At 42.1% G+C, this 144,179-nt stretch overlaps 9 protein-coding genes and 1 pseudogene across 10 annotated transcripts in view; 2 read left to right on the forward strand and 8 right to left on the reverse strand.

Moving 5' to 3' along the window:
- The first annotated feature begins 3,107 nt into the window (after window positions 1–3,107).
- Window positions 3,108–17,031, forward strand: LOC109903664 (RNA-binding protein MEX3A-like). Its single transcript, XM_031789789.1, has 2 exons — window positions 3,108–3,656; window positions 7,305–17,031. Exons 1-2 carry the CDS (start codon window positions 3,233–3,235, stop codon window positions 8,432–8,434), a joined length of 1,554 nt encoding a protein of 517 aa, XP_031645649.1. The 5' UTR covers window positions 3,108–3,232; the 3' UTR covers window positions 8,435–17,031.
- On the reverse strand, window positions 16,431–27,035 carry LOC109908712 (ras-related protein Rab-11A). The gene is made up of 5 exons (XM_020507366.2): window positions 26,402–27,035; window positions 23,732–23,927; window positions 23,059–23,252; window positions 22,025–22,105; window positions 16,431–18,225 (listed from the first exon to the last, which is right to left on the reverse strand). Exons 1-5 carry the CDS (start codon window positions 26,439–26,441, stop codon window positions 18,086–18,088), a joined length of 651 nt encoding a protein of 216 aa, XP_020362955.1. The 5' UTR covers window positions 26,442–27,035; the 3' UTR covers window positions 16,431–18,085.
- A 916-nt stretch (window positions 27,036–27,951) lies between these two features.
- LOC109908720 (ras-related protein Rab-25-like) lies at window positions 27,952–33,930 on the reverse strand. Its single transcript, XM_020507374.2, has 5 exons — window positions 33,645–33,930; window positions 30,214–30,409; window positions 29,298–29,491; window positions 28,779–28,859; window positions 27,952–28,499 (listed from the first exon to the last, which is right to left on the reverse strand). The coding sequence occupies exons 1-5, from the start codon at window positions 33,679–33,681 to the stop codon at window positions 28,372–28,374; spliced, it is 636 nt and encodes a 211-aa protein (XP_020362963.2). The 5' UTR covers window positions 33,682–33,930; the 3' UTR covers window positions 27,952–28,371.
- A 569-nt stretch (window positions 33,931–34,499) lies between these two features.
- Window positions 34,500–39,306, reverse strand: LOC109908732 (ragulator complex protein LAMTOR2). Its single transcript, XM_020507386.2, has 4 exons — window positions 39,092–39,306; window positions 38,761–38,923; window positions 36,777–36,866; window positions 34,500–35,021 (listed from the first exon to the last, which is right to left on the reverse strand). Exons 1-4 carry the CDS (start codon window positions 39,157–39,159, stop codon window positions 34,965–34,967), a joined length of 378 nt encoding a protein of 125 aa, XP_020362975.1. The 5' UTR covers window positions 39,160–39,306; the 3' UTR covers window positions 34,500–34,964.
- Window positions 39,307–39,899: 593 nt separating this feature from the next.
- On the reverse strand, window positions 39,900–45,995 carry LOC109908736 (ubiquilin-4). Its single transcript, XM_020507400.2, has 11 exons — window positions 45,610–45,995; window positions 44,471–44,622; window positions 44,223–44,374; window positions 43,827–44,089; window positions 43,351–43,509; window positions 43,032–43,257; window positions 42,728–42,867; window positions 42,551–42,634; window positions 42,284–42,399; window positions 41,997–42,180; window positions 39,900–41,779 (listed from the first exon to the last, which is right to left on the reverse strand). Exons 1-11 carry the CDS (start codon window positions 45,754–45,756, stop codon window positions 41,621–41,623), a joined length of 1,782 nt encoding a protein of 593 aa, XP_020362989.1. The 5' UTR covers window positions 45,757–45,995; the 3' UTR covers window positions 39,900–41,620.
- Window positions 45,996–50,442: 4,447 nt separating this feature from the next.
- On the forward strand, window positions 50,443–54,391 carry LOC109901953 (transmembrane protein 176B). The gene is given in 7 exon segments (XM_020497980.2): window positions 50,443–52,150; window positions 52,379–52,443; window positions 52,445–52,487; window positions 52,783–52,839; window positions 53,024–53,233; window positions 53,534–53,656; window positions 53,968–54,391. Coding segments are annotated over 7 exon segments (738 nt in total). The 5' UTR covers window positions 50,443–51,976; the 3' UTR covers window positions 54,034–54,391.
- A 12,723-nt stretch (window positions 54,392–67,114) lies between these two features.
- On the reverse strand, window positions 67,115–84,420 carry LOC109908754 (protein rapunzel). Of its 2 annotated transcripts, none has more exons than XM_031789824.1 (3): window positions 84,197–84,420; window positions 69,014–69,103; window positions 67,115–68,655 (listed from the first exon to the last, which is right to left on the reverse strand). In XM_031789824.1, exon 3 carries the CDS (start codon window positions 68,603–68,605, stop codon window positions 67,430–67,432), a length of 1,176 nt encoding a protein of 391 aa, XP_031645684.1. In that variant the 5' UTR covers window positions 68,606–68,655; window positions 69,014–69,103; window positions 84,197–84,420; the 3' UTR covers window positions 67,115–67,429. The 2 variants fall into 2 exon arrangements, with proteins under 2 accessions (XP_031645684.1, XP_020363022.1); XM_020507433.2 differs by lacking the exon at window positions 84,197–84,420 and adding an exon at window positions 79,347–79,479.
- On the reverse strand, window positions 79,851–84,157 carry LOC109908742 (uncharacterized). The gene is made up of 2 exons (XM_020507422.2): window positions 83,618–84,157; window positions 79,851–81,937 (listed from the first exon to the last, which is right to left on the reverse strand). The coding sequence occupies exon 2, from the start codon at window positions 81,866–81,868 to the stop codon at window positions 80,684–80,686; it is 1,185 nt and encodes a 394-aa protein (XP_020363011.1). The 5' UTR covers window positions 81,869–81,937; window positions 83,618–84,157; the 3' UTR covers window positions 79,851–80,683.
- Window positions 84,421–98,238: 13,818 nt separating the features above from the next.
- On the reverse strand, window positions 98,239–100,537 carry LOC109901960 (protein rapunzel-like; annotated as a pseudogene).
- A 34,185-nt stretch (window positions 100,538–134,722) lies between these two features.
- The window catches only part of LOC109901968 (protein rapunzel-like), an 11,345-nt gene continuing 1,888 nt past the window's right edge, over window positions 134,723–144,179 (reverse strand). The window contains exons 2-3 of the mRNA XM_020498003.2: window positions 142,371–142,491; window positions 134,723–142,079 (exon numbers count right to left, since the gene is read on the reverse strand). Coding sequence (XP_020353592.1) covers window positions 140,861–142,036 — 1,176 coding nt within the window. The 5' untranslated portion in view covers window positions 142,037–142,079; window positions 142,371–142,491 and the 3' untranslated portion in view covers window positions 134,723–140,860. The remainder of the gene's footprint in view (window positions 142,080–142,370; window positions 142,492–144,179) is intronic.

The raw sequence follows: 144,179 nt of genomic DNA on the forward strand, positions 1-144,179 counted from the left end.
GGGGGTTTCTTAAAGACGTCTTTACACTCCATTAAGTCCACTTTGAAAGACAGACACTGTCCATAGGTGGATACGGTGTTTGCATGGGTTGTTGGACAAAGAGATTGGTGTCTGTCTCTGTGGCACAGTAAACCAAAGCACGTCCCCACAGATGCAGCTTCCCTTTCAGAGGGTGCAGAAGGGAGACAGGCCTAATCAAACAGCCAGATGGTCAAGATTCTTGAGAGTTTTTTATGTGGGCATGTAACATGACCTCAGCACTCTGGGTTTTATCAAGCATCCTCCATACACGCGCAGCTGATGAGTTCGTACACTCAAACTACTAGGTAATAACGTCTGGATGTAAACCAGGCCTGCTGTGTTTGAACTTTTAGCAGCATACTGAGTGAAACTTGTACTGGGGGTGTGGTCAGATCCGGGTCTCTAAATGTAGGTTTACAGAGAGAAATAAAGTAAAGAACACAGTATCATCACAAACAGGCCCATAACCCAGACAGACTGGGATGGGGGGAGGGATTATCCCTGATCAGTCCTCATTATTGATTGGGCCTTGGGCTCCCTGCAGACCCCATTAATGGAGGCAGATGACCTCTTGGACAACACCGGCTCTGTGTGTCACTGAGAAGCTGTCCCTTCTCCAGTGTCTGCCCCAGAGCCTCTCCCTCCATCCTCACACTCTCCCCAGTTATCAAGCCTCTCCGCTGGGTTAGGGGATACATAACCCCCAGTCCTTTATTCATCCCCAGCAATCAGGCTGTTGGTGCTGTTGTTGTCATAGTTGCATTGGGGTTAGGTGGACTAATACAGAGTTTTGAAATCCTGTATTCCTTTGTACATATTAGTTCCCCTCTCCTCATGGGCCAGCCTTGGGAGAGTTTAGACTCTCTACTATGATTATGCACAGGTACACCTGAACTGACCTTTGTTGTGACAATGTCTTTCAACACATGACATAGCCTACTCATTTGTAGTGACTCAGTCAGTGTCTCATGTGAACAGAAGAGAAAGTTTGGGGATTTCAATCAAATGTCTTTACAAGGGATTAATTTAACTATTTACTAATTACAGAGATTATGGATGAAAAAATGTGCTAATCTGCAGACTCTGGCACATTTACAGTACATTGATGTGAACACTGAAATGTTTACTGATACATGCAAACTGTCTCTGCTAAATAAATGGCATATAACTATATAATTAAATTATTCAACAATTATTCATTCAGTAATTGTTTCTCAGTTTCAAACATACTTAGATTGTAATGGTTGTAAAAACAATTATGGCATAAACATCATCATGGTTATAAATGAGTGTTTTTATCAATGTATTAGGCTAAACATTCATTATGAACACGTATTCCTGCTCTATTACCACATTATTAGGTATAGTTATTGTATAGGGATTTGTGCCCATGAAATGAGTGGCAGACTGTCTTGATCACATACCCAGTCTGTCACATCCCAAACGAAGGAGAGTTGTTGTTGTTATCAGTAGTGTAATGCATGACAAGGCCACATACAGTATATGGTGACAAGTGATTAATTGAACTCACTCAGTGGGGTTCAAGTCCTCAGATAATCTGTCTAAACCAGTCCAGCCAAACCATATCCCCCCCATGAGAATACAAAGAGACCATCAAATCGTCCGATGATATTCATAAACGGTTAGGCTAACTATAGTTTTGTCAGTGCTGAACATATCACCCATTTGAGGGTGGCTTTTGTGACAAACGTCAAGGTTTCCACAGTTAGTTCGAAGGACACCAGAAACAGCAAGATAACATAATTGCTTATGCGAGATTCACAGTCAGAAGTAATGGAAACAGTCAATTATCGATCAAATGAACCGTATCATCGTTGGTAAGAGAGCAAGCACAGTGATTACCCCCACAGTTTGCCACAGCCCTGGCATGCGCACCCACACTGCGCCCGCGACAGGCACTATAGGCTATATTAGAGATAGGATACTGTTCCGCTCCATTTCACTATTGAGAGTTGAGAGTTTGTTTTGCTCACTTGTGAAATGAGACGTTGGCGACCGTTTAAATTAAAACACTGGAGATTAATTAATTAATTAATTGTACTATTATTTGTATTATTATTATTACTACTAAGCACATGTGTCTTTGTGTTATTATACAACCATGCCGCCAGGCGTGGCTTCTCTAGAGGACATTTTGGTATGTAGATTTCGCGAGGCAAACGCGGTTCTTTGTTCGCGCCAGGCAAGCAATGCTGCAAGCAAGAGCTCTGCTTACGGGAAATATGTAAGGACCTTTTTTAAGATCCCTGCTGCACAGGGTCTGCAACGCCTGTCTGACAACTCCCTTTCTCCTCTCCTCTCCTCCTCACCCCCTCCTCCTACGTTACAGCCCCCATGCGCAACGGCGCCCGAGACAACAACGCGGTGACCTGCCGCAACCCACGACGAGTGGGGTGGGCGGACCCCGAAATGTCACTTAACTCTTTCATTCACGATGGTAAGAATAACGCAAATCCTCCCCATACGGTGAACGAAGTCGTTAAGATTCCACAAATAAACTCCATCCAAAGTCCATCCATCCCTCCATAGGCTACTGCTGTGCGTCCCACCATAGACAATACAACATTGGAAATATATCAAAACAGTACACTCTGGTGCCCAATAGTCACTTGAATCGGGAAACAATCCTAAATGGATCCACTTTTGACATGTTATTGAGGGGGGAATTATTAGGCTATAGTCCATGCATCCTTGTGTAAGTAGCATACAGTACAAAGACCGTTGCGGTCTTGCATTGCAGGGATGGGGAATGAGTAGCGTGGCGTGGATCGAACGCATGGCTGATATGGACAAAGAAAAGGTGGAGGGGAAATTTTTATGTTTTTTTCTATACGTGGGGAAGAACGCGGGGGTTGGTTTCTGAGATGCCACAGGCTTGGGAACCTGAGACGGAATGGTATAACGGGAGAACGGCTCATTTTGTCTCAGCAAGGAGGGGACTGTATACCAGACGGGGTGGAGTGAAACATCGCCTAGCCCCTCTCGGTGCAGACGGCCTTGTGTCCCGTTTGCCTAGAGCTGGGAGAATACTGTATCGCAAGTAGGCCTATAGCAGACAGAGAGAGGGGCCGGTCTATGGGAGGGACTAGCGCAGAGGGAGAATTGGAAGAAGGAGGGGGCGGGGAGGCGGCACGGGTGCTGTTTCTCCAGTCTCTTTCCCCTGTCTTTGTCTCACACTCTTTTGTTAGCCATGCCTAGCCTGCTGGTTCTAGCAGGGATCATGGAGAAAAATGGGGGCTACGGCGGGGATCTAGTCGGCTCCGGGTTCGGAAGCGAAGGTCTCCTAGTGCCACCCGACGAGGAAGAAGACGACTCCCGTGCCCTGAGGGTCGCGCTGGGCCAGCTGTCTCTACTGGGGCTTGGTGAAGGCGAGGACGGTGGCGGGGCTCCTGGAACGGGAGTACAGGATCGGAGTAACAATAACAATAACCATCACAACCATACCAATAATATTGGCGGAGGTGGTGGTGACACAGGGCTTTTGCAAGGGAAGAACAAGTTATGTGTCCTGTACGAGGGTTCTTCAAGTGAGACGAAAGGACGAGGCTGCAACATAACAGAATGCGTCCCCGTGCCCAGCTCAGAACATGTGGCCGAAATAGTGGGGAGACAAGGTAAAGATTCCAACCAAATGTTCCTATTGAAAGTTATGTTGCTGTTCTGAGCTAAATGTGTCTCCCAGTAGTTTATAGGGTGTTTTGATAATGCTCTAACTGTTACGTTAGCTGGTGTTATTGATATAGAAAAGGGAGTGGTGTTATTTTTTGTTGTATTCTACCACTCTTTGACCATGGTAACAAATCTGTTTCAAGTTAACATACAGTGGTAGAAACTGCAACATTGTTGCAACTAGGCTCGGTTCTATTGTCCGTCTAGTGAATTTCAAATGTGGGGAGACACAAAGCAGGACTGTAACCGTTACCTCATGGGCGCATTATTCTACATCCAGTCATCAATGTCAGCTCACAGACGCACACTTCAGGCAGGGATAGCACTTGCTTCCTTTGTCGTCTGAACGCGCGAGACTGTTAAAAAAAACGCAACGTGCTACGGGTAACGGAGGAATCTCGTTCGCCCTGAAATGTTTACAAATTATTTATTCTCTTTATTGTGAATATAACTTGTATTTGAGTAACGATTGGCGTTTTCAAGCTGTTGTTTTCGGTTCTAATTATGTTCATTGTTTTTGTTGCTGACTGCCCCAGTGACACAATTAGACAATGGCAAAAGTGTTTCTCTGTTTTCTCTTTTCTTGAGCAGTTTAAAAGTGAATTCCCAGATTTAAGATGGATATATCTGTGTATTGAGTAATTGTCGAAGACCTCAACATGAACTTGAATGACAGCAGCTGTCAAACAAAGGTGTGAAAGTGAGAGGGGGGTGAGGGGAGGGGTACATTATTAGGCAGTGTTATTCCTATGATCATAGGAATCGAAGCGTGACTCAGCCAGAAGTTGAACCAACGTGTCGAGTTGAATGTTGTGCGATTCTTCTATTTTCTGATATAAGATAAGTACAAATAATAACAAACATATGTGGCCTTTTAAAAACCTATTGCCCATATTGTTATTGTGATCAACTCAAAATGGCTATTTATCAGACTGTAAATATATTGATTCTCCAGATTGCTTGTAACCTGTCCAACTCTCAGAACCAGCAACTCAAGGTTGTTGATTTTTATTTATTTATTTGTGCTACGTGGGTTTTTGTTTGACTGCACCTATTGTTGAGTGGCTCTGTTGTGATGAGTCCAAAAGATACAGAGGGGTTGGTTAGACAAGCAAGGATAAATGGGTGGGTCAGAGGCACAGGCACTGAAAGGGAGTCACACCCAGACACCCAAACCAAGGGCTCCCTTACCTAATGGGAGGAGAGGGGAGGGGGGGGGGGGGTGGAGGTAAGGGAAACCAATTCAGCCAGTGAATCCTAATTCATGTTTTTGGGGTTACACAAATTAACAGGTCCCCACAATGTCAAGTGGGTCCAAGGCAACAGAGACCATTTGCTTCAACTCCATTTTTCCACCGATGTGGGGATCTGGTTTTTGTAGTGCCGTTAAGTGCCCTCATCTTCCTGTGCGTCTCCTGTCGTTACTCTGAAGTGTTTTAATAGGGTAACTGAAGACAGCCGGAGGGTGGATCCACTGAGCACAAGTGCAGCAGAGGGCTTTGTGTTGACTGAGAAGTGCTGATTTGGGGGATTTGGGATGAGCTCCTTTTGATTCAGGGTCTCGTTAGTTAGTTCACATTTAACGCCCTCCTTCCCAGGGTCGACTACTGCCTGGTGAATCTGGCAAGTTAATGTCCTGTCCTGGAGAGGCAAATATTAGCGTTTTGTCCTTTGTCCAAGTCATTTGAATTGATTCTGGAGGATGATTTTGTGTTGTCTAGGGCTGTAATTATTACGACTTTAGGTCAAGGGTGGGTTTGCTGTGCATGCGCCACTAACAATGCACACAGTACTGGAAAGCATGCTCTCCAAATGAAAGACATGGCATACAGTTGTGGAATGATCTAGAATGATCTTTGTAAAGGTTTCAGTGGAGTACTTTTCTTTGTCTCCTCTGTTCATAGTTTTAAGTTTTACGTCGCCTATTGCTCTCAACTTAAATATCTATTCACCTTCCTGCTACAAAGGATCACAAAAACGTACATCTATCCTAAGTTAACACATGGTTTAATACAATAACATTGTGGTTATTACATGAGTTATAACCATCATACATATTCTAAAGCTTGAGTGTTCCATCTAACACCATCATGCTTGAATCCCAACAAGTATCATCACCGCCATCGTCCTCAATAAATAAATAATACATGTAGTTTGAACTCTTCAGCCCTTAGAGCCTCACTGAGTCACTCAGTCAGTGCCATCCAGGCTTCGGAAAGTTAGTGCCCTAGTAAGTGGGGCTATTTAGTAGCAGTAGGGAAGCACATTTCCCTCGGTTAGAGGTGATCATGACATTTGATCCACACTGCTAAAGTCCCTGCCCAGGGACTGCAGTTGAAAATAAGCAGGTTGACTAAAACTGGCACTTTTTTACAGTAATGTTGATTAATGTGCACTGTCCCTGGTAAAACGACATTTAATAAAGTAAGTCAAGTAAAGTGCATTTAGGCTACTGATGTAATGGTGTGCTGTGATTTGTAGTGCTACTCAGAAAGACAAGCTGAGACCTGACCATTGAATAAATTGATAGTTATTGTTACCAGACCACGGACATACATACGCCTCTTAAAGACCCTGCTAAGGGGAGAGACACTCAGGGATTCTTAGGGGTGGAACATAAACTTGCATTTCAGAATGAGAACGGTAGCTGCACACCTGCGTATATATGTCACCACAGGCTGCCGTAGTGGGGCGTTGCATACCGTTTCCTGTTGGGTGTAATATACAGAGTACGGCTGTGTTTACCATATCCCCCTTGACCTCAAGTGCTCTTAACAACCCTACTCTACAATTACAATTTTTTATTCTCCTCTTTGTGTTATTACAACGTCTCAGTATTAGAGACTAGGGTAATTTGACACGAAATAGCATTAACCTGTACTCTCTCAGATCTGGGATCTCGCTAAAAGCACTTAATATAGTCAGCCTTTACACACTGATCAAAAACAGAGCAAATGCACTGCAATAAACGACCCAAAAATGATGTATGTGTGGGCCGGAGGTACCAGACTTGTCAGTTCAAGAAGAGGGGCTGGTTGTTCGTGGCAACACTGTTGATTGCATCCATAACTGTAGCCATAGCACAGAATAGTTCTGATGTCCTTTGGAAACAGGTACAATATCTAATCTGTTTATCAATGTTTGTACATAGGAAATTAAATAAAGGGGTATTCTAAAAATACTTTGACGTCTACAGTCTCTTCAATTATTTCAGATTGTACAGCCGATTGAGACTTGATGCCATGTGAAAACATGTGACTTAGTAATGATAATCAATGCAGAAAAAAAAGTGTAATACTGTAAAATGTTGTAAAGGGGATAAAGACTGGTGACCATTTCTGGACTGTCTAAAAACTCTGAAGTTGCGAGCATTTTAGACCAAAATTTGCCATCTTTTAAAAAGGTATGTCAAAGGGCAACTATCAATTCTGTCTTTGTTTCCATAGAAGAGGAAACCAAAAAAATTGCTTTGTATTACCAAGTAGTAGTAACAATCTCAGCTATTTCAAATTCCTTATATTTGAAAATTGAACAGAAAATTGAATTAATTGTGACCTTGGCCATTTTCAAACTTTGCCTTTTTGTTTCTGCAGGTTGCAAGATCAAAGCCTTGCGAGCCAAGACCAACACCTACATCAAGACCCCCGTGAGGGGCGAGGAGCCTGTGTTTCTCATCACGGGCCGAAAGGAGGATGTGGCCCTGGCCCGGCGCGAGATCATCTCTGCCGCCGAGCACTTCTCCATGCTCCGAGCGTCTCGCAACAAGCTTGGCGTGTCCTTCAGCGGTTCCCCGCCTGCGCCCCTGCCGGGCCAGACCACCATCCAGGTGAGGGTGCCCTACCGCGTGGTGGGGCTGGTGGTGGGGCCCAAGGGTTCCACCATCAAACGCATCCAACAGCAAACCTGCACCTACATCGTCACCCCTAGCCGAGACCGTGACCCTGTCTTCGAGATCACGGGATCACCCAGCAACGCCGAGAGGGCCCGTGAGGAGATCGAGGCGCACATCGCATTCCGAACGGGAGGTCTGCATGACCACAACAATGAGAATGACTGCTTGGGGCCGGATGGTGGCAGCCCAGTAGGCTCCGGGGGTCTGGAGAGCCGCCTGCAGCAGGTGTGGGGTCTGCAGGGGGACCAGCGCAAGCCATTGACCAGTAGCTTCCGCCAGAACTTCTCAGATGCCATGGTTGGAGGAGGGGAAGGAGGTGGGGTAATCTTCAGCAAGGGCAACTTCAACAGCCCTGGAGAGAAGCCCTGCTCCTACTTTGGCTCAGAGGGCACCCAGAGTTGGGGAGACCCAGACTACCCAAAACAGGTGGCCTTCTATGCCCAGCAGCGCTCCAAGAGCTTTGGAGGCCTGCCCCTGCCCCTGACCAGACTCTCTCCAGGCCTTTCTGACCCCTGTGGAGGGAACAACGGCAACTCCTCGGGCACCAGCATCACTATTCTGTCTGGCTCGCCTCATGCCCAGGCCCGCCGTGCCCACAGCGAGCCAACCTCGGGCGTGGGGTTCCCTGGACGCCTCCCTGTACCGGACTCGCCACCGACCATCCTCCGGGACTGCATGACCTGCTTCGAGAGCAAAGTGACGGCCGCCCTGGTGCCCTGCGGCCACAACCTCTTCTGCATGGAGTGTGCCATCCGCATCTGTGAGCTCAACCATCCAGAGTGCCCGGTGTGCCACACCCTAGTCTCTCAGGCTATCCGAATATTCTCCTAAAAAACACCACGTCAGTTTTTATCATTCGTTTTATCACAGTGTTTGTTTGACAATTATTTACTATTATTATTATTATTATTATACTTTTCTCAGAAAATTTTAAACAAACAAGCAGATATTTTAGAAGGCACTGCTTGCTTTACTAAAAAGTATAAGAAATATTTTGACTTTTTTCTTTTATATATATATATATATACATATATATTTTATAAAAGTTTTGTTTATAAGAAAAGTATAGTACCTAGCATTTTTTTTTTTTTTTTTTTACTGCTGCTGTTTTTCATTCACGAATCACAGTGTGGGCGGAGTAGTAGGAACGTGAACAGTTTACGATTCAGATTTATTTTACCATGAAGTTGTTTTATATGGAGGAAAGGAAGGAGGTGATCATTGAGGTATCTTATCTGTACCTGAATGATATAGGAAGTCAAAATCAAACAGAAGGAAAAAGATTGAATCTTTCATTGCACCTTACAATCGTCTTAGTTTCGGATAGTCAGATTAATGATTGTCAATCATCCAGAAAAATGACGTAGCTGATGAAAAGGTAAATCCCCCAATGTGGCAACAAAAAAAATGGAACAAACTGTGATATTGTCATTGAAAGTCTAAATTTGTTCCAATCGAAGGACAGACTATTCCATCATTGTCACCTTTCTGACATTTGTATCCCTTTACAAGCTCGTTGTTATACCTGGTAGTCCTCCCTAAACACCTGTAAGAATGGTAACAATATAGGACAGAATAGCAGACAAACGCCTTTCTTTATGCACATATGTTTTATAGATTTCGTTTTTTAACAAAGAGGTGAATGAATGCTACCCATTGTATTGCTGAAATGTTCACTTCTGTTACACCTTGAATATCACTGCAGTTTGGTGAAAAGTTTCAGCGATGCCTGTTCCTCGTGGCACTTGAAAAGCATGTTTCTTTCGCCCGTGTTAAGCACTGATTTCATTTGTGAGGCCAAAAGCCTTGGAATTCTTCCAGTTGGCTAATTTGGGAGATCCGTCTCCCCGACGGACTAGTTTCAAAGCCAACTAATACCCACTTTATTGTCTTATGTGGTAATTTAGCTGTTATCTGAACGATGTAGGACAAAAACGAGAGCCACTTTTGACAGGCATCTCTCTGAGGTTTGCGCAGTTAGAGCGTCAGCCATTAGAGTGGACAGAAGCTGAGGAAAACACTGAGCTGTTCTCTGAATTGGTAATAGAGTGTGCCTAAATGGGCGAAAAGCTCCTAGAATACAGTACCACCATCCACAGAGCTCCCTCGCCACCCCCGTCCAGCAGCTTTGTATTTTAGCTCAGAGGCCTATAATTATCAGAGCTGTGCAGGAGCAGGTGTTTAATAGCGCACTGTGGATGTGACCTCAACTTGGAGGTCTTTTTTAGCCCCCTCTTTTTCTATTTTCTTTGGGAGTACCCCCCCCCCCTGCTTACTGTTCGATCGCTGGCTATTGAAGGTAGTAATGACTGCAGCCGGCCCACAATGCATTGCCTCACTGTGTGGGGCGTATTGTCTATGCCCAGTGGTGGCGTGGGCCCGGAGTGCTTGGACACGGCCCGGAGAGACTCATTGATAATTAGGCAAATTGTCCGTTCCAGGTGCGGACTGTGCGGGGGAACCTGGTGCTGACCGCCCCATCCCTCTGTCACAGGCACAGAAGGTCCACTCTGGGTGCAGCTGGGCGAATGGGACCCCTCCTTCCATATCCCCCTCCCTCTTTCCTTCTCTGCTGCTCTGAGATATCCCTACTGGGGAGAGGGGCCTCCTTTGTCCCAACACTCAGGAAAAAAGCAGCATATGAAATAAAGAGACCAACTGAACAGGCTGCCAGCTCTGAAATGAGAGTGAGGGGACTTTGGAGAAAGAAAGTGTCAGTAGATACAGTAATTACCTAGTGTAAATTTCCCACTGAACTAGATGTCTACATGTGTTCTCAATAAGATAGGGGTATGAAAGCATGCAGACATATATAATTTAAGAGTACGAGGAGTCTGATCACTTGGAGTTCATCACCCCACCTCAATTTGGATGGAGGCCTTTGTGACAGAGAGCGAGTGCAGATCGAAGTTTCCATAGAGAGGCCCCCCCCCTTTTTATCTCCCGTCTGTATGGGACATCCTGCAGCTGCCCACTCACCACAATCACACAGGCTTAGCCAATGGCAGGCTAGCACTGGGCCTTCAGAATGAAATCAGACGATTGTAATTGACAGGAAAGCGGAGGAAACGCCCCATTTAGCCACCACTCATGCTGAATCAAATTACACACCCTTTGCCTCTGCCTTAGCCCCAGCCTGGGGATTTCGGAGGGAGGGAGGGGGGATTAGAGCCGTTGGAGGATAAGAGGGGGGCTTTTGGGGGTGGAGAGAGAGATGGCTGCTCCCAAAGAAAAGAGAACCTGCCGATCTAGTCTTTGTGAGAGGGGTCATTTCTGTGTCTTCAGTGAAGGGGTAGTTAGAAGGCTGCTGCCTCATGTTTGCTGGTGGTGGCAGGTGAACAAGGACATGCTGGTGATTCAGCTGGTCTCCCACTAACACTGCATCAGATCGCTCTATTGCGTTTTTTCAGGAGAACACTTTTGCTCAACTTCTGTCCATCAAAATCTGACGAATAGTTACAATAGACTGTTGTCCCTAGTCTAGGCCGCAACAGAGCCCCCCTTTCCCCCATTGTATTGTCAGCAGACCACTCCTGTTGTCCGTGGACTGTGAAGAAATTGTACTTTCAGAGTATCTAAATTCTATGACATATATAGAAATTAATTTAATATTTATGAATGGGGAGAACTGCACAGTGGTTTGGTCTGAACTTTCAATGACAATTTCAAGGCAGTATAACGCTGTTAAATGAATATAGTATTTTCTATTCTTTTTTATTTTGTTTTAAGCCTTAATATTTTGTATTAAAATATTAATATTTCTTTCACTTTGGCATGAAAGTTTAGTGACATACAGTAGGCCTTCAATAGTATTGCCCCTTAAAAACAACTTTAACGTAACTATTTGTCAGAAAAGAATGTGAATCAACCGGGTTGGGTGGGATTAAATGGAATTGGGAAATTAGGCTCATAAAGACTTTACAATAAAATATAGAGTAAAGCACCTTATGAGAAAACACATAGAATTAATACCAAACTGACCGCTGATGGTGAATATTTCTTCATAGATTTTGAAAGCCATGCACATACTGTAAGGTTTCCCTTTCATGTTTTTCTAATATAATTATTGTTATTCCTTGTAGTAGTGGTATTATGGGAGACCTCTCATCCATTCAGTCAGTACTGATGACTTGGTTGAGTTTGCACTGGTTTAATGAGGGCTTTTTAGAGAGTCTCACTGTTTTAGAGGCTGTGGGAGAAATTTGCATTGTGCTTTGAGAAAGGATTCTGCACATCTGTGTATATATATATCAGTAATTTACGTCCAGTCAAATGCCTGCTATATAAGTGGGATTTTGATTATTTTTACAAGGTGAAAATATCATTTTGAATTTGTTTGTTTATGGACTTTGAAGATCACTTTGATATATATATATATAATGTCCCCTCATCCTTAAACATAAAGACGTATATTGATAGGCTACTTATATGTATGGATCTAATACACTTAAGCATTTCATCAAGTCAAATATATAGATAAGAATACCACAATACCACATACTGTAATGATGAATACAGGGCTGTATTGATGTTTCCACTGACATATACCGATACATTCTCTCAAATATGTAAAGACATGTGTTCTAAAATATTCCTAGATCCTTTTGGATGAATCAGGTTTTATGTACATTAGGATGAAAAGCAATAATGTCAATACTGCAACAGTAAACAAAAGAGCCAGTTTAGTAAGTTCAAAGAAAATCAGCGCCATCCATAACACAACCTTGATTCATTTGGATATTATTCCATTTTTGTCTATCTTCTAAAAAACGCATATGGATTCATGCCAATTTAGGATGAGAAATGTAATTAATTAGTATCGGTTTCAGGCACAAGAGCATGTTTTTGTTGCTTTCCTACGTCTTGTTTTTAGTAATTTTTGACTGCTTAATCCCGTCTTTTTCACATTGAATATTAATAAGACTGCAAGCATACCTCAAATACAGGGTGTGCCAACACCAGTGCAACCTCAAGATTTCCTCTTAGTATCTGTGGAATTTTGAGAACACAATACCTATTATTTGGAAGAGACCAATTGCATTGTAAAAGTAAGCTTTTCAGTGTACATACAATGCTTTTCAGGAACATAACATGAACAATTGAGGCATTTCCTGTCTGTCGAAAGCAGGAACTCATAACTCCTATGGTGATAGATTGGTGTTTAAGTGACAACTTAAATCACACACTAAAGTAGACGCAATGGTAAGACAGAAGGTTGGATTATTTCCATAGGATCTGTCCAAGACCTCTTCCATATGAACGTATACTGATGCCCAATGCATTGAGCCAAACATTTTCATCACTTGACAAAGTAGCATTTATTTAACATGTATTACTCTGTATTTATTCATGTTTAGGGAGAAACATTTATAGTTACCATAAGCATATTTTGAGAATATATTTCAGTTTTTAGATTGGTTCCAAAACATGTTTTGTAACTGATTTGATGGCACAATTTAATTATTTCTTTATGCTGTCTGTTATAAGTAGTTGTCATTATCCAGCTTTTAGCTGATTTAAAATAAAAGGTCAAAAGGTAGCCAAAGAACAAAACCTTGGGAGAGGTTCGAGGACATCGATAGGAATTATATTGCTGATCATAAGCTTACAATTCTACGAATGTTAACACATTTCGCCCTTACAACAGTTTGGATTTATTGATGAAGGTGGCTGAGGTCAATACAATAATAATCAGCGTTTGTTTTTAATAACCCACTAGTGATAGTTTTGTCAAAAGTCGTACAGCATACAAGCTTTAGTCAATATCTGTGAAATGGAGCTTGTCTCAATAAAGACATCCTGTTTCAGTTTGGTCTTGTATTATGCTACAGTAGCTTCAGTGATCAACTGCCCAATCACTGCCCAAAGACACCAATCCTAATGCGTCACCCTCTTACGTTGTATTTATATTGGTATTATTGCCAACTTAGATTTATAAATAATTATGTCAATAAGTTTTGTTTCATCATCACAGCTGTTAATGTGAAAAGGCTAGACTTGTCTTGGAAAGTTGATGTTTCTTCAGAATGGGGCAGGAAAACATACTAAATTTGCAAAGAAACTGGGTAGAGATTTGTATTTGTTTACAATTCTGTTCAAATTCATGTTGAATTGCAGCTGAAGGGCTAGATTCGTCTCAAAGACCCCAGACTGAACAATAGTTGAATAATGCATAAGAGAGTTGTTAAGATTACACAAATACCCTGCAGTACCTTTGTTAGAGTTTTAAAAAACAATACTGCGGTTTTAATTTAATATTGTTTCTAGTTAACTTTATTCACCATGTCAAAGTATGATAGTTGAAGTTTAGTACAGTACATAAGAGTAACAGTAAAATTAAGATCCCATGGCATTAACATATTTCATCAACATAACCACAAGGTGTATAAAAAGCTTTAAAGAAATTAAGATGGACATATATTTAATTCCATATATTTACCTCGCGGTGTAATTGGTATAGAAATTAAAATAATGACTGTCTTATAAGATGAGGTATAGCTTGATATATGCACCCACTCTACCAGAATATGAAGTACTCCACTTCCTTTAGTGGAGAAACAAAGATGGCGGTGAGATAACTCTTAGGGGGATGTCTATTTCATTAACCATTTTTTTCAATTGTTAGTGTTCTTTACAATATATTAAAGTAACCATAGAAACTCTGAACAGTTTCCTTCTCTTTAACAAATGTACAACTCTTTATGCATTATGTATAACAATAATAGCACCCCTTTCAAGGAGTGATAGGAAATCCTTTAAATTGATGCACTTAAGCAATTATTCCGACCTATCATAATCACAAGATGAGCAAGTAATGCATTTGAATGTAAAATAAATTACCAGTGCACTCCTTTTACCTATTGGTTTATACATTTTAAAGTGAGCTGAAAATAAATTGTGAGAAGGTTTCATCGCAGTCTATATTTGAGTTCATCCACATACATTTATAGAAAGCAACTTAAAAATAATAATATTATTACAGTTTCTTAAATCTATTTTGCTAACATGGGTTATTATTTCATAGAAAGACGGGGAATAAGTCAGTTTCAGGATGTTATTTATGAAAATCTTAAAATGAAGAAAACATGAGTAACCTCAAGAAATGTGTTTTTTAGTTAAAAATTCAAAAAGTTAATATATTTCTAAACACAGGAAAGTTGGTTTCTGCTAACTGCTAAAAGTTTTATTTATGAAAGTTATGGACTCGCCTCCACTATATTTCATTATAAATGAAATAAGAGTTGATGTGGGTTCCCCATAGCTTATGTTTTAACTTCCGATATGCACTATTTCAAAGAACACCAGTGCATTCACAGTGGAATTATGACAGAAAATATAATATTTTTAGGATTTGGAGGTAATTTAGTCACTGAGCATCAATTCCATGCCTCAATTACACCTTTTTTTTCTTGCATCAGCACTCTTTCTCTATGCTGCCTGCTTACCTTTTCCCCTTTGACTAACCCCATACTGACTGGCCCCATTACACATTTCCTCTGGAGTCTTAACTTGCTTTTATTAATCTCTAACTTTTTATGCTAACACAGCTTCAGTTGTGATTGCAATGCTGAGAACGAGTGATTAAGGTGTCCCGCAGGGGCACATGTAACGTATACAGATACACACATTCATATGTCTACTACTTGGGACCCTTTGTGATTGGTAAGGCAAGAGAGGACATCATCAAAGCCTTAATGAAGGATTACCTAAAAATTGGGCTCAAATTTCTTAGTGAAAACATGACAGGGTGGGAACTGAGCTGAGTGATCAATAGATTAGCACATAGGCACACTGTGTAGTAGATCTATGGTAACCAGCCACACACACACCAACACATTCATATCCGTACTTGTTTGCATGTATCTTGTATGGTCACTTAGACTGGATAAACACCACAGATGCTATGTGTTTGGTTTTAACACAAGGGGTCTGGGGCTGGTTGTTCCTTGTAGATTTTCATAGTTGGCGCCCCTTCAGAAACAGAAAAAAAGGACAAGTGTTTCAGGTGAAGCAAAGAGACCGTTTCAGTCCCCATGTGACACTCAGTATGTTGTCCTTTTCATTTTCTCATCAGTTTTATAAGAGGGGAGGAAAGCTTGGTTGTCATTCCTTCACATATGGATGAACCTAAAATGTATTTATTTAAATCTCAAAACTAGGTAGTTAAAAGTGAACATTTGTCGTACAAGTCAACATGCCAGGACGGTATATTTTCCGCCACCACTGACCGAAGCATGGGGACTGAAATGACCTTCCGGCCTTCACGTTGTCCTCTTCTGAAGGGGCCACCGCAGTCTGACAGTTTGTCTTTGGTAGTGTTTCTTCAGATTCTCCCGGCAACGTAGAAGTGTTTCATACCGGTCTTATAGTGGTCTTTGTGCATTAGTTTTGGGTCAGCATCTCCTGGCTTTAGTTTCTGGTATCTCTGTGATCAGTGAGAGAGGGTTTGCCATGTGGCTGGCCATCACTTTGATAAAATAAAGTCTTCTTTGAACTGTTACAGTGTGTCATGCCCGCAAGAGGCATGTGATATTGCAGGTTTATTTCTTAGCACATGTTGTGAATCATTTTTGACATTTTATTATTGTATCTGCGCCATATTAGTTTTGGTTTCTGTTATTTTTTCAAAGATTCAAGATGTATTGTAAATGTTTCTAATAAAACAAAAATGAAATTGTTTCCGATGGATGCTCTTTGCTTTGTCTTGAGTATTTAAAAAAAGTTGCAGTTGTGAAATGGCAAACAAGTACCATGAGTGAATTACCATACAGTAACTCCACAGTATGTAATTTTTCATTGAAAAGTAGGCACAAATAAGAAGCAAGACTTAAGAAATTACATTTATTTATACATGTGCAATCTAAAATGTACACATGAGAATTAACATTTTAAAAACCTAACCTTTACATCCCAATTTACTATTGGGAATGCCACAAGGGAAAAAAGACTCAGCAGGATAATGACTGTTTACACTGTTGACCTTCGGCTGTGGTAATGGCACCCTCAAACTTTCCCCACACCTCCCCTCTAGCAGATCTATAAGGGCTAGTATCCTCCCTAGTGCTTACTCTTACCAACAGAACTACACACACCCAGAAAAGAGAAAATATAACCATACAAAGAGACCTGGGAAACTCTTAAGGGATATCCCAGAAGGCATGATACGGTTCCAGTTACATACAGTGGATAAGGGGGGTGGGGGGGCAGTGGAGGAGTTCATTTACAGTAAAACAAGCCATCTTGTGTACATCAGAGACGCAGCAGGGCTGAGTGCCCTTACTACCCATCTCTTGCAACATGAGCCGTACATCCATCTAGGACAGCAGGCCGCAGGGAGGGCTCCACTCAGACCATGGTATATGACCACCACGCCAACCAATATCCCCTCATCACCCTCACATATCTCCACAGTCACGGAGAAATCGACAGCCATTCAGTTAAACCGGAAAAGGATGGTTCACGGTGATAAAAGGATAACACCCAAAAGAGCAAGACTGTCTTTTTTGCTAACAAAGAATAGGCCTGTGTGAGAAATATTGCTGTGCACAAAGTATTTTGTAATGGGTTTCAACAGGGAGGAAAATGTTGATCACAAAAAAATCTGAAGAGCAAACTTTATTTTGTGTAAAGACTAAAAAGGGAAGTCGAAGAGCACTGATAAAATGGACATGAAAAGTTCTCCATGAACCCCCATTTTGTGCAGTTTAGATTGGCCTGACATTCAACCAGGAACATTTGGGATAAGATGGCTTAACTCCTCAGTTCCCCATTAGCCAAGAGTAGTTACATTTAATAACTAGATCATAAAAGGATTTGATTACCAGTGAAATCAAGAACAAAAAGAGAGGACACCCGTCATCTATAGTAAGCAGCTTCAGATCAAACCCACCCAGTGTTGCATGTTAACACAAACCCTTTGGTCAAACAAGACCTCAATATAGTGTGAAATAAATATAATTGGGACAAACTCAAATATGTTTGGGAGGAGCTGCCTGACAATGGAGAGGTGGGGGTTACATTTCAGTGAAATCAGGTCTTCACTGCCAAATCTTATTGCCCCTTCTCTATGCTGGGGAATTGGGTGTGTTCACAGGCTTATTAAATTGAGCTGACAATGGTGGGTGGGTGGGGTCAGTTCACAATGAGTGAGACAAACTGTGGAAAGATATGGAGGATATCCAAACATGCTAAATTTCTCAATTCATGTAAATTAGGTCATGTCCTCTTTCATTTTTAAAACCAATCAAGCCAAGGCATAACCATAAAGCTTATTGAATTAGATGGGGACAGACTTCTCAGAGGAAACAATGCATAGAGGCTATGGAAACACTTGGTTGCCCCCTTGGTCTCCCTGTCCTTCTGTCTCCCTGTGTATCTCTCCACTTGTTTCTGTCTGCCTGTATCCTTGTCTCTAGGTTTCTCTTCCTTGTCTTCCAGTCCTCCCTCCCAGTCTACTCGTCTGTCCCTGACGGTGGTGAGGCCTCAGTTGTTCTGGCAGCAGGCACTTGACTTGGCAGCGTTCTGCGTGGGCTGCACTGTGATCGGCACCACATTGGAGTTGGGCGAGAAGTCGGCGTCGCTGCGGCCCGTCATTTGCCTCTGGGACACAATGTTGTAGATGGCTGCAGGAGACGGACAGACAGACAGGTGAGGACACAACAGTTGCTGTTGGGTTGTTGGGTGATGAGAAAGGGAGAGTTTCGTCAAAGACTACAGTGGATACAAAACTGAGAACAAGATGGTCATGCAATTGGGACCTAACATGATTTCACTTTCCAGGGTTTTGTAAATAACAAAAACATGAAATGGAGACAAGCTATCATAGAAACCAGCAGCACCCCATGGCTCCTGGGGATTGAACTTCTGCACCTTCCCTAGGATTACTCTTGAGTCTGGCACGCAAAACTAACTTCAGACTGACTCATACATGCCACTGACTGGCTGGCGAATCCCCAAGTCAGTTCCCTGCCTCTAAATCAGCAAGATATTGAAAACGAGCAGACAAGACGACTTCAACTAACCCTTGACCTGGTATTTCAACCACTAGCTACAGTCAACATGCTTCCCAGGTCAGGGAGTCTCTAGTTCAATTCCTATGCTTGAGCACTGCTATGCACTCTGTTGTTCCCTCTTAAATGAGCTAATTAGAACATTCTATGAATAACACATTTGTTTAAGAGTAGAATTACTAAGTGTTCAACTTCAGGCAGCGGGAATTGTATGTGGAGGAGGAAAGCAGAACACATAGCAGGGAGCATGCTGACAGCCCTATATCAATTGATTTGAAGGCCTCACTCAGTGAGGCTTGTTCCTCAGACACTCTTGGGTTTGAGTCGGCCGTTGCCCATTTTTTATTTTATAGCGGCCATGCATTAACAAGGGCCTTTCTAAGGTGTGGCTAATACGTCAATGCCTCTCAGTAAGTTGCTCTTGTAGAGGTACTTAATGTGAGTTGTGATGGGTATGAGGGACTAAATTGTGTCTTTGTAAAACGATGAGACTTCTGGAAAGAAGCGCTAAACTACTTCTATACTCGAGTCGAGGCAAATTACACTGAAACATGCATGAGAGCACCAGCTGTTCCGGACAACTGTGTGATCACGCTCTCCACATCCAATGTGAGTAAGGCCTTAAAACAGAGCAACATTCACAAGGTCGCAGGGCCAGACGGATTACCAGGACATGTACTGCGAGCATGCACTGATCAACTGGCAAGTGTCTTCACTGACATTTTCAACCTCTCCCTGTCTGTAATACCAACATGTTTTAAGTAGACCACCATAGTGTTCTTGGGCACAGGGACTAAGGTAACCTTCCTAAATGACTACCAACCCGTAGCCTTCACGTCTGTTGCCATGAAGTGTTTTGAAAGGCTGGTCATGACTCACAACACCATTATCCCAGAAACCCTAGACACAGTTCAATTTTCATACCGCCTTAATTAACAGTTCCACAGATGATGCAATCTCTATTGCACTCCACACTGCCCTTTCCAACCTGGACAAAAGGAACACCTATGTGAGAATGCTATTCATTGACTATAGCTCAGCGTTCAACACCATAGTGCCCTCAAAGCTCATCAAAGGACCCTGGGACGAAACACCTCCCTCTGCAACTGGATCCTGAACTTCCTGACAGCCCGCAGGTGGTAAGGATAGGTAACAAGACATGCGCCACGCTGATCCTCAACACAGGGGCCCCTCAGGGGTGTGTGCTCAGTCCCCTCCTGTATGCCCTGTTCACTCATGACTGCACGGCCAGGCACAACTCCAGCACCATCATTAAGTTTGGCAATGACAACAGTGGTAGGCCTGAACAACGACAAGACAGCCTATAGGGAGGTCAGAGACCTGACAATGTGGTGCCAGGACAACAACCTCTCCCTCAACATGATCAAGACAAAGGAGAGGATTGTGGACTACAGGAAAAAGCGGGCCGAGCATGCCCCCATTCTCATCGATTGGGCTGTAGTGGAGCAGGTTGAGAGCTTCAAATTCCTTGGTGTCCACAACAACCTAACATGGTCCAAGCACATCAAGACAGTCGTGAAGAGGGCCCGACAAAACCTATTCCCCCCTCAGGAGACAGAAGATTTGTCATGGGTCCTCAGATCCTAAAAATGTTATACAGCTGCACCATTGAGGGCATCCTGACTGGTTGCATCACTGCCTGGTATGGCAACTGCTCGGCACCCCACCGTAAGGCACTACAGAGGGTAGTGCGTACGGCCCAGTACATCACTGGGGCCAAGCTTCCTGCCATCCAGGACCTCTATACCCGGTGGTGTCAGAGGAAGTCCCTAAAAATGGTCAAAGACTCCAGCCACCCTAGTCATAGACTGTTCTCTCTGCTACCGCACAGCAAGCAGTACCAGATCGCCAAGTCTAGGTCCAAGAGGCTTCTAAACAGCTTCTATCCCCAAGCCATAAGACTCCTGAACATCCAATCAAATGGATACCCAGACTATTTGCATTGACCACCCCCCTCCCCTCTCTCTCTTTTACACCACTGCTACTCTATTATTATCTATGCATAGTCACTTTAATAACTCTACCTACATATTACCTCGACTAACCGGTGCCCCCACACATCAACTCTGTACCGGTAGCTCCTGTATATAGTCTCGCTATTGTTATTTTACTGCTGCTCTTTAACTACTTGTTACTTTTATTTAACTGCATTGTTGGTTAGGGGCTTGTAAGTAAGCATTTTACTGTAAGGTCTACACCTGTTGTATTCGGCGCATGTAACTAATAACATTTGATAGCTCACACTTGTATTTCAATGTACATATTGCGACCTGGCCAAAAAAAATGCTTTAGTCATTTCCTGGCAAACAGCAGATCTGATTGAGGCTCACACAAAGTGTCATTGTCTGAGTGTGCCAATTACAGATGCTTTTGACCTTAAAAAATGTCAGGTACTGTTCAATTTACTGCAGAGTAATCTTACAGTAGAGGCCTCGTAATAACCTGAATTTTGCTGCCATCTATTGGCGGAAGATGAGCCACCACTGAACAAATGGATTACAAAGCTCTGAGTACAAATCATTTATATATAAACTAAATGGCCTAAATGGCCATTAATAAGATGTGTGAAGAGGAGACCTTTACTTGGACTAGCAACTCTTTAAGCCTTTTAAGTTAGAGTAGGCCAGCTCTTTCACAAGATGGCATGATTCTGTGTGCACTACATGGTGAACACAAGTTGCTTTGGGGCAATTTCACTTCAAAAATGTTTACCAAACACAAACCATAGATTTTTTTATGCATAGAACACTATGCATAAAGACTAATTTGAACTATTTCCACAGAAAATATGACAAACATATTTACAGGAAGGGCTGCACAGGCACAAAGTTTGGTAATAATAAAAACTGAGATTTTACTGTAATTCTGCAGTTTCCAATAAATGTTATTTTATAATTTACTGTATAAATTGTTAAATGTAGTTACTGTGCATAGAATTGTATGGTTTGTTAAACTTTTTTTTTTTAAATCAATGGTTTTTGTTTAGCATACATTTAAAAGTAAAAAATTGGAGTCGGGCAATTCCATCGTTACCGAATTACACTGTTAAAAACCACAAGCAGTCCCAGTGTATATGGTATGCAGCGTAGCATGGTATATTTAAGCATTAAGGCCCGAGCGGGTGCGGTATCTGGCCAATATATCACGGCTAAAGGCTGTTCTTAAGCACGACGCAATGCAGAGTGCCTGGACACAGCCCTTAGCCTTGGCATACTGGCCAGATACCACAAACCCCTGAGGTGCCTTATTGCTATTATAAACTGGTTACCAATGTAATTAGAGCAGTAAAAATAAATGTTTTGTCATACCCATGGTATACGGTCTGATATACCACAGCTGTCAGCCAATCTGCAGTCAGGGCTAAACCACCCAGTTCATAATGTACACTAACCTGTGAGAATAGTCTGGAAAGCCAGCTCCACATTAGAGGAGTCTAACGCCGAGGTCTCCAGGAAAGACAGTCCATGCTTCTCTGTGAAAGTGGAGAGAGAAAAAAAAAACCTCACAGGTCATATTCATTGTCCGTACTAGTAGGCACTTCATAAAACAGCCACCCAGTCATCATACATCAGCAATGAGGCTATTTGCAACAGCCACCACAGTGTAGACTAACTGATAGAGCAAATATGAAAATGGCATGTCATCGGTGACCCTTTGTAGTCGTGCTGCATGAGCCAACCCTAGTAACAAATCAATAGCAGAAATTGAACGAGAGCCTGTGGTTTCACATGGCATGCTTGTTTAATCTACACAATGACGTCTTCTAGAACAATTTCATTCATTCATTTATTTATTTATATATAAATAAACACTCTTATCTAGAGCAATTTACAAGTTAAAGTGTATTCCATGCAGGAAATAAGACTCAAGGTCATAAGTAAACACTTGAAACATTATGCAGAGCTACAAAGGAGAAGTGTGATAAGCTGGAAATGTCACATTGGAGTGTGGAGAGAAGCTAAAAATCACAGTGGAATCAACTTGACCGGCTTTTTTTTCTATTGCTGGGATGTGAATTCAGAACCATGGGCTGTTAACCACTGACAGAGGCAGCCTGATGGGAGCTCTGTTGTCTCCACATCAAAGAGCAGCCCCTAAGGGGAAAGTAGACAGTGGAAGGCATTCCCTTGTCCACTGCGAGGCTCAGGTGCATCACTTTCCGCAGATTATTTTTGAAATGTGTTTAAAATGCCCTTATTCCAATTTTGAAAGCGAGATTATGGCCATATTTACCAAAACATTGTTTTTTGTGTTCAGATTGCCGTATTGCTTTGTCTACTGCTATTGCGAATGAAAAAGCTAAAATTATTGAGGGAGAAACAACTCTCCTGTACTGTTGTCCCCTTGGCTTGTAATGCTTTGGAAGAATCAGCACAAACAGATTAACAAGATGGCTATAAAAAAAAATTGTTGATGTGAGGATACCTGCCAAGGCCTTGGCCTCATCCGTGGGCACAGCCCTGAGGTGGCGCAGGTCACTCTTGTTTCCCACCAGCATGATGACAATGTTGCTGTCAGCGTGGTCCTGCAGCTCCTTCAGCCAGCGTTCAGCGTTTTCATACGTCAGGTGCTTGGCAATGTCGTACACCAGCAGAGCCCCCACTGCCCCACGGTAGTACCTACACAGAGGACAGGAGGAGGGAAATACGTTTTACTGGGAGCCGTGCTGAACAGAACAGCCGAGCATTGGCTGAGTCAATGGAGTGGTAGATTTAGTTTGTCGTTCCCAACATGAAATGCTATTGTATACATCATAAGCAAAGGACTCAGTTGTCAACAAGATGAGAACATTTGAAAATTAGCAGAAGTAGGCTGGAATGTTCTATATACGCACAAATATCCTCAATGGCTGGGTTTACACAGGAAGCCCAAGTCTGATATTTTTTCCATTGATTGGTCATTTGACCAATCCCATCAGCCCATCAGATCTTTCAGAGCTCATTTGTGAAAGGGATCTGAGGGTATTGTTCAAATGACCAATTAGTTAAATAAAGATCAGAATTGGGCTGCTTGTCTAAACACTGCAAATATGTCAAAAGGTACCTGACAGACACAAAACAAACAAATCTCTATGCGTGTGAGCTGTGTTATTACTCACGCTGAGGTGATGGCTCTGTAGCGCTCCTGTCCTGCCGTGTCCCAGATCTGGGCCTTGACAGTCTTGCCTTCCACATGGATGCTGCGCGTGGCAAACTCCACCCCAATGGTGCTCTTGCTCTCCAGGTTGAACTCGTTGCGGGTGAAGCGGGACAGCAGGTTACTCTTACCCACTCCAGAGTCCCCAATCAGCACCACTGGAGCACACAGAGAGGATCAAAGGCATGAGTCAGACAGACACCAGCAGAATAACAATACATTACATTACCCACTGTACAGGGGTCTACAAACAACATATTTTCAACAATGTAGGAACAGGGACACTCAGTAGGGGTAAAACAGGCCTGCCAAAAAAAATAGTGGTAGAAGATACGACAGCTCCTGATTGGAACGCACCATGTGTCTGATGTTCTGTTAGTGATTAACGGTCTACTGAGAGGCCTGACTATACTTGACTGTAGTTCAATAAACAATATTTGTGTTTTTGCTATAGACAAAGCCCCATGATGTGAAGTTTTGACCTTGCGAGGTAGCACCTAGGCTAAGTATTGTCACAAATGACCGAAGTTTGATTTAATTGACCAAGAACATGATGCCTTGTGTAGTTCAGCCTATTCACTTAGCACCACCACTGAACCCTGCCCTTATGGAGCAATTAAACATTTGGCACCTGTTCCCGTTGACACCCATTCATTTCCAAACACAAGGCGGGGTGTTGGGAAAGAGAATTTTACAATGACTGAAATCCAGGTGAGTCAGGAGGAAAACCCTAACTCAAACTCACCACCCTGTTATTAGGAAATAGGAGCTTCTTGTGTGTTGATGAGGCCTTATTGACAAATGTCCTACTCCCACAGAATGTAAGCTATCAAACAAGCTAAGCATGGAACCTCATCACATGAAAATGCTACAGTGGCGCAACAGACAGTTAGAAACCTGCCTACCAATTGACGATTGTGCCGACTGACTCAAGCTAGGAAATCCTAAAAGAAGTTAACTTGTTCCACAGGAAATCCATTGGCAACTCTTCACATCAGCTAGTAACATGAGAACTGGGAGTATGTAGTTCCAAGAACATCCTTGTCATTTACAAGAAGGACTGAACTACAATTCCATTAGACTAGCCTATCTTCAGGTCATGCTATCTGGTAAGAGTGATAATATGGTGGCAGAGGAACTAACAGCAGCATTATGCAACTTTCAGTGTACCTGTCCCCAGAAACATATCACCACCAATTTAGGCTAAGGTATTGTGTAGGCTGCATTCCAGAGTTCTAAAAGATACAACCATTCTACAATAATTGTTATATTCTTGAACGCCATCACTACATAGCATAGGCCTAAACAGTGTAGTCTAGCTTCCTTAAAAATCCTAATTCTATTTCCCAATACAGTATAAGGAAGTTATTTTAAGAAGGCCCATCTTATCTGGAAGTCAAATCAACAAGAGAGCATATGTTATTTGTAAAGAGAGCACTCAGTAGGAGTCCTTTAAACAAGAAAGCTGGTCAACTTGCTGTGCAACACTTACAAGCGCCTAGTCGGGAGTAGTGATTCAACCACTCACCTGACTGACTCATGCCTAAACACTGAGGGTGCAGTAAAGAAAGCAATTAAAAGCAGGAAACTGGAGGGGGAGGAACCTACTGGTTATGTGGCCTACTGACAGTCCTCACTTTAGGCTCTATGGGGCAGTGCATTCTAGCTGTGTAATCTAATCTATCTTCACTACGGTCAGAGGCCTGCTGTATAGGGACAGACAGACACACACTCGATTGATTCATTCATGCAGGTCTTTCCAGTTTGACAACACATGCTTGCGGTTCTATATTTGAACAAATTACCCTGCACTTTATTTCCCTTGGTCCAGGACAAAACAACCCGAGGGAAGTAGTTAGTGTAAGTAAGTACAGGTGAGCAGTAAGTATGCACTATTATTGTAATATACCAACTGTTGTTGTATTCTTAAATGTAGGCCTACACATTCTCATATGTAGGCCTAACAATAGGCTACAGTGCATGCGCACAGGAAAGTCTGGGAAAGGTACGACTAAACAACATAGAACATAAGGTTCAACAAGTAATGTTGAGTTGGGGCCAATAAGCTTTCACTCTGTGCTATCTGTTAGATGAATTAGGCCAAGGTCATCTTCATTCATATGTGAACAGATCGTGGAGATGACTGCCTTCTCTAAACCTAGAGTGACCCACCACTAAACCAGGTCAATGGAATCCCTACACACAGAATGGTGCTTAAAGGCTAAACCATGTGGACTGGTCACCTTAGGGCAATCCGTTTGAGTAAATGTAGTATTTTGAAGTGTCATCCTGCCATTGTCAGTGGGCTATGACTCCTGTTGACCAATACTTCCTCTCCTGATGATTGGGTCATAGGCCCACCACAAGATGACTAAACAACAGATGCCACTTAATGGATAGTTACTTGGTGCTTATTAACTGAGTGTTTAGTGCTGTTGCAATCAATTAGCCTACTACACAGTTGTTGCCATATTTCTACTGAAAACAGTCCGAATAATTTTGACAGGGCGGAAGCGGGGACAAATGAAATGTATTACATTGAAAGCGGTGTGGCGCTGAACCAACTGTAGGTCGAAATTACTACACTCAAAAAAATTGCAATGTCCTAGTAAAGTACCGTAAAAACACTCACCTTTGAAAAGATAGTCATATTCGTCTTCTCTATTCGTCATTTCTTCAACGTTTCTACCTATGGAAATGTTCAAACCCTCCCGTGGTCGTTTCTCTGTTCAATTCGACAAAACTTATTGACCATTTATCTCGCGACCGACCGCTTCCTTAGAACGAACAACCGAGTCAAAAAGGTACATTCGCACTATATCAACACCTGTAATATATTATTCGATTATATGTATCCTATTTGACTGTGAAATTTTTAAAGACAACAAACTATCTTTCACAAACTTTCGACTCCTCTTCCCGATCACTTGTAATGTGCCATTTCCGAGCGACGTAACGTCGAGTCTCTAGCCCCGCCCTTTACCCAGTTTCGACTGGCCAATCGAAGACTGATACCTGTCACTGACTTTCCTGTGATTGGTCTACATTGTTGCCATTCATGATTTGCCTCCACTGATCCTACTCATCGCTTCTTGGGTGACGTCTTCAGTCTCAAGCCGTCCCAGGTATGCTGATGCCGCGTTCAGAACACCTGGGACCTTGGATCTCGGGAATCTCCGACTTCGGACTTCAGTGCGTTCTAGACAACTGGGAACTACTGCACACAGCTCGGACACCCATGTATACCCCACAAGACATGCCACCAGAGGTCTCTTCACAGTCCCCAAGTCCACATTATATATATGATGTGGTAGTAGAGGCCTGACGGAACACACTTAATATGTTATGAATGTATTGTAATGTTTTTAAAATGTATAACTATCTTAATTTTGCTGGACCCCAGCAGCAGCTAATGTGGATCCATACTAATCCATACAAAACAAAACTCGGAAAAAACGAGTTCCGATTGGGAAAAATATTTTTGAACGGTCATCCAACTCGGAATTCCAGGTCGGGAACTCGGGCCACTTTTTACAGCTCCGACTTTCGACCTGAAGATCACTGACGTCAGGATTTTAACACGTTTTTTTTCTTCCGGGTGCCCAGTTGTCTTGAAAGCACCATGAGCCTCAGGTTTAATTTATCATTGACACGGTATCATAATGACGTCACAGCACTGCAGCACGTGAACTGTAGGCTACGCTTATGCAACTAAATATATGCAATTAATATATACTTCTTTGTCAATCTGGATGTAGGCCTATCAGCCTATTTATTGTATTTTTTTGCACCTTGGGTCTGAAAAAAGCACTATAAATTAAATGTATTATTATTATTGTTATTATAGGTTTAGCCAAGGGCTACTTATGAGATCAATATGGTCCATGTCTGATCATTAATGGGATAACTTCATTAGATTCAAAAGTGATCCTCACAGATGGAAAACGTAGGCTATTCCATCATATTCTCATCGATCAGTTGCTGTTTGTGTGTTATACTTATTGGCATATGCATTTTTAGAGGTATTATAATGGAATGTGTGTATGATGGATTGGCTATTATTGTGAAGGAAATCAAATGTAAAAAGTTATAAGTAAAAAGGCAAGCAATAATGCACCTGGCACTTGAGTGCAAAAAAATATTCCTGTAATTGTTATAAAATCAACTCACAATAAGAATAAGCCGTTTTGGAACAATTTAAGCATAAAATAAAACAATTACATGTTACTGTACATTAAGTAAACAGAACACAAACAACAGTGGCAGCAAATGTAATTTATCAAGTTTTGTGTAAAATTATTAACATGATTTTGGCACCTGTTGTCCAACCTCATAGTCACAAAAAATACAAATATTCTGTACATCAGTTGACCACCTTTAAAAAAATATTTAAAAATGTATCCTTCCAAACAAAGTTGAATCTTAAAAGTTAACACAATCTTAGTTTGAGACATTTTTTATATTCAAATGATTTCTGGATTCTTTGGGGAAATGTACCATGGACCTCCAGCCATGTACTTACATCATCTTTAGGAATGGAAAACTCATTCTGTCTCCCCCCCCCCCCCCCCGCCCCACACACACACTGGGTGGTTTGTCCCATCAGAGGTTCCTACAGCAGGGCTTCTTCTCTTCAGGGTCGCCTGCAACTCTGGGGACGGGGCTGGCCAGAGACACGGCACTAATGGACCCCCGGGTCACCTCTTTACTGCTCACCTTCCTGTGGATCTCTGATGGAATAGGCACAGGGATACAGTATGAAATCTGGTGCAACAAACAGTGACAAAAAACGTTGACCACAAACTGCCAGTGACACAACTGCTTACACAAAACAATAAACGTGGCACAAACATTTTGTTCTGCAATGCCAACTTTCCACTCAGTTTTCCGGATGAATTACTGAGCATTGATTGCGCTACTATTACACCAAAAAAACAAGGTTAGCTAGAGAGCTAAAAACAAACAAATCGATAATAGGGTTGGTACTGTAAATATATAAAGTAAATTACCTCCAAGGACATTTTGGAATGCTGTCTCAACATTTGTGGACTCCAAGGCTGATGTCTCTAAGAACAATAGGCCATTCTTTTCTGCAAAGAGCAAGAGAGGTAGTGTTAGAGTATTTTGTCATAATTTAGGTTTGTCAAATTTGGGGTGAACTAGTGACTCAAGCCCAGTGCTTGACATGGACTAAAATAGACTCTGGTACTCATTTTGGGTGCCGGTACTGTTTATATTTACAGTAGGTGCAGGAGCTCAACAATACCTTGGAGCTAATATTCTATTTGAGGAACAGGAGCTCAAGCAGTAGAACATTTGAGGTGCCGGTACTCAGCTCCCAAGTCAAGCACTGCTCAAGCCTTGGACCAATAGGTTTTGACCAATAAAGTCTATTGGCCGATTGGCTGTTGTGAATATTAGTATATTAGCAATGCAAAACCACAATTCACTATATAAGGGAACAACATTTTGAAGTTATATGCTTTGTGTTTATCCTAGGATATATTCATTGTGCCTGGCAGCTGTACCTGCAAAGTCCTTCGCCTCCTCAGTGGGCACCGATCGCTCTGACCCCAGATCAGTTTTGTTGCCCACCAGCATGACTACGATGTGAGGGTCTGCATGATCATAGAGCTCCTTAAGCCAGCGCTCCACACTCTCATAGGTCAGATGCTTGGTGATGTCATAGACCAGTAGCGCTCCGACAGCTCCTCTATAATAACTAGGTAGAAAATATGAAAGCAAAAGAGGTGATGAGAAGTCAACACCTTACCAATAACCGGATGTTTATAGTCATATTGATACAGTATGTGATGGGTGATGCCTCTGAGTATCCATATCCCATTTTTCTCTTGAAATGCCATGTAGGCCTCCATAGTATGATACATGATTGAACCGACAAAAGATTTATAATATTCTAATAGACTTGTTTTTGATTACAGAAAGGCATTTCTAGGGAAGCAAATGTGCATGAGGGAATTATTCAGTCAAGTAATTACTAAACTCTGGACAGAGAATAACTAATCCTGCAGTGGTATAACATATCCTCAGATTTGTCTGTCATTAAATTGAATGGACACAGTTTTATTGTTTTGAAACGTGTTTCCATGCCATTAACCCTTCCAGAGTCTTTACAAAATAACAAGTCAGGAATTTCTTAAGTCAGAGAAGAAACATGTTTGAGTCTGGATGTTTATTGAGTATGTCCAGCCAAATGGATATTTAGACCAAAATGCACAAGTAGTAAATGACTGGAACAGTGAACCTGCTGTTTGTTCCTCCAGGCTATCTGGGAAAAATGTGAAACCAGTGCCTGTCCATGTGGAGTGTTTGGGCCTATAATACCACCCAAGATGCCCACACAATAGTGAGAAATGATCCCTTTGTGTGTGTGTGTGTGTGTGTGTGTGTACGTGGGTCCACAGTTTCACCCAGAGTACTCACGCGGAGGTGATGGCCCTGTACCGCTCCAGCCCAGCCGTGTCCCAGATTTGAGCCTTGATGATGAGACTTTTCAGTTGAATTGTGCGTGTGCTGAACTCCACCCCGATGGTGGTGCGGCTGTCGTGGTTGAACTCGTTCTTGGTGAAGCGGGAGAGCAGGTTACTCTTGCCAACACCGGACTCACCTATCAGAACCACTGGAGAAGAAAGAAGGGGGAGAGGAGGCATTAGTTCTAGTGCACCAGAAATATGTTTTAATATGTGCTTTACATCCCCAGTGAGTCCCCATTATGCTAATGAATGGTATGTCTATCATCTAGAAAGGGGACTAGGCGTGTTTCATCCTACGCATAGAACACTTTATTTTGCCATAGTGCAGATGCACAACAGTATCAGGCGTAGAACCTCAAGGTGCCATTTCAGGGCACAACACATATGGAATTACAATAATGAGAGTAAGTAATGGTTTTTACACACAAAACAATTCTTCAATGTATCTTTTTTTACTGTTCTAATCTCACTCATGCCATCCCATTGATTAATACCAACTCATAACTACAATAAGGCTGCTCCCTGAACTTCATGCACATAGTGTAACTCTTAGGTGAGGCCTAGGTGTGTCCTCAAACAGCCCACTCAATTTCACTAACCCTACCCTACATCCTCAGTCTTAGTCTGCTGCTCATTGTTCCCATTATATCATTAGGACTCTCTTCACAATGGTGTTCTATGACAGAAACAGCACCACACCCGTGCAAATGGTTAGTTGGCTAATTATGTTAAGTGAGGAATGTAGAACAAACCATCTGAGAAGTAGCATCAAAACCATGGCTCAGGTGTCTTTAAAATGAATTATCATGCTTGTTCGTGTTAATTATAATCCAGCAAATGGGAGCTAATATGTTATTTTTACGCTGTGTAGGTTAAGAGATAAGAGGTATGTAGTATATACAGTGATGAGGGGTCAGTTGTTGAAGAGAACCAAAGGAGAACCAGAGAGGAAGGGATTTATTGCATTGCTCTTGGGGAATTTCCTGTAATGAAACAGGCCTTCAAAAGAGGAAACAACTAAAAGAATCTGATGGTACAGTTTACGCTGATACTTCCCTATAACTATCTTGCTGTGAGCAATCAGTCTACTGAGTCCAAACAGAAGAGGTACAAGGAGCAATGAAGTCCCCTTGTATGTTTCAGTGACTCATGTCTTTGCTTCTAGAGTGTGAGCAGCTGACTCAGAAAGCCAGCCGTGGCTTACTTGACAAACATATAGGAAAATATGACCACGTCACAATGACACCATGATTTCAACACAGCCGACTGAGCCAAACACCAATTCCTGCTTTACTCTCAACCATGAGAATGTGAGCTGAACCAAGATAGACATCCAAGTTCCATGACGCACCAGCAAGGAAGATCTAAGAAATAAGTACCCAGGAAACCAAGAATGTGAAAAAGAGCAGTGTGCAGAAGGTTAAAAAAAGAGCAACATGTTTATTTAGTACAGTCACCTAATACATATTCTATTTATTGCCCTCCAAACCACAAGTGGGGATAAGATTTTGTAACTTTTATTTAACTAGGCAGGTCAGTTAAGAACAAAATCTTATTTACAATGACGGCCTAGGAACAGTGGGTTAACTGCCTTGTTCAGGGGCAGAACGACAGATTCTTACCTTGTCAGCTCAGGGATTCAATCTAGGAACCTTTTGGTTACTGGCCCAACTCTAACCACTAGGCTACCTGCTGCCCCAAATATGCAAGTATATGCAAGTATTGATTATCTTCCCAGCATGCTGATTTATGCTACAGAGCTTTAAACAGGCAATACCTTATTTGTCAAAAGCAAAAATGTTGGAGTCATCATGTTCCCAGATTTACATAATAAAGCAACTATCCAGTTTCTGGTCTCCGAACCCAGGTTAGATTTAAACTGAGGTGTAAAGCAACAGGAAAGAATGGTTATGATGTTCTACTTTGGTTTGTTTTGGGTAATTGTTCACTCCATTGGTAGATCATTGTTCTGCTTTTAGTAGGTGAGATGAAAATGTGGCCATTTCCCCTCCCATACTCAGTAACCTCTTATGCAAACAATACCCCTGGTTTCCATGGCAAATAGGACAAGAGGCCGTGAAGCACTCTACTGGCCTGGTTTGACTTTATTCTGAGGAAAAAGGGGATTAAGTCAATTGCAAAAAACTCCCCCTCATGTAATAATAATTCAGTTTTACTTCAATTGATTTATGACTGAGCAGTTCCCTCAGTGTATTTACACACAAAATATGCATTTACTTTTAGACAATCAAAGGAGGGAATCAGTTAGATTTTACTTCATGATGGTTTCAAAAATAAAATGTTATAGTAGAATTAGGCCTAGTCCTTCGTTCCACAATGAATGGCAGAAACTTACATGTGGATCAGTGAAAATACACTAAATTTGTGATGCACAACATCACCTCCTCTACCATGCCTGCAGCGTATAGGCCTTAGTAGGTCATTTAGTGTAACAGTGCAGATGTTTCTCTAGTGTGACTATAGACATAATGGAAAGAGTGATAGGCTCAAACATTCAGGAACGTGTGTTTTCCTGGAATGACATTGACAAGCTTGTGAAACTCACCACAATAACAGTTGGAGGTCGAGAATGTATTCAGTTACAGAGAAATAACATTCAAGTTCATAGAAATAGCAACATTCTTGAAGTAGCACTGTACTGACTTGTAAAATACCAACAGTAGCTTATTAATGAACCTCAAGGTTAGAGGCATTCTTAAAAGTACTGGATAAAACTCCTAGACCTGGGCCTTTATCCACAAACTGTCCCAGAGGGAGTGCTGATCTAGGATCTGTCCATACAGGGTTATTCATCATGACCTAAAATGCTAAACCAATCCTAGATCAGCACTCCTACTCTGAGACGCCCTGCACTACAGGACTGGCGTAAACATAATTGCCAATATTTATTGAGTGCATGCACTAGGCAAGACAACTTGCTTCTGAAACAGGGTGTGTCCTAGACTTTTTCTGTAATTTCAACACAGGTGAGAGAGACCTGCATCCTATCTGTGTGGTAGATGTGTTACTAACAATCTACTGTGTGCTTTTGATACTGTGCTGGCACTTAACTTCTAGCCTTAGCATACACACACTAAGTGACAGAACCCAATGGTTGTCTGTACTGAACAACACTGCACTAGCTCTACTACAGAAAAAGTAGGTTTCAGTCACTCTGATGACATATACACTATATCATTATTGTGGCTCAGTTAGTAGAGCATGGATCTTGCAATGCCAGTGTTAGGAGTTTGATTCCCATAGAGGACCAGTAAGCAAAAAAAGTCTGACAATGCATGCATTCACTACTGAATAAGAGTGTCTGCCTCATTATGTAAATGTTAGACATCAATCTGTTAAATGTGAAAGAACATGACTCACCCTTAAAGACAAAGTTGTAGGCCTCATCTGAACCCATGATGTACCCCTTCAGTGGTGCCACAATGTGAAGCCTTGTCTTCAAGTCGAGCTCTCAAAGTGTGAGGGGAGAAAGGAAAGATGACACTGGCCCAGAAGCCACTCACCCTAATCTTCAGATTTAAAAGAGCTGCACAAATACTTTGCAAGTCACCTGCCCCCCTCTATGTTTAATATAAACTTAGATTGTTTACAAGGAACTTGCTCCGCTCTGTCATCAGGTAGTTCTGCTGAGGAATGATGGGGGTTGGGGGAGTGGCTTGGTGTAAGTCTTTGGCAGGTTGAACAGGTAGGACAACAGCATGAGCAACTGTATGAAAACAATTGCTACATGCCATCTGGTGGACAAACCAAATGAGTGTCTTCAGGAAATTACTGTTTCCCCATCCCTTTTTCATGGTGAGAGATAGATCATTGCTTCCTCTGAGGTGTATTCACTATGAACCAAACGGAAGCAAACGAAACAGGGAGGGACCTACCTGCCAAACAGAACCTAATTGTTGCAAAACTGTTTCCATTGCTAAATGTTTTGCTACAGTATGCAACTAATGAATTAACCAACCCCTGGTTCTGTTAATCTCAAACCAGGAACACAAAGCAACAGTAAAAGGGACCTAGAAACAGTGTTGATAAAGGTCTGAATTGTCAAACAGAAATATATATATATATAATATATATATATATCAGTAATAATAATGCTGTCAAACAATTGGCAAGGTAATGCAATCTTACATCTGTTCAGCAAACCTGTAATGCAAAAAAACTACTTGGTACCCCTGGAACAAAAATTCTAACATATAAATCAAATACACAAAACCATTTATTTCATACCCCTGAAGATATATTTTTTTATTGATTTTTCAATTGAAAAAAACAACAACTTATGGATAGCCTGTTACAAAGGGATATCATACATTTTATTGTGTAGCAGCAACAGACAAATGTAAGATTCTGACTAGGGTAAACAGTGAAGGCCTTAATGTTAATGTCTCAGCATTTTCAGCAGTCCTCTTGAATCTCAAAGATGTACCTAGCCAGCCTTACACAAAGCATGAGCTTGACTTTTGAACTGCATGCCACAAAAGGCCAAATTACTAAAAACTCAAGCATTAAGTTAGAGCATATTGAGTATAAATATAGTAAATCAGAAGATAAATACTCAGTTCATTCATACACAGACTGCAGTGGTTCATGAAGACCAGGTAAAGCATTTACCTCAGCAATAAGAGTTCATGTATGTTCAGGGGAGACAAAATGGAAGACAACGCTCCAGCCAGACTTCCCCTATGATGCAGCAACTTGGGTTAAAGGTTCCTCCAGATAAAGCACCAGTGCTTCAGCCTAAAAATACCACACAGACAGGAGAAATATGCTTAGTATGGTATGCAGACATGATCTGTGCTCATGGCTCTTTAAATTACATACAGTTGAAGTCTGAAGTTTACATACACCTTAGCCAAATACTTTTAAACTCAGTTTTTCCACAATTCCTGACATTTAATCCTAGGATCACCACTTTATTTTAAGATCGTGAAATGTCAGAATAATAGGAGATAATTATTTATTTCATCACATTCCCAGTGGGTCAGAACTTTACATACACTCAATTAGTATTTGGTAGCATTGCCTTTAAAATGGTTTAACTTGGGTCAAACGTTTTGGGTAGCCTTCCACAAGCTTCCCACAATAACTTGGGTGAATTTTGGCCCATTCCTCCTGACAGAGCTTATGTAACTGAGTCAGGTTTCACACACACGCTATCTCAGTTCTGCCCACACATTATTATATAGGATTGAGTTCAGGGCGTTGTGATGGACACTCCAATACCTTGACTTTGTTGTCCTTTAGCCATTTTGCCACAACTTTGGAAGTATGCTTGGGGTCATTGTCCGTTTGGAAGACCCATTTGCGACCAAGATTTATCTCAAGACATTAGTCAGGAAGTTGTCGCTTCAATATATCTACATAATTTTCCACCCTCATGATGGCATCTATTTTGTGAAGTGCCCCAGTCCCTCCTGCAGCAAAGCACCCCCACAACATGATGCTGCCACTCCTGTGCTTCACGGTTGGGATTGTGTTCTTTGGCTTGCAAGCCTCCCCCTTTTTCCTCAAACATAATGGTCATTATGGCCAAACAGTTCTATTTTTGTTTTTGCGGACATTTCTCCAAAAAGTACGATGTTTGTCCCCATGTCCAGTTGCAAACCGTAGTCTGTTTTTTTATGGCGGTTTTGGAGCAGTGGCTTCTTCCTTGCTGAGCGGCCTATCAGGTTATGTCGATATAGGACTCGTTTTACTGTGGATATGGATACATTTGTACCTGTTTCCTCCAGCATCTTCACACGGTCCTTTGCTGTTGTACTGGGATTGATTTGCACTTTTCACACCAAAGTACATTTATCTCGAGGAAACAGAACGCGCCTCCTTTCTCAGCGGTATGACGGCTGCGTGTTCCCATATTGTTTATACTTGTGTACTATTGTTTGTACAGATGAACATGGTACCTTCGGGCATTTGGAAATTGCTCCCAAGGATGAACCAGACTTGTGGAGGTCTACAATTGTTTTTCTGAGGTCTTGGCTGATTTCTTTTGATTTTCCCATGATGCCAAGCAAAGAAGCACTGAGTTTGGAGGTAGGCCTTGAAATACATCCACAGGTACACTTCCAATTGACTCAAATAGCCTATTAGAAGCTTCTAAAGCCATGACATAATTTTCTGGAATTTCCCAAGCTGTTTAAAGGCACCGTCAACTTAGTGTATGTAAACTTCTGACCCACTGGAATTGGGATACAGTGGAATTCTAAGTTAAATAATCTGTCTGTAAACAATTGTTGGAAAAATTACTTGTGTCATGCACAAAGCAGATGTCCTAACCGACTTTACAAAAACTATAGTTTGTTAACAAGAAATTTGTGGAATGGTTAAAAAACAAGTTATGACTCCAACCTAAGTGTATGTAAACTTCTGACTTCAACTGTATATACTTGTTCTCTTCAGGAATAAGTCATCAGTGTTTTGTCATTTCAAATACAACACAATTCAAATACCAATGTTACCAATGTCATCCACACTCAAAGTATTCTTCCTCACCTTGGCTTTAAGCATTCCAAAGCCCACAGTCTCTTTGGCATACATGCACAACAGTAGGTTAGCTACCCGTGTAATGGCCACCCTGCCTTCCTGCAAAGAGAAGACAAGAAAGGAATAGATAAAAATGCATGCACATTGAATTTCAATTGACCTTTGATGGTGATTAGAGGTCAACCGATTAATCGGAATGTTTTCATAACAATCGAAAATCTGTATTTTTGGGTTAACTGCCTCGTTCAGGGGCAGAATGACACATTTTTACCTTGTCAGCTCGGGGATTCAATCTTGCAACCTTACAGTTAAACTAGTTCAACGCTCCAACCACCTGATTACATTGCACTCCACGAGGAGCCTGCCTGTTACGCGAATGCAGTAAGCCAAGGTAAGTTGCTAGCTAGCATTAAACTTATCTTATAAAAAACAATCAATCCTAATCAATAGTTAACTACACATGGTTGATGATATTACTAGTTTATCTAGCGTGTCCAGCGTTGCGTATAATCGATGCGGTGCGTATTCGCGAAAAAGGACTCTCGTTGCTCCAATGTGGACCTAATCATAAATACACAGAATACACAGAAGTATATATTTTTAAACCTGCATATTTAGCTAAAAAATCCAGGTTAGCAGGCAATATTAACCAGGTGAAATTGTGTCACTTCTCTTGAGTTCATTGCATGCAGAGTCAGTGTATATGCAACAGTTTGGGCCACCTAATTTGCCAGAATTTTACGTAATTATGACATAACATTGAAGGTTATGCAATGTAACAGCAATATTTAGACTTATGGATGCCACCCGTTAGATAAAATACGGAACGGTTCCGTATTTCACTGAAAGAATAAACGTCTTGTTTTCGAGATGATTGTTTTCGGATCCGACCATATTAATGACCTAAGGCTCGTATTTCTGTGCGTTATTATGTTATAATTAAGTCTATTATTTCATAGAGCAGTCTGACTGAGCGGTGGTAGGCACCAGCAGGCTCGTAAGCATTCATTCAAACAGCACTTTAGTGCGTTTTGCCAGCAGCTCTTCGTTGTGCTTCAAGCATTGCGCTGTTCATGACTTCAAGCCTATCGACTCCCGAGATTAGGCTGGTGTAACCGATGTGAAATGGCTAACCAGTTAGCGGGGTGCACGCTAATAGCGTTTCAAACGTCACTCGCTCTGAGACTTGGAGTGGTTGTTCCCCTTGCTCTGCATGGGTAACGCTGCTTCGAGGGTGGCTGTTGTCGATGTGTTCCTGGTTCGAGCCCAGGTAGGAGCGAGGAGAGGGACGGAAGCTATACTGTTACACTGGCAATACTAAAGTGCCTATACGAACATCCAATAGTCAAAGGTTAATGAAATACAAAAGGTAGAGAGAGAAATAGTCCTATAATTCCTATAATAACTACAACCTAAAACCTCTTACCTGGGACTATTGAAGACTCATGTTAAAAGGAACCACCAGTTTTCATATGTCCTCATGTTCTGAGCAAGGAACATATTGCACTTTTACTTTCTTCCCCAACACTTTGTTTTTGCATTATAAAAAAAAAAAATGAACATGTTTCATTATTTATTTGAGGATAAATGGATTTTATTGATGTATTATATTAAGTTAAAATAAATGTTCATTCAGTATTGTTGTAATTCTCATTATTACGAATAATGAGCCATTATTATTATTATTTTAATTTTAAAATCGGCCGATTAATCGGTATCGGCTTTTTTTTGGTCCTCCAATAATCGGTATCAGTATTGGCATTGAAAAATCATAATCGGTCGACCTCTAATGGTGATACTACCTCCCAAGCTGCCAACTAGCCTAGGTCATAATTTTCTACCACTATTTAACTAACGTTATAGGGCATACAACAGATTTTCTCTGGAGCCTCGGACTGTGATACTCAATGGATAATCAAAGCAAGGCAGAATTATGAAAAAAATAACATTTGGTTCATCCATAGTAACTAGACCATATAGTTCAAACTCTAACCATGCAATCCATCAGAATGAATTTGAGTTTATCTTCGTTAAAAGCTTGATGCCCATTCTTGTCATAGGCCGACCAGATGTTGCTTGCGATGGCAGCGGTCACACGAGCGTCAGTGTCCCCATAGCCAGAGTAAGCCAAAAGAGACCCTTCATTGTTTAACAATCTGCGGGGAGAACATGTAAATACGTTAGCCAAGGAGAGTGTTAGCTAAGACTTACCTACATGTAGGTAGCTGTCGTTAAAAGTCATCTTAAGAACAAATTATTAGCCAACTTAGCTAGATAGCAAAAAAGAACGCTATATTCACGTGCCTCTGCCACTCAATACTTACAGTGTGCTTTGTACTCCGCTTGTATTTGCCTGGCTGAGAACTTGTGTCAATGCTTTTGGCCGCAACATGGTTGGAGTGAGCAATACTTTGCAGAAACTCGATTAATTTAGGCGAAATTATGATGAAATGTATATTATCACCCAGTTCAGTGACTTCTTCAATAACAACACAATCCAGTCAGCTGACTCCTTCAACTTCCTGATACAAATCGTAATGCATTATGGGAATGACACTGGCAGTGGGTGCGTTCCAGACGATTGAAACCGGTCACTGGAATAATATATTCAAATGCACCAATTCAGCTCAGATCTGCCCCAATTATAGAATTGATATCCTTTTCATGTTGCTCCTGAGATGTTAAACACTTGTCCAAGTAAGGGGATTGGGGGAGAATCTGTATTAGAAGAACAGTGTTAGCTACAGTATCCTGACTGGGGCTAATTGCAGTTATTGAATAAAGTCACAATATGGTATATCAAGGGCACAACATGGCATATATCCCCATCATATTTTCAGACATGAGATTCCGATCAGTTAAAAAATTATAATAGCTACCCCGAGTAACCTCTGCGGTGAGGCCGGATGAATCTAACAATTGCATTGCTCCCAACTTCACATCCCAAGCATAATTGATGAGATTGAACTAGCCCCAGTCATTTGTTTGTAACTTACACAGCTTTCCTTTAGCCACCATTTTAGACCAAGATCTTCAAAGTGATAAGAAATTATCATAAATTGAAGATCTAAGAAATCCATGCTTTTATACATTTTGTCATCATGGAGGAAAATAAACAAATCCAAGCTCCTCTCTGGTGAATGTTAAAACAGCTTAATGCTTAATTGCCATTAAGATATTTCAATGTTTATTTCAGTTCACAATTTATATTTTCAAGCTTGGTCCTTTTATGATCTACCAAATATGCATGGTCACCACTATAACTTTCCCACCTCTCAAACTACACACAATTCCCATACAAGTTGAACAAATCATCCATATCAAGTTCATATAATTTCATAACATACACAATGTAGACTAGTGTTAATCACACCTGGTCCTAGAGGGTTGCAGTCAGTGTGAACAGGCTAAGTCTACAACATTAACTATTCATCAAGATCATGAATAGCTGAATCACATGTGTTTGCGCTGGGCTTGCACTCAATTCCAATTTCACTTTGCCAAAAGGGTGCGGATTGGCGTAAGCTTGGGCTAAATGAAGTTTCCACCACATTTCTCACTGCAGTCCAGTCCAGTGCTTTTAAATCTGAGGTGGGGTGAACAAGTGTGCATTTTGAGGATTGAGAATCTGAATTCAGCATAGGGTGCATCCCTCCAGGATCAGGAGTGAAGACTACTGGTGTAGACCATGTTTCTGAACTAAATGAATCACCACCACACACTTGATCATGTTTCTTGAAAGGTATTATTAGAATAGATAACAGAGTGACTCCAAGAAAAAGGCAGCGCTGAACAGATGTTCTTTAACTGTAGGTACTGCAACTAATATGTATGGGTTTAAGAAAAACTATTCTCTATGCTATTAGTACACTTTGTCGTTATAGATTTCACAAATTATTTTTGAATATATTGCTGAACCCAATACATACATTTTTATCAGGCACTAAACCGCTGCTTGTATGAAAATACACAAAATGGTTAACGTAAAAGGTGTCTGCATTTTTATCATTGCTCAGACTAAAACATTGAGGTCTTATCACAACCCATAATCAGAGCCTAAACGGTTGAATAATTTACACTCAATAGCATTCATTGACTCAATGTAGCATTAACTACAGAGCTCACCAAGCTACCTTGCCTGACCTTCCAATCTGAAAATCATCCCTCCCAAAAAAGCTGAAAGTGTAAGCAAACAGCTGAACCAGGGGCACTATAGTGCTCAAACAGAGAATCCAACAGCCAGGATCAGTTTTGAAGGATGTCAAGAAATGATTAAAGCAGAAGGTAAGTGGTAAAGAAAAGAGAAGGTAACTTCTACAGCTCCTGTAATAAATACTAGTCAATCAGGCATGATAGAGTGAAATTAAGTAAAAACAAGCAGGTTCTCATGACAATGAAAGAATGAGTGATTCCTCTGACCTATGATTTCAACACTCATATTCCTCCAAATTTCAACTCGTTACCGGCTAAACACAATTAAGATGGGTTAAGTCGGCAACCTCATGCATGTCCAGCAAATGGGCAGTCATTTCAGAAATAATCTCCCATAGTCAACAGAGGAAGTAGTCATGTTAGTGGTGGCGTCATTTTGCAGCGATGTCATCATTCCACAGGGTTGATATGAGATCTCTCCAATAGAAACTTGAATCTGAACACCCACTTCCTGCCCCCATATCTTTCCTACTTTTCACAGATCAGCCAAAGAGATGAATAGTAATTGGAATTCAGTTGAGTCTATCTGAGGGGCTTGTCAGACTGTGATGAAGGACTGTGTTCATTTGTAAACTCCCACTCCAGCCCTCAACCCCCCTACCTAACCCCTCTCTCCCAGTAATCTCAGGGGGCTAAGGGAGTTAGGAGGGCTGGGAGCCCAGCAGTCTCTCAATGGCAGCGTTGATGTCTCCCCCCGTGGCGATGAGGGCCTGCAGGTTGGCCTCGCGGTTGATGAAGCCCATGGCGCTGAGCTGGTCCAGCTGCTGCTGAAACCGCACCTCCGGGGTTACGGTCTGGGTCTGCGAAGGGGAGCATAACCAAAGTCAATTTTTATATGAGCCTACATGGAAAATGTTGCTGGGGTCCTATTTGAGTGACTGTTAGGAGACAAGTCTCAGTACCAGTATTAATTGGTTTTAGGTCAATGAGGCCAGTAGAAACACAAAGCTAATGCTAACCCACTGGATAATAGCAAAGTAGAAAGTCAGAAATTATGTTTGCAGCTCAATGACATACCGATGAGCTGCCTCCTCCTCCTCCAGCAAACATCTGTAACATCTGCTGCATGAGCTGCTGCTGCTGTTGGGATGGGTTAGTGGCAGCAGTGGGATTTGAGCCCTGTGTTGGGGAAGGAAGATTTTCTGGGGCCACACTGCCTCCTGTGGTTGGAGGAATCACTGGGATCCCACCAGGAGCCAAACTAGGAGAAGAACCATAGTTTAAGTGGCATCATCAATAAAATAAAATGTATAAAGCACGAGTCTGTCCAGTAAGCATCTACTGGATAATAGATGGTACAGTACCTGGGCATGAGTCCGGGGGCTTCAGTCTGTAGGGTCTGCAGGCCCTGCTGGATCTGCATGAGAGCCTGCATGGCCCGGGGGTTAGTCATCACAGACAGTGACTCAGGATTCTGCATCTGTAAAATAACCATTTAGTTGGTCAACCCAAATGATGTTCCATTTAGTCACAGTCAGAAACTCAGCACCTTCCATAACACTCTGTCGTCTTTTTTGTTGTTGTTGTCAGTATATGGAAGTAAAGTGTATAACTGGAGACAGAAATCTGACCTGTTGGAGAAAGACCGGCATCTGATGTCTCAACTGTTCCTGTAACTGGGGGTTTCCGGCAAAGAGGGGGTTGTTCAGCATTGCCTGAGGGAATTAGTAAAGAATTAAGCAAAATAGCCTAGAATATTCATCAGGACTTCTGAATCCTACTGCAGAGAGGGCTGAAGTTGTGCAGACCTGCGAGGCGAGGTCAGGGTTCTGCGCCAGCGACTGCATCATACTGCGCATGTAGGGCGCAGACAGCATGTTCTGCATCAGCTGGGGGTTCTCAGAGATCTGCTGCATCAGACTCTGCATGCCAGGGCTACCGAACACACCTGGACAGATTATAGGGTGTGGAGTGAGAGATACAGACGGATCAGCTAAGCAGCAAAACAAGGGTTATACTCAAATGTGGTATGTTAATACAGGTGTAAGGGGAAATATAGTTTTGCAGATTGACTAAAAGGTGAAAGTGCTTCTTCTGATGTAGTGGTGTTACCGTTGCCCAGCCCAGAGGCGTTGATGCCCAGGGGGTTGGAGGCACTGGGTGCAGTCCCGCCAGCAGAGGAGGTTGTTGTCGTGGAGGCACCAGTCCCCCTGATCTCTGAGGGGGTCGTTCCAGGGGGTCCCCAGGGGTTTGGTAAGGGCTCCCTGTTCTCTGTTCTGGAGGGCTGCACGCCAGAGTCCAAGTTGCCCCCCAAAGCAGAGAAGGGATTGTTTCCAAACTATGGATGGGAAAAAAGTGGACTAAGTCACACAACCGGATTTGATTCAAGACAATTAGATGTCTACATATGGTATTTGCAGGAATAAGCTACCTGCTCTCTAGCGGCACTGAACATAGGCTCCTGGATGTCTGTGTACATCCTCCGGAGGGCGTTGTAGCCCCCAGGGATGCTCTCCAGGTTGCTAAGCGCCCGGTCCTGGTTACGCATCATCTCTTGCATCATGGCTGGGTTCCTTGCCAACTCCATGGTCTGAAGAGAGGAAGGGAGTTAACATTATGCATCTGTGCAAGATCCTCCTCACATCCATTCCTCCCATCGTTCTGGGAGTGGTGCGGTCTAGTTTAAGGGTTTGGGCCTTTGTAAATTGCACTGTTACATAGACCCCTTTTTACATTTCAACTACATTGTAAGCTAACTACATAAACAAGCAAAATGGTTTGAGTAATATGCTCTTCGAGCTATAGGTTCTTAAGAGAGATTCAAATAAAGCCAAGACACACCATGATTCCCCAAAACCAATTATATGACACCTTGAGCAAAGGACCCATCTGAGCTCCAGACTTAACCTGTCTCATAAGTTCAGGGTTGTTGAGCATGTGGGAGATCTCAGGGTTGCGCTCCATCAGCTGCTGCATCTGAGGGTTTGTCACAATCATCTGCCTCATCAGGTCTGGGTTGGACATCATGTTCTGCACCAAAGGGTTGTCCATGATTTGAGACAGCATCTCCGGGTTGGACATCAGCTGTCTCTGCATCTGCTGCTGCATCTCCATGAAGTTGGCCGAGCCCATGCCCATGCCTGACAGGCTAGATAGGTCACCAAACCCACCTATGCAGACACAAGGGGGCGGTGGATTACTGGAAGGATATAGGTTAGTGCCTAGTTGTGTGGATGTTGAGTAGTTGTATGGCGATATGGCCGTCTTTCTGTGAGATGGTTTGGTGGGGACTGGGTCACTAACTCAGTAAGTTGGGTGGCTGTGTGGAGGCTGGGGTAGGCCCAGTGCCTGGTGTTGTGCTGTCATTGGGCGCTGCGCTGGGGTTAACGCTGCTGTTGGCCTGGGGGGTCCCAGAGCTGGATGCAGAGGACTGGGATGTGCCACCAACTGTAGCCCTGGAGAAAAAGCGGGGTCATTATCAACCTAAATGTTCCCATTACCTCACACACAAAATCGTGTCACTAGAATAGTGGGCAAGAAAATCTTCTTACTTGGGAGCAGTCTTGATGACAAGGTGAACAGTGAGTCCGTCCTTGATGCCGTGTTGGTTCAGTGTGTCTCCATCCTTTAAGATTTTGCCAGCAAAAATCAACACCAGCTGGTCCTGCTTGGCATTAAATCTTTTGGATATCTCCTCTTTAAACTATAGATAAGACAAATGGGAATAAAGAGGATAGGTACACACCCAAATAATTCAAAAAAACAAGTTATCTTGGCTTAGCTAGCTAACGTTAGCTAACGATGTGAATCTGCTAGCTGTCCTTTTAGTTTTATAAAGAACAATGAGGTCAAATATTAATGGTATAGGGAATCACCAAATACAACATTAACCGTGTCGCCAGCCGTGAACTTAACGATCAGTTTCCCGAGTGTGGGTATAATTTGTGGGACGTTCCAACAGGAATCTGTTCCAAAAACTTCGTAAATAACAAGGTTGCCAACAAACAACGCATACAAAGTTGTATAGCGGCAGAATAAGATACCGGGTAGGGAGCGGGCTATTTCATAAAACATTTCACTTACCACGTTTATTCCAAAAAATTTCGGTCCTCACTTTGGTAGCCTACGGACAAACATTAAGAATAAGCTACGTGGTGAGTTGATGCCTATTCGGCAGCTAGGTGATTTGATCCTGCTACTTTGTATGCGTTGTTTGTTGGCAACCTTGTACTTTACGAAGTTTTTGGAACAGATTCCTGTTGGAACGTTAAACAAATTATACCCACCCGTTTCCCGATCGGCTTTCGCAATGGCCGGAGCCTCCGTTGGCTAGCCGGTTATCAGCTAACCTGATCGCAGCTAAAGTTAGCTAGCTAGATGAGCCTGACAGAGACGTAGCTGGCTAGCTTACTCACAAGCTAACGTTAGCTAGTTGCGTAGTTAGCTAGCTCATGCTTGCTATACAGGTCTTTACACAGTGCCGATTGTGCAAAACACGAGTAAAACTACTATTAGGAACCGACTTAAGGAAATGGAGTTGAAAATAAATATTACTAGTCAGGAAAATGAGATGATTCTTCCCAATTAACATCGTAAACCTGCTAGGTAATAGTTGGCTAGCTAACTTCGATTTATGCTTATTAGCCACAGCATGACTTGCATAACTGACTGTGTAAACAAATGCGAATACCTGTGCGACAGAAGAATCCTCCGATATCGCGATCTCCTCTTTATCTTTCGGAGTTTTTACCGTGACCACGATCATGGTCTCGTCTGAGGCAGCATTTTCAACAACGTTGGAATCCACAGTGGGATCTGTGCCGCTGTTCTCCGCCATCTTTACTCCTCTTCAAAATTCACTACATCCAGAGAGGAAGAGGTGAAGCGAGAGGTTTTACTCAGCCCAAAATCTGTCCACGAAAATACGATTTGTTTGTATGGTCATTAAGTGTCGAATTTGTTCAATAAAAATGTGTATATTTTATTTGCTATGTGAGGATTATTTGATCAAATAGAAGTTTCGTAATGGTGTACCAGACGTGGCATTTCGCCAACTTTGAAAAAAACGACTTTATCGGAGTTGTGCCTGTTGTCATAGAGGTAGATAGAGGACTCATCATATAACACGTTCAAGCATGGACATTGCCATTGAGGGATTCTACCATTAAAGCGGTCAACTAGGTGGGGATTCCTATGAGTTGGGAGTTTTCAACCGATGAAGAAGAAAATCATGTACTACTTTAAATGGAGTTAGCCTCAAATGTGCTGCCAATGCTGTTACAGACGCTATAATATCACATACACAAAGATGAGTCCTCTATCTATCTCTATGGCCTGTTGTTGACACTCGTATCGGCCCACTCATTGGCTAGAATGGTGCCACGTGCTCTCGCATCGCCCGCCTTCCATCTTTGAGGACATGTATTTCCATTGTTATAGCGGTCACTTTACTATCTCGTCAATATAATAATCTTTGCTACATCACAAAACTAGCTAACAAAATTCTCAAGCTGAGATGAAAGCAGTATTACCTTAGGTTTTTGCAACGTTGAAGTCTAGTGGTGTGGGGGTGTCATTGCATTTGGCCAAAATGTATGTGTACTACTCAATTATGTATATAAACCCAGTTCTAAATCACTGTCAAATCTAAAATTGTAATGCTGAGAAAAAAAGTGGGCAAATACTTTATATATTAAATATTATATTTAATGGGGCAATCTGCAGTTGCCACGTACATTTTTGGACCCCTAAATTGATTCTTGAAGAATATAATTTATGCCTTAGTTCAACTGTCACACCCTATCAAACCCAAAATATAAGCTTGTTTTACTCCAATGTTTGTAAACAATGTAAATGTAAATAAACACTGCATCCTAAAAACTTGGTTAAAAATAAAATGTTAATATCATGGATGGTCAGTCCTTGCACCATTATGTTTATGAATGTGAGAGTGGTTTATATTTCTCCAAGGCCCATCCCTCGAATTTTTACCACACCGTAACATAGTTGGGGTCTATACCTTGTTATTGTTTTAACTGCAGATTGTTCCTTTAAAGTATTGTAGTTGTTTTGTGCGGTAATGAGCATAAAATCCCACATGCATTCATTTAATTCTTTAATGACATAAAAATTAGGGTTTGTAGGTGAATAACAGCCTATCATGCCTAATAACTCAATCAAAGCACTGCACGACCTAATGCATTTTTCCTAAAGTAATATCATATAAAAAATATTAATGAAAGCTGTGACGGAAACAGGACGTTTCGGTAGGCTTCAATTTTATAAATGCCAACAGATAATTTGTTCATTGGACATAGTGGGATCTTTTTGTGTCGGTAAAATTAATTACGCGAGAAATGGCGGCGCATGGAAAACGCCTTTATGCGCAAATATTGATTGGATATAATAATTGTCATATAAAAGTACATTTGGATGTGGCGTGCGAGCAGTGGGTCATGAGTTAAAAAGTTTGGGATCCCCTGTAGATAATCATTGTAGGCCTACCATCTTAACCAGGGGTGTCAAACTCATTCCATGAAGGGCAGTGTCTGCAGGCATTCGTTTTTTTCTTTCAATAAAGACCTAAACAACCAGGTGAGGGGAGTTTCATACTAACTACTAACCTTAATTAGTCAATGGAGTACATGGGTGGAGCGAAAGTCTGGTGTGAATCCGCTTTCGGTGGAATGAGTTTGACACGTGTACTAAACATTTTCCAAATACATTCTAAATACATTTTCCAAAACTATAGAATGTTCAGTTGTTTGAAGCTGGTGTAGCCTACAAAACCGAAAGTAAAAGACGCAAAAACTAACCTTAAAACCGGGAGCCATAGCCCACATAAAACAAGTCTACCGCTTCTTAGTATGAAAATAATGCACTCACTACTGTAAATCGATAAAATATGTAAAACATCTTAGACTTACTTTCAATGAGAATGACAGTAGCAAGTTACCTATTGCAGCTTTAAGCGAAAAAGTTCATTTTGTGTACACTACATCCTCACGCGTGGACTTTTATCCGCAACAAGTTTGTTTGTTGGGAAAATAATTTTTCTTTATGTGGATTTTAGAATATTCGCATGACGGTCTGTATCCAACTGGCTGGAAACCCACCGACGTGGGAAAATGTTGGCTGGAAACCAAGCTAATGACATTCTTAACGAGGCTCGTCTCACATTTGTGACTGTAGATCAAGGCTGAGAATGTACCATTTGATTTAAAAAAAAGTGTGATTAACCTTTGTCAAAGACGAAAAACACTAGGTTAACACTATTAGACCAGACCACCAGCACTTGTGTGAAACTCCTTAGGCTGGAGCTGTATGTGATTATCCCGGTCTTTAGCCAGGTGAAAAGTTTATTTCAGTCTTGGTAGAGGAAAGCCATCTAGAAAAGTTAGGCTATATAGAAAATCAGGAGTATGATTTTTGGATTTGCATTATATTATTCATCTTTTTTTGGCAGGTTGTTGCATGTTTTCCTCCTTTAACGTGATCATGAGGACCACTGAGAAAGGTCTGTTGTGCCACCTCTACAGTACATGTTACTGATTTTTGTGTAAGTATGGCTACAGGTATTTAAAACAAGTCCCCATTAATTCCAGAACAGATATTACAGCGGTGATCTGTTTGTTATTCGATGCAAATGCAGTACGCCACAAGATGTTTTTGTGCTGGTCAAAGGCAGTCAGGTCTGGAGTGAACCAAGGGCTATATCTGTTCCTGGTTCTGTATTTTTTTTAATGGGCCTTGCTTATTTAAGATGATGAGGAAAGCACTTTTAAAGAATAACCAGGCATCCTCTACTGACTGAATGAGGTCAATATCCTTCCAGGATACCCGGGTCAGGTTGATTAAAAAGGCCTGTGTTTTAGGGACCGTTTGACAGTGATGAGGGGTGGTCATTTGACCGCAGACCCATTACAGATGCAGGCAATGAGGCAGTGATCGCTGAGATCCTGGTTGAAGACAGCAGAGGTGTATTTAGAGGGGAGGTTTGTCAGGATGATATCTATAAGGGTGCCCGTGTTTACAGATTCGGGGTTGTACCTGGTAGGTTCATTGATAATTTGTGTGAGAGTGAGGGAATCTAGCTTAGGTTGTAGGATGGCCGGGGTGTTAAGCATGTCCCAGTTTAGGTCACCTAACAGTATGAGATCTGAAGATAGATTGGGGGCAATCAATTCACATATGATGTCCAGGGCACAGCTGGGTGCAGAAGGTGGTCTATAACAAGCAGCAACAGTGAGAGACTTGTTTCTGGAAAGATGGATTTTTAGATTGTTTTGGCACAGACCTGGATAATATGACAGAACTCTGCAGGCTATCTCTGCCTTTGGCAGTTCCATCTTGTTGGAAAATGTTATAGTTAGGGATGGAAATTTCAGGATTTTTGGTGGTCTTCCTAAGCCAGGATTCAGACACGGCTAGAACATCCGGGTTGGCAGAGTGCTAAAGCCGTGAGTAAAACAAACTTAGAGAGGAGGCTTCTAATGTTAACATGCATGAAACCAAGGCTTTTACAGTTACAGAAATCAACAAATGAGAGTGCCTGGGGAATGGGAGTGGAGCTAGGCGCTGCAGGGTCTGGATGAACCTCTACGTCAACAGAGGAGGAGTAGGATAAGGGTACGGCTAAAGGCTATAAGGACTGGTCGTCTAGTGCGTTTGGAACAGAGAGTAAAATGAACAGGTTTCTGGGTGTGGAAGGGACCAGTGGGAGGTTAGGCGAGCTGGAGACACGGCAATCCAGACAGCTAGCAGGCTGGGAATAGCAGAAGGGCTTTAAGGGGGAATGTTGAGGAGCTGGTTGGAAAAATGATAAAGATGTATGGGTGAAGTCTGACCTGCCAACTATGGCTGAGGCAAGAGGAAAGATGATATTTGTACAGAAATCCAGCTTTAAGCTGGGCATTCCTCTCTTGGAAACAGACAGCCAGGGTTCTTCAGTTAGGAAATCCTTCAGTCAGGAAATCCTCGGATGGGGCCACAGTGTCTCCTGACCCCTCCTGTCTCAGCCTCCAGTATTTATGCTGCAGTAGTTTATGTGTCGGGGGGCTGGGGTCAGTTTGTTATATCTGGAGTACTTCTCCTGTCCTATTCGGTGTCCTGTGTGAATCTAAGTGTGCGTTCTCTAATTCTCTCCTTCTCTCTTTCTTTCTCTCTCTCGGAGGACCTGAGCCCTAGGACCATGCCCCAGGACTACCTGACTCCTTGCTGTCCCCAGTCCACCTGGCCATGCTGCTGCTCCAGTTTCAACTTCCACCTGACTGTGCTGCTGCTCTAGTTTCAACTGTTCTGCCTTATTATTATTCGACCATGCTGGTCATTTATGAACATTTGAACATCCTGGCCATGTTCTGTTATAATCTCCACCCGGCACAGCCAGAAGAGGACTGGCCACCCCACATAGCCTGGTTCCTCTCTAGGTTTCTTCCTAGGTATTGGCCTTTCTAGGGCGTTTTTCCTAGCCACCGTGCTTCTACACCTGCATTGCTTGCTGTTTGGGGTTTTAGGCTGGGTTTCTGTACAGCACTTTGAGATATCAGCTGATGTACGAAGGGCTATATAAATAAATTTGATTTGATTTGATTTGAATGACGGGAATTCATTGTATGTTTATTATTCATTGAGGGAAGGGTTAACCTCTCAGTTCCTCTAAACTGAGGAGGTACTGTTAGGAACTAGTTGAGACTGGTTGAGCCCTCCCTATCAGCTACTTCCCTGTAAGGAAACCAAACTGTGCATCAAGCAGACTGGTCTACCACTGATCACATAGGACTTATAGAGGTGTCCATCTCAATTGCCAGGAATGGAGGAGCTCACTTTCTCTAAAAATATGCATTTGTTGTTGAATAATACATTTTGAGTGAATTTAAATGGGTGTGTAGTTTCATGCTCTCAAAAAGAAATGTAATCAAATGTAATTACAAAATAGTAAATAAATAGATTATATTGAACAGTTCATACTGCAAATTGAAGCTCAACAGTTATAAAATCTATGCAGACATTTGTCATGGTTTACATTCTCTCGTGAGTCAGCGGGAGGGATCTGAGTGTTTCAGAACACCCAATGGTTGAGTTCGTTTTGCATGGCCGGATGCGCCTGGTAGGCAGAGTATACTCATTTTAGACCATTCCATTGATCCTTAAGTGAAATCTCCAACCATCCGGGGCCCCGGGACATGCAAAATGAACTCCACCACTGACAGACGCATATGTAACTCCTGGATAGTAGTTTATTTTACAGTACTGTTTAAGCTGTTTTACTGGGACATTATATGGTATGGGTACTTTCTGCTGCTAACTAAAAAGAATTCAACACTATTTGTACGTACGTGTAGGCTACTTGGTACAAAATGGGTGGAGCACTTTCTAATGCAAAATGGCTGCCATTGATGGCATCGCCCAGTTGGGTGCTATACATTGCATGTGAGTTTCCCCCACATATCTAAGTAAACAATCGGTAGCCTAAATTCTTTACCGTAAAGTGCTGCAGAAATTTGAGCTGTACTGAATTGATTGAATTCATAAGTTATTTGAGCAACATGGTCATACAATTGCTGTTTCAAGTAATTTCCCAGAAGAGGGGGTTTTATGATGTGCACTTCCTGCTCAGGCATAGCAGAGGCTCTACACCCACTCATCACCACACTTTATGACATGCCCTATCATCTTTCAATGAGGCAAAAGATTACCGCAATGAAGGAAAGCAAAGCAACAAAATAATGTGTAGATTAACTTTAATGTTGTCTACATGGGATGGAACCTGTTTGCCACTATGACCCAATTAACACTGTAGCAGTAACAACAAGAGTGCCCTTATTTAGGGCAGATTCAGAGCTGTACAATGCCAGAAATTCTCTAACAAAATGAATAGTTAGTCCTTTAAAAAAAGGTGTGTCCTACAGATGCAACACAGACATTATCAGATGTTATTGGAATGAATGTGCACCTTTTAACATGATTACTTATACGGCATACACACTTATTTTAACATTATGATTATTGTTCTGCCTTCCTGTTGATTTAGAGCTGTGTAACCAAGAGTGGCCAGCATGTCAGTGACCGTGACCAATGGCAAAAGGGTGGCTGTATTTACCGTGAACACTAAAGAAGGAAGCAGTTGGCCCCTGCTGTGTCAAATACTTGGGACCCTGTGCTACAGCCCAGCAAGCTCTGTGTCCCAGGGACCTTGGAGGCTCCAAGCAAATTCCCAGTCAGCTCTGGGGGTGGGTGAACTAAAATACACACACACACACACACACACACACACACACACACACACACACACACACACACACACACACACACACACACACACACACACACACACACACACACACACACACACACACACACACACACACACCACAACATACATGCTATCACCACTCGGTCACAATTGTCATCAGAAGTGAGAGGGAGTTATCTAAAATGATTCTTTTTTTCTTTCACAGACTATACAGATCATGGTGGGAGTACTCAACATTGACTTGGGAGCGATCCTTGTTAGCACTGATTATTACACTGGCAGGGTATAGGGTTCCTTATTGGCTTGGTGGTGTGGTAAGCTTACTTTATTTTGTTATCGTTTACCATGTTATCATGTTTAGTATGAAACTACATGATTTTACTTGGAGTTATAACCACAGTAAACAAACCAGGAAACATATAAGTAACTTTATTTATTTTTCAATTTTGGCCTGCCTACTTAAGGAGTTATTTTTTTAAGAAAATGAAGGGTTGAAGTCAAATGTCTGTGTATTTTCTTGTGAGTTTTTTGTTATTTTTGTCAGGACAAATAATGTGTTGATTGTGTAGGTTGTGCGCATTTGATTTCGATATTTCGGTGCCTTCTTAGTTTATAGCAGTTGGCATCATGTTTATATTGGCTGAGAAGTTCCCCAGTCCCTGCTTGGTGAGTTGTTCATTGACCTTAATTATTTCCTGTCAATCCTTAGCCTCATTTCCTTCCTCCATTGAACAATCATTCAATCTGATCCAGTTGAATTATAATCATCAACTGAATTTTTGAGACAACTAGTACTCAGTGGTTTACTCAATTGAGTCAAACTGGTTTTATATTCCCTATTGTGTTTTAGGTGGGCATCAATATGTTGACGAACCTGTCAGGTGCTTCTCTGGCCATTGCTGGAATTGTGCTGGCAAACTGCCATTTCTGGTGGAGTTGCAATGATGACGACTACATCTGGCGAGATGACTACTATGGCAGCCAGGTGAGACAACTACCAAGTCATCCGCAGAGGGATAGACTCTTGGCGAAATGCAAAGATGCCAAGCAGGTTTCACGGGTGAGTGCTTTTGAATGAAGTTTTTAATGATATCCATCATGTGAGGAAGGTGTCCCTTCTCTGTTCTAAGTAAAATATATTAACATTTGATTACATGGATCAAACTGCTTAATTTAGTAATGAATATGTGTGTTCTTAAACAGAGATGGTGGGTTCCATGTTTTAAAGCACATTCTAATAGCTGGTATGCCAGTCTGTTTCTGTATTTTCCAGTGTTCACCAACACCGCTATTTAGGTAAACATTCCGGTCAACTGTCAATATGTTCAAATCCTCCTCCATGTGTCTGTTCTACCATTAGATGTTGACGAATGCCTTGGACATCGTGCTCATCGTCCCTGCAGTCCTTCAGCTTTGTGTCACCATCAGCTCTGCGGTGTTGGGTCTCAAGGCTTTGTACAAGGATGGAAAGGAGGGAAAAGAGGTATGAACAGAGAACCCTTGAACAGAGCGAATACAACGGCCATACAAATGGAAGTAGAATACGGATTTGTAGACACACACACACACACACACACACACACACACACACACACACACACACACACACACACACACACACACACACACACACACACACACACACACACACACACATACACACACACACACACACACACACACACACACACACACACACACACACACACACACACACACACACACACACACACACACGGTAGTGTTTGTTGTGTCCTCCCAAGTAATGTGTAACTTTGCTCTGATATGTTGCAGAACATCCAGGACCTGGAGCAGCATAAGCCTCTGCTGGAGGAGGTCATCACTAACCCTGCAGCTTAAAGAGCACAGATCTGATATACTTTATTGTCCACGAGGGTAAATTTTGTCGTGGACGATTTAGTGGTGCTGCTTCCACATGAAATCCATAGAATCAAATGTGTTCGACATCAATGGAACATCATCATCATACACGCCCCCACACATTTTTTGTTTCATACATACAGTATGTAGTACATATAGTTAACATACTTAATTTACTGTGACTTGACACTGGTTGTATGTCTTCATGCAGTTTGAGTCATGTTTTTTGTATTTGTCATTTTTACAAAACTGAAAGGACAGCTAAAGGGGAATATATCAAGTTAATTACTGAATTGATTGTTATATTATTTCTTTTTTGTATTTTGATATTTTCTTACTGTATTACCCCCCCCCCCCCCCCCCCAAAAAAAACATACAAATAATATGTATTAACTAACTGTCTTAGCTCAACAGTTTCAAAACCGTTTTCCTTAACATTGCCATCAGGTGGCAGTCATTCCCATACAAACATACAACATTGGTTGCTCATAGGTTATCTTGGAGGCAAATACGGGTAACGAAAACGGCAACATAAAGTGTCTTCAGGTCTAAGCCCATAAGGTCGCAATATCTACTAAGTTAAGATATGGAATTGTTTTCAGATTGTCATAAAATTGCTAAGTTTGCCATTTGAATACCCCTGTAGGTATATACATTTTTTATATATATATATATATATATATATATATGCATATATTTGATGAAACATTGAATTTGGCCTTTACTGCTATAACCCATAGAAACAAATTGATTAACACATTTGTATATGGCAAAACAGACAGTCCAAAATTAATTGTAAGGAATAAGGTTTTGAAGTGTCTGTCCTATACACTGGCGTTACGCAGTTTCTCTGGACCCCCGCAAGGTTGGAGTGGTGCCCCCACTCACAAAGTTTAGACTACCAACCACTGTCCATGGTGCTGAAATTAGGACATATCTATGCGGCTGCCTATAGGATCGATGATAGGCTTTCTGTGGTGACAAGGCATGTAGCCAATAGCTTTGCTTTAGCAAACAGATACATGTTTATTGGTAGGCCTATTTGGTCGTCATTTTCTCATGTTAAGCTTAACATTTCACGAAGCTGTACACAGTTCCGCAAGTCTGCCATCATTAAAATGATGTCTGGTGGCAATAATATAATCACTGGTTCAGTAATTAAAGTTGGAAATTTAAACATTGCAGATTATAAAATGTATTTTCGATACAACAGAATACTAATCTGCAACCAATTTATAAAAAATAGAAAAACACCACTGTCTTGTATAGCCTACCTGAGCCTGCATGCCCATGATCAGTCCTCGTGCTCTGGCTAATAGCATACACAAATGAGCTGCAATCAAAGTCAATTAGATGAAATCCAACTTGAGAGGCTCCTCTGGTCTTCAAAATTCTTCCTGAGATGTTGTGCATTATACTGTATGTCCATTGCGCTGCACACAATTGAAACGTAGTCTTGAATGATGCATGTATCACAATTCCAGTGGGTCAGAAGTTTACATGCACTAAGTTGACTGTGCCTTTAAACAGCTTGGAAAATTCCAGAAAATTATGTCATGGCTTTAGAAGCTTCTGATAGGCTATTTGACATCATTTGAATCAATTGGATGTGTACCTGTGGATGTATTTCAAGGCCTACCTTCAAACAAAGTGCCTCTTTGCTTGACATCATGGGAAAATCAAAATAAATCAGCCAAGACCTCAGAAAAAAATGTAAGACCTCCATCTCCATGTCTGTTTAACCATTGGGAGCAATTTCCAAACGCCTGAAGGTACCACGTTTATCTGTACAAACAATAGTACACAAGTATAAACACCATGGGATGAACGTACTTTGGTGTGAAAAGTGCAAATCAATTCCAGAACAACAGCAAAGGACCCTGCGAAGATGCTGGAGGAAACAGGCACAAAAGCATCTATATCCACAGTAAAACGAGTCCTATATCGACATAACCTGAAAGGCTGTTCAGCGAAAAAGAAGTCACTGCTCCAAAACCGCCATAAAAAAAGCCAGACTACAGTTTGCAACTGCACATGGGGACAAAGATTGTACTTTTTGGAGAAATGTCCTCTGGTCTGTTGGCCATAATGACCATCGTTGTAACGGCTTTCTTGTGGTGAAGGAGAGTCGGACCAAAATGCAGCGTGTAGATTGCGATCCATGTTTAATGAACAAACGTATCACGAATCTAAATACAAACACTACAAAAACGTAACGAAAACCGAAACAGCCTAATACTGGTGCACATACACACAGAACAAGGACATCAAGACACTAAGGACAATCACCCACAAAACCCAACACAAAACAGGCTACCTAAATATGGTTCCCAATCAGAGACAATGACTAACACCTGCCTCTGATTGAGAACCATATCAGGCCAAACATAGAAATAGACAAACCAGACACACAACATAGAATGCCCACCCAGCTCACGTCCTGACCAACACTAAAACAAGGAAAACACATACGAACGATGGTCAGACAGTGACAGAACCGCCCCCCCCCCCCCCCCCCCCCCCCCCCCCCCCCCAAGGTGCGGACTCCGAATGCACAACCTAAACCTATAGGGGAGGGTCTGGGTGGGCATCTGTTTCGCGGTAGCGGCTCTGGCGCTGGACGTGGACCCCACTCCATAATTGTCTTAGTCCACCTCCTTAGCATCCCTTGAGTGGCGACCCTCGCCGCTAACCTCGGCCTAGGAAACCTAACAACGGGCCCCACTGGACTGAGGGGCAGCTCCGGACTGAGGTAGCTCAGGACTGAGGGGTAGCTCGGGACTGAGCGGTAGCTCGGGAGTGAGAGGAAGCTCAGGCAGGTTGATGGATCTACCAGATCCTGGCTGGCTGGCAGATCCTGGCTGACTGGCGGATCCTGGCTGACTGGCGGATCCTGGCCGACTGGCGGATCCTGGCCGACTGGCATATCCTGGCCGACTGGCATATCCTGGCCGACTGGCAGATCCCGGATGACTGGCGGATCTGGAAGAGTCTGGTTGACTAGCGGATCTGGAAGAGTCTGGTTGACTGGCAGATCTGGAAGAGTCTGGCAGATCTGGAAGAGTCTGGTTGACTGGCAGATCTGGAAGAGTCTGGTTGACTGGCAGATCTGGAAGAGTCTGGTTGACTGGCAGATCTGGAAGAGTCTGGTTGACTGGCAGATCTGGAAGAGTCTGGTTGACTGGCAGATCTGGAAGATCTGGCTGCTCCATGCTGACTGGCGGCTCTGGCTGCTCCACGCTGACTGGCGGCTCTGGCTGCTCCATGTAGGCTGACAGCTCTGGCGGCTCAGTGCAGACTGGCAGCTCCTTGCAGACTGGCAGCTCCTTACAGACTGGCAGCTCCTTGCAGACTGACAGCTCCTTGCAGACTGACAGCTCCGTGCAGACTGACAGCTCCGTGCAGATTGGCAGCTCCTTGCAGACTGGCAGCTCCTTGCAGACTGGCAGCTCTGGCTGCTTCATGCAGACTGACATCTCTGGCTGCTCCATGCAGACTAACAGCTCTGGCTGCTCCATGCAGACTGACAGCTCTGGCTGCTCCATGCAGACTGACAGCTCTGGCTGCTCCATGCAGACTGACATCTATGGCTGCTCCATGTAGACTGGCATCTCTGGCTGCTCCATGCAGACCGACAGCTCTGGCTGCTCCATGCAGGCTGGCAGCTCTGGCTGCGCTGAACAGGCAGGAGACTCCAGCAGCGCTGTAGAGGAGGAAGGCTCTGGCTGCGCTGAACAGGCAGGAGACTCCAGCAGCGCAGGAGAGGAGAAAGGCTCCGGCAGCGCTGGAGAGGCGGGGCGCACTGTAGGCCTGATGCGTGGTGCTGGTACTGGTGGTACTGGACCGAGGACACGCACAGGAAGCCTGGTGCGGGGAGCTGCTACCGGAGGGCTGGGGTGTGGAGGTGGTACTGGATAGACCGGACCGTGCAGGCGCACTGGAGCTCTTGAGCACCGAGCCTGCCCAACCTTACCTGGCTCGATGCCCACTCTAGCCCGGCCGATACGAGGAGCTGGAATATACCGCACCGGGCTATGCACCCGCACTGGGGACACCGTGCGCACCACTGCATAACACGGTGCCTGCAAGGTCTCTCTAGCCCCCCGGTAAGCACAGGGAGTTTGCGCAGGTCTCCTACCTGGCGTAGCCCTACTCCCTGTGAGAATCCTGGCCGACTGGCATATCCTGGCCGACTGGCAGATCCCGGCTGACTGGCGGATCTGGAAGAGTCTGGTTGACTAGCGGATCTGGAAGAGTCTGGTTGACTGGCAGATCTGGAAGAGTCTGGCAGATCTGGAAGAGTCTGGTTGACTGGCAGATCTGGAAGAGTCTGGTTGACTGGCAGATCTGGAAGAGTCTGGTTGACTGGCAGATCTGGAAGAGTCTGGTTGACTGGCAGATCTGGAAGAGTCTGGTTGACTGGCAGATCTGGAAGATCTGGCTGCTCCATGCTGACTGGCGGCTCTGGCTGCTCCACGCCGACTGGCGGCTCTGGCTGCTCCATGTAGGCTGACAGCTCTGGCAGCTTTTTACAGACTGGCAGCTCTGGCGGCTCCGTGCAGACTGGCAGCTCCTTGCAGACTGGCAGCTCCTTACAGACTGGCAGCTCCTTGCAGACTGACAGCTCCTTGCAGACTGACAGCTCCGTGCAGACTGACAGCTCTGTGCAGATTGGCAGCTCCTTGCAGACTAGCTGCTCCTTGCATACTGGCAGCTCTGGCTGCTTCATGCAGACTGACATCTCTGGCTGCTCCATGCAGACTAACAGCTCTGGCTGCTCCATGCAGACTGACATCTCTGGCTGCTCCATGCAGACTGACATCTCTGGCTGCTCCATGTAGACTGGCAGCTCTGGCTGCTCCATGCAGACCGACAGCTCTGGCTGCTCCATGCAGGCTGGCAGCTCTGGCTGCGCTGAACAGGCAGGAGACTCCAGCAGCGCTGTAGAGGAGGAAGGCTCTGGCTGCGCTGAACAGGCAGGAGACTCCAGCAGCGCAGGAGAGGAGAAAGGCTCCGACAGCGCTGGAGAGGCGGGGCGCACTGTAGGCCTGATGCGTGGTGCTGGTACTGGTGGTACTGGACCGAGGACACACACAGGAAGCCTGGTGCGGGGAGCTGCTACCGGAGGGCTGGGGTGTGGAGGTGGTACTGGATAGACCGGACCGTGCAGGCGCACTGGAGCTCTTGAGCACCGAGCCTGCCCAACCTTACCTGGCTCGATGCCCACTCTAGCCCGGCCGATACGAGGAGCTGGAATATACCGCACCGGGCTATGCACCCGCACTGGGGACACCGTGCGCACCACTGCATAACACGGTGCCTGCCCGGTCTCTCTAGCCCCCCGGTAAGCACAGGGAGTTTGCGCAGGTCTCCTACCTGGCGTAGCCCTACTCCCTGTGAGCCCCCCCCCCCAATAAATATTTGGGGCTGACTCTCGGGCTTCCTTGCCAACCGTGTTCCCTCATATCGCCGGCTCCTCTCTCCGGCTGCCTCTGCTCTCCTAAGTGCCTCCACCTGTTCCCATGGAAGGCGATCCCTTCCCGCCAGGATCTCCTCCCATGTGTAGCAACCCTTGCCATCCAATATATCGTCCCATGTCCATTCCTCATTGCGCCGCTGTTGCTGCCTTCGTTGCTTCTCCTGCGGCTCCTGCCTGTTGACACGCTGCTTGGTCCTTTTGTGGTGGGTGATTCTGTAACGGCTTTCTTGTGGTGAAGGAGAGTCGGACCAAAATGCAGCGTGTAGATTGCGATCCATGTTTAATGAACAAACGTAACACGAATCTAAATACAAACACTACAAAAACAATAAACGTAATGAAAAACGAAACAGCCTAATACTGGTGCACATACACACAGAACAAGGACATCAAGACACTAAGGACAATCACCCACAAAACCCAACACAAAACAGGTTACCTAAATATGGTTCCCAATCAGAGACAATGACTAACACCTGCCTCTGATTGAGAACCATATCAGGCCAAACATAGAAATAGACAAACCAGACACACAACATAGAATGCCCACCTAGCTCACGTCCTGACCAACACTAAAACAAGGAAAACACATACGAACGATGGTCAGACCGTGACAATCGTTATGTTTGGAGGAAAAAGGGGGATGCTTGCAAGCCGAAGAACACCATCCCAACCGTGAAGCCCTGGGGTGGCAGCATCATGTTGTGGGGGTGCTTTTCTGCAGGAGGGAATGGTTTACTTCACAAAATTGATGGCATCATGAGGGAGAATTTTTTTTTGTGGATATATTGAAGCAACATCTCAAGACATTAGTCAGGAAGTTAAAGCTTGGTCGCAAATGGGTCTACCAAATGAACAATGACCCTAAGCACACTTCCAAAGTTGTGCCAAAATGGCTTAAGGACAACAAAGTCAAGGTATTAGAGTGGCCATCACAAAGCCCTGACCTCAATCCCATAGAAAATATGTGGGCAGAACTGAAAAAGCGTGCGCGAGCAAGGAGGCCTACAAACCTGACTCGGTTACACCATCTCTGTCAGGAGGATTGGGCGAAAATTCACCCAACTTATTGTGGGAAGCTTGTGGAAGACTACCCAAAACGTTTGACCCAAGTTAAACAATTTAAAGTCAATGTTACCAAATACTAATTGAGTGTATGTAAACTTCTGACCCACTGGGAACGTGATGAAAGAAATAAAAGCTGAAATAAATCATTCTCTCTACTATTTTTCTGACATTTCACATTCTTAAAATAAAGTAGTGATCCTAACTGACCTAAAACAGGGATTTTTTACTCAGATTAAATGTCAGGAATTGTTAAAAACTTAATTTAAATGTATTTGGCTAAGGTGTATGTAAACCTCCGACTTTAACTGTATATTGTCAATAAAAATATATAATGTGCCATTTGCTTAATATAATGAATTTTAAATTATTTCTACTTTTACTTTTTATACTTAAGTACATTTTAGCAATTCCATTTACTTTTGATACCTACGTATATTTAAAACCAAATAATTTTACTCAAGTAGTATTTTACTGGGTATTTCATGTGAAATATCATCACGTGAAGTGTTCCAAAATCACATGGTTCAACATGATTTCACAAGTGAAATAAAATGTTACATGTGCAAATCATAACACTCAAACTCTGAAGATCTTCAATCCTTTTCAACTCAGGTGTGCAAAGTTAAATCACATTTTAAGTTTGATGACAACAACAGTTGCAAGCCTGAAAATGTATGGACCTTGTGCAGAAAACATGCTGCACTTCATTTTGCCCCCAACAATCTTACTACCTTAAAGAAGCATTGGCAGAAAAAGAGAGCAAAAAAAAGGAAAAAAAGACCCCAATCAATGAATGAAGGATTGGAGGAAAATTACTCTATATTCTGCAAGCATGTTGTAATGTTCAAAGGATAGACTGTAACTTAGGTAAACTTACATTTAAATCAGTTCCCTTTGAAGCTTCTCAGAGGGATTATCTGTATTCCTCCTTACATAAATAGACTGTCAGGTTCCTCATAATGAAAATTAAATATATTCTCTGCAAAGGGTTTAAACTTGGCTGTACTTAGTCTCATAACCTTGTGATACATCTCAGAAAGCCTTAACTTCCTAGTTTCTCTATGCAGTACCTCTGTGAGGGCCTTGTGATGCTGCCAGTGAATTTCTGGAGCCCACCATCTGATAACCATTCAGTTATTTCCAAGGAGACAGGATTAAACAAGAGACAGGGTGACGTTAAGGTGATAAGTGCCAGCACAATGTATCCCTGCATGGCGTACACATCTTTTCGTTGCCTCGTGATGTTTTTCTGCGTTCCTGAGGTCACCTGATGGGCCGGCTCAATTATGGACTGTGTGGACAAATCATATTCATGGAAGAGTAATTTTGGTCTGATTGAAAGCATCTCTCAGCCTATTCACCAGTCTAGCATGGTCAGCCCCCTCTTGAGTATAGACAAAGTCTAGCCTGAGAGTGGAGCCATCCCATGAATGCAGAGGCCACTTTGTGTTAGGTCAGGGATGGGCAACTCCAGACCTCAGGGGCCTGATCGGTGTCAGACTTTTGACCCAGCTAACACACCTGACTCCAATAATCAGCTAATCATGATATTCAGTTTAGAATGCAATTAGTTTAATCAGTTGTGTTTGCTAGGGACGGGGGAAAAATTCATCACTCTGGCCCCCGAGGACTGGAGTTGCCAATCCCATTGTTACTTAAAGAATTTAAACCAAAAATAAATGCAGATGTCCGCAGAATATTGCGTCACAATTAAATTCAGATTGTTCAAAAAGTTGTTGAAGAAGCGATGACCATGGTGTCACAATATGGACACTGAAATCAAAAGGCAGGCATTAAGTCAGTCTAATCAACACTGTTCTTGATTTCAGATGGTTTATGACAAGAAGAAATGAACAATGAGTCTAGAGGTAGACACAAAACGGTCTCTAGACTGCTAGGACAAAAAGTAAAGTCTGATCAATAGAGAATAGTCAAAATTACTTAACAGGTAAAAGAGAAATTAACCAGGATTCAGAGGGGAAAGAGATGGGCCTTCAACAGAACCCTGAGGTGCTCCAGAATCTCCATCATGATATTACATTAAGCAAATAATGATCATTCTGCACAATTCCCCCCATTTAGACAGGCCCACTGGCTTAAGGTGGACCAGCCCATTTGGCATTTACCCAAACTGTCAGGTTCTGACACATACCTAACTAATAATTTCATGACCTAATGTCTTAATATGTGTTCATTATTAGCCTGTCTGCAAGTCTGTCTCTGATTTGGCCAATATCTTGCCAAAAATGTAAATGATGCAGTGAAGCATTGCTGAATTCTAGAGACTATTTGTACCCGTGCTTAATCATTGAAATGTTTTACTGAAAATAAACTTCACAGCAAGGTTATTATAGTTTTGTGATTTTCTATGAGTTTTAAAAAATATATTAGAAATTCAGTTTCAGTTAGTTTTCAGACTTGGATTTATTAGTTTTTTATTTAGTTTGAGTTTAATAAAATAATTTATATTTGTTATTTATTATTTATTTTCAGTTTTAGTGTTAGGGACAGAAAATAACCTTATGTGTGGGAGGTTAGGAGCCATTCATGTGTTGTAGGCCTGTAGTTTGTATTTTCTGGGGATGTCAGTTCTTCCCACTGGGGATCAATAATACATAAGGTCAAGGCATAGGTTTGATTATGTGTAAATTATGAATCAATCTTAATATGACATGGATTTAAAATGATAATCGTCGTTTCTCCACTCAGATTCAAACATTTCTGTTGCGCAGTTCAAAGCTATTGCTAGCTCTGGTTGATGTTGGTCATGGGTATTCTCTTGCCTGTTCTGTAACAGCTTGATAGCCTTGACTATGTTTGCCACGTGATCTTCTCTTCTCGTATGTCCTATGCGTCCATTTGCAAAGCAATCAACCCATTTACTCTAGCAACGACAGGAGTTTTACATTTGGGATCAAGTGATTGGTTGAATTTTCTGAAGGCTGGTTCATCGCACAGTCTCCTGGACTTGCCAGACTGGATGAATAAATTAACCAGTGCTGCCTCTTTTTTTTTTACTCAATTAAATTAGGTTGCCATATTTCTGCCCTTTTCATGCAAACCGCTAAAGTTGGTTGTCCTAGGCAATGCTGTTGACGTGCATCTACTAATAACTGGTGGCTGTCTCACCTTGTCTTTATCCTGAAATTGTTTGTATGATTCTTTGTGGGCGCTGTTCAGGTGAACTTTGAGGTTGGTTGGGTTTTCCAATTAATCTCTGTTCCACACATGCTGCTGACACTACAATACATTTTATTTTGTCTTTTCCTGCAATGAACTCAAAACAATCTCATACAAGGCTTTACCTTTTGCTGCCACCATTGTTCAGGCTCACAGTCAGCGATCGCCCTAGGATTTCTTCCCTGTTAGCTACTGATAGCTAGTGATAGTGATGCACAAGCTAGGCCTATTTGAAACATCGCCATATACTGGCAGCATTTATCAGCCAGATTCAGAAGCTTGAAAACCCCATCAGAAAAAAACTTGAAGACCCCATTTGAGAAGGAAAACAATTACAGCTAAACATAATTGATGATGGTTTGTACTTTATTTTTTATTTGTCTTGCAGTTAAAGATAAGTTTAACTAAAGTTTAAGTTTTTCAAATGTTTTTCTTAATTATTTTATTTCAGTTTACTACATTGTTTTTCCAATTGTTGTTTTTATTTTAGTTTCAGTTTTCGTTTACTTTAACAACCTTGCTTCACAGGTTTTTCAAATATTAAACATAGAAAGTAAAACATATTTGATGTGAGTTGGTTATTGCACTATAGATATAGTAGTTTATGTAACATAACAGTTTATGATACATTCGTTTCATAGTTATGCTAGGAAGATGTGAACTATCTAGCTGGTGTGCTAGTAGTAGCCACTGTGCAATAACTTCACATCCCCTGAGACCTGAAGTGGTGTTGCTTCCAGTCTACCACAACCGTGGGTTGAGTGTACAAAACATTAGGAACACCTTCCTAATATTGAGTTGCACCCCATTTTCCCCTCAGAACAGCCTCAATTCATCGCAGCATGGACTACAAGGTGTCAAAAGCGTTCCACAAGGATGCTGGCCCATGTTGACTCCAATGCTTCCCACAGTTGTGTCAAGTTGGCTGGATGTCCTTTGGGTGGTGAACCATGCTTGATACACATGGATAACTGACATGCGTGAAAACCCCAGCAGCGTTGCAGTTCTTGACACACTCAAACCGGTGCGCCTGGCACCTACTACCATACCCTGTTAAAAGGGACTTAAATATTTTGTCTTGCCCATTCACCCACTGAATGGCACACAAACAATCCATGTCTCAATTGTCTCAACGCTTACAAATCGTTCTTTAACCTGTCTTCTCCCCTTCGTCTACACTGACAGAAGTGGAATTAACAGGTGACATCAATAAGGGATCATAGCTTTCCCCTGGAGACACCTGGTCAGTCTATGTTATGGAAAGAGGTTGTGTTCCTAATGTTTTATACAGTCACTGTAGATTTGAGAGTACAAATTGTAGTGTGAGCTTGGGCAAACAGAAAAAAACTCCAATACAGTTTCCTAAATATATAGTCTAATTTTCATGTAGATCACATCATTTGTATCAACAAAACAGAAACATTTCTATCAGTTTATTCATCGTGAGAATAGTTTTGACCCTGCTCTTTCCAAAGAGGGGATGTGCAAGTTCTGTGCCTAAGATATTAAAGCCACATGGCTTACAGAGCACGTTAGGTGTTTTCAAACTACAATGGCATGGCCACAGCTTCTGTCCCTCAGATAGCTCTACCCTGTGACTCTGATTGTTTTGCTGAGGCCATTGAATATATATATATCACATTGAGTACAATTCATTTTTCCCGATCTGTAACTCCTCACCTTAGATGCAGATTGAAGCAATCCTCCAGTGCAGTTTCAGCCCTTTCCTCAAACATACTATACTGTGGTGACCAAAGACAGCAAACCAAATAAATCAAGATAATTTATTTTAACATAGTAATATCCATCTTTGTTTTTATTTGACAGTAATTGGTGTGATAAAAGTAAGGCATATTGATAGAGATACTAGAACAAAATAATTCCTTTTAGATCAGAGAAAACATCTTGAACATGTCACTCCCCTCATTATCTAAAGAAAACCACACAAACATGCTACTCTGTATGATGTGATGATAGTGCCTTGTAGATTAATTATATTATCATTTGTGTTGTTTAGGGCTCAGATACTCATATGTTGACAAAGTAATATAGACATGGCTTAAAATTATGCAATAAGGCCCGAGGGGGTGCAGTATATGGCCAATATACCACGGCTAAGGGCTGTTTTTATGCATGATGCAAAGCGGAGTGCCTGGACACAGCCCCCATAGTATATTGGCCATATACCACCAACCCTTGAGGTGCCTTATTGCTATTATAAACTGGTTCTCAATGTAATTAGAGCAGTAAAGATGTATGTTTTGTCATACCCGTGGTATACTGTCCGATATGCTATAGCTGTCAGCCAATCAGCATTCAGGGCACAAACCACCCAGTTTATAATGTTGAATATGGAGTCCTTATTACTTAGTTTAAGGGGGTGCAATGAATTGTGTTCTTTTCATCCCCTTTAAAAGGGTTTAAGTTATTGCCAATGTCTAGTTTGTAATATGCAGGCCATAGACGTCAAACCACCACTTCATAATCATTAATTGATTGCATTTACAGTACCAGTTGTATACAGCACCTTTCCAGATGCTCCAAGCGCTGTAAGGAGGGTGTGTGTGTGTGTGTGTGGGGGGGGGGGACGACACGACGACTCACCTCATCCACTCATCCACCACCAATGTGAAGCACCCATAAAAGTAGTAAAATCACTCAGAAAATAAAAGTTGCAAACTACAGTGAATGCATGGAAAGTGGAATGGGTTAAACATTATGATACTAAATGTAAATACTTCATAGGGTTGTGGAACTATGGACTGAGTTGAGATGACCTGTGATACCAACATTTCTGTTGCACATCACAACAGGTATGTGACGAGCGTATCTATGCTAGGCATTCATGAGCACATCTTCACAGCAATAATATGTCTTAACATGCCTTTGTATTGGGTTGATTGCAGTGTGTTCCAAAATAACAGAGACAGGAATAACAAAACACAATGTCAGTTGAGTTGTTGTCATATCACAGGAGGTTGGTGGCACCTTAATTGGGGAAAACAGGCTTGTGGTAATGTCTGGAATGGAATATTCCGTTCTCGCCGTTCCAGCCCTTTCTATGAGACGTCATCCCCTCGGCAGCCTCTACTGTGTGATATGAATGTAAATTGCAGGAGCTGAAAATGAGTCAAAGGTGCTTTTTCTTTCTTTTTTTTTTTTTACATATAAAAACATGTTTTTATATGCATTTCTAGTAATGCAAACTTGAGGGATTTCTTTTGACAAACATTAGGCTTTTATATTTACACACTTCATAAACATTATCTGATTTGGTCAATATAGAACATGTATCAAGACACAAAGATTAATTTAGATTCTCAGAGGCATAGATCATGACTATCACAGTTATTATGTGTGGTTTATTTGAAAATGTAAAGCAGATTTTATTTACACTATTTTAGTAGGGGGCATACATAAAAGAAAAACATTACAAAGAATAGATTAACAGGTAAAACAGTCTTTGGTAAGTATCATGCCTTATAAATGTTAGCCTATGTTCCTCCTCATTAGTATAGCTGGGGATCAGAACTCAACTGAGAAAGAGAGAAAGTACTTGGCAATGTCAGTCTTAGTGTAAAGATCAAAATTGGACTGAATATAACATTGGGAGCTAATGCTAATTATTCATTTTTAAGTAAGAAAAAGTCAATTGTAGTGAACACAAACATAGAAGTTCTTGTGCTCCTCCCAGTAGTGTAGCTCTTCAGCAAAGCTCCAGACACAGGCCAGGTCTTTGCAAGTCTTGACCGTGTGGACTGCACATGGACCTGGCAACTGCTCAAACAGGAGCTCAGCTGTACCCACTACGGCGAGTTTCTTCTGACCCTGGATCAGCTGCTGGATGTGGGCCTTGTTCAGAGGCTCGGGCGAGGCACTGTAGGAGACCATGATGTTCAGCTTCTCGTCTGTCGCTGGCACCTGAAAGCGATTTTTTCCTGTGGGGCACTGGATGTCTTTTTTGTTGGAGAACAGGCCCGAAGGGGAGCTGAATATACGGACAGACCAGCACACCCAGTCATACTTTCTTTTCAGCTTCTCCAAAATGGTTTCTGCCAGCTGCTGGTTGCTCAGGTCAGAGTGGTCCCTAACCAACCTCCGAGAATCTAGTTCAGCCTGCTTGGGGAAGCTGGTGATGCAGTCCTCAATGACAGCATTCATTTTCACCTGTACATCCTTCATCTTTTCACCCCAGTCTTGAAGAAGCTTCTCTTCATCATCGCAATCCTTTAGAGCGGTGTAGCCCATCAGTGCGATGAGGCCTATGCAAAAGAGTTTCTTCAACCTGGCACAGAAGTCTTCCATAGCGCGTCGACTTTTCTCTTCATAGTTAAGAGTAATTTCCAACACTGACTCTCCAGAGAAGTTGTCTCCCGTCACGGCACTATAGAGGGTGTGTAGGTTTTTGTCGCCACCTGTTTTGATAAAATGCTCCATGAAAAGCTTCTTCTTGACCTCACGAAACTTGGGTTTGGCATTGAGGATGTCCATGTACTTGCGGAACTGGTTGGAGATGTTCTCCTCTACAGAAAAGTAGGCAGCGTCCGCTCCGCTCTTCTTGATCTCCTCGTTAATACGCTGCATCTCCTCTGAAACTACCTCCAGGCGTTCACGAACTTTCTGGAACTGCTCCTTCATGAACGCAGCTTCCTTGCTCTCCACATTGTCCAGGGCCAATTTCACGATGGGAGCAGCGATGGCGAAAACAGGGAAGAGGTCACCTGCGATACTGGCCACCACCTCAGCTCCCTGTTCAAACACTTCCATTACAGTCTCTACCACGTTCTTCTTCTCTGCTACGATCTTCTGTAGCTGGCCGGCCATCTTTGCTGGTATTGTTATTATTCAGTGCACAACAAATAACAGTATAACATCTGGGGGGAAAAAGAGCATAAGGACATGGTCAAAAGGATGTTTGAACTCTTTTATTTACATTAGACATGATAAAGTCTATGGTCTACAGAATGACTCAACTAAACTGACACTTAATAATAGCAGAGTTTACCAAAGTCAGTCCTGGGGCAGCACTGAGTTTGTGAAACGCTGGTCTATAGAATGACTCTTGACAAAGACAGAAACCTTTCTACTGACACTTAACTAAAGCATTATTGAAGATCCATTTAAAATATAGACAACCAATCATCCCCCAGTTCAAGCCCTTACTTAAAATGGAGGAAAGGTTCAACAGCAATACCAAAGTCTTAACAATTAGGCCCATATAGTTGAACTTACGTAGAGCTGTTCAGGTATTGTTGGACTGTGGCCTGCTTCCTTGCTCAAACTCTCAACTAGAGTGAATCCCTGCTGGCCTCACAGTGAGAACTGATAAAGAAAGAGAGAGAGGGAGCAGTGTAAATTGCAAAGCCTGCTGGGATTACAGCTGGACAATCAAAGTGAGCAAGGAAGCAACAATGCAAAGAGAATTCACCAGTGAGGGAAGACACGTAGGGGTAGATACTCTATGGAGTTTGAAATGTGTACTTCAAGGCAGTGTTTTAATGGTTTTATGGTATAGAAATGTTTTAAGTATTTACCATTTACTGTCTGCATTATACACTCAATTCAAGTGTGTTGTATATCACATCAACAAATTGCCAAATGAGGAAAAAACAACCAACCAATGAAGATCTGAAATACGGTTTGAAGTATGCACAGCAAGCAGGAAGCCAATTAGTAACTTCAAACACTATGATGCACTAGAGCAGACTATGACTGAAGGGGTGGTGGATTGTAAGTGTACATTTGAAGAAATCACATGCAGTATCTAGCATTGGAATAACATAATACAAGCAGGAATTAAGAATAATTTCAGCCTGGAGGCCATTTTAGATTAAATACTATCATTGTTTGTTACAGAAGTAGTGACAGAACATTTATTATACCGCATTTAAAAAAATAATAATATACAGTATAACGTGTACACCTCTGCTGCAATAAATCATTGCAAATTGTATTTGACAACTGGCATGAAATTACTTTCAGGTCAAAGTACAATGTTATAAGCTCACAGTTTATTAATAAAAACCTAATCCATTCTCCTTTGGCCCTTCAACTACCACCACCATCCCCACCACGGTTGCTCGCTCAGCCAGTCCAGTCAATGCCACGGAGAGTGCGGGAGTGATAAACTGTCTGTTGGAGATTAAACTTGCTGAGCAGGAGTGCATTTTCCACAAAAATGCAAGTAACCACAGCAACTAGACAACGGAAACTATTCTGTCAGCGTCTCAGTCTGCCTTTCTCTGCTGCTGAGGTCTGGCCCAAGGGGGTTTACACTGCAAAAGATCAGGGAAGATGTCACCCTCATTTCTCAACCTGATCTATCACCTACATCTACAGCTGTCAAGGGAGGCACAGTCTTTATGGCCGTAGAGAACAGTGACTACTAAAACAGATTGGTCTAAGAAAATCCAAGGACTCTAGAACAATCTCAATACAGCCAAAGCTGACAACTCTCACGCATTTCACCCTCTTCTCACACCACACCTCATATCTTGCATTGAAAAGTACATATTTTATTTTTTAAATTAGTTAGTGCGTTAACATTTCAACTGTGCTCCAAATTGTTTTGAAATTGGAGAATCTGCGCCACTGAGGTATAATAAGAACTGAAGAATGTGTCCAAGACCGTTGTTTTCAAGATAAACCTACTCAAGTTCACATACGTCGATTCATGGACCGTTAATATCCAGGTGGCATCCCGTTTATACGGACAAACATCACATGCGCACAGGGAGCAGTGTCAACGTCATACAAACCCATGGCAGACATTGGATGAATATAAAAAAATTCATATCTTCGGCTGAGTAAAAAAAAAAAATGGCCTCAGCAACAATTATTTGAATAATTTAATGGATGTTTTGTGCACAATGGTGATGACTAAAGTGTCTTATTAGGAATTTTCAAATCGAACTTCTCTATGTATTCGACCCCGAGTGGCACAGCTGTCTAAGGCACTGCATCGCAGTGTTTGAGGCATCACTACAGACCCTGGTTCGATACCGGGCAGTATCACAACCGGCCGTGATAGAGTCCCATAGGGCGACACACAATTGGCCCAGCGCTATCCGGATTAGGGGAGGGTTTATCCGGGGTAGGCCGTCATTGTAAATAAGAATTTGTTCTTAACTGACTTGCCTAGTTAAATAAAATACAAAAAAACAAAAAAATGTGGCAGTGTATGGAAAATTGTCTTTCTGGGCTGGGCATCAGCTAAACTACAGTACCGAAGCAAAACTGTAGGAGCAGTAGAAACCATGCTTCTAGACCCGAACCCTGGCCCCTTGAGCTGCGTCTGTAATTTAACATCACAAGCGGAACCTCTATCATTGAGGGGATTCATCTCGCCTGGGTGCGCAGGTAACCATGTTTTGCATGGGCTGAAAGTTGATTGCATTTGGAATCAGGATGCCTTCCGGGCTTGAGACAGGTTCAAAGCCCAGGGTTAAGTCGGCTCAAAATTAATTAAGCACGTGTAGTAATTAGTAGGGTCCTGTGTTTTCCCATGCAAAAGTGATTGCTTTTGATAAACAAAAGGCTTTATCTGCCTTCCCAATGAAAAATATTTGAGAATTTTCTGACATTTATTTTATGGAAAAGAGATTTCTAGATGATGCACCATGCTGTCTTGTCGACAAAACGACAGAGCGCCACAGATTATTCTTTGATTTGAAAATGGCGCTCCTTCTTCCCCGCTTTCGCCCGATGGCGTGACGGCTCAGCATAATCGAATCCGTCCATTGTCTTGCCATAGCACTATGAGCTGCGGCACAATGAAGCATTTGATTGGTCTTGTTATGTAAAGGATCAAGGGAACTGGATGCGCATTTTAAAGAAATGCTCCTCAAGATGAGAGCGGAGTTGAAAGGAGAGAGAGAAAGTTCTCAGCTGAGTTTATAAAACTGTAAAAAGAGCAGCACGGTAGCGCTGTTTTATGTACAATGTTGCCAATAAAATGAGGCTTGGTTTGGGCTTCCGATTGGTGCAGCAGTCTAACGCACTGCATCCCAGTGCTAGAGGCGTCACTACAGACTCTGGTGCGATTCCAGGCTGTATCACAACCAGACGTGATTGGGAGTCCCATATGGCGGCCCACAATTGACCCAGCGTCGTCCGGGTTAGGCTGGGGTAGGTCGTCATTGTAAATAAGAATTTGTTCTTAACTGACATGCCTAGTTAAATAAAAAAATATATAAAATGTTGCTGTTATTCCCATCCCTATAGAGAGAAATAGTAATGCTGTATTTTTGTGGGCACACCGCCATGGTTAGTTGGACAAAGCCTATGGGAAAGATAAATGAAGTTTTTGTAGGGTTTTTGTAGAAATGCCAAAAATAAGGTCTGTGGTAAACAAAGACTGAGGAGACCTTATACGTTTTGTTCTATGAGATAATGTTCCTCAGCTAACGTCACTTTTTGAGAATTTTTAACAAATGAATTCATAAAAAGGTCATGTTACCTGACTGCTATTATCTCATAAGACAAAACGTATAAGATCTCATCTCATAAGCCTGTGTTAACCTCAGACCTTATTTGGGGCGTTTATTCAAAAACTAAAAATTTTCCCCCATAGCTGAACGAACTAGAGGTAACTAATTTCCGGGTTTTAGGACTATAAACTGGCGAGCTCTATTGCAGAATGCAGCCTTTTGACAGCACATACTAAAGTAGACTTAATCCGCACTTGCAAGAGTCCCCTTGTTTTAGCAGGGAAGTTTGGTAGGGTGACCTTTTTGGTCAGATTGTGAACTCAAAAGTTTGATTCAAGAAGAGGGGGGGGGGGGGGACAATAAATATACCAATTATTTGATTAGGGAGGGTGTAGGGGCAGATTTATGTAATCTTGTCTTCAGGAGATTTTATCTATTTAATTTAGCCTGATCAGTGGAATAATTGTAATTCTTAACAATGGGGTAAAATATAGAGTAATTAGTGTGCTTGTCAACAATGACACTTATTCCCCATGGCTATTTTTATTATTCCACTTCTTCCAATTTTGACAGTGTAATCGCACATTTGAAATCTGATATGCCTATGTCTGAAAATTAATGATGAGGCTATGTATTTTTGCAGCCATTAATGGACAGTTTTGAATAAGTCACACAAATAAGCATTGGATGTTAAATACTCCAGGCCTCAAATATAATTTCACATTTTACTATTGTGCAGTCAATAACACAAAATAACATCTGTATATAGTGTGTGGAAATGAATTAAGGAGGTAAGGCAATAAATAGGCCATGGTGGCAAAGTAATTACAATTTAGCAATTAACACTGGAGTGATAGATGTGCAGATGAGGATGTGCAAGTATAAATACTGGTATAAATACTGGTGTGCAAAATAAATAAATATGGGGATGAGGTAGGTAGTTGGTTGGATGGGCTATTTACAGATGGGCTGTGTACAGCTGCAGCGACCGGAAAGCTGCTCTGACAAGCCGATGCTTGTAGTTAGTGAGGGAGATAAGTCTACAACATCAGTGATTTTTGAAATTTGTTTCAGTCATTGGCAGCAGAGAACTGGAAGGAAAGGCGGCCACAGAGGTGTTGGCTTTGGGGATGACCAGTGAAATATACCTGCTGGGGCGTGTGCTACGGGTGGGTGTTGCTATGGTGACCAGTGAGCTAAGATAAAGCGGCGCTTTACCTAGCAAAGACTTATAGATGACCTGGAGCCTGTGGGTTTGGCAACGAATATGTAGCGAGGACCAACCAACGAGAGCATACAGGTCGCAATGGTGGGTAGTATATGGGACTTTGGTGACAAAACGGATGGCACTGTGATAGCAAATTGGATGCAGTCTGAGTAGAGTGTTGGGGGCTATTTTGTAAATGACATCGCCGAAGTAAAGGATCGGCAGGATAGTCAGTTTTACGAGGGTATGTTTGGCAGCATGAGAGAAGGAGGCTTTGTTGCGAAATAGGAAGCCGCTTCTAGATTTAACTTTGGATTGGAGATGCTTAATGCGAGTCTTCAAGGAGAGGTAACAGTCTAGCCAGACACCTAGGTATTTATAGTTGTCCACATATTTTAAGTCAGAACCGTCCAGAGTAGTGATACTATGCGGGCGGGCAGCGATCGGTTGAAGTGCATGCATTTAGTTTTACTAGCATTTAAGAGCAGTTGGAGGCCACGGAATGAGTGTTGGCATTGAAGCTCTTTTGCAGGTTTGTTAACACAGTGTCCAAAGAAGGGCCAGATGTATACAAAATGGTGTCATCTGCATAGAGGTGGATCAGAGAATCACCCACAGCAAGAGTGACATCATTGATATATACAGAGAAAAGAGTCGCCCGAGAATTAAACCCTGTGGCATAGAGACTGCCAGAGGTCCGGACAACAGTTAGGTCACCTAACAGTATGAACTATGAAGATAAATGGGGGTCAATCAATTCACATATGGTGTCCAGGGCACAGCTGGGAGCTGAGGGGGGTCTATAACAAGTGGCAACAGTGAGAGACTTATTTCTGGAGAGATGGATTTTTAAAAGTAGTAGCTCAAACTGTTTGGGCATAGATCTGGATAGTAGGACAGAACTCTGCAGGCTAACTCCGCCCCCTTTAGCAGTTCTATCTTGACGGAAAATGTTGTAATTGGGGTTGGAAATTTCAGAATTATTGGTGGCCTTCCTAAACCACGATTCAGACAAGGCTAGGACATCAGGGTTGGCGGAGTGATCTAAAGCAGTGAACAAAGCAAACTTGAGGAGGCTTCGGATGTTAACATGCATGAACCCAAGGCGTTTCCGGTTACAGAAGTTAACAAATGAGAGCACCTGGGGACACACAGGGCCTGGGTTAACCTCTACATCACCAGAGGAACAGAGGAGGAGTAGGATAAGGCTAAAGGCTATAAGAACTGGTCGTCTAGTGCATTCGGAACAGAGAGTAAAAGGAGCAGACCTCTGGGCGTGGTAGGATAGATTCAGGGCATAATGCACAGACAAGGGCATGGCAGGGTGCGAGTACAGTGGAGGTAAACCTAGGCATTGAGTGACGATGAGACAGGCTGCATCTCTGGAAGCGCCAGTATGGCTGCGATCCCCGTACAGGGACCAACATCAGGGGAAATTTCAGAGTGACAACTAAAAATACAACTTCGTAACATTAAACATTCTTGAAAATGCAAATGTCTTACACCCTTCAAAAGATTAGAATCTTGGTAATCAAACTACGTTTTCCAATTTAAAATAGCTATTACAGAGAACAAATCCCATGCTTTTGTTTGAGAAGAGCAATCAAGAACAGAAACATTCCGCCATGACAGTTTTTACACATTCACATCTGAAGGTAAAATTAGGACTTACATTCTGATATCTTGCTCTTATTTCTCTTCCTGAGTGTCCCATTGATCAAATGAAGTGCCGTTTTCTTTGATAAAATCCATTTTTATAGCCTAAATTGAAACATTTTGTAAACCGATTGTCCCGCGAATTCCATCTCTATCAATTTTTTACGGAGCATTCGGCGTGATTCGCCCCTGTAAACAATCGTTTATCTAGTCATGGTGGGTTTCAGTGCATTCCTCTGGATGTTTGCAACACAGCCAAACGTCATTGTTTTTTTTGCGGGGAGAATTGACCGAAGTGAGCTGATTTGAAGACAACGATAAATGACTACCTTACACACCAATAATTTTAGCGAAGCTTCATTGATTGACTATATTTCTGCCAAATGACCACTGATCTTCTTGAAATCTAGCTGGGTAGATAGCCAATGAGCTGAGGTAAACGCCAGTATGTAATGGTTTGGGGTTGGACCACAATTCCTTGTTTGTAATCGCATGCGCAGGCAACTCCATTCTCGCCTTGACGATCAGAGGAGTTGCTGTAAGGCTTTTTACACGCAGCTGTATTTCCGAAAGTTGTAGTTTCAACGATTTCATTGAAGATATCATGGCGAATAAATAATGTAAAGCAAAGTCAAACTCTAAAGTGAAAGTGAAAAAGTGAAAGTGAGACTGATTTTTTGTTTGAGGAATCTTGGAGTGTTATGATTCAAACGAACTGAGGAGCTGTTTATGCAAGGACAGGACGTACTTCTGGACGGGTAAGTGCTAATGGCGTTTTATGAAATATAAAAATATATATTATATATAAAAAATAAAAATTTGCAATGAAATGTGTAGTTTGTTTGTGTGTGTGTATATATATATATATATATACATACACAACAATGGCCGTAGTTGAATGGAACACCTTAGTGACTGTTTCCTCTGCTCTATACAATACATATCTGTTTATTTTATGTGATGATAAAAGGCTCATACAATACAAATATTTTTTTAATGTTTTCTTTCACAGTGATAGCGACTCCGACTGGGGGCCCCCGGTGCCAAGCTGCCCGCTCTACCTGTGCCCCCAGTGGTGTTCATATGCCACAGTTCATTACTGCAAGCATGACTGTGCCTCAGGGCCAAAAGGGCACAGCATGGAGGCGTCGTTGTGGTCTGTGTCGCATGAAATGCACCACTTGTTCAGTTTGCCTCTGCTTTACATCAGAAAGAGACTGCTATGGGACATGGCACAGGCAGCAAAATATTATGACGAGGACTTCCAAGGGGTGTACAGTTTTTTTTTCTTCCCTAATATTTTTTTAAACATTTTTTTTTGTGTGTGTGTGTTAGAATTTAGAATTTTTTATATGTTGTATATAGTTGTTTGCACTGCTGTACATAGTTATAGGTAATTTCACCAATTCGGCCACTTGGGTACATTTGGGCAACTTGTGTGGGACACCTGGGTGACTTCATGCTAAATGTCATGTAGCTCACCCATTCCAGAAGTTATCAGTCTGAAACTTTGCACACCTACAGTTGCCCTCTTGTGTTATCCATCAAAATTATCTCCAGCATCCTATCTGACTGTGTGGCTATTCTAGTACATGTGAAAGATGATACTACAACAATAAAAAACAGAAAACGTATGCTCTTTCTTTCTCTTTTCTTCTACCAGATCTACTGTGTTATATTCTCCTACATTCAATTAACATTTCCTCAAACTGCAGAATGTTTCCATTCAAATGATACCAAGAATATGCATATCCTTGCCTCTGGGGCTGAGTTACAGGCAGTTAGATTTGGATATGTCTTCAGGCGGAAATTGAGAACAAAGGGATGCAGCCATAACAGGTTTTAAACTAGGTGCGGTCTCCGCATGTCTGGGGGGTGGGGCAAGGGAGCTAACCGAGGCATGTAGAGCGGAACTTGGGGCTCTGCAGTAAAACAAAACAATAAGAGCTACCCTAAACAACAGTATACAAGGCATATTTACATTGACATATAGGTAGTAAGATTATGGCAATGATCGTCAACTAGTAGGGTTAAACCACCTTAATATTGATATCTATTAGATTTTTCTTAAAGGTTGGTTGATTGAGAAATTAATTGTTATAACAAGAACATTCTCAAACACCCAACACTTGGGAAACATAGATCAGGAGTTGCCAACCCTCCTAGTGCCAGCAGGATTTTCTTCCAGCCCTATTTGAAAGAGTTCACCCAAATGACAAAATCCAAAATAGTTGTGTCTTCAACTAGACTGCAATCTATGATTTGGTTTCACACTGCCTTCAACCATTAATATGAGTATTTCTTGTGCAGAGCATTTGTGTTGTGGGAACACTCCCATCACGTGTCACATACAACTTTCCACCTGGGAACAGGTATCAATCCCTGCTTCCAACCTTCCCACTGTTTTTCCCAATGTGCCTGTCTCCCCATCTCATTTCATTACCGTCTGAATAAAGTGTCAAACTACCCCAAAAATCTAAAAGTAACAAAGTCGTTGAATTTTGAGTGTTCATTTAATGTTCAAAGATTCCGGAATACACCTGACCTGTGGTATTCATTTAAAAAAATGTTCTACTCTTAGGCCTAAGCCATGTCAAAATATGTAGAATTGCAGGAAATGGGCTTTAAAACAGTACAATTTTCATGGGGGAGGACCCCCAGACCCCACGGCTAGGGTTTGTGTTAGGGGGGCAATGAAATTCACATAGCAAAATGTCTTCAAAGGTTGGCAGCCCTGTCAATGTAATTGATTAGAATGTATAATCCAGCATACTAAATATAAACAGATGGTCTGATACTATTAGATCAGCAGCTATCATAAAACAGATGGGGCAAATGGCTTTGAAAAAGACAGCTCTCATTGATACAACATTTGCATTAGAAGCCAGTTCAATGATGGAAGCGGAATGTCATGCATTAGGATAGAAAAACATCCATCTAATTTGATGTAGCCATCCACACTGCCATGCAAAAAAAAAAACTTGACATTTCAGCTCTCCATTAAAACCTTAACTCCCAGGGGTTGTCTCATTGTCTGAGTGTATGTGAAGTATCTCTACTTCACTAAAGCAGACAAATTATCCAGGGTAAAGTGATGGTACATTTTCAGATGTGCAAGAATTAGGCTTAGACACTAGCCAACACATAGGTTGAATCAAAGTCGTTTACACATCATTTCAATTAAATTACGTTGAACCAACGTGGAATAGACGTTGAATTTACGGCTGTGCCCAGTGGGTACAGACTCAAAAGTGCTATAGCTGTAGCTCTACAAGGGAGGCATATCTCAGGCCAAATAATTCACCAAATAACAAGCAGGCCTGTCAACCTTAAAATGTACATTAACTGATGTCCACTGAGGAGCAGTTAGGCCTACTGAAGTAATAATTGTCAACATCATAACTGATCCATTTGTATATTAATATCTGGCCATCAAGATAGACATTTTATAGTGTCTTCTTTTCATGGTTCGAGTCCTAAATTAAATACAAATCATTCAAAGCTGCAAGAATAAATGGCAACATTTGAGTGGCCCAAACAATCAGTAAGCTACAGTATCTTTGTCGATTGAGGACTAGTTGAGGGAGGTGGCCAAATCATCCTGTGAAGCTTGCCCACATATACACTGACCAGACATGACTGTGGCTGCATTTAACAAATGGACATAGCTCTTCGCAAGCCGAGAAGAGAAAAATCATATTACACTTGTTGTTGTTAAAAGCTGTTCATGTGGCCTCTTAATGGGAAATGCATCGATTAGCTCGTTCAACAAGGGCTCTAATTGCTTTATTTCAGTACCTTGTTTAACTCTATATAGTCTGCATACCTCGTGGATTAATATGATAAGGCCTTGCAACAATATGTCAATTGATTAAATTCAGCACTGTTGCCACCGCAGTAGTACTTGTATCGTGACTATAATTATGGCCACGAGAAACACTTCCTGGAGAAGGCCTGCACATTATGTCACCGGTTCAAGGCTACCAACGCCCAACCACTGTTGACAGAAGTTGTGCACATAGTTACATTGTGTGTTTTACAGTAAAACATAGGGTATTATTTAAATGCGCACATTACATGATAAAGTAATGTTTTCAAAGATATCGTAGGATCTCAAAAAGTCATGACCAATTTGACCAGTCTCGTCGTTAAAGAACTGCGCAACTAATGAAAACAGCTGCGATAACTTTTGGAAAATATAGACAGAACTGTGTAAGCCTATTGAAGAAACTTTTAAATGGTCATATGCAATTACGTTTGGCTAAAAACTCACCTTTTCATTCGCTCATTCGCTTTAGTTTGAGGAAGAAAAGCAAACGATTTATCCGATCTGTTTTTCTCTTCCTATTGGTCTCATATTACAGTTAAAGTGACACACCCATCGACAGAAGCTAAACTTGGGTGGTGGTTAGACAAGTTGTTGAACAAATGATAGCATATTTTCCTGGTCAACATAGAAACTATAATACATTACACTCCTTTGACAAATAACTGACATGTATTTTACCAAGACTATTATAACATTTGCTGAGTATAATTGTGTTTATATTGTGTAAGCTGATGATTGTTTAGGGAGTAATGTAAATAAACTGTCATATATTATCAGTATCAATGTTTATGACTACATGTACCTCTGCTTAAACGTTTTAACATACAGTACCCTCATGTTTTTTACATTTCTTCAGCTGCAGATAGAAATAGAACATAAACGTCCTAATTTACTATTGCATAAAATTCCTAATGTACTCTTGCATAATGATGACCAGCGATAACAATGTCCTTTATATTGTGGTTTATTATGAATAAAGAAGACCATAAACATGAGAAATTATAAGGATATCAAATGTGTGAATATAGACAGAGATGTAATGTTGTAAGGATATAGATTTGGACAGTGTGATGCATCTATCAACAGCATTTTCCAACGGAGCTTGAGTAAGTCCTCAGTACATTGATGAGGAGAAATGGTTGTTTGCTGAAAGCTTACATAACACATTATTACGCTGGCTGGTGTGCTAATTTACAGTATGGTCATCATGAAATACTGGAATGCAGGTAAAATAAGGTATCTTACTATTCTATTTGGTAGGAGTAAGTACTAAGTTCTCATATGTTGGCATTGTTGTTGAGTAGATAGCCACAGCCTGGCATAAAATGTCTCATATATGTCCATTAATACACATATACAAATCCTGATAGTTTAAACCAGGTGTGCCAAACTAATTTTGCACAGGGGGCCGCATTCAGACTTCAAAGAGATAGAGGCGCCGTACTAAAAATTGGTTATATTTCTTTGCCGTGACATTTTGCATAAGACAGTCCACTATCCATTGTTTCCCCCCAAAATCTGGCCGCTGCAGGCCATGTGTTTGACACCCCTGGTTTAAATTATCACAAACTACACAAAAATCTATAAGGCCAATAAACAAATAAAAATGTTGCAGTCTGTAACAAGAGATTACATTTCACACAACCACTAGCTAAAGCATCAGCTAGGTGTGCGATATCAATAAAAACACCTCTAAACTCAGTTATAAACATTCATGAATTGTATTTGTAGTTTTCCCCATTATAACTACTCTATTTTCCATTGCACTGTGTAACAAAAGGCTACTCAGGATGAACGCATAGGTAAGCTTTTTTGTGTTTTCCATAGTAATAACAATCCTCTTGGAAGTTGTTGGACTCCACCACTTCCTTATAGTGGCTGACAGCATGCACCAAGCAGTTGGGGAGACTTCTGCTGAGGACCTGAGCCACATTCATCATGTTCCCCTTCAGTTTCTGCCCCTCAATCTCTTGCTGGATCTGACCCTTGTTGATAGGCTTAGGCTGAACACTGAAAGAGATCACCACTTTGATGTTGTTCTTGGTCAACACATCAAAGTAATTAGCTCCTCCTCTACTTCCATGGTACTTCTTTCCAGCTAGCCAGTTGAAAAAGAAAATGCGCTCCTTGTCATTGAAGACCCTGATAGACCAGCTCACCCAGTCAAATTTCTTAATAAGGGTGTCTAATAGGGATTTGGTGAAGTCAAGGTCAACACTGCCAGGTTTCTCCTGAAGATGATGTTCCATGTCCAGTTTGGCCTGATCCGCAAAGTTTTCAGTGCAATCGTCCACCGCTGCTTTCATGCGGTTCTCAACATCTTCCATACGCTCCTGCCACTTCTTCACCATCTCATCCCCCACAACCCCTTCCTTGAGGCTGGCGTAACCCATGACAGCAATGATGCCCACCACAAAGAGCTTCTTAAGCCTGGCGCAGAAATCTTCTACCGCCCTTCTACTCCTTTGTTCTGTGGAAACCACTGTCTCCAGCATGGGGTCACCTGAGGTATTGTCCCCGGTAACGGCATTATAAAGCGCGTCCAGGTTCAAGTCCGCGTCCGTGTTCTCATAATGGCTGAGGAACTTCTCCATCTTCTTCTCTTTGAACTTGGGCTTGGCGTTGACAAAGTCCTGGAACTTTTCGTACTGGCTGAGCATTTGTGCCTCACGGTCAAAGTTCTGCTTATTCAAGGAGGTCCTCTGCAGCTCCAGGGCGATTTGTTCGATCTCAGCCTGGATGCCTTCCAGTTTCTGGTTGACCATGCTGAACTGCTCAGTCAGGTAGCGGGCATCCTGCCCTTCAGGGTTGCTGAGGATCTCAGAGGAGGCTACGAACACAGCCTCAAGGACGGGATGGAGCTGGCCCACAGTGGCTGCCAGGACTGCGGAGGCCTGTCCCATGATCTCCACTCCCTTCTCGATCTTGCCTCTGTTCTGCACGAGCCATTCTGCCACACTGGTCATTTTGAGGGGTCTATCACAAAGTAACAATGGCCAACAAGGTCTTCAAAGATTCTCCAACTATGTTGATGTCTGAAAGAGAAACAAGAGGAACAAACCATAAAGCTCTTGTGGAGGTTTGTTGAGGTGAAATAATACATTTGTTAAGGCAGCAATATCCGATTTTGTGTATTTTTTTCTTCTTCTAAGGATTAGTTAGCTATTAGTTTGAAAAAGTTTGTGTTGGAGATGACTCGATCATCATCATCTCCAGTGGTGTAAAGTACTTAAGTAAAAATACTTGAATGTACTACTTAAGTCATTTTTGGGGGTATTTGTACTCTACTATTTATATTTTTGACAACTTTTACTTTTGCTGTACTACATTCCTAAATAACATAATGTACTTTTTACTCAATACATTTTCCCTGACACCCAAAAGTATTCGTTACATTTTGACAGGAAATTGGTCATAGAACATCCCTGGTCATCCCTACAGCCTCTGATCTGGCGGACTCACTAAACACACATGCTGCATTTGTAAATTATGTCTGATAAAAACAATTTAAATGGTGCCGTCTGGCTTGCTTAATACAAGAAATTTGATACTTAAGTATATTTTAGCAATTACATTAACTTTTGATACTTTCATATTTTTAAAAAACCAAATACTTAGACTTTTACTCAAGTTGTATTTTACTAGGTGACTTTCACTTTTACTTGAGTCATTTTCTATTAAGGTATCTTTACTTTTACTCAAGTATGAAAATTGGGTACTTTTTCCACCACTGATTGTATCCAACACAGAAAACATGAACAGCGTCTAACACAGATTACATCAGACAGTTGGAGTCAAATAGAACAAGCTACTCTCAGCAATTAAACAAATGGAGAACATGTTGGGACATGCAAGAGTCTAGTTTCATGCCACACCCAGAGTCTCAGGTATATGACAGGACTCGATCACAGCTTCGGTGGTACTGACTCACTGCAAAACATGATTTAAAATAAACATACTGAATGTTTATGGCAACTCAGAGCAAACAGAAAAAGCAGTGTGTGTACTCTCGCTTTATGACGTGGAGAGTTGCGCAACATTGCAGTGCTGGCTTTTTGGAGTTGAATTGACAAGCCTAACAATAGCCAAGACCCAAATCAAACACAGATGTCCACAACCTGGGAAAAAAGGGGATTTTTCTTTGTGAACATGTGATTTTCAATGTAAAATACACAAAAGAGATGAGCTCACACATATCTCATTCCCCTGAGACAATATCCACTACAGAAAAAAGGCACACCCAGAAGGAAAAAAATTCCCCACTGCACTTGTTCTATAATGAAAAACACACTTTTCTCCCACACACTAAAATATAAGTTAATTGAAATGCAATTGGGTCATTGAATTCACAGCATCTCCATGTACACTGTAGCATCAGTCATTTACATTTTTATGAAAAACACGAAATACAGATTCATATGTACACCCATAGACCATGGGCTTACCAGTAATTGCTGGATGGCAAGATGAATGGTGTCATTTTACATGCTTTCCCAAGGTCTACCACTGTACTAATTACGTCAGTCCTATTAAATAAGATAACATCACCAGTTATTGCTATCCCATTTTAAAATTACACAATGTCCAAAAAATGATGTTAAGAGTATATTAAATAATTGGAATTTTGATGTAATTTGTAGAATTCACTTGTGACTCATCACCACATTGAACTGAAAGCCTTTTAATAAAAAATAATAGTGAAGAAAAATACTTACTGAGAAATTGTCCTGGTTTAGGATATGTCAAGTCTTCACTTGTAAAACTAAAATAGTTGACTGTGAGAATGGTAGTCCAAGGGTACAATTAAGAGGAAGAAAAAGGCGAGCCCCAAACTATTTTTGTAACCAACGGAGGTATTTTGCCTTCTTTTCAATATCACTCAACTTCTCTCAAATCCTTTGAACATAGGAGTGCTGAAAAAAATCTTATTTCTACCGAGTATTTTCCATTCTACTGGGGGAAGAAACAAGCCTAAAGAACTCTTATTGAGACCACATCCTTGAGTGATGAGATACCAGCAAGACCACATCCGTTAACAATGGTATCCCAGCATCTCATATTGCACTTGAATTTCACCTGTTTGCCTTGTCAGCGCACAAACAAAGTGGATCTTTCAAAACCAGTTCCTCACTTTTTCATATGTCTCAGAGGTAGCCTATACTTCTCAAACAAGATCAGTTTGTCAAATGATAAAAAATCTGGGTAAATAAAAGTTGACACCCTTGATGCTAATTCAAACTGCCCAGATAGTTAAACAAAATGGAACACGATACTGAAAAGAGGAAGAAACTCACCTCTGATAGTCCAATAAAGTATACAGGGGGGGTGCAGTCCAGTTATCCAACAGTCCAACTGTGCCTCTGAGCACCAGCCTCCTAGTGTTGGGATGTATATGTAGTCTCTCTCTCTCTCTTCTCTGTCTCTCTCTCTGTCTCTCTCCCTCGTCACTCCCCCGTTGGAACTCCTCCATCCCCTCTCTGCATTCCAACAGGAACCCACTCTGAGGGATGAGGGGCAGGCACTGAGACAGATAACATCCTGTAAACATAGCCCATGCAAGGACACCACTGCCATTCACACAGGGTGTGAAGGATAGTGTGTGTGTGTCTGTGTGTGTGTGCATGTGTATGTCCAAGCGTTCAAGTGAGCAAGAGAGCCACAAACAAAACCCTGCTTGTTGTGTCTCCATTGAGGTTGCTATGGCCACTGCTTCTTGCCTCTTTTAACAGTGTGCCTGCTAAATGCCACTGAGTTCTGTAAAGTAAGCATGATGTTTTACAGATAAGCAATTGCAGTTCCCTAAACAGAGGCAGTTCTTAGTATTTTCAAAATAGCACACATAAGGGACATCAGAGCTAAAACATGTGTAATTTTGAACTCTTTTAACCTTGAAAATGCATTATCACTGAAGGCAAGCTATTGGACATTTGGATTGAGGCGTAGTAATTTGGAATACACCCTGTATAAGTTGGAATACACCCTGGAGCTGCAGTGCTCTCAGAGTCACTCCGTCACAGTGCTGAGCAGAGCAGTGAAAGGACCTTTGTGTCTCTGCATCCACACCATGGGAGACAGAGCTCACCCACTGTCTTTGTGCTTCAGCTCTGACCGTAACACACACCGTCTGATATGACCAATCAGTCCAGTTAACACTGGAGAGAAGAAAGAGGCAGAGATAGAAGAAGAGGAGAAGGGGTTATGTGTCGTGAAGTCAGGACGGTCAGTCATATTGAAGAGGATTTGGTACCCCCCAGTATTTTTTGGGTCTCCCTGTATCGTCCCGCTGTCAGATGTCGCACTATGCTAACTCATTACCATCGGAAAGGGGAGGATATGCTTCGCAGGGACTCAACGGTATGTGGCGTGATGGGTGGTATTGACTGACGCTGGGAAACATGCTGACTAGGAGGTGTCAGTGTGATGAAGCAACGCTTACTTCCTGAATCCTACTTCCCAAATATTCCACATTACGTAATTTGAGATGTCCCCTATCCTGTCAAAAATTACAGTTCACTATCCAGTGTGCTAAAATCCTAAATCATTCACCCATTACCCATTTACCAGCCGGTTTTGTGGTTCATTTTTGAAGAAAAGAGAACTGAAAACTACCGATTGGAAACTTCAGAAAGATTCTATCTCACGTAAAATCTTTTCAATGAAAAATAGGGCCTCATTTAAATAAATATGGCATTTGAAGGGGATTTAAGCATACAAGGTGGAACAATTGTAAAGTCATTCAAATAATGACAACTAGGTGAACAAGGTGTGCCAGATAGGTCAATATATTTTTAGCTGATGTTTTGTCTGGTTTTACTCAGCTAATAGCCATAACAGCTTAATAGTCCTGTTCAACAACTTTAATGTTAATAAACAGGTCAAATAAGCATTGTTTCTCTTATTATTTTATGTGCATAGTGAATCTGCAGACATTATGGCACACTTTGAACCTCTTTGACTTCTCTTTTATGATCCTTGTATGCCGGTTTAGTCGGTTTAGGTTTATAACTAAAATCTCAACAGAATCTCATGATTGATGGTGAGGCACAGAGGCACATGTCCAAATGCTTATGCTGCTGTCCCTAATAATTCCAGACTTGATTAGGATGTACAGTATATTTCCTCAAATGAAAGTGTAAGGGAAATGTTAATGTTTGTGCTATTTCTGTGTTCTATTCATGTGCTGTTCTAAATAACACATTTCTGTGTTCATGCAAGTGGCTGGTTGTACAAATCCTCACTATTAGTAGCTGCAATTTGGCAGTACGCCCAGATCTTGTTTTGAGAACGAACAAGAAATCTCAGTTTCAAGGTCTCAGCTTAGAGAGAAAGAAGCCTCGTGAGGTATTGGTATGTCACATGTAATGAACCAGTATTGTTCTGTCACATGGATGAAACAAAACGGTAATGATGAATTAATTATGTTAAATTATGCAAATATAACTTGTCTGTGTATAGCCGTATATAAGACAACTGCTGGGTCTGCCCAGGCAGAGCTCCTGATTGACATGTTTACTATGGTTCATTGAGTTGGTTGGAACCTCTCCAGCGCTCTGACAATAAACAATGATTCATTAAGATAGACTTTGAGTGCCCCTATGTAAGAATTTCCACGACAAAAGGTTATAGAAGAAGAGGGGGTAAAGATAATGGAAGGCTGTGTTTGGGCAATAAATATACATATTTTTGCATAATGGGGATAGACATGATGTCCTTGGTCTATAATTTGTTAATGTTAAGAGAGGACTTAGCACCCGTCATTCCTGGATTTGAGCAACTCCCATGGGAAAACAAATGTGGGTTGGTATGACAGTTTACTAGAAAAAGGGTTGAGCAACAAAAATGAAAGTGCTTCTCAGGCATAGTGGGTGCTATGAGACGTGATATACAGCTGGAGGCTCCAAGGTTGGGTCACAGCCAGATACTGTAGGTGCATCAACATCATATGTCTGTATCATCAACATATGTGAGTGCTAATATGAGCATAAAATGTGATACCACAATATAATATCACTTCATGGCATGTTATACTGTTTAGTTATTAGGTCACTTATGTCATGTACAGGTGTGGTATCTTAATTTGATCACTCTGTCACTGCATTGAAATGAGCCTTGTGATTTACATAAATTCACTGAAAACCCACAGTTTTCCTTCTCTCTCGCTCGATCAAATGCTAAAGCACCAGACAGAATAAATGTCCTACGACTGTAGATCCTACGACTGCAACATTGAAAAGTACAAAAATGTATCCGAAATGCAGCCATACACAATAACAACGATCGTTTTATATAGCTTAATATGACAAGAAAGATATTGGTCTCCACTACATACAAGTATATCTGAAATGCAGCTGTAAGCTACACCTAAACTATAGCCTAATGTAGCATATTAAAACTAATTTCCTGTTACAAATCATCATTTCCTGCAGCAGGATTATTTTATACCTGAGATGGAACTGGACAAATTAAGATCCTACATCCCACTGGGCACAACTTGTTGAATCAACGTAATTTGTCAAGGTATTGTGACATGGAAATTTCAACCACAGGATTATGTCATCATGGTAACCAAATTCCAACATAGACAAATATGTTGAATTTGTACCTTACTGTATATCCGCCATCAGAAAGAAACACAATAAACTGGTCAGCAGCTACTGGAGAATTGATCTACTTACAGATATTCATTTGGTCTCCCATCCAAGATTATAACCAAGCCCTGCTTATGTTTGTCACTGACTATTACCAATGTGTTATCCGTGTGAATGATTATTGAGAGATCTCTTAATAACTAAATAGATTCCCTGTTGCTATCAGAGTAATTTCAAAGGGTAGGTTTAACAGAGCAAATGAAATGTAACCATACTTTCTAAGTCATATATCATCAATATTTAGGCCTATATTGCATTTGCGAAGTCATCAACAGCTATTGTTTCAATTCAACCCAGGGTTCAACAAAAAAATAGACAATAGGCTCCATACACTGAGTATAACAAACATTAGAAACACCTTCCTAATATTGAGAGTTGTGTGGACTTGATTAGCATGTACAGTATATTTCCTTAAATGAAAGGTTATCAAAGACGCTTGTGTCTTATCATGTTGAATGGCTGTGGAAATAGAAGATTACCTCAATGCTATTGACTTTACTTGATCTTTCTGACCTTGGCCTCTAGCTCTAGTGTTTTCCTCTTTGCCACCAGATGTCACTTTAGTCCACTGGAAAGCCCCCCAGTGTCTCATCCAAGACAGAATGTACCACTTTGCAGGAGAGGGGGTAAAATTGTTGCAGGGTGGTTGTTTGGGCAATAAATATACACTTTTTTTTGCATAATGTGGATAGACATGATGTACTTGTTCTATAAATAGTTTGTACTGAATATGGTTGGGTGAGGGAAAACTGGAAGAGTCTTTCACGTCATGATGAGAGGTGTGTGGATTTCACACTACCCCCTGATTGACACAATAGTCTAGTTTGTGGATTATTGTTGCCCCTGACTTCACTGGTATTTCATTTGCAGGCAGTTTAGAAAGATTATACAGTCATTTACTATGACTTATCAGCCTTTGACAAACACATGAAAATACTTTTACAGGTCAAAACCGTTTGCTGTTTATATAAAAAGAAACCATCCTTTATTCCGCATGACCACAGTTGTGTTACTTGGAATGAGGGATTTCTCTGCAAACAAAAAGTTGTTACGTTTAAGAGAGGATTTAGCTCCCGTCATCCCGGATTTGAGCAACTCCCATGGGAAAACAAATGTGGGTTGGAATGACAGTCCGTTAGAAAAATGGTTGAGCAACAGACATGAAATTGCTTCTCAGGCATAGCGAGTGCTATGAGATGTGAGATACAGCCGGAGGCTCTAAGGTTGGGCTGCAGCCAGATACTGTAGCTGCATCAACTGTGTCATCAACATACATTTCCTTCAGGAAGTATTCACACCCCTTGACGTTGTCCACATTTTGTTGTGTCACAGCCTGAATTTAAAATGGATTAAATTAGGATTTTTTGGGTCACTGGCCTAAACATAATGTCAAAGTGAAATTATGTTTTTAGATTTTTTTTAACTAATTAATAAAAAAATTAAAAAGCTGAAATGTCTTGAGTCAATAAGTATTCAACCACTCATTTATGGCAAGCCTAAATAACTTCAGGAGTAAAAATTTGCTTAACAAGTCACACAATGGACTCTGTACCCCACACATATAATTATCTATAAGGTCCCTCAGTCGAGCAGTGAATTTCAAATACAGATTCAACCATAAACACCAGGGAGGTTTTCCAATGCCTCGCAAAGAAGGGCACCTATTGATAGATGGTAAAAAAAAAGCAGCATCGAATATCCATTTGAGCATGGTGAAGTTATTAATTACATTTTGGATGGTGTATCAATACACCCAGTCACTACAAAGATACAGGCATCCTTCCTAACTCAGTTGCTGGAGAGGAAGCAAAACGCTCAGGGATTTCACCATGATGCCGATCATGACTTTAAGAGTTTAATGACTGTGATAGGAGAGAACTGATAATGGGTCAACAACATTATAGTTAGATACCGTTACACTTGTACCAGTGTTGTGTTCCAGAATGTTAATTTGTTTTACAGACAGACAATCTTACACCATACAAGTTGCAAAGGTGGAACTTGCAATGATATCATTCACCATGATGCCAATCATGACTTTAAGAGTTTAATGACTGTGATAGGAGAGAACTGATAATGGGTCAACAACATTATAGTTAGATACAGTTACACTTGTACCAGTGTTGTGTTCAAGAATGTTAATTTGTTTTACAGACAGACAATCTTACACCATACAAGTTGCAAAGGTGGAACTTGCAATGATATCATTCTCAAAGGACAAGGTAAGAAACTGAAACAATTTGACGGATCTGTATTGTATTTTATCACTGCTAAAGTTCTGGAGTGACTGGTTGTACATACAGCATGTAAGAGAGTGAGAGGTGAGTGTGTGTGGGGTGAGTGAGAGTAAATAGAGAGAGAGAGAGAGAGGTGAGTGTGTGTGGGGTGAGTGAGAGTAAATAGAGAGAGAGAGGTGAGTGTGTGTGGGGTGAGTGAGAGTAAATAGAGAGAGAGAGTGAGAGGTGAGTGTGTGTGGGGTGAGTGAGAGTAAATAGAGAGAGAGAGAGAGAGGTGAGTGTGTGTGGGGTGAGTGAGAGTAAATAGAGAGAGAGAGTGAGAGGTGAGTGTGTGTGGGGTGAGTGAGAGTAAATAGAGAGAGAGAGTGAGAGGTGAGTGTGTGTGGGGTGAGTGAGAGTAAATAGAGAGAGAGAGAGAGAGGTGAGTGTGTGTGGGGTGAGTGAGAGTAAATAGAGAGAGAGAGAGAGAGGTGAGTGTGTGTGGGGTGAGTGAGAGTAAATAGAGAGAGAGAGTGAGAGGTGAGTGTGTGTGGGGTGAGTGAGAGTAAATAGAGAGAGAGAGTGAGAGGTGAGTGTGTGTGGGGTGAGTGAGAGTAAATAGAGAGAGAGAGAGAGAGGTGAGTGTGTGTGGGGTGAGTGAGAGTAAATAGAGAGAGAGAGTGAGAGGTGAGTGTGTGTGGGGTGAGTGAGAGTAAATAGAGAGAGAGAGAGAGAGAGAGGTGAGTGTGTGTGGGGTGAGTGAGAGTAAATAGAGAGAGAGAGTGAGAGGTGAGTGTGTGTGGGGTGAGTGAGAGTAAATAGAGAGAGAGAGTGAGAGGTGAGTGTGTGTGGGGTGAGTGAGAGTAAATAGAGAGAGAGAGAGAGAGGTGAGTGTGTGTGGGGTGAGTGAGAGTAAATAGAGAGAGAGAGAGAGGTGAGTGTGTGTGGGGTGAGTGAGAGTAAATAGAGAGAGAGAGTGAGAGGTGAGTGTGTGTGGGGTGAGTGAGAGTAAATAGAGAGAGAGAGAGAGAGGTGAGTGTGTGTGGGGTGAGTGAGAGTAAATAGAGAGAGAGAGAGAGAGAGAGGTGAGTGTGTGTGGGGTGAGTGAGAGTAAATAGAGAGAGAGAGTGAGAGGTGAGTGTGTGTGGGGTGAGTGAGAGTAAATAGAGAGAGAGAGTGAGAGGTGAGTGTGTGTGGGGTGAGTGAGAGTAAATAGAGAGAGAGAGAGAGAGGTGAGTGTGTGTGGGGTGAGTGAGAGTAAATAGAGAGAGAGAGTGAGAGGTGAGTGTGTGTGGGGTGAGTGAGAGTAAATAGAGAGAGAGAGAGAGAGGTGAGTGTGTGTGGGGTGAGTGAGAGTAAATAGAGAGAGAGAGTGAGAGGTGAGTGTGTGTGGGGTGAGTGAGAGTAAATAGAGAGAGAGAGTGAGAGGTGAGTGTGTGTGGGGTGAGTGAGAGTAAATAGAGAGAGAGAGAGAGAGGTGAGTGTGTGTGGGGTGAGTGAGAGTAAATAGAGAGAGAGAGAGAGAGGTGAGTGTGTGTGGGGTGAGTGAGAGTAAATAGAGAGAGAGAGTGAGAGGTGAGTGTGTGTGGGGTGAGTGAGAGTAAATAGAGAGAGAGAGTGAGAGGTGAGTGTGTGTGGGGTGAGTGAGAGTAAATAGAGAGAGAGAGAGAGAGGTGAGTGTGTGTGGGGTGAGTGAGAGTAAATAGAGAGAGAGAGAGAGAGGTGAGTGTGTGTGGGGTGAGTGAGAGTAAATAGAGAGAGAGAGTGAGAGGTGAGTGTGTGTGGGGTGAGTGAGAGTAAATAGAGAGAGAGAGTGAGAGGTGAGTGTGTGTGGGGTGAGTGAGAGTAAATAGAGAGAGAGAGAGAGAGGTGAGTGTGTGTGGGGTGAGTGAGAGTAAATAGAGAGAGAGAGAGAGAGAGGTGAGTGTGTGTGGGGTGAGTGAGAGTAAATAGAGAGAGAGAGTGAGAGGTGAGTGTGTGTGGGGTGAGTGAGAGTAAATAGAGAGAGAGAGAGAGAGGTGAGTGTGTGTGGGGTGAGTGAGAGTAAATAGAGAGAGAGAGTGAGAGGTGAGTGTGTGTGGGGTGAGTGAGAGTAAATAGAGAGAGAGAGGTGAGTGTGTGTGGGGTGAGTGAGAGTAAATAGAGAGAGAGAGTGAGAGGTGAGTGTGTGTGGGGTGAGTGAGAGTAAATAGAGAGAGAGAGAGAGAGGTGAGTGTGTGTGGGGTGAGTGAGAGTAAATAGAGAGAGAGAGTGAGAGGTGAATGTGTGTGGGGTGAGTGAGAGTAAATAGAGAGAGAGAGTGAGAGGTGAGTGTGTGTGGGGTGAGTGAGAGTAAATAGAGAGAGAGAGAGAGAGGTGAGTGTGTGTGGGGTGAGTGAGAGTAAATAGAGAGAGAGAGAGAGAGAGAGGTGAGTGTGTGTGGGGTGAGTGAGAGTAAATAGAGAGAGAGAGTGAGAGGTGAGTGTGTGTGGGGTGAGTGAGAGTAAATAGAGAGAGAGAGTGAGAGGTGAGTGTGTGTGGGGTGAGTGAGAGTAAATAGAGAGAGAGAGAGAGAGAGAGGTGAGTGTGTGTGGGGTGAGTGAGAGTAAATAGAGAGAGAGAGTGAGAGGTGAGTGTGTGTGGGGTGAGTGAGAGTAAATAGAGAGAGAGAGAGAGAGGTGAGTGTGTGTGGGGTGAGTGAGAGTAAATAGAGAGAGAGAGTGAGAGGTGAGTGTGTGTGGGGTGAGTGAGAGTAAATAGAGAGAGAGAGTGAGAGGTGAGTGTGTGTGGGGGTGAGTGAGAGTAAATAGAGAGAGAGAGAGAGAGGTGAGTGTGTGTGGGGTGAGTGAGAGTAAATAGAGAGAGAGAGAGAGAGGTGAGTGTGTGTGGGGTGAGTGAGAGTAAATAGAGAGAGAGAGTGAGAGGTGAGTGTGTGTGGGGTGAGTGAGAGTAAATAGAGAGAGAGAGTGAGAGGTGAGTGTGTGTGGGGTGAGTGAGAGTAAATAGAGAGAGAGAGAGAGAGGTGAGTGTGTGTGGGGTGAGTGAGAGTAAATAGAGAGAGAGAGAGAGAGGTGAGTGTGTGTGGGGTGAGTGAGAGTAAATAGAGAGAGAGAGTGAGAGGTGAGTGTGTGTGGGGTGAGTGAGAGTAAATAGAGAGAGAGAGTGAGAGGTGAGTGTGTGTGGGGTGAGTGAGAGTAAATAGAGAGAGAGAGAGAGAGGTGAGTGTGTGTGGGGTGAGTGAGAGTAAATAGAGAGAGAGAGAGAGAGGTGAGTGTGTGTGGGGTGAGTGAGAGTAAATAGAGAGAGAGAGAGAGAGAGAGAGAGAGAGAGAGAGAGAGAGCTAAAGTGAGAAAAAAGAGAAAAAGAGAGAACAGAGAGAGCGAACCGAGAAAGCACATATCAATATACAGATTACAACTTTAATTCGCTAATGGTTTTATGGACAGACAAATAAAAGGAAGCCCGCGGGACTATTTATAGTCCTGCTACAGGGAACCACCCAGACTGAGGTTGAAGCTGGTTCGCTACTGTACATGTGACAATTTTCCTGAAAGTCTACCGTCTAATTAGGAAGCCACACAGCCAGTTATGACGTGGATTGTTTAGATGGGGATTCTATGTAGATTCAAAACTATTACTTCCCGTGTGTTGATGATCATAGATCGCTGCTGTGTGGTTTCCTGATTTCCCTTCCTCCATTTCCTCTCTCCCATGCTTTCTCTCACACTCCCTATACTCCCCGGGGGGAAGGCCTCTTAGTACAAAAGTGGAACTACTCTGTGTGTAGTTTGGGGAGGAGGGTAAGTGTGGGGGAGGAGAGAAAACAAGAAGTTCTGGCTCTTATCTCCTAGAGAGAGAGAGAGATTGGGGAGGAGGGTTAAGTGTGGGGGAGGAGAGCAAACAAGAAGTTCTGGCTAATATCTCCTAGAGAGAGAGAAAGAGAGAACTTTTGTGAGTGTAATGTTAATTGTTCTATTTAACTTGCTTTGGCAATGTAAACATGTGTTTACAATAAAGCCCATTGAATTGAATTGAGAGTGAGCGAGTGAGCGTAAGAGAGAGAGAGAGAGAGAGAGCACACAAAATGAGGTGGAAACTGAGCACTTCCTAACCTCCTGCCAAATGTATGACCATATTAGAGACACATATTTCCCTCGGATTACACAGATCAACAAAGAATTCGAAAACAAGCCCAATTTTGATAAACTCCCAAATCTACTGGGTGAAATACCACAGTGTGCCATCACACCAGCAAGATTTGTGACCTGTTGCCACAAGAACCAACCAGGGAAGAACAAACACCATTGTAAATACAACCCATATTTATGTTCACTTATTTTCTCTTTTGAACTTTAACTATTTGAACATCGTTACAACACTGTATTATTAGACAGTATATGACATTTGAAATGTGTTTATTATTTTGGAACGTCTGTGAGTGTAATGTTTACTGTTAATTTGTATTGTTTATTTCACTTTTTTTTGTTTACTAATGTTAACATATGTTTCCCATGCCAATAAAGCCCTTGAATTGAAGGCTATACTACTAACACACACTTCATGGGGCCTTGAGGGGAGAGCATTGAGGGCTCGAGGGGAGACCGGAAGTGTTGCCCAACATGAGGGAACTGTTTGAGGCAGTGCACATGGTGAAAAAATTCCCTGGACGCTCCATTACTCTATGGAGTTCTACAGACATTCCATTCACTATTTCATGGAGTCCCATATACCACTAGTCCTAGAGAAGTGCGTAGCTGAACACTCACAAGACTTCAGCCCCAACCTCTAAATGCAGATCCTCCAGCCAGGAGAGAGACCTTTTAGAGAGTCGATCCTGAGTGCTGGGCTGGACCTGCTGCTGTGTGTCACTGAACAAATGTTTTAATGATTTTTATCAGACTAGCCCACTTAAAGAGCAGCGGGCTGGTCGATGGTCCACACCGATGGGTAATAACATTATCCTGGCTGGGATTGGCAGAGACAGCCAGGCAGAGCCATTCTGCCATTGATCCAGACCCTCCAGGGCCACTCGGATGCTGCCCTCCATCAAATCACTCATTTGTTTATGAAATATTGATATTGGCTGCAATCTCTAAACAGGCATTTGGACCTACTAGATAGAGTTTATTAGAATGTCTAAGCAGGTTAAAATATTAAGTCTAACAAACCTGTTGCTGATTGTTCATTAATGTCTCCTAACATTCGGGGGCTCAGCCATTCTGTGGAAACAACATGATGGATTTTGTTTCCTGATTGTCACAGAGTGGAAGTATATAGGCATAGATTCCAATGGAAATGTCAGCCGTCGCTTCTTTTCTATTTCATCCGTATCTAGGGGAAATTTGGAGATGGAAGACAGGGATCAATACTCTGATTTTCAATAGTGCCACTGCTTACATCAGCTACATGCGGTCCTGTTGAATTATGTGAATCTTCTAATTCTTTATGAAAGTGAAAATAAAAATCAAGCATTTTCAGGTTTGGAAAGGTTTAACATTTTACCACATATTGCAAATAATCTGGTATTAAAAGTCAAACATAGTCATGCACAATATATGTTAAATAGCCTCAAATTGTAATCGCTAACTACTTTGAGACAGCTGTAGATTGTGGAGAATCACCATGCAAAACCTGTAACTCTGAGAGTCTTAGAGAAGACTGTTGATCTGTTTGTTGATAGCGCCCTCTGTCGTCAGAGTAGCACTTCTCATTCATGATGGAGAAATCCAGATAATCTTTTTAAACAGATGAACAAGGTAACCTTGGCTCCTTCACCACAACGCAGATTCCCTCAATAGAGCAGCCTAGCAAACAGAAGCTTTTGTCGTTCCATAGTGGCAGTTGGAATTCACCTGCTTTCAAAGGGAAAGCTCTTTATGCAGTAGTAGAGCTCCATGGATCAATGGATGTTCCACAGGAAAGCACACAGAACCACTAATGAAAACAAGAGGTACCATGTGCTTAAGCTGTATGGTTTCTGCAATAACAGCTGAACTAACCACCAACCTACAGTAGAGATAAACAGACCATGGACAGTAACAACATGGCTCCAATCCTGTATTAAAAAACATCAACAAAAAAACACAAACTCAAATAACCTATGAATTGAGAAGTTACAATTATTTCAATACTTGCCTTCAGAAAGTATTCAGACCTCTTGATTTTTTCCACATTTTGTTATGTTACAGCCTTATTATAAAATGTATTAAATTGTTTGTTTTTTCCTCATCAATCTACACACAATACCCCACAATGACAAAACAAAAACAGTGAAATATCACATTTACATAAGTATTCAGTCCCTTTAATCAGTACTTTGAAGCACCTTTGGCAGCGATTACGGCCTTGAGTCTTCTTGGGTGTGACGCTACATGCTTGGCACACCTGTATTTGGGGAGTTTCTCTCATACTTCTCTGCAGATCCTCTTAAGCTCTGTCAGGTTGGATGGGGAGCATTGCTGCAAAGCTATTTTCAGATCTCTCCAGAGTTGTTAGATCAGGTTCAAGTCAGGGCTCTGGCTGGCCTACTCACGGACATTCAGAGACTTGTCCTTAAGCCACTCATGCGTTATCTTGGCTGTGTGCTTAGGGTTCGCCCTAGTCAGAGGTCCTGAGCGCTCTGGAGCAGGTTTTCATCAAACTTCTCTGTGTACTTTGCTCTGTTCTTTGCCTTGATCCTGACTAGTCTCCCAGTCCCTGCCTCTGAAAAACATCCCCACAGCATGATGCTGCCACCACCATGCTTCACCATAAGGATGGTGCCAGGTTTCCTCCAGACGTGTCGCTTGGAATTCAGGCCAAAGAGTCCAATCTAAGTTTCATCAGAACAGATAAAATATTATCTCATGGTCTGAGAGTCTTTAGGTGCCTTTTGGCAAACTCAAAGTGGACTGTCATCTGCCTTTTACTGAGGAGTGGCTTCCGTTTGGCCACTATACCATAAAATCCTGATTGGTGGAGTGCTGCAATTACAGCCTTATTGGTCTGCAGGTTGTCCTTTTGGAAGGTTCTCCCATCTCCACAGAAGAACTCTGGAGCTCTGTCAGGGTGACCATCTGGTTCTTGGTAACCTCCCTGATCAAGGCCCTTCTCCCCCGATTGCTCAGTTTGGCCGGACGTACAGCTCTAGCAAGAGTCTTGGTGGTTCCAAACTTCTTCCATTTAAGAATGATGGAGGCCACTGTGTTCTTGGGGACCTTAAATGCTGCAGAAATGTTTTGGTACCCTTCCCCAGATCTGTGCCTCGGCACAATCCTGTCCCGGAACTCTACGGACAATTCCGCGAACTCGTGGCTTGGTGTTTGCTCTGACATGCAGTGTCAACTATGGGACCTTATAAATATATATAGGTGTGTGCCTTTCAAAATCATGTCCAATCAATTGAATTCAAGTTGTAGAAACAACTCAAGGATGATCAATGGAAACAGGATGCACCTGAGCTCAATTTCGAGTCCAGTAGTAAAGTGTCTGAATACTTATGTAAAGAAGGTATTTCTAAAAAACTGTTTTCACTGTGTCATTATGGGGTATTTTGAGTAGATTGCAGAGGATTTTTTTTATTTAATCCATTTTAGAATAAGGCTGTAATAACGTAACAAAATGTGGAAAAATTCAAGGGGTCTGAATACTTTCCGAAGGCACTGTATATATTATAGCAAGCTATGCTAGACTGCATGAAGAGCACAATTACATCCAGGGATGCCATGTTTACCCCAACTTCCCTGAGGAAAAGTTGGTAATGGAATTAAACTTTTTTGCATTGCATTTCACCAGTAGTCTGCAGGACAGGTTTGTAGTGTGTTTGAAGAGAAGTGCTCTTTCATGGTGACTATTCAATGGTGGTAAATGTATGATCAATGAGAACCTTCTTATGGAACTCATACCCTTGACTATGAAACTCAACCTTCAGAGAGTAGCAATGTTATCCCATAAAGCCACCCTAGTAAACAACAAGAAAGATCCTAACCCCGGTTGTTCTCACACATCCCATACACACATTAAGAGAGGCTGCATGGAAGATAAGGGGATGATTAAAATATATATATTTCCTACTGCACTGTATATTACAGACTGCACTCAATGAATTTTGACAGGCTTGATTAACGATAGCGTAGCACTGAGGCTAAAGCTCTGGCAGAACCCTATAGCTACTCCACCGACCCAGAACTGCTGGCCGTCTCCACCTCCAACACGGCTAATGAGTGATTCCATCATGCTGATCCAAGTACTTTGGAGCTCGTCTTCAGCATATTAGCGCAGCCAAAGGTTATTCATAGACTATAAAACCAAAGCTGTGGACAGGAAATGCTGACTTATGTGTAAATATCAATTCAATTAGTAAGGGCCCCGGTGAGTGCAGGTGCACTAGCTTGTGTTAATGGCAATAGACATCAACATGTATAAACAAGACAGGCAAGACACACTCATATATACATCCAATAACAGCTGATGTGTTGCCGTTTATTGTCATGAAGCATAATGACAGATGTAGAATTTAGATTATGTTTTTATTATGACTGAATTAGTACGAATTAGAAAGATTAGTCAATTCAACATCACTTCACATCCACAATCCATTGAGTTAAGCTATTGAACTATGAGAGAGTATTGAGTAACATCTGGTCATAAGCTATGGTAGGAGTTAGTCACTTATAATAAAATGCATATACAGTTAATTAAATACTCTGCAAACACTGGGCTATGTAACACTGCCTCAAATTAGCAATACATTCAGATGTCAATACAGTGAATCTAATTGCAACCAAAGTTTCTTGCTAGGACAAACTGCATGGTGTATTCACAAAACCGCATCACCATTTACCATAATTCCCCACACATCCTCTTTAAGGTGGTCAATTCAGAATTTAGAATAACCCCTCAGGTTGATGACATAATGATCCCTATTTGTCTGACTTGTTGCACCTCTATCAGCGTCACTATGAGTGTACACACAGCGTCACATTCTTGTGCCTCTCCCAGTAGTGGCAGTCCTCCGGGAAGCTCCAGTTGGCCTAACTCTCTTTGTGGTTACTGACAGCATGCACCACGAGGCACCACCATGCACCACCCTTCTTCCCTGGCCCCTCCATCAGTTGTCGGATGCAGTCGCGTGGCACCGGTTGGGGACCGGTGCTGTAGGAAACCACCAGGTAAGGTATCATTCACCTGCAGCCCCTCAAACAAGTTCTGACCCGCCATGTGTTAGAAGTGGTCCCTGGCACGCCAGTTCCAATAGCTGCTGCCAGAGTGGTTGACCAGTCGGACCGACCAGCTCACCCAGTCGTATTTCCTGGTGAGGAATTCCTGTACTTCCTGAGCCGTGTCCTGAAGATTGCGTTCCTCTTTTTCCTGGAGAAGATGCTGGGCGTCAAGGCAAGCCTGTTCAGGGAAGGCTGCTACGCAGGCCCCGATGCATGCCTTCATCTTTGATTCCACCTCCCTGATTTTGGTGCTCCAGTTATGGATGGTTTCCTGTTCCTCATCTGGTCTCCTGGTGAGGGCACAGAGGCCCGGCAGGGCAAGTAGGCCCAGGCAGAGGAGCTCCTTCATCCTCACACAGAAGTCCTCCAGTAGGCGCCTGTTTCTCGCCTCATACCTGAGACAGATGGGGAACCAACCACTAAACTGTTGTTAATAACAATAAAAGTAATCATCCTATTTTCCATAATCACAAGTGAACAGTTCAAATTCATGCCAAGTGTTCTGAAACTAAAATACTCAACAAAGCCATGCTCCACCGGTGCAAAAAGGCTCATTAAGCATGGTTAAGAATACTTTACCTGTCCACCACCTCCAAGATGGACTCCCCAAAGCTGTTGGTGCCCATCAGAGCATCATACAGCACATACAGGTTCATCTCCCTACCGGTGCTCCAGAAACAGCCTCTTCTTGACCTCCTGAAACTGTGGCTTGGCCTCCAGAATGTCCATGTAATTCCGGAACTGGTTCCTGATGCTCTCCTCCACTGAGAAGTAATGGGAATCCAGCTGGCCCTTCCTAATCTCACAGTCAATGTCCTCCTGCTGGGTGGACAGTACGTCCAGCTTGTTCCTCACCGCCAGGAACTGCTCTGACATAGCAGACCTCTTTGCTCTTCACGTTGTCCAGGGCTAGTCGTAGGACAGGGGCAGCTGCCTCATAGAGAGGTAAGAGCTCCCCTACTGCGCTGGCCAACACCTCCGCCCCTCACCTCAAAACTCTCCATCACAGCCTCGATTGCATTTTTCTTCTGGGCCACCACCTTATCCAGAGGACTTGTCATGCTCTGGAGGGAGAATCAATATGAAAGTTGAACTATGCTTGTTTAGGTGTGCCGGTCTTCAGAAATCATGCTCAAAATCAGGACGGAAAAGCTGCACATTGCTCTCAAGTAAAGTGGTTGAATGCCCTATAATAACAGTTGACATTCAACCCCTTATGGGGGCGCAGTCTGTGAGTTTCCCTGCAGAGTAACACAGATAAAATGATCAATTCAGATATCACTATTGGACATTTACAAATAAGATTGATAACCTTGTTACAGACCAAAACACACATTTATGTGCCACATCACTATTACATCTTAAAGCGGCAATCAGCGGTTGCTACATACATTTTTGTTGGACTTATAAAGTACCCATTGATTAAAGAATATAACTTATAAATGCCTCATAAGCTAAGTTCAACTGTTGTACACCATCAGAACCTAAAATATAAGCTTGTTTTACTTCAATGTTTTTCAACAAAGTAAATGCAAACAAGCCTCAAAACTTGGTTAAATTATAATTATTATACAATGGATAGTCAACAGCGGTGGGGAGGGTGTTTTGTAATTGTCACTCCCTGATCTGTTTCACCTGTCCTTGTTGTTGTCTCCACCCCCTCCAGGTGTCGCTTGTTTCCCCCAGTGTATTTATCCCTGTGTTTCCCGTCTCTCTGTACCAGTGTATTTATCCCTGTGTTTCCTGTCTCTGTGCCAGTTCGTCTTGTATGTTCCATGTCAACCAGTGTTTTTTCCCGTACTCCTGCCTTTGCTATTCTCCTTTTTCTAGTCCACCTGGTTTTGACCCTTGCCTGTTCTGGACTCTGTATCCACCTGCCTTGACCTCGAGCCTGTCTTCCACTTTGTACCCACCTGCCTGACCATTCTGCCTGCCTTGACCTCGAGCCTGTCTGCCACTTTGTACCCACCTGCCTGACCATTCTGCCTGCCTTGACCTCGATCCTGTCTGCCACTTTGTACCCACCTGCCTGAACATTCTGCCTGCCTTGACCTCGATCCTGTCTGCCACTTTGTACCCACCTGCCTGAACATTCTGCCTGCCTTGACCTCGAGCCTGTCTGCCACTTTGTACCCACCTGCCTGACCATTCTGCCTGCCTTGACCTCGAGCCTGTCTGCCACTTTGCACCTCCTGGACTCTGTACCCACCTGCCTGACCATTCTGCCTGCCTTGACCTCGAGCCTGTCTGCCACTTTGTACCTCCTGGACTCTGTACCCACCTGCCTGACCATTCTGCCTGCCTTGACCTCGAGCCTGTCTGCCACTTTGTACCTCCTGGACTCTGTACCCACCTGCCTGACCATTCTGCCTGCCTTGACCACGAGCCTGTCTGCCACTTTGTACTTCCTGGACTCTGAACTGGTTTTGACCTTTTGCCTGTCCACGACCATTCTCTTTCCTACTTATTTTTGGATTATTAAACATCTTCAACTGCAACCATCTGCCTCCTGTGTCTGCATCTGGGTCTTGCCTGTCATATTAGTAATAGTTCTACTGCTGATTGCCCCTTTACTGATTGACAGTCAGTGAAAAGAAAAACATTGAATTTCATAATTGAATCAATAAAGTGCTGTAGTCAGGCAGCAAGTATAATCACTGGCCTGGAATGCCACTATGCCACTATTTACAGACACATTTTAGAGATGCTTGTATACAAGAGCTACATTTTTATGTGTCTGATAATGTCAAGGTCGAAGGTAAAAATCTGTATAATATTGAATGAGATGCAACATTTGCATGTAAAACAAATGACAATCTAAAGCCAAAAGGGGATGATACATTTATCATGACATAAAATGACAGAAATAGACAGAAATAGACAGTGTGAGCAGCCCTTCACTGGGTCTGTTTATGCCTCATTTGGTTTCAGAACTGACCAAGCCCAAGCAATATATATATAAAAAATATCCTTTCATCCCTTGTCTGCAAACGGTAATAGGTTAAATTAATATGTTCTTGGTCAGACCACAATCCCTAGAGGATGAATGGTCATACAGACACTGTGCCATTTTCAAATAGATGATGTCCAATTAACCAAGTCTAAATAAATAAACACCAATTAGATGTGTTTTATTTTTATATCTTGGGTTATATTTTTACCAACAGTCAGTGTTGTATTTTCCAATGTTTAAAAAAAAAGGATTTTGAAACTGACTTGATTTTACTTTTACATTTATATTACTCCAACTGCAATTAATAAATATTGCAGTTGGGTAGGTTGAATAATATAATAATTCAGTGTTTTCATTCATGCCCATGTTTGATGGAGACGCACTGTATCCGTACATTTACCCATGCATTTAGCTAAGTCCCATGAGAAACATTGGGCACATCTTGCAGTATTTACCCGTCTTGTTGTTAGAGAAACCTATTCGTCTTACAACAGCACATTGTTTCTTTACCTGGTAGTGGCTCGTCCTTTACGCCTCAACAGCTGCAGTTAAGATTTTTTTTCTCACGTTTTCTCAAATATTCCCAAGGCTCTTCGCTGTGTTGTTGAGGATAGATCCTAAAAGAGAGGAGGAATCACGGCCACGCATTTAACATCTGCAGTTTTGCATGTAGAGACAAAGAGAGAGAGGGGGAGAGAGAGAGCGAGAGAGAGAGCGAGAGAGAGAGGGAGAGAGATACATCCAATATTTATGTTCATTTATTTTCCTCATCAATCTACACACAAGTCCCCAAAATAACTAAGCGAAAAACAGATTTGTAGAAATGTTTGCAAATGTATTAAAGATAAAAAACAGAAATACCTTATTTACATAAGTATTCAGACCCTTTACTATGAGACTTGAAATTGAACTCAGGTGCATCCTGTTTCGATTGATCATCCTTGAGATGTTTCTACAACTTGATTGGAGTCCACCTGTGGTAAATTCAATTGATTGGGCATGATTTGCAAAGGCACACACCTGTCTATGTAAGGTCCCACAGTTGACAATGCATGTCAGAGCAAAAACCAAGCCATGAGGTCGAAGGAATTGTCCACCCACAGAGACAGTGTGATGAAGAAGGCGCAGCAGCGCCTCTTCAACCCCAGGAGGCTGAAGAAGTAAGGTTATCACCTAAAACTCTCACAAACTTTTACACATGCCCAATTGAGAGAATGCCAAGAGTGTGCAAAGCTGTCATCAAGGCAAAGGGTGGCCTGTCGGGCTGTATCACCGCCTGGTACGGCAACTGCACTGCCCACAACCACAAGGCTCTCTAGAGGGTGGTGCGGTCTGCACAACGCATTACCGGGGGCAAACTACCTGCCCTCCAGGACACGTACAGCACCCGATGTCACAAGAAGGCCAAAAAGATCATCAAGAACAACAACCACCCGAGCCACTGCCTGTTCACCCCACTACCATCCAGAAGGCGAGGTCAATAAAGGAGCATCAAAGCTAGGACTGAGAGACTGAAAAAAAGCTTCTATCTCAAGGCCATCAGACTGTTAAACAGCTATCACTAACACAGAGAGGCTGTTGCCTATATACAGACTTGAAATCATCGGCCACTTTAATGATGGATCACTAGTCATTTTAATAATGTCACTTTAATAATGTTTACATATCTCATCTCATATGTATTTTTTTATCCCTTATTTTACCAGGTGAGAACACATTCTCATTTACAGCAACAACCTGGGGAATAGTTACAGGGGAGAGAGGAGGTGGGGGGGGGGGGGGGGTGAATGAGCCAATTGTAAACTGGGGATGATTGGGTGACCATGTTGATATGAGTGCAAGATTGGGAATTTCGCCAGGACACAGGGGTTAACGCCCCTACTCTTACGATAAGTGCCATGGGATCTTTAATGACCACAGAGAGTCAGGACACCCATTTAACATCCCATCCTAAAGACAACACCCTACACAGGGCAATGTCCCCAATCACTTACCTGGGGCATTTTTTTAAACCAGAGGAAACTGTGCTACCTACTGGCCCTGCAACACCTCTTCCAGCAGCATCTGGTCTCCCATCCGGTGACCTACCAGGACCAACCCTGCTCAGCTACAGAAGCAAGCCAGCAGTGGGATGCAGGGTGGCATGCTGCAGACCATGTATATATTGTATTTTATTTATTTATTTCACCTTTATTTAACCAGGTAGTCAAGTTGAGAACAAGTTCTCATTTACAATTGCCACCTGGCCAAGATAAAGCAAAGCAGTTCGACAGATACAACGACACAGAGTTACACATGGAGTAAAACATACATACAGTCAATAATACAGTATAAACAAGTTTATATACAATGTGAGCAAATGAGGTGAGAAGGGAGGTAAAGGCAAAAAAGGCCATGGTGGCAAAGTAAATACAATATAGCAAGTAAAACACTGGAATGGTAGTTTTGCAATGGAAGAATGTGCAAAGTAGAAATAAAAATTATGGGGTGCAAAGGAGCAAAATTAATTAATTAATTAAATACAGTTGGGAAAGAGGTAGTTGTTTGGGCTAAATTATAGGTGGGCTATGTACAGGTGCAGTAATCTGAATAAATGTATTCCATTATTCCATTCCTTACTTAGATTTGTGTGTATTAGGTAGTTGTTGTGGAATTGTTAGAAAACATGTTAGATATTGCTGCGCTGTCTGAACTAGAGCACAAGAATTTCACTACACTCGCGATAACACCTGCTAACCATGTTTATGTGACCAATAACATTTGATTTGATTTGATTTAGAGCTTTGAGACAGGCACAGATCTGGGAACGGTATCAAAACATTTCTGCACCATTGAAGGTCCTCAGGAACACAGTGGCCTCCATCATTCTTAAATGGAAGAAGTTTGGATCCACCAAGACTATTCCTAGAGCTGGACGCCCAGCCAAACTGAGCAATCGGGGAAGAAGGGCCTTGGTCAGGGAGGTGGCAAAGAATCCGATGGTTACTCTGACAGAGCTCCAGAGTTCCTCTGTGGAGATAAGATAATCTTTCAGGACAACCATCTCTGCAGCACTCCACCAATCAGGCCTTTATGGTAGAGTGGCCAGACGGAAGCCACTCCTCAGTAAAAGGCACATGACAGCCCACTTGGAGTTTGCCAAATGGCACCTAAAGAATCTCAGACTTTAAGAAACAAGATTCTCTGGTCTGATGAAACCAAGATTGAACTCATTGGCCTGAATGCCAAGCGTCATGCCTGGCACCATCTCTACGGTGAAGCATGGTGTGGTGATGTTTTTCAGCGGCAGGGACTGGGAGACTGGATCGAGGCAAAGATGAACGGAGCAAAGTACACAAAGATCATTGATGAAAACCTGCTCCAGAGCGCTCAGGACCTGAGACTGGGTCGAAGGTTCACCTTCCAACAGGAGAACGACCCTAAGCACACAGCCAAGACAACGCAGGAGTGGCTTCGGGACAAGTCTCTGAATGTCCTTGAGTGGCCCAGCCAGAGCCCTGATTTGAACCCAATCTAACATCTCTGGAGAGACCTGAAAATAGCTTTGCAGTGGAAACATATCAGTTAGACCTTTTGTGGGAGAGTGGATCCTCCTCACAATGATAGAGGCCTAATCACAAACACAATGATAAACTTAACTTCAAACTTTTGGAATAGTCTCCAGATTCCACTCTTAAAAGCTTTGCCTATAAATCTCTAAAGAGAAAAGGGATTTTAAAAAGTAGCACGATCACTATTATTGTTACCAACTGAACGCTTTCTCTATCTCACAAACACACACAATGTATGATTTGTGCCTTTTGTCTTTGCTACCAGATCTCTCACTCTCTCTCTCACACACATGTCCAGACCCAGATCACATCATGGGCGTGCTCTGTCTTTTTTGCCAGTAGGGCTGGGCCTGCAAGCAGATGGCCACTGACAGAGTAAGCAAAGAGAATTGGCTTTGGAAAGCAGTCACACACACACAGAGAGAAAGAGAGAAAAAACAATGAATAGACCAGCAATTACTAACTAGCGTACATTAGCTAGCTCTTGGATGAATATAACGTTAGCTTCCAACTTGGTTAGTTAACCCATGTGAACTAACGTTAACTACATACTAGCTAGAAAATGTCAAACCTAGCTGTGGTAGCTAACGTACTTAGCTGAGAGAAACAGTGTCCGACAACAGTCAAATTTCAGACTAGTTAGCTAGCTTTGTAGGCACTAACATAGTTATCTAGCCAGACGTCAACAAAAACCTTAAATTTAACAGTAGCTACAGTTGAAGTCAGAATGTTACATACACTTAGGTTGGAGACTTTAAAATTTGTTTTTCAACCAATCCACAAACTTGCTAACAAACTATAGTTTTGGCAAGTCGGTTGGGACATCTACTTTGTACATGACACAAGTCATTTTTCCAACAATTGTTTACAGACAGATTATTTAACTTGTAATTCACTGTATCACAATTCCAGTGGGTCAGAAGTTTACATACACTAAGTTGACTGTGCCTTTAAACAGCTTGGAAAATTCCCGAAAATGATGTCATTGCTTTAGAAGCTTCTGATAGGCTAATTGACATAATTTGAGTCATTTGGAGGTGTACCTGTGGATGTATTTCCAGGCCTACCTTTACACTCACTGGCTCTTTGCTTGACATCATGTGAAAATCAAAAGAAATCAGCCAAGACCTCAGAAAAACAATTTGTAGACCGCAACAAGTCTGGTTCATCCTTGGGAGCAATTTCCAAACGCCTGAAGGTACCACGTTCCTCTGTACAAACAATAGTATGCAAGTATAAACACCATGGGACCACACAGCCGTCATACCGCTCTGGAAGGAGACACGTTCTGTCTCCTAGAGAAGAACGTACTTTGGTGCGAAAAGTGCACATAAAACCCAGAACAACAAGGACCTATATCCACAGTAAATTGAGTCCTATATCGACATAACCTGAAAGGCCGCTCAGCAAGGAAGAAGCCACTGCTCCAAAGCTGCCATTAAAAAAGCCAGACTATGGTTTGCAACTGGACATGGGGACAAAGATCGTACTTTTTGGAGAAATGTCCTTTGGTCTGATTAAACAAAATAAAACTGTTTGGCCATAATAACCATTATTGTGTTTGGAGGAAAAAGGGGGAGGCTTGCAAGCCGAAGAAAACCATCCCAACCGTGAAGCACAGGGGTGGCAGCATCATGTTGTGGGGGTTCTTCGATGCAGGAGGGACTGGTGCACTTCACAAAATAAATGACATCATGAGGGAGGAAAATTATGTAGATATATTGAAACAACATTTCAAGACATCAGTCAGGAAGTTAAAGCTTGGTCACAAATGGGCCTTCCAAATGGACAATGGCCCTAAGCATACTTCCAGAGTTGTGGCAAAATGGCTTAAGGACAACAAAGTCAAGGTATTGGAGTGGCCATCACAAAGCCCTGACCTCATCCTATAGAAAATGTGTGGGCAGAACTGAAAAAGTGTGTGCGAGCAAAGAGGCCTACAAACCTGACTCAGTTACACCAGCTCTGTCAAGAGGAATGGGTCAAAATTCACCCAACTTATTGTGGGAAGCTTGTGGAAGGCTACCCGAAATGTTTGACCCAAGTTAAACAATTTAAAGGCAATGCTACCAAATACTAATTGAGTGTATGTAAACTTCTGACCCACTGGGAATGTGATGAAAGAAATACAATCTGAAATAAATCCTTTTCTCTACTATTATTCTGACTTTTCACATTCTTCAAATAAAATGGTGATCCTAACTGACATACGACAGGGAATTTTTACTAGGATTAAATGTCAGGAGTTTAAATACATTTGGCTAAGGTGTATGTAAACTTCTGACTACAACTGTATATGATGTGACAATATGTAGAGGTGTTTGTGTCCTCAACCAGCAGCAGGCTGCTAAGTTTGCTGTCACTCAGATTGCTCTTCAGCGTTTCATATTTTTCCCTACCCTTGCCACGCTTGTTAGATATTATGCACATTGATAGCTTGATTGCAAACGTCCTCGCCATGTGATTTATCATAGTGGCAGGCAGCAGAAATCTAAATTATCAGACCTAAAACATGCAAGGACAACTGATTGGGTGAAATTATGAAGCGAGTGGATGGAGAAATACAGCTTCACTCTATCCAATCAGAGCAGCAGGATCAACGTACAGCCCACCCTTCTCTTTATAGTCAGCCAGTTGAGTTATTTAGACCACGTAAAACCTTGCACATGACCGACTGACATGAAAAAGATGTGTGCTGGCACCCGAAAAGTAAACATTTTCCAGATCACGGATAGTCTCAAAAAATACTTGGATCACAATCGTGTCCAGAAAATTGCCCATATCAGTTATGATACTCGTTTTGTCTAACTACTTTGCACATCCCTAATGTAAAGCATCAATGTTAATAGTACGCTTCAGTAACCTAGCGAGGCTAACGTTATCTAGATTACATAGCTAAAACAACAACAACAAAAAGGCTTGTTAGCTAACACTCGAGCTAACACTCGAGCTAAGACGTTGATTTGAGATAGCTAATGTTAGCTAACTTAGCTCGATAGATAGCAAGTTAACATTAGCTAGCTAGTAGGGATGTACATTTTGGTCAATTTTGCTGCCGATTAATTGACCCATTTTTTCCAAACAGTAAGTTTATGTGACCAACAGGAAATACTATCAGGGATTTGTATATAATAATGAGCTGCTTATATCTCCACCCTAACAACAGTAGTCATCCCAAGGCTGGAAGGCAGTGACATAGAAACTCATTGGGCTTATTTTGGACAGATTTTGGTGAAAGTAAAACTTCTTGTATCATCCCCTCCTCTCTGATAATATGTATGCATGCAAAGACAGGACATTTTTCATTAAGAGCTAGATGGACAATGCAACAATAGCAAGCCTATTGTCTTACAATCAAAATGCTATATATAATATTTTATTGAACATGCAACTCCTGCAAAGAAGGAGCTAATAAAATGTTATTTTCAAACATTTGCCAAAATGCAATTTTGGGGAAAATCCGGGAAACTCAAATTAGCATTATATGTTACGTTTGGTATGGTTACATTTTGAAAGATGGCTGCCGTTTTGGCTGCCGTTTTATTGGCTCTTAACAAGTCTCAAAAGATAGGGTTACAAATCCCCTACAATCCCCTACAAATGTTTTCAATCCCCCACTACACTGAGACTTGTTCTAATTTGATTATTTATTGTATAGTCTTTTTTTAAATCAAGGGAGCAAACAATTATGGACCTGATTGTATATATTGCCCCTCATCATCATTTTGAGATAAACCAAGTTAAAATGATGATACTATTGTGAATGCCTCAATATATTTTAATGCATAAAATCAATCTAATACAAGTGATATTTAACATTCAATCTTTATTGATAGTGCTGCATAGTACAACCAGGCAACATAGAACAACATAACAAAAAATAAGCTATGACATTTAGATGAGGAGCATATATTTTCAGAATGCCCTAAAGAGGTAAATATATTCCCATCTATTTATTTTAACAATGCAGAATTATAACTATTTAAGAGCGACACATCTCGATATTAACAATATGAGAGACATGGACTGGTATCACAGAATATCAATTCCATTGAATACAGGGTTATGAATCAAAGAGAGCTCTCTTGGATCTGTGAGCGTAGAAATGGCATTGATAACACTGCAAATCTGAGTAGTGGGGTTAATAGCACAGAAGAGACCAAGTCAAACTGCAGTGCTTTAGAGCACAAGAACAAATTAAGAAAAGAACAGAAGGGGATAGGGCTGATTGCCGACCCCTTTGGGGTGATTGCGTGCCCATGGTAAACAGAAAATAAAATCTGTCAAAAATTGCTAATATATGCAATAAAAAATTATTATTGAATAGAAAACACTCTAAAGCTTCTAAAACCGTTTAAATTATGTCTGTAAGTAAAGCAGAACTCTCAGGGCACTCATTCTCCCAAACTCTCTCTTGTCATCCAAAAAGTTGGCCCAACTTTGACGTCATCGCCCCCACCCTTCCCAAGCACCTACAGTCCTGGGAACAGTTCCTATGCCTTCAGCGCGGTGTCCGCTTTCAATGGGGCTTCTCATTGTGTGAATCGCGTGCTCACGAGAGTAATGACGGGCGAAACCTTTCGGTCGCGCGAGAAAACAGGTTACTCTCATGCGCGTTCTGCTCCTGTGGTGTCTTTCTTCCAAGATTGATTAAACGATGCCTGTGTTTCTCTTCGTCCTGAGAATTGCTGTGAAGCTATATAGCATGCTAACGCTGTGTTCTGAACCAAGTTTGACAAGTTTAGTCGACATATAATGTTTTGGTGCGCACCAACTTTACTTTTTGGCTGCATTTCAACCGAAATATGTCGTGTTTGATAACCGAAAGACACAGACTTCAAAACTAAAGCTGTTTTTGGTAAGTATAAACCCTTCCAGGTCTTCTGATGGAAGAACAGCAAAGGTAAGGGAACATTTATGTGTTAAATTTGGGTTTCTGTGGACTCCGAGATAGAGGAGCCAAAATGCTAATTCCTGAGCGCCGACTCACATTATAGCCTAGTGAACGAAATCTGTAAAGTTAAAAATAAATGTAACACAGCAAATGCATTTAGAAGAAGTGTATCTTTCTATATATATGTAGAACATGCATATTTAGTCAAAGTTTATGTTGTGTATTCCATGTTAGCTGACGGCGTGTGCAGAAGCCATCGTCATTTCTCCGGACATTTGAGTAGCATTTTTTTAACAATGCGTCATTGTAAACAGAGATTTATGGATATTTATAGCATATTGTTGAAAAAAACATAAATGTACTGTGTAACATGTTATATTACTGTCATCTGATGAAGATTTCAAAAGGTTAGTGAAATTATTTTTCTTTTAATCCTGCGTTTGGTGATTGCATATTTTGTTCAATTTGGCTATGGAAATTAGCTGTGTCTTCGGTGTGTATTCGGTGGTGGTTTGACATAAATATGTGCTATGTTTTCGCCGTAAAACATTTTAGAAATCTGACTTGCTGGCTAGATAAACAAGTTGTTTATCTTTCATTTGAGCTATTGGACTTGTTAATGTGTGGAGGTTAAATATTTCTAAGAATATTTTTGCATTCCGTGCGCCACCGTTCCAGCTGACGGTGGGGGGGCTGGTCCCCAATTGGGAACCAACATCTTTGTCAGGATAACTTTGTGAACAATTTGTTAGAGGCGATTTGGACATATTTGTATAAAAGACTGAACATACGAGCTCCATGTAAATATATTAATGTACATGATGAAATATTAGGTACATACCTTTATGATTTATATTTACCTGATTGAGATATATTCATTTCTTAGTGTAATTCAGTTTTTGGCCCCACCTCTTGCCCATTCATTGTAATGTGGAAAGTGTGGAAGTTGGGCCTTCGGGGGAGGGAGTCCTTGCTAGATGCGGGAGCGGTATAGTTTTTTGACCACACAGACATACATACAGGTCATAATATGTATTTTCCATATAAAGTATTCTATGCTTTAAGTTGATTGGATAATCATTTATTTGTTAGATATAAGAAGAATAAACATTTTTGCTGCACCATATCCCTGGATGTCATTGAATGTTTGGCTGTTTGGAAACCTTGAGTGTGGACTGTATGGGTACCAAACAACCCCGCTTCAGGCTTGGGCAGTGGCTATGGTAAAGAGGAAAGGAAGCCACTACACCATTTCTTAGGCAAAGACACAGTAAAGGGACACGGAACGTGGACCACAGTGTAAGAACTGTTGGTCAGTTATGAGAGGATACTGATCAAAATCAAAACTACTGCGGCAAATGAAGATATGTAAAATCAGCAAAACATCTAGAAAACATCCACATTATATATTTTAGTGTCATTTATCTCTTATGTTTCTTTTGGTGTAAATTGCTTCAAAGTGAAAATCATATAATAGATTAAGTGAAAAGAAAGAGGGGCACAGAGCAAAGACAATTCCCCAGAAATCTAATTATTTCTTAAAAACCCCCACAAATAACTGTTTGAATACTTAATTTCTCTGAGATACAAGAGAACACATAAGAGAGGAAGCATTTAAAGCTAATGTATACTTTGACCTTCTGTATTGTTGCGTGGTTAGTTTAGTGTTGTCACTGCACTTGGTTGGCTTACATCACACCCACCATAATGTAGTGTGTTCATGAAAACAAACTGAAACACCATACAATATGGTTGAAAAGGAAACAATAGTGTTTTTGGACAGTATAGTAACCCAGTTTTGGTATTATATTGAACAGGCTACAAGTCTTTAGTGTTACAGTATGACTTTCATCCCACTTACTTCATTATCTGGGAGAGAGAACGGCTCGCGTCAAACGTTTGATTTATGACAGGACATCCTGGCAGGAAGATCTCAGGTGGTTATGCATATATAAGTGCACCCTGTTCCTGTTGTCACGTGTCAGAGTGTGTGTTATTTTATGTCTATATTGCATATATTCCTCTGAAGTTGTCATGATGATTGGTGTGTAGGGACGTCGTTGAACTGGGCGGGGGTGTGTTTGAACATTTCAAAGAGGATGGCCCCACCCCCCCCTATTTTATTGCCCTTAGGGCTGTTGTCTAAGAAGCAGGAATGTCCGGGGGGATTGTGTTGGTGGCAGACGCATAAAACGCATAAGACCCAGAACAACACATGCGGCCCCAGAACACTAAACAAGATTTTAAACATAAACATGGATTTTGTGATCAGTGGCAAAGCAGGGATGACCGTAACAATGGAAGCAGGACCACAGCTGAAACATAGAGACAGGGCCAGGTATGAAGCAATGACGTACAATGCACCAAAAAAGTGGTTTGTAAGTGTGTATAGAACCCAAATACCGCCCACAACTGCACTGAAAGATCAAGTGATGATGTCTAATGGACAGCAATGGGGGTGTCAGTTTGATTACCAGGGCTGTAGAGCGAAACTCTATACCGTAGCCGAAGATGAAGAATATACAGATCAGACTTTAGGAGTGGACTACGGGGTAGGAAGACTGGCCGGTTTTTCGCAAGGTTGTGTGTCCCGAACTGAGAGTTATCACAAAGGGGTATAGCGTGTTCACGGGCGACAAGACCCATTGGGAAGGTACCCCTGACTCCTCAGGAAGGGTTCTATATCAGCAACGAGGAAACCCGCAACCAAAACACTTGTGATGGTGGCCTGACTGGGGATTTTAGGTTGCGAATGCTTATTCCTTTTAAAAGTTGGGATCTAATGGAATTGAAAATGTTAGAGTTGTTGGACGCTCTTTTTGTACAGAGCCAACAGTGGCAGAGCATTGTTCGGCTAAGGAAGTGCATAATATATACGAATCCTGAGGATTATGATTCAAAGGAACCCCAAGAAGGGTCATCCTCAGAAAGGTCAGCACCCAAAGAAAACTAAGTACACGGCTGCGTTAACCACGCCCTGATACCCAAAGGACTGGTTAAAGGAGAGCCCATAAAGCCTCCGGTTCTTCATTTCAGCATATACCATGGATATTCATACAACATACCAGGACTCCGATACGTCATGGGGGCCAGACCCTGAGAACTCTATGCCTCGCAGCCCACCATTCTACTCCCCCCAGGAAAGACCCCCGACACCCCCTACATGTACACAGCCTGAGGATGTGTTTGATAGGGTGGTCAGTATTATTTTTGTGGAGACCATCAAGGCCTCTGTATCCATACTTTTAGACATGGTGATTGGAGAGTATATAAGAGAAAAATGCATCGGTTGTGAGATCAATCACCCCAGCCAGCGCCGTCATCCGTGTTTATACGAGCCCCAAAGTTACTACTTCTTCAACCATTTTGAGGAGCTGGTGAAAAGACTGTGGTCCTGCAGTTTTATACCTTCGCTGGTCAGAGCCCTGGAGTCTATGGGTCTTGTGCCGTCTATTCCCAGAGTTTACGGGGTAACCGAGGCTTTCCATACCTTAAGGGAACATTTTGACGCTTGCCATATGGTTAGTGAGAAAGTCCATACTGCAAATGTACGGTCCCTTACTAGACGTCCGAAAACGTTTGTAAAATTCGCGGAAGGCGTCGGGCCGTGCGGCAGGGCCGGATCCACCAGGAAGTCATCAAACGACCCCTCTCTGACATTCGGTTTCCGTTTGATAAAATATTCAAATTTTGGTCATTTTTCCGCTGTCCCGGTAAATCCCACAAGAGGGCGAATGGAATCATATTGCAAACGTACAAAACATCACGAATCACGACGTGGCCTTGTCTCGTAAACGGCAGAGACTTCGAAGACGAAACTTGGTGAGCATAGGTTTGGCATAATGGGCAGTTGGCCCCGAACAAGATGGCATCTAGGCCTCAACGGATTTTGAGTTATGGCCATTTTTCTGGGATTAAAGGTCCAAAATGAAAATAGAGCTTCACGTCAAAGTAAAGGAACCTACGGTGTCAATAAAAAAAGAACCAGCCATTTATCTATCGTCATTTAACTTCTTGGATATAGGGGGCGCTCTTTTAATTTATGGATAAAAAAACGTGCCCGTTTTAAGCGCAATATTTTGTCACGAAAAGATGCTCGACTATGCATATAATTGGCAGCTTTGGAAAGAAAACACTCTAAGGTTTCCAGAACTGCAAAGATATTATCTGTGGGTGCCACAGAACTCATGTTACAGGCGAAACCAAGATGATACTTTACCCAGGAAATGGGCAGAATTTTCGAAGCTCTGTTTTCTATTGTCTCCTTATATGGCTGTGAATGCGCCGGGAATGAGCCTGCCCTTCCTATCGTTTCTCCACGGTGTCTGCAGCATTGTGACGTATTTGTAGGCATATCATTGGAAGATTGGCCATAAGAGACTACATTTACCACGGGTCCGCCCAGTGTCCTTTGTGTAAATTCGTGCGTAATCTACAAGCTGCACGCAGTCATCCAGTGATTGAGAGGAGAGAGGAGGCTTTCAACGAACGATATATCATGAAGAGATATGTGAAAAACACCTTGAGGATTGGTCCTAAACAACGTTTGCCATGTTTCAGTCGATATTATGGAGTTAATTTGGAAAAAAGTTTGACGTTTTGAAGACTGAATTTTCGTTTTTTTTTGGTAGCCAAACGTGACGCACCAAACGGAGCAATTTCTCCTAAACAAATCATCTTTCAGGAAAAACGGAGCATTTGCTATCTACCTGAGAGTCTCCTCATTGAAAACATCTGAAGTTCTTCAAAGGTAATGATTTTATTTGAATGATTTTATGGTTTTTGTGAGAATGTTGCCTGCTAATGCTAACGCTAATGCTAATGCTAAATGCTACGCTAGCTAGCTACTGTTACACAAATGATTGTTTTCCTATGGTTGAGAAGCATATTTTGACAATCTGAGATGACAGTGTTGTTAACAAAAGGCTAAGCTTGAGAGCTAGCATATTAATTTCATTTCATTTGCGATTTTCATGAATAGTTAACGTTGTGTTATGCTAATGAGCTGTGGGGATAATTACACTCCTGGATACAGGTTTTTTTCGTAGCTAAACGTGACGCACCAAACGGAGCGATTTCTCCTGAACAAATAATCTTTCAGGAAAAACTGAGCATTTGCTATCTAACTGAGAGTCTCCTCATTGAAAACATCTGAAGTTCTTCAAAGGTAATGATTTTATTTGAATGATTTTCTGGTTTTTGTAAAAATGTTGCCTGCTAATGCTAACGCTAAATGCTACGCTAGCATGCTATGCTAACAGCGCTAGCTGTTACACAAATGCTTATTTTGCAATGGTTGAGAAGCATATTTTGAAAATCTGAGATAACAGTGTTGTTAACAAAAGGCTAAGCTTGAGAGCTAGCATATTAATTTCATTTAATTTGCGATTTTCATGAATAGTTAACGTTGCGTTATGGTAATGAGCTTGAGGCTGTATTCACGATCCCGGATCCGGGATGGCTCGACGCAACAGGTTAACGTAAAGACTTAAAACTCAAAATTCTATAATTGCCTACCCCAAGGAGGATATGTGTTCACTTTCAGCTTCCTGTGTAAACCAGAAGTGCCTTAAAATGGTGTCATAGGTGCTGTTTCGAAGGGTTAAAAAGGTCAGATCTTTTCTAAACTTAATATGTGTGATTAGGCAACCCTCATGAACTGTAAGTCAGTAATTTCTCCCAAAAGATGTCAAAGAAAAGCTCTCTAACACACACACACACACACACATACACACACGCACACACACACAGCAAGGATGGAGTGACAAAGTGCGGTGCTCAAAGACACACAGAGTCTACAATATTCTCAAGGCCGTGCTGAGTTCAACGAGATGCCCCGCTTGACCGTAGCTCGCTCTGAGTGCAGCGACCTTGAAAAAAAGAAGGCCCAAAATTAAGCCTGGCCCTAAATGTCATTTGCTTTTGGGTGACAGTGAGAGAACCGTTAGGGTGAGAAGCACAATTCGACCTCAGGTACATTCCTGAGGTCCTCCCGATCTGTGCGAGCCTATCCTTGACCGTGTGGCATTAACCCTTAACACTTAACAGGTGTTTACATCAAACAGTTTGCATTGACTTCTCTCCCCATAGGAATACATTACCTGCTCCTCTAAAGTCAACCTGAAGCCTATGTGGGTTATGAAAGCCTTATGAACCTGTCTTCGATGACAGTCCATCAGGCCACTATGAGGTCTACCTGTGTCAATTCTAAGCTTCCTGAAGCAACCGGAAGTGGTTAAAATCACCCTAAAAGTGTTTATCCATACCCAACCTGCAGTTTGATGGAAATAGTGCATTCAACCCTATGTAAATCAGTCACTTCTTAACGTAAAGACTTAAAACTCAGGATTCTGTAAAGGCATACCCCAATGAGGATATGTCTTTACTGTTAGCTTCCCGTGCCAACCGGAAGTGCCATAATTGGTGTCAGAGGGGCTGTTTCGAAGGGTTAAAAAAGTCAGATCTTTCCAAAACTTCATATGTGTGATTAGGCAACCCTCATGGACTGTAAATCAGTCATGTCTCCCATAAAATTTCAAAGAAAAACTAAATCACACACACACACAGATTGGAAGGAAGTACACATTGGGGTGCGTAGAGACAGTGCCTGTAATAGTTAACTTTGTTTGAACTATTAAAGAACCGTCAGACCTAGAGTTTTGAAACGTTAGAAACCTGTTCTAGAGCTCAGGTCGATCGTGTGTGGTGAGTTATGTGGCTCTAGAAGGTTCTCGGCCTGAGAAACTGCCTCGTACATCTGCAATAACACGAAAATGCCGACATTTAGAAATGTCCCAGAGTCACAAGATTAGGTGCATTTCGACCGCCTCGGCCCATATAGACGGACCCCAACGTTTCTGTCCGATAGCTCATTCAAGGACCCCGTAGCAAGGAATAGATAAAAGTGGATTTTCAGCACCAATTAGGGTCTTGCTCGGGCACGAAATGACCTATTGAGCCGAAACTTGGGATTCGGGGTCGCCTCAGCTAGGCCTACACAAAATGTCAGAAATGGACCCGCAGCTAGAACGTAACTACGTGTTTTACATTTTCATTATGGTTTGAACAGAAGGCGTTGTGAATTTTGGGCCAGCTCTGAAGTATGTGAAAGTTGGGTTGTAAACGAGTTGGAAAAAGTGGGTGTGGTGTCAGTTTGTATCAGTTTGGTGTCAGAATGATATCTAATTGACTGATGGACGGTGACTTGCTGGTGACTTTTGTCCATTTGCAATATGTTTAAACAGTGCGGTACCATCACCAAAGTGACATTCTGAAATCAACCCAACGAGTGATGGAGAGGAACCAGAATCACTGCCCAGCCATGCCGAGTTCATCGGGCCAGTCAATTTCGCATTGCTGCAGGATTTTTGATCATGTCAAATTCGTGATGGTACATAGCAAATGGACATAACATCCTAATTTGGCATTTTCAAATCTTTCATATTGCATTTGGACATTTCTTATGGCATTTGGCCCAAAAAAAGTAGCTTTTGACTTTGACTTTTGACTTCCTATGAAATCATATTGCAAATGGACAAAACCTATGCCTTATGCACAAGTGTAAAAAATGTAAAAAAATTATGATAATAAAATTTGACAAAAGTATATTCATACAGTTCTTATACATGATTAATTGACAACAAAAAAATGAAAGAATTTTGAAACACGGTCCAGAAAGCACTTTTGGATGTTGACTTGTATTACATTTGCAATATGAAAAACCACGGTGGAGCGCACTCGCCATCTGTTGGATTTTTAAAGTGTTACACTTGGCATTTGCCATATGGCATTTGCAATCAATTTTGAATGAAACTACGCCGAATTGAGTGGTATTGGACACCGTGTATATGGTTTGTCCAGTGCCAATGGCTTCCCATTCATTTTTGTACATTTCAGGCGGGTGTTCCCTTACTACATGACCTGAAGGAGGCGATCTACATCCATGAGAAACTCAAAGAAATCCGACACACCCTGGTGGACGACAACAAATACAGGGAAGCTGTGGTGGCTGATGTGATGTCTTTCTGGCTCAATAAACCCCAAGAGTCCGAGTGACAATACATATTTGTTATTTAGATGTAAAGAAATGGGTAACTATATGCATACGATGTTAGAGAGAATAAATAAATGTTTTCTTTTGAGAGAACTTACAAATGTGATGCATCAAATTATTGAAAATAAAGTGAACAATGTATCGTTCTACACAACTCACAATACATGGGCTAATGTAGAGCGTGTGCTAAAAATGGAGCAAATCATGAATCATGTACGACATACGGGCGAGAGTCTACAATGGACACAACTGGTATCCCGTCTTGTGGATGATTCTGAAGAACTAGAAACAACTTTGTCTAAGATTTTACTTTACTTGTTTGAAACACCGTTTAATTGTAACACGTATCAGACTTGTTGTTTGTTGTGTGTTTTAAAAATTCAGCGACACAAGCCTGTAAATCTTAACCAAATATACAGGGTGTTGCATGCTTGGATCGTTGAAAGAACGGGGACATGTATCCTGCAACAAAGAGTCCTGGTATGTTGTATGAATATCCATGGTATATGCTGAAATGAAGAACCGGAGGCTTTATGGGCACTCCTTTAATGTTCCAACCAGACAATTCCTTGGTCTGTACAAATGAAGTGGAACGTAGCTACCTTTCACGTGAGCATGCCAGACCGAGGCTGTGGCTTTTGTTGGTGATCACATACAGGAGAGGGAGTGCAAAACAACAACGCTGGACAGAGTGGAATCAGGTGTAGCAATAAGGCAGGTTATTAAAGTCAGAGATATCTTGTCCTGCACCGTGCACAGACCTAAGCATTTTGCTCTGTGAGGAGTCAGAATAATTAGGCTGCTCAGCCAGAGTTTACAGCAGAATGTATACACAGAATAATGTAGGTGGAGTCTCGTCGTGTTGGTCTTCTGACTGGTCCTGAAGAGTTGGAGGCGGGCCTGCTCTAGCCAGAGCAGGAGCCCCATTGGTGCACAGCAGAGTCCTCTGCTCTTGGCACCCGACCAGTAGGGGGGGGGGGGGTGGAGTGTGAGTGTACAGTGCTCATGAAATGTTTGTGTGTCAAGGAAGCGTGGATATAGGGACTGGCAATGTCTGCTTTAGGCTCAGGTGTTTCCTGTCTTTGCAGGAGTGCATGCAAGGGTCAATGTCAGTGAGATAGTTTGGCACTCTAAGCTCGTTAGTGTTGCAGGATGTTCTTTGTAGTTTTCAGGGGAGTGTATTTGCGTGATGGCAGCTGTGTGTCCTTCGGATAATCATGTTATTGCACGTAGGCCCTAAACTTGACTGAGGACACTGGGCCCAGAGTTATCTGAGGACATCCGGTTTAACCAGAGCATTGGCCTGCTAGTAATGCTTGATATTTGATTATTTATATAACAAATCCCCCTCTTCACATCTATTAGACGTGAACAATAGAAATAAAATATGACGCAACCCAACAATTTGGTAGCAACCAAATTTTTGAGTCCCCCTCTTCACGTCTATTAAGACGTGAAAACTATAGGAGAAACGAGAGGAGGAGATAACGAAAAACAAAAACCCCCTCTAGTATGCAGCGAAGCTAGGCAAATAAGCAAGGACATACAGTGCCTTGCGAAAGTATTCGGCCCCCTTGAACTTTGTGACCTTTTGCCACATTTCAGGCTTCAAACATAAAGATATAAAACTGTATTTTTTTTTGAAATATCCAATAAATGTCGTTCCACTTCATGATTGTGTCCCACTTGTTGTTGATTCTTCACAAAAAAATACAGTTTTATATCTTTATGTTTGAAGCCTGAAATGTGGCAAAAGGTCGCAAAGTTCAAGGGGGCCGAATACTTTCGCAAGGCACTTTTACATAAGGTGGTGCTTCTAACCTTGTCTGGTGTGCATGGTGGGTCTGTAGGTGTAGTGCTATGTTTGGTGCGTGTGAGATTAAAGGGAGTGGTGCTAGGAATGGTATCAGGGATAGGGGTTGGGGTGAGAGGGGTTGATGCTTTAGTATGTGTTTGTTGTGCCTTGCCCAGGGAGAGGGAAATATCCCTTTAACTGGGCGAGGTTCCTTTATCAGGGTTAGAGGGGTTTGATGCCCCATTACCTGAGTCAGGAATTTCTTCATTTGGAATCAAATTTAGGCTGTTCAAATCAGCTCTGACTTCAGTCAGTGTTCTAGAAGGAATTGGGGCTGGAGTGCAATGTGTAAGGAGGTGCCAAGGTGCGCCCGATTTACCTTTGACCTGGACTGAGTGTGAAGTAACCTCCTTCACTTCGTACGGTCCAGTCCACCTGGGTTCCAGCCACTTTCTCTTGTGGACTTTAACCCTCACCCAGTCACCAACCTTTACCTTCAGTAGTGGCGTGTCCCCCGGCAGCTCCCCCCCCTGGACCTTGCGAACCTGGGTAGAGAGTGCTCCAGAGAGAACCGTCAGTTTTTTCACATAATCAGACATGACAATTTGTTGTACATCAAGAGCGGGCATATGACCTCCCTCCCTTGGTAGACCAGGCATGACTCTACCAGTCATTATCTCATGAGGAGAGAGATGGGTGCCTGCTCCTGGTGAGGCTCTCATGGCCATCAACGCCAGAGGCAGGGCTTCAACCCATGTCAACTTCGAACCTGCACACACTTTAGCTATCTTAGCTTTCAGCTTTTGGTTTGACGTTCCACCAGATTTTGAGATTGGGGCCTGTACACAGATCCAAATCTGTGGGTTATGCCAAATCTTTCTTCCACCTGTCTCAGGTGTTTGTTACTGAAATGTGAGCCATTTGTCAAATTTGATTTGTCTTGGGATGCCATACCTGGGTATTAGTTTGGTTTGTAGCCACTTAACGACTGACCTAGCATCCCCCTTTTCTGTTGGTATTGCTTCTACCCATTTGGAGAACCTATCTACCATAACTAGGAGATAGCGTTTGCCTTTAGATACATTGTCGGGGCCCATGTCGGTGTAGTCTATACTAATGTCCTGAAAACATGCATTAGGTACTGGGTATGAGCCCATTGGTGTTTGATATGGTTTCTTTGGGTTGTGGCTGTCACAAACATTGCATTCGTCATAAAATAAGTCAGTCATATTTTTCATGTGAGGGTGCCACCAGATGTGCGAGACCTTTTGGAGGGTCTTTAGTTTGCCTTCGTGTGTTGGGCCATGTGCTTCTCGTAAAAGTTCTGGGTCCATCAGTGTGGACTGCTCCATGGGCATAGGCTGAGTCTGTATAAATGTTCATAGTCTTTCCTTTTCCTCTGATGAGGGCATGCGTCAATCCGATGATTTCAGCTAATTGGGCAGGTGCTGGTTGAGGGATGATGGCTGATTCAAGGGTGACATGTGAGCTGTCTGGGAGTTGCTGTACCACCGCATAGGCTGCTATGTTTCCTTCTTCTCCTTTGTAGCAGCAGCCATCAGTGTACAGCCATTGGTCGGGATTGGTCAGTGGTTCATTCTTCAGGTCTGGTCTCAGTTTTAGTTCTTGTGCCGCTCTTTCAGCACAAGAGTGGGGCAGTTCTTCTTCTGCGTTGAGTGCATCTGCCATATTTTTCTCTGTGTTCACTTGTTGTTGTAGTCAGGTGCAATCAGCGCTGCTGCCGCTGATAGATCTGTTTTCAGGAGTGCAAAAGCTGTTGATGCTTCAGCCGTCCAGGTCAGGGGTGCATGGAGGTTCCTTGGTTGTAGGATGACCGGTGCTGCCACCCCCTCTGGGCCACACACAATGGTACAACACCTGATAGGTGGGGTCATGTGCATCATGTCTTTGTCCCAGTCTTCAGTGTAGGGGCAGTCATCAGTGTCTGTTATATTGAGTGTGCAATGGATCTCAGCTTGGGGAGTCTTATATGGGTGCAGAGTGTAGATTTGAGCTTTCAGTTGGTTGAACTTAATTATACTGGATGTGAGGGGTGGCAGGCCCTGTGGGTAGGCATTTTAGCCAGTACACTTCTTGGGTTTCAGACAGGGTGGGCGTCGGCAGGAGTGGCATCATCATAATTCTTACTGGGCGATCAGGTGTTGAAGAGGGAGGGTTGGTGGAAACTTCCACTCCACTTTCCGTAAGATATATGGTGCACCCCATTTTGCATAAGAGGTCCCATCCTAGTAGGTTGATCGGGCATTTTGGACAGTACAGGAACTGGTGTTTCAACTGAGAGTTTTCCCAGGAGAATGTTAAAGGGATAGTGCGGCTTTGAGCCTTAGGTGATCCCGTGACCCCTACCACCGATATGGAATCAGCATTTGAGGGGACTTGATAGCAGAATAGGTGCATCCTGTGTCTACCAGGAACTGATGGGGGACACCCTCAACTTCGCACATCATTGTTGGTTCAGTGTGCAGTTGAAAGTGTTGCCTCCCTTCTCCTGCCATGGGTGGTGGGCATCTTTATGGCCAGGGCATGGCATTCTCTGCCATACCTTGGAACTGTGGTTGGTTGTAATCTTGCTGTTGGTTGTAGTGTAGATGAGGAGGGGGTCCTCCTCTTCCTCTCCCTCTTCCTGGTGCTCCTCCACGTCCTCTTTCTCTCCATCTTCCTGGTGCTCCTCCACGTCCTCTTTCTCTCCATTGCTGTTGCTGCGGGGAGAGTGGTTTCATGCAATCTCTGGCAAAGTGACCGGGAATTCCACAGTTATAACACTGGTAGTTTCCCCCTCTGGGTGGTCCAGTGTAGGGGCCCCGTTGAGCCCATTGTGGCTGTTGTTGTTGCAGGATATACTGCTGTGGGGGAGGGTATTGGGGTGGTGGGGAGTTGCTCACACACAATCTGTATGGCGGAGGTTCTGCTCTCTCTCTCTCTCTCTTGTGCCCTTCTTTTTGAACATGTATATCTTGTTCCTCTCCATCTCACTTGCTCTTTCTTCCTCTACTGCGTCCTCTAGCTCTCTCTGCATAATTTGGAGTCCCCCCCCCTGTAGGAGGTCCCCCACTAAAATAACCTGCTTGTGTCCTTTTTAGCCTTATCACCTCCCACACTTCCTTAACTTTCCTGTACTGTTCCTTTCCTCCCGCTCTATCAGTCATGCGCTGTTCTAAGTATTCATTGAACTTGAGTTTGGGTGTATTTGAGCCAGACATGTTAACACAAAATAATTACGTGAACTGCTAAGGTAATTATTAACGCGGTTAGGCAAGATATATCTACGGCAGTGATTATCTGAAAAATATCTTATTTGGCTCCTAATTCCTGTTCTAGCTCATCTGGTAATGTCTGAAATGTGTCCTCTAGGTTTCAGTGATTCCTGTACTATGTCCTGTGTAATATGTGTTTATTTCTATCTTTGTATACTTAGCCCGTCCTTGGTCAAAACCAAGGATGTATTCGCGGTGCCGGGACAGACTCAATTCTTGTACCCCACCCTCGTATTCAAAGGTTCTATCGGTATGTGATTACAATTACGTGTGTGTTTTTTTAAATTGAATGTGTTCAGTGTTTTATTCAGGTATTATCTAGAAATGATTCACCAATTTCCCTTTGGAACGATGTATCAGTGAACTTAGGCAATTCTATAACAATTGTCAGAATAATTCTATCTCTGTAGGAATTATAGATAGAAATTGGAAAACCAAAAGTTGTTCAGTGAATTACTTAAATACTTTCTAAAAATAATTCAGCAATCACCTCTTGGAACAATATATCAGTAAATTCAGGCGGTTCTATAACAATTATCAGAATAATTTTAGTACTTTAGGCAATACCAACAGAAATGAAAAACTAAAAATCAGTGTATAGCTCAGCAGCTGTCAATCAAAATCAGTGCTCAGCTCGGCGGCTCTTTCAAAAGTCAGTGCTCAGCTCGGCGGCTTATTTAAGTACTTTCTAGAAATAATTCAGTAATTTCCTTTTGGAACAATATATCAGTGAATTTAGGCGATTCTATAACAATTGTCAGAATAATTTTATCACTTTGGGAACCGGTATTTTTTATTCGGATTTGTTCAGTGATTATTTCAATACTTTCTAAAAATAATACAGCAATCTCCTCTTGGAACAATACATTAGCAAATTCAAGCGGTTCTATAACAATTGTCAGAATAATGTTAGTACTTTTGGAAATATCGATAGAAATTGGAAAACCAAAAGTTGTTCAGCGAATTACTTAAATACTTTCTAAAAATAATTCAGCAATCACCTCTTGGAACAATATATCAGTAAATTCAGGCGGTTCTATAACAATTATCAGAATAATTTTAGTACTTTAGGCAATACCAACAGAAATGAAAAACAAAAAATCAGTGTATAGCTCAGCAGCTGTCAATCAAAATCAGTGCTCAGCTCGGCGGCTCTTTCAAAAGTCAGTGCTCAGCTCGGCGGCTTATTTAAGTACTTTCTAGAAATAATTCAGTAATTTCCTTTTGGAACAATATATCAGTGAATTTAGGCGATTCTATAACAATTGTCAGAATAATTTTATCACTTTGGGAACCGGTATTTTTTATTCGGATTTGTTCAGTGATTTATTAAATAGTTTCTGAAAATAATTCAGCAATCACCTTTTGGAACAATATATGAGTAAATTTAGGCGGTTCTATAACAATTGTCAGAATAATTCTATCACTTTAGGCAATACCAACAAAAATGAAAAACTAAAAGTCAGTGTTTAGCTCGGCGGCTTGTCAATCAAAGGCAGTGCTCAGCTCGGGCGGCTCTTTCAAAAGTCTGTGCTCAGCTCGGCGGCTTATTTAAGTACTTTCTAGAAATAATTCAGTAATTTCCTTTTGGAACAATATATCAGTAAATTCGAGCGGTTCTATAACAATTGTCAGAATAATTTTATAAGTTTGGGAACCTGTATTTTCTATTCGGATTTGTTCAGTGAATTATTTAAATACTTTCTCCAAATATCTCAGCAATCACCTTCTGGGACAATATGTCAGAAAATTCAGGCGACTCTATAACAATTGTCAGAATAATTTTTCACTTTAGGCAATACCCACAGGAATGGAAAACTGAAAATCAGTGTTTAGCCCGGCGGCTGTCAATCAAAGCGGCACGGTGATTCGACTACTAGGTGGCTAGACTAGCAGTACGAGTACATATAACCCAGTTACTCCGCAACAAACGTTTCTCTCAATTGGATATGGGATTTGTAGTCTATGGATTTAATTTCCCCGGTCTCAAAATCGTGGAACGTCAACTCTGATTCATATGTTTTCTCAATACCACATTCATTTGTATGAAATGCACACTACATTTCCAATATCCATTATTGTGTCCATTATGTGTTAGAACACAGCCACAATTTAACTTCACCTCATACACAACCTATATAGATATATAATAGGACAGTTTTCTATGCAGATTTCAGAACAAACAGGGCCCCGGAAAGAATCTAACACATTGGTCAATCACAATTCACCGTGTCCATCATGTACTAAAACACAGCCACAATTGAACTTCACCTCATACACAACCTATATATATATAATCGGACAGTTTTCTATGCAGATTTCAGAACAAACAGGGTCCCAGAAGGAATTTAGTACATTGGTCAATCACAATTCACCGTGTCCATCATGTACTAAAACACAGCCACAATTTAACTTCACCTCATACACAACCTATGTATATATAATCGGACAGTTTTCTATGCAGATTTCAGAACAAACAGGGTCCCAGAAGGAATTTAGTACATTGGTCAATCACCATTCAATAAAAATAAAAGTTTTTAGCAAAACAAGATCTCTTTGATCAATGCCTTTGGTTCTTATATCAAAATAATTTGGCAACGATTCATACTCACACTCAGTACTTCTGATCAAAATTTGGTTTAGACTATAATATAATATGCAGATTTCGATTTAACAGGTTCTGCTTACCTTTTGGTAGAGCGCTCTGATCAGGTTTCCTGAGGCAAGACGAATGGTTGATGGTCTCCTGTATCTACAGGTCACTCTTCCGTCTGATTTTGAGCCGATGAATTGTCTCGTCCTCTCACACCAACTTATCATAGATTGAATTCAGGATAACCATCCTCTGCTACCATTTTGTTGGTGATCACATACAGGAGAGGGAGTGCAAAACAACGACGCTGGACAGAGTGGAATCAGGTGTAGCAAAAAGGCAGTTTATTAAAGTCAGAGATATCTTGTCCTGCACCGTGCATGGACCTAAGCATTTTGCTCTGTGAGGAGTCAGAATAATTAGGCTGCTCAGCCAGAGTTTACAGCAGAATGTATACACAGACTAATGTAGGTGGAGTCTCGTCGTGTTGGTCTTCTGACTGGTCCTGAAGAGTTGGAGGCGGGCCTGCTCTAGCCAGAGCAGGAGCCCCATTGGTGCACAGCAGAGTCCTCTGCTCTTGGCACCCGACCAGTAGGGGGGGGGGTGGAGTGTGAGTGTACAGTGCTCATGAAATGTTTGTGTGTCAAGGAAGCGTGGATATAGGGACTGGCAATGTCTGCTTTAGGCTCAGGTGTTTCCTGTCTTTGCAGGAGTGCATGCAAGGGTCAATGTCAGTGAGATAGTTTGGCACTCTAAGCTCGTTAGTGTTGCAGGATGTTCTTTGTAGTTTTCAGGGGAGTGTATTTGCGTGATGGCAGCTGTGTGTCCTTCGGATAATCATGTTATTGCACGTAGGCTCTAAACTTGACTGAGGACACTGGGCCCAGAGTTATCTGAGGACATCTGGTTTAACCAGAGCATTGGCCTGCTAGTAATGCTAGATATTTTATTATTTATATAACACACTCTGCCAGACCACTCACTCAAAGAGCTCTTATGAGCCCCTCCTTTAGAGTAGAATCCTCAAAACAGTTTCTAAATACTGTTGGCATCTAGTGGAAGCCTTGGGAAGTGAAACATAACTAATATCCCACTGTATCTTCAATGGGGGCTGAGTTGAAAAACTACAAACCTCAGATTTCCCACTTCCTGGTTGGATTTTTTCTCAGGTTTTTGCCTGCCATATGAGTTCATTCAAACAGTTTTAGAAACTTCAGAGTGTTTTCTATCCAAATTGACTAATTATATGCATATTCTAGCTTTTACGGCTGAGTAGCATGCAGCTTGATTTGGGCACGTTTTTCATCCAAGCTACCCAATACTGCCCCCTACCCCAAAGAAGTTAACCGTTAAAAGAAACTCAGTAAGTCAAAGACGTGGTAAAGTGAGGAGGCTTGGACCAAAAACAACAAAAAGAATACTCTGAAGTATTTTCTAAAAGAACAAGCACCATGGCACTTTTACACCACATGTCCTCTGAAGCTATAAAGACAGACCTCGATCTTTTCACGGCCCCCTTAACCCAATTTTCAATAGATAGGTCCAGTTATGTGGAGATAGCCCCACTCTCTGCCATTACAAATCAAATCAAATTTATTTATATAGCCCTTCGTACATCAGTTGATATCTCAAAGTGCTGTACAGAATCCCAGCCTAAAACCCCAAACAGCAAGCAATGCAGGTGTAGAAGCACGGCCCTATAGAATTGTTCATACCAGGCCACGGTAACGATCTGGACCTCAACAACACCTTGGTGCATTTACGTCTAAAAGTGACAAAAAGAGATGGTACTAATATTGCTGACGATGCCAAAGTGATTCTCATTAATTACCCCTTGGCCACCATCTTCTCCCATGTGGATGCCTAATCAGTCAAAGCAGTGCCACATACCCTTATAGGGCCATCATGGAGTGTTTAAACGACTCCAAAGACACTCTCAAGACACAATTCAGCACTGTGTTGTTTAGCAAGAATACTGCAGAAGTCTCTATGGAATCAAAAAGTGCAAACAAAGGACTGGAGCAAACAAAGGACTAGAGGCACGCGCTCGCTACTGTGCCGAATCTCGAGAGTTTCATCTGCTAGGGCCTATACACTCTGACATTTTCTTTCAAGATCGTTTACTCTTAAATTCGGTTGATTTAAGACTAAAATTAACCAGGGCCAAGGATGAGTTTTGTCTGATGTCTGCCCAGGACGGTGATTTTAGTTTAAAAGTGTTGGGGGCAACGTTTTTATTAAAAAAGTGTCTGTATCTCCGACAGTTTGTCTGGGTCACTCACAGGCTTTTATGAAAGGAAATGCCCTTTACCCTCTCCAAAGAATTACCTTGAAAACCTTTAGCATACCTGTGGGCAGTAGAATCTGCAGTCAAGAAAACCTTTTTCTAGGCCCTTTACCCCGCTACATGGTTCTAGGTTTGGTTGATCACGCCTCTAATACGGGCAGCTTATATAAAAGCCCATTTCATTTTCAACACTTCAATGCAGAGTATGTATCTCTCTGTCAGGACGAATGTCAGGTCCCTGCTAAGGCTTTCCAACCACAACTTAATAACAACATATCTGTGCAAGAATTTTACAATCTATTCCTGGCTACCGGGAGGCATCTAAAAGATCTCTCTTTACCTATTGACAGAAATGTTTTTGCAGAGGGTTACACATTGTATGTTTTCAATGTATCACCTGATGATGACACATCAGGAAATTTGTCGGTGGTGTCCCAAGGTAACCTCAGGCTGGAAATGCGTTTCCGTACACCTTTAGCCTGTACAGTTAGCATGATTGTTTATGCATGCTCTGATTCAATCTTGGAAGTGAATGCCCGAAGACAAGTCTTAGTGGATTATTATTAAGGATCGTTGAGCAAAGACATGAATACCCAAGAGTTGGAAGGGCTCATGACCCGCTTGATTGGAAAACAATTTTGTGGAGTGTGGGCTTGTGATGAATTACCTATTGAGAAATGGACGGAGCGGCCGGCCATGTTAATTGTCAATACCCATCCTAAACACATGCTGGGTGAACATTGGCTAGCTGTGACATTAGAAGACGAAGGAGGAAGAAAAATCTCGAGTTTTTTTTATTCCTATGGCTTTCCCCCCGTTTTTTCACACTTCCCCAAATCTATTGAAGAGTTTTTGACCAAAAACTGCTCAAATATATACTACAGCATCAAACAAGTGCAAGATAACCTTTCCACTACATGTGATCAACACCGTGTATTCTTTCTATGCCAAAGAGCCCAGGGAGTTTCTTTTGAAGATGTTATGTCTCCTTATAATGATGATTTAAGAAGTAATGATAATGTTGTAGCTTGTTTTGTTCGAAAATATAAAAAGTGTTCAAATATGTGTCCTTTAAGACCGTGCAATCAAGGCGTATGCTCACGTCAAATGTTTCAAGAATGCCACAAACGTTAAATTGCTTAATTTTTCAAATTAAATTGATTATATTTAATCATAGTCATTCAAAAGTCTAACCACCCTGAGAGATCGGGATTAGGAAACGGTCCGGAGACGTTCAGGGGGGTAAATAAGTTATCATCATTCCTTTCATAGAGGGGCGGGGTTGTTAGAACATCTTTAGTGGTGCTGTAGCTCGTTGAAGGTTTTTGTTTTAAAGCTTTAATCTGTTGACGAAGCTTATAGTTGGGTACCCCCGAGAGGGGAATGTTGAGGATTGCCAGGGCCTTAAAAACTGACGCCACCCGGGAGGTCTTCTGTCATCAGCAACCTTGTGGGCTGCCGTGGTACTTTTAATAAAGTCAAGCATATGTGAACCCTTGACAACAGCGCCCTGAAGGATAAACTCTCCTTTGTCATTCCAAGTAACGGTCCCCTTTGAGTCTTTTATCTTGTTCATAATGTATCTAACATTTTTCCTGTTATGTGCCGGAACATGTGTTAACATGTCATGCATAACTTTATCTTCAACAGGCATTTGATCTTCAGCCGGTAAGATCGCAGGTACAGGCATTACAGGGTCTTGGCTCTCGCTAGGCGCGTCATCTTTTAAAGGGTCCGGTAGGGAAAGCGTTAAATGGTTGGTCTCTCTCTCTCACCTTGTTTTACCAAGGTCAAATACATTTGCAAGAGTTTTGTGTATTTTTGGACCTTATCATAGGGGTTCAATCCTTTTTGGGTTCAAAATATCCTTCATGGCCGTATCCAAATAATTTTCCGCTGTTTGTCTGATATTTTCAGGACCATGCATTTGTTTTTTTTAAGTCTATCCAACTCTTGTTGAGGCACCAAGCACATTTTATTTGCCATCACACTCTGTGTTCAACCCCCACGTCTGGCAGTAATAAGGCTGGTGATGAAGGGCACAGCTATAGTTAAGCAAAGGCAGAAAACCCCCAGACTGTTGTATGCTATGAAGACTGGCCCTTTTATTGGCAAAGAGTTTGATTGCAGTCTTTTGTCTCTTTAATTTTTTTAATTGGGTCAGGGTGAGTGGAATGCGTCATTTGAGAAGATTCAAAGCAATCTCACATAGGGATAATATGAGATCTGAAGAACAGTGACCCAAGATGGCCTTCCGTTCTTTAGCTGTAGCCCCTACTAGGCTTCTCAAGAGGGGCAGGTTCCTTTTCAAAAGCAGAGACATAGCGGTTACTTTTTAGGAATGTACACCACTCCCATGGGAACAGGCCTGTTCGGAGCCTCATGTGTTCTGGAGTATTTGCTTTTAAATCCACGATTAAATAAGAAAATGGCGCTTTGGTAGTGTCCTCATAGCTCTCCATAAAGTAGGATTTCCTTCCCAGGTACATCTGCTGAGCTAGAGTGTTAATTTGTAGTTTGTCTCTAGGGTTTTTGAACAAAACCATGTAATTGGAGTTCAAACTAATGGTACGCCTATTTTTACCTTGGTGAAACACATTCTGCACCAAGTAAAGCACGGACAGGTTTCTATGATGAGTATATTGGGTAAAAGCTTGTGCAATTTCAGGATTTTTGCTACCTGCAAATAGCATATCATCCAAAACCAGCAGATTGTTTTTATGAGGAGGGAGAAGTTCATCATCAGACAGAGATTGAGGTATTCCTTCAACAAACTTGATTTTTATTTTCTTCAACAGTTCATCATACACAGGTTGATAACACGAATAACACCACACAATACTGTCAGGCTTTTGAGATAACACATTCTCTAAAATACTTTTTACAAAACAAGTTTTACCACTATTGGAGGGGCCTGCGATTAAGGCCGAAAATGGTAGTTGCAACTGGGGTTCAAAACATTCTACAGCAGCCATTATATCTTAAGATTTAAGACACACTAGGGCTTGTAGCATAAGTCAGTAGCCAAAGGGCAATGTGGTCCCGTCAGGTAAAAGCAGTCTCTTGTCATAGACTACCCTGAATCTTTTAGTAAGTGGGGCATTCCTTAGATGGAAGCCCTTTTTATCCCTAACAATTTTTTTGTAGGAGCTCAAAATCTCCAAGTCACTATTCCGGTCGTTTATGAACCCACCCCTCGACCAAGCATGTGATTGATTCCAAGTTAACACGTGGGGCATTTTCATAGTTTTGAGTCATGCCTTTGGCTTTCAACTCCACGTGATTGTCTTTAGTCCTAAAAGCATAGCTTTCAGTGATATGGTCACCATCTTCGAGTTCACTCGTTAAACCACCCAGATAGTTGCTAAGTGGGGGGTTCCAATCACCCTGTTTGCTTACATAGACCACAGAGTCTGTGTCGTGGTAAAGAACCCGCCTCTGAAGCTGCTCCATGAGGCCATAGGCCGTAGTAAATGCTGCAAGAAACACATTTACATTAGCAGGGGTAGAACCCACTTCTTGTTATGTCTCCATTGCACCAGGGCAATGTCTTGACTCAAGAATGAAAAATGTGAAATTTCGTATTGGTCCGAAAAAACAAATTCCCAAAATTCTTTGGGGTCTGGGATAGGGAGCAGCATTTTCACTTTTGGATGAATAGCATGCCCAGAGTGAACTGCCTCCTACTCAGTTCCAGATGCTAATATATGCATATTATTATTAATATTGGATAGAAAACACTCTGAAGTTTCTAAAACTGTTTGAATGATGTCTGTGAGTATAACAGAACTCATAAGGCAGGCATAAACCTGAGAAAAAATCCCAACAGGAAGTGGGAAATCTGAGGTTTGTAGTTTTTGAACTCACCCCTATCAAATACACAGTGAGATATGGGTTAGTTTGCACTTTCTAAGGCTTCCACTAGATGTCAACTGTCTTTAGAACTTTGTTTCAGTCTTCTCATGGGAAGGGGGGCTGGATGGGAGCTGTTTGACTAAGGGGTCTGCCTGCAGCCTCGTTCTCAGTCACGCGCTTTCACATGAGAGGTATCTCTCGTTCCATTGCTTTTCTACAGACAATGAAATTCTCCGGTTGGAACATTATTGAACTTTTATGATAAAAACATCCTAAAGATTGATTCTATACTTAGTTTGACAAGTTTCTTCTACCTGTAATATAACATTTTGAACGTTTCGTCCGAATGGATCAGATCGCGCTTTTGGATTTGTTTACCAAACGCCCTAAAAAAAGAAGCTATTGGACATAACTGGACATAAATGATGGACATTATCGAACAAAACAAGCATTTATTGTGGAACTGCGATTCCTGGGAGTGCATTCTGATGAAGATCATCAAAGGTAAGTGAATATTTATAATGCTATTTAATTTAATGCGGTTGCATTAACCCTTTCACACGTACCATCACACGGGTGTGATCGTTCTACAGTGGTCCCTGAAGCGTACGATCACACCTGTGTGATTAGAACACTCATTTAGAATGCTCGTTTAGAACGGCCAGTTTCGATTGACGCAACAATCAGCGTTTGAGCTGGCCACACTTTTTTCAGAAACTATTTACACAAACACAGGCCTTACAAAGTTATGTCCAGAATGTGAGCAGTTTATTTTGGGATGCAATGTTCAGATATTCACAGAAGTACAGTATATATAGCATAACACAATCATCCTAACCGGAAAAATGTAGGCTACAGTTGTCCTAGCGCTAACTGAGGAAAGATTGACCCCACACAAGCTGTCATATTTTCAAGCTCTAGGCTGACATAAACTACATTATGAATTTGCTAATAGCAATTACTATGTATAATTAATCACATCACGGGTGAGCTCACCATTGATCGAAATAACTATGTAAAACACTTTATAGAAATTGAAAGTAATCCGACGACCGGTTAGCCCTGACATCCATCCGTCTCCAATTCACCGTCGTCAAGACATACTCTCCTGCATGATCCATCAAAGCTCCGAAAGTTTTCACTCCCTGGATAGATCAAACGTCTTGCATGTAGACCCTGGGTATGTCTTAAGGATAGAAGCGGCCAGCAACGTAATTGTTCACAATTTAGGAAAAGACTGTCCAGGTTATACATCAGGGTTATGAATATAGGGTAATCAATCCATTTAAAGCTAAACACTGGCATAAAAAAGTGTACATCTTTGCAGGCTTTGGAAAATACATATGAACTGACAGACTTTGTCGCATTTGTACTATCAAATTGTTCACATGCTAAAATTGTCACTTTGGAGTCGGGGCTATACGCCATTGAAGTGATCCTTATGGCTTTCAAATCACTGTGCCCGCACACAAGCTCTTCCAATGCATAGCATGGCAGGGTTGTACCACTCAGCGCCTGTTGAATTTGACAGAGCGCTAGCCTTATCTTAAGCCATTCTCTCATACGCAGCGCAGGAGAAAAACTCCCGGGATTTGCATGATAAAGGGGTTTGGGACCGCTGTCAGTGAAAATCTTCACAGTTGAATCATCATATGTAAGCCATATGGCCATATGGCCATGACTCGTATCCAAAACTCCTTTTAAACATTCAGGGGCATCATACAAAATGTCCTCGATGCTTTTATCATTGGGTTCGTGACAAGAGACGCATAGCACCCTGAGAATTGGCCTAGAATTGACATCATTTTCTGTTTAATGTTCTGGGTTTTATTTTTAAAATCTTGTTTAGTGTTCTGGGGCTGCATGTGTTGTTCTGGGTCTTATGTATAATGCGTCTGCCACCAACACAATCCCCCCCGGACATTCCTGCTTCATAGACAACAGCCCTAAGGGCAATAAAATAGGGGGGCGTGGTGCCATCCTCTTTGAAATGTTCAAACACATCCACCCCAGTTCAACGAGGTCCCTACACATCAATCATCATGACAACTTCAAAGGAATAGATGCAATATAGACATAAAATAACACACACTCTAACACGTGACAACAGGAACAGGATGCACTTATATGAGCATAACTACGTAACATCCTGACCAGATGCCCATATTTGGGCATGTACGCGTCATCCGGACATAGGGTCATAAATCAAACGTTTGAAGCGCGCCGTCTACTTTATTCTCTCTGCTGGGTCAAAACTCTTTGACAGACAGTCTAGTGTTGTTGTTGAATAATTTTGGAAGCAGCATAATAGTGTTGTGTGTGTGTGGCATTAGTTATAGGAACCTCCATATATACATTCTTAGATAACTTTGGATATTTTCAGTTAGATTTTGGTTAAATTAGACTTTACAGTGCATTATTTGTCAATATTTTTGTTGTTGTTGCTATTTCCACTTAAATGGTCAATAATAGTTCATTTAGATGCAAATATATATACTGAATAAAAACAAATGCAACATGGAACAATTTCAAAGATTTTACTGAGTTATAGTTCATACAAGGAAAGCAGTCAATTTATATAGATTCATTAGGCCCTAACCAAATCAAAATGGCGTTATTACAGACAGAAATACTCATTCAACTCGCGATCTGTGAATTTTATTTGATTAGATAGATTGTATGTTAAACATCACAGCATAGTTATAAGATATATGGTGCGTAGAAATCAGATGAGGGTGGCCAGCAGAGATACAGTAGGTGGGATGGGCTGAGGGAAGCTGAGGGTTTCGATGTGGATCTGGAGACAAGTGGGAGTGGAGTTGCTGGGCGGGGGATAGAATGATGGTCAAAGATAAAAGTCAAAAATAAAGTCAAAATAAACAACAAAAAAGTATGTTTGAATGACACTGAGGGGCAATGCTGTTACATCGGATGGTTGAGGGGCAGCTCTCCTGAATCTTGGAGTGTTGGTGGCCTTGGCGGTTGGGAGCTTTTCAAAAATAAGGCCGGAGGAACATATTGTTTCTATAAAATAATGAATAAACAATGGATGGGATTTGTTTTGTACAGCTTGTTACTTCAGAGGTAAAATTGTTGTTATCCAGACAATAGAAATGAAAAAAGATCAACTGTAAACGTGGTATTGAGCTATGTAATTGCATTTGTTTGTCATCACAGGAAGTGTGTGTAGTGGAGTCAGTTGGTCAGTTTGACCCTCAGCTACACTTTAATGATTATTGATAAATATATATATTATAATAAAATAAGAGATCAATAAGGGATCAAAGCTATCACCTGGATTCAGCTAGTCAGTCCACTGTTTTTCAACACTCAGTGTAGATTTGAGAGTGCAAAGTCTAGTGTGAGTTTGCATCCTAGGTCGGCCAACAGAAATGGATACAGTTTCCTGGATATACAGCGCATTTGGGAAAGTATTCAGACACCTTGACTTTTCCCACATTTTATTATGTTAAACCTTATTTCAAATCAGGGTAAATAAGACAATTCTCATCAATCTACACACAATATCCCATAATGACAAAGCGAAAACAGGTTTTTAGGCATTTTTGGAGAAAAAAAACGGAAATACCTTATTTACATAGGTATTCACACCCTTCGCTAAAAGACTCAAAATTGAGCTCAGGTGCATCCTGTTTCCATTAATCATTCTTGAGATGTTTCTACAACTTGATTGTAATTCACCTGTGGTAAATTCAATTGATTGGACATGATTTGTAAAGGCACACACCTGTCTATATAAGGTCCCTCAGTTGGCTGTGCACGTCAGTGCAAAAACCAAGCCATGAGGTCAAAGGAATTGTCCATAGAACTCAGAGAAAGGATTGTGTCGAGGCACAGATCTGGGGAAGGGTACCAAAACATTTCTGCAGCATTAAGGGTCCCAAAGAACACAGTGTCCTCCATCATACTTAAATGTAAGAAGTTTGGAACCACCAAGACTCTTCCTGGAGCTGGCTGCCTAGCCAAACTGAGAAATCGGGGGAGAAAGGCCTTGGTCAGGGAGGTGACCAAGAACCCAATGGTCACTCTGACAGAGCTCCAGAGTTCCTTGGTGGAGATGGGAGAACCTTCCAGAAGGACAACCATCTCTGCAGTAATCCACCAATTAGGCCTTTATTGTATAGTGGCCAGACAGAAGCCACTACTCAGTGAAAGGCACATGACAGCCCGCTTGGAATTTGCCAAACGGCACCTAAGGACTCTCAGACCATGAGAAACCAAGATTGAACTGTTTGGCCTTAATGCGTCATGGAGGAAACCTGGCATGATCCCTATGGTGAAGCATGGTGGCAGCATCATGTTGTGGGGATGTTTTTCAGAGGCAGAGACTGGGAGACTAGTAGGGGCTGAGGGAAAGGAGCAAAGTACAGAGAGATTCTTAATGATAACCTGCTCTAGAGCTCAGACTGGGGTAAAAAGAAAAGTCTCCGAATGTCCTTGAGTGGCCCAGCCAGAGCTCGGACTTGAACCCGATCTAACATCTCTGGATAGACCTGAAAATAGCTGTGCTGTGACGCTCCCCATCCATCCTGACATATCTGCAGAGAAGAATGGGAGAAACTCCCCAAATACAGGCATGCCGAGCTTGTAGCTAAGAAGACTTGAGGTTGTAATCGCTGCCAAAGGTGCTTCAACAAAGTACTAAGTAAAGGGTCTGAAAAGTTATGTACATTTGATGTTTCAGTTTTTTTCTTCATAAATTTGCAAAGATTTCTAAAAACCTGTTTTTGCTTTGTCATTATGGGGTATTGTGTGTGTGTGCTGCCAACCTGTTAGAAGGTAACAGATTATTCTATTACAATGGTTAAATTGGATTTTCATTGTGTTCAATGGTGTTATTTGCCCCCTAGTGGATGTTTCTGGTACTTAGAAAGACTACGCAAACAGGAAGCAGAGAATTTGTTCTGCACGCATAGAAGCAGCTACAAACAACACTACGGTGCAGGTCTTTCAGTGTAGTTATTTCTTGTCACGCTTCAGCCTTGGAAAATATTTGTTTGTAAGTTCGATTCAAGCATTTAGCTAATGATGATAATCTTGTTATTGATAGAGTTGCTTACATATCAATGTTGGTTGCATTTACTCACAAATTGCAATGCCTTTCATGTATGTCGTTAGCTGTATTACTTTGCTCGTGCGTCATGCAAACGAATTGTAAAATATACAATACTGTAGTTTTGTTACTGTTCCTAGTGTGATGTGCTTTGTTATTCTACATAAATGGTTGTACATTATTAGAGTAATAAAAGGAGCCAATTACCATATGAGTAAAAATTAGCTATATAGTTTGGCATCATGCCAGATGCATGGTACCTTGGCACGTGCTTTGTATTTATGCAACTTCAAATGTATAATGTGCAGCTACAGTATGTCGGTGTGAATTGAATACTAAAGTATATTCTTCTCTGTATTTTGCAGTTTCACAACATAAACGTTTTCAATATATTCATTCAAGAAAAGTCACGCCTTGGGAGTTTTAATGAAGACTTAGTTGTTAGCTATCTGTCTAGTTTTGCATGGGAACGCAACTCAAGGGCAGAATAGTGAAAAAACATCATCATGGTGGGCTCAAGCACAAGAATAACTGCACATGGTGGTTATGTTTCTACGTTCATCAGCCAACAAAGCCTCTTATCCTAGGGAAGACCAGCAGTCTACGATGCAACAACCAGAGCCAGGTGTTCAACAGAGAGAGATGGAAGAACCTCTTCAGCACCTTGGGACCAAGTCTCAATCTACAAGATCAAGGTCATCAAAACAGTCAAGCAGATCCTCAACGGCGAGTTCTGCAGCCTTCAAAGCACGCGTCAAGGCAGACGCAGCACGTGCACAAGTTCCCTATGCTGAGAAGGAAGCTTCTGTGATGAAGCAAAAAGCTGACCTCGAGGCAACTTTATATGTTCTCCAAGTTGAGAGAGCAGCTGCTGCTGCGTTGGCTGAAGCCGCAGCCTTTGAAGAAGCTGTAGAATCAGAACGCAGAGAGCTTCGCAAAGAACTAGACACAGGGACACAGCCCTTAAGTCCAGTCAACGTACATGTGAGTATGTGCAACAACATGCTAGGCCCTACTTTGCTGAACTTCCATTTGAAGTGGAGAAACAAGAGGTTAGTGTTGACCCAGCTACATGCCATAATCAAGAAAGTAGCAAACAACAGAACATGAGCAGAGACTCTCCGTTCAAAAGAAATGAACAGCAGCATGGTGGAAATGGAAAGCAAGCCCACTTCCAGTCACACACACACAAAACTTCCCTGAGTCACAAGTGGCACCAGACCTCATCAAGTACCTCCTACGCCGTGAGATGGTGAGTTCCGGACTCCTGAAGTTTGATGATCGCCCTGAAAATGATTGGGCATGGAAAGCATCCTTTCTCAATGCGACCAGAGACTTGAATTTATCAGCCAGGGAAGAGTTAGATCTAATTACCAAGTGGCTAGGGGCAGAGTCGTCTGAGCAAGCAAACAGAATTAGATCTGTCCATATTTTCAACGCAACAGCAGGACTTAACATGGTCTGGCAACGACTAGAAGAGTGCTATGGTACACCCGAAGTGATCGAGAATGCACTGTTGAAGAAAATTTATGATTTTCCAAAACTGGCCAACAAAGACAATCACAAACTAAGAGAACTAGGTGACATTCTTCTCGAACTGGAGTGTGCTAAAGTAGAAGGGTACCTTCCAGGCCCTATTGTAGAGAAACTTCCATTCAGTTTACAAGAAAAATGGATAGCACAGGGATCCAAATATAAGGAGGACTATCGGGTAGCATTCCCACCATTCTCGTTCTTCTCGAGATTCATCAGGAACCAGGCGAAAATTAGAAATGACCCCAGCTTCACCATCTACACCTCAACTAACCAGGTGTCCATGAAAAGTGAGAAACCTGCCAGGTACAGCAGCAAGACACCTGTGACTGTATACAAGACAGATGTGTCATCTGAGGCCTCAGACCACCAAACCAAACCCAGTAAGACAAAGGTTGAAAACCCTGCCCAATACATAACAAGCCTCATCCTCTTAAAAAGTGTTGTGGGTTTAGATACAAAACTCTAGATGAGCGCAAATCATATCTCAAAGACAATGGCATTTGTTTCCGATGTTGTGGGTCAACTCAGCACCGAGCTAAAAACTGTAAGGTTTCAATCAAGTGCTCTGAGTGCGACAGTGACAGACATCTTGCTGCTCTGCATCCAGGCCCAGTCCCTTCAAATACAGACACTGCTATAGCAGAGACAGAGCATGGCGGGGAGCAAGGTGACGATGCTCTTCTATCTGTCACCTCAAAGTGTACAGAGATCTGTGGTGAGGCAGTCAATCCAAGATCATGTTCAAAAATATGCCTAGTCAAAGCTTATCCGGCTGGGAAAAGAGAGACAGCTGTCAAAATGTATGTAGTGCTAGAGTAACAAATCTCTGGCCAAGACAGAGTTTTTCAATCTCTTTAACATCAATGACAACTCTGCTCCATACACCATGAAGACCTGTTCTGGGGCAACAGAGACTTCCGGCAGGAGAGCCGTCAACTTCATGGTGGAGTCTATAGATGGACACATGCAGCTCACTCTCCCGACTCTGATAGAGTGTGATATGATGCCAGACGATAGGATGGAGATTCCCTCCCCCGACATTGCGTATCATCATCCCCATCTGCAACCAGTTATGGACAAAATTCCAGCTGTGGACCCAGACGCTCCCATCCTCCTGCTCTTAGGACGAGACATCTTAAGGGTACACAAGGTACGAGAGCAAATCAATGGGCCCCACGACACTCCTTATGCACAGCGACTCGACCTCGGGTGGGTCATCGTGGGTGAGGTCTGTCTGGGAACGGCTCACCGACCAGACAAGGTTAACGTGTTCAGGACAAACATACTTCAAAATGGTCGCACAACCTATCTGAGCCCTTGCCCTGACATCATCCAGGTAAAAGAGAACTACAACAGCGTAGCTCAGAAACACATCTCTCCCTCTACAGTGCACTCGAGCTATCTGTCTAGTTTTGCATGGGAACGCAACTCAAGGGCAGAATAGTGTGTATTGAATAGAAAAAACAACAGCAATTTCTGACAACTTTCCGAATGCACCGTATATAAAAACATTGACAAATAAATTGTTGCATTTTGCGTTAATATTTTTGTTAGGTATATATAAAATATGAGGAAAAATGCTATTCTTGTTTTGCAAAATGTTGAGCGATTGTTTACAGACAATTCAATCGTTAGGCTTTTATATTTGCACACTTCAAAAAGATTCTATGATTTGGTCAATATAGAATATGTATCAATACCCAAAATGTAATTTATATTCTCATTAATTTATATTCTAATTTATATTCTCAGGCATAGATAATGACTATCACAGTTATTATGTGTGGTTTATCTGAAAATGTAAAGCAGAAATTAGATTTTATTTACACTATTTTAGTAGAGGGGATACATAAAATAGGTAAACCAGTCTTTAGTAATTATCATGCCTTATAATAAGTGTTAGCCTATGTTTCTCCTCATTAGTATAGCTTTCTACTGAGAAAGAAAGGAAGTACTCGGCAATGTCAGCCTTAGTAGAAAAACCAAATTGGACTGAATATAACATTGGGAGCTATGGCTAATTATTCATTCATTTTTAAGTAAGAAAAATCAATTGTAGTGAACACAAACATAGAAGTTCTTGTGCTCCTCCCAGTAGTGTAGCTCTTCGGCAAAGCTCCAGACACAGGCCAGGTCTTTGAAATTCTTGACCGTGTGGACTGCACATGGACCTGGCAACTGCTCAAACAGGAGCTCAGCTGTACCCACTACGGTGAGTTTCTTCTGACCCTGGATCAGCTGCTGGATGTGGGCCTTGTCCAGAGGCTCGGGCGAGGCACTGTAGGAGACCATGATGTTCAGCTTCTCGTCTGTCGCTGGCACCTGAAAGCGATTTTTTCCTGTGGGGCACTGGATGTCTTTTTTGTTGGAGAACAGGCCCGAAGGGGAGCTGAATATACGGACAGACCAGCACACCCAGTCATACTTTCTTTTCAGCTTCTCCAAAATGGTGTCTGCCAGCTGCTGGTTGCTCAGGTCAGAGTGGTCCCTAACCAACCTCCGAGAATCTAGTTCAGCCTGCTTGGGGAAGCTGGTGATGCAGTCCTCAATGACAGCATTCATTTTCACCTGTACATTCTTCATCTTTTCACCCCAGTCTTGAAGAAGCTTCTCTTTGTCATTGCAGTGCTTTAGAGCGTTGTAGCCCATCAGAGCGATGAGGCCTATGCAAAACAGTTTCTTCAACCTGTCACAGAAGTCTTCCATTGCGGGTCGACTTTTCTCCTCATAGTTAAAAATAATTTCCAACACTGACTCTCTAGAGAAGTTGTCTCCCATCACGGCACTATAGAGGGTGTGTAAGTTTTTTTCACCACCTGTTTTGATAAAATGCTCCATGAAACGTTCCTTCTTCTTCTCATGAAACTCGGGTTTGGCATTGAGGATGTCCATGCACTTACGGAACTGGTTGGAAATGTTCTCCTCCACAGAAAAGTAGGCAGCGTCCGCTCCGCTCTTCTTGATCTCCTCGTTAATACGCTGCATCTCTTCTGAAACTACCTCCAGGCGTTCACGAACTTTCTGGAACTGCTCCTTCATGAACGCAGCTTCCTTGCTCTCCACATTGTCCAGGGCCAATTTCATGATGGGTGCAACGATGGTGAAAACAGGGAAGATGTCACCTGCGATACTGGCCACCACCTCAGCTCCCTGTTCAAACACTTCCATTACAGTCTCTAACAAGGTTTTCTTCTCTGCTATGAACTTCTGTAGCTGGCCGGCCATTTTTGCTAGTATTCTTATTATTCAACAATTACCAGTATAACGTCTGAAAAAAGAGCATAAGGACATGGTCAAGAGGATGTTTGGAACTGTTTTATTTACATTGGACATGATAAAGTCTATGGTCTATAAAATGACTCTTGACTAAACTGACACTTAATAAAAACAGACACCTTTCTCCTGACACTTCACTAAAGCGTTACTGAAGATCCATTTCGAACATTTAAAATATAGACAACCAATCATCCCCCAGTTCAAGTCCTTAGTTAAAATGTAGGAAATGTTCAACAGCAATTCGAAAGTCTTAACAATTAGATCCATATAGTTGATTACCTACCTCCCTACAGTATATTAGCTTCTGGACTTAAGTGGAGCTGTTCCGTTATTGTTAGTCTGTTGCCTGCTTCCTTGCTCAAACTCTCAATTTGAGTGAATCCCTGCTGGCCTCACAGTGAGAACTGATAAAAAAAGATAGAGAGGGAACAGTGTAAATTGCAGTACACAAGCAAAGCCTGCTGGGATTACAGCTGGACACACCCAGTGAGCATTGAAGGAAGACACGTAGGGGTAGATACTTTATGAAGTTTCAAATGTGTATTTCAAGGCAGTGTTTTAATAGTTTTCTATTATAGATATGTTTTAAGTATTTACAATTGATTGTCTGCATTATACACTCAATTCAAGTGTGTTGTATATCACATCAACAAAGTGCCAAATAAGAAAAAAACAACCAACCAATGAAGATCTGAAATACAGTATGATGTATGCACAGCAAGCAGGAAGCCAATTTGTAACTTCAAACACTATGATGTACTAGAGTAGACTGTGACTGAAGAAGGGGTGCTAACTGCAGTGTAACAGTGTCCACTTAAGGAAATCACATACAGTATCTACCATTGGAATAACATAATACAAGCAGGAATCACGACTAATCTCAGCCTGGAGGCCATTTTAGATTTAATACTGTAATTGTATGTTAGGAAGCTACAGAACATTTATTATACAGCATTTGTTTTAGAGATAGTTCACCCTAATTACAAAATGTTTGTATAATTAACTTGAAATCAGTCTATGGACAAGGAGACTGCAATCCATGATTTGGTTACCCAATTCTATCAACCATAATTATTAGTATTTTTTGTGCAGAGCCTTTGTGTAGTGGTAACAAAATACATAGAATTGTAGGAAATTATCTTTAAAACTATCATAAAAATGATGGTGCAAATGGCTTTGAAAAAGACACAGCTCTCATTGATGTTGGCTGGGGAGGCAGCCCCAACCAGAAGCCGTGGATTACAGGCAACATCCGCACTGAGCAAAACGGTAATGAGCGGCGGATTATAAGAAATCTTGCTATGTCCTCAGATGAACCATCAAACAGGCAAAAAGGCTGGTCATGGTTCACATTAACACCAATATCCCAGAAACCCTAGACTCACTCCAATTTGCATACCGCCCCAACAGATCCCGAGCTCCCGAGTGGCGCAGCGGTGTAAGGCACTGCATCTCAGTGCTTGAGGCGTGACTACAGACACAATGGTTTGATTTCAGGCCATGATTGGGAGTCCAATAGGGTGGCGATCAATTGGCCTAGCGTTGTCCCGGTTTGGTCGGTGTAGGCCATCATTGTAAATAATAATTTGTTCTTAACTGACTTGCCTAGTTGAATGAAGTTAAAAAAACTAAACACCTCCCTCTGCAACTGGATCCCAGACTTCCTGACGGGCCTCCCCCAGATGGTGTGGTAGGTAACAACACATCTGCCACGCTGATCCTCAACACGGGGGCCCCTCAGGGGCGCGTGCTCAGTCCCCTCCTGTACTCCCTGTTCACCCATGACTGCATGGCAAGGCAGGACTCCAACACCATCATTAAGTTTGCTGACCACACAACAGTGGTAGGCCAGATCACTGACAATGATGAGTCAGCCTATAGGGAGGACGTCAGAGATTTGGCCGTGTGGTGCCAGGATAACAACCTCTCTCTCAATGTGATGAAGACAAAGGAGGTGATTGTGGACTACAGGAAAAGGACTGAGCACGGCTCCATTCTCATCAACAGAGCTGTAGTGGAGCAGGTTGAGAGCTTCAAGTTCTTTGGTGCCCACATCACCAATAAACTATCATGGTCAAAACACATGAAGACA

Source organism: Oncorhynchus kisutch, linkage group LG2 (assembly GCF_002021735.2).
Source record: "Oncorhynchus kisutch isolate 150728-3 linkage group LG2, Okis_V2, whole genome shotgun sequence".
NCBI lineage: Eukaryota > Metazoa > Chordata > Actinopteri > Salmoniformes > Salmonidae > Oncorhynchus > Oncorhynchus kisutch.

Bases quoted from the DNA above. Each gene is read 5' to 3' on its own strand.
- LOC109903664 (XM_031789789.1), top strand. From the start codon at position 3,233: ATGCCTAGCCTGCTGGTTCTAGCAGGGATCATGGAGAAAAATGGGGGC. The intron at 3,657-7,304 runs GTAAAGATTCCA...TTGTTTCTGCAG, and splicing joins CGAAATAGTGGGGAGACAAG to GTTGCAAGATCAAAGCCTTG.
- LOC109908712 (XM_020507366.2), bottom strand. From the start codon at position 26,441: ATGACGAATAGAGAAGACGAATATGACTATCTTTTCAAAG. The intron at 22,106-23,058 runs GTATCCTCACAT...CCACTTTCACAG, and splicing joins TGAGGCCAAGGCCTTGGCAG to AGAAGCATGGACTGTCTTTC. The intron at 18,226-22,024 runs GTTAGTGTACAT...CGTCTCCTGCAG, and splicing joins TTTCCAGACTATTCTCACAG to CCATCTACAACATTGTGTCC.
- LOC109908720 (XM_020507374.2), bottom strand. From the start codon at position 33,681: ATGGGTTCAGATGAGGCCTACAACTTTGTCTTTAAGG. The intron at 30,410-33,644 runs GTGAGTCATGTT...TTTCTTCTCCAG, and splicing joins CTACAACTTTGTCTTTAAGG to TGGTTCTGATAGGTGAGTCC. The intron at 28,500-28,778 runs GTAATTTACTTT...CTATTCCATCAG, and splicing joins ATTCCAAAATGTCCTTGGAG to AGATCCACAGGAAGGTGAGC.
- LOC109908732 (XM_020507386.2), bottom strand. From the start codon at position 39,159: ATGTTGCGGCCAAAAGCATTGACACAAGTTCTCAGCCAGGCAAATACA. The intron at 38,924-39,091 runs GTAAGTATTGAG...TTCTCCCCGCAG, and splicing joins AGCGGAGTACAAAGCACACT to ATTGTTAAACAATGAAGGGT. The intron at 36,867-38,760 runs GTTAGAGTTTGA...TTCTCTTTGCAG, and splicing joins TCATTCTGATGGATTGCATG to GAAGGCAGGGTGGCCATTAC.
- LOC109908736 (XM_020507400.2), bottom strand. From the start codon at position 45,756: ATGGCGGAGAACAGCGGCACAGATCCCACTGTGGATTCCAACGTTGTT. The intron at 44,623-45,609 runs GTATTCGCATTT...TCTTATCTATAG, and splicing joins AGGATTCTTCTGTCGCACAG to TTTAAAGAGGAGATATCCAA. The intron at 42,400-42,550 runs GTCAGATTTCTG...GTTATTTTACAG, and splicing joins TGCCGGTCTTTCTCCAACAG to ATGCAGAATCCTGAGTCACT.
- LOC109908754 (XM_031789824.1), bottom strand. From the start codon at position 68,605: ATGGCCGGCCAGCTACAGAAGATCGTAGCAGAGAAGAAGAACGTGGTA.
- LOC109908742 (XM_020507422.2), bottom strand. From the start codon at position 81,868: ATGACCAGTGTGGCAGAATGGCTCGTGCAGAACAGAGGCAAGATCGAG.